This window comes from Scyliorhinus canicula, chromosome 3 (assembly GCF_902713615.1).
Source record: "Scyliorhinus canicula chromosome 3, sScyCan1.1, whole genome shotgun sequence".
Classification (NCBI taxonomy): domain Eukaryota; kingdom Metazoa; phylum Chordata; class Chondrichthyes; order Carcharhiniformes; family Scyliorhinidae; genus Scyliorhinus; species Scyliorhinus canicula.
The window spans coordinates 52842710-52986888 of record NC_052148.1 but is presented as its reverse complement, the minus strand read 5'-3'; the positions used below and the strand labels follow the sequence as shown (position 1 = coordinate 52986888).

General features: G+C 48.0%; 1 protein-coding gene across 2 annotated transcripts; it reads left to right on the top strand.

The window, feature by feature from the left end:
* Nucleotides 1–55635: 55635 nt before the first annotated feature.
* On the top strand, nt 55636–139542 carry LOC119962656 (coiled-coil domain-containing protein 68-like). 2 transcript variants are annotated; one of them, XM_038790531.1, is made up of 11 exons: nt 55636–55836; nt 60080–60218; nt 61280–61366; nt 78809–78958; nt 109476–109601; nt 110996–111124; nt 114913–115007; nt 132840–132945; nt 134999–135082; nt 137877–137953; nt 138382–139542. In XM_038790531.1, exons 2-11 carry the CDS (start codon nt 60102–60104, stop codon nt 138443–138445), a joined length of 1035 nt encoding a protein of 344 aa, XP_038646459.1. In that variant the 5' UTR covers nt 55636–55836; nt 60080–60101; the 3' UTR covers nt 138446–139542. The 2 variants fall into 2 exon arrangements, with proteins under 2 accessions (XP_038646459.1, XP_038646458.1); XM_038790530.1 differs by having other exon boundaries at nt 55636–55876.
* The last annotated feature ends 4637 nt before the right edge of the window (nt 139543–144179 follow it).

Sequence of the window (144179 nt, the reverse complement as noted above, 5' to 3'; positions counted from 1 at the left end):
CAGCTTCTTCTCGGTACAAGTCTGATCCCCTGCTGACAGCCACACACAAACAACCTGCAGCCCATGGCGTGGTCTTCAACACAGAAATTGAACTGAAAAGGGAATGGAAAGAGAAACTGAACAAGTAAACATGGAAACTAAATGAACCCCCTCAGTTCCCAAAGAAATAAAAATAAACTGAGGTTTGGAAACAAAACTTCTGGGCAAAGTGGCCCTTTTTAAAACAAAAAGGACACCGATCAGCCCAAACTGGGTAGTAGAGTAGCAAATCGAAGAAGTCTGAAGGAGGTTGTGTCAAGATTCAGAAACAGAGAAAATGTTGTTGCGGCTGTTTATGTTTCTCAGTGCGATCACCAAAATCTGCCTCAAAAATACAAATCTAATTTTAAAACACAGGTGCCCCCACAACTTGCAACTGATCCACTTTTCTAAGTTAAACATCAGTTGAAAATCAAAGGCCTAATGCCCAGTGCACCTGGATCAACTTTCAGCATTGAGCATCCTCTCGAATGTAATACGTCTGAATGGTGCCTACCAAGGCTGAATAACTGGAGACATGTCAAGGCAATGAGAGCTGGGCATGAGGACATCAGCGTAGGTAAGTGGGTGAGGGTGAGGTGGAGTCTTTGAATGTCAGGAATGGGTCTTGATTGCTTGAGATTGCTGCTGTCTGAGTAATGGGGGTGTGATACATTGAGTGGTATGAGAGGCTGGTGGCACAGTGGGCAGGAGATGCACTGTGAAGCTGCACTCATTGACCTTGATCACCCATGTGTGGTAACTGAACTTCTTCCAGCATTACTGTCAGGTCCTCAGGGCTAAACTCTGGGCATTGAGCTTCCTGGAATCTGCTCCCATTCTCTTCTCAAGGTGTGCCTTGAGGACCTCTTGACCTCCGTGGGGGAATGCTGCATCTCTCTTCCTTTCCACCTCCTGGAAGAAAACCTGCAAACTCATCCTCCTGCCTGCTGCATCATTTTCTGTATTTTTTGCACCTGTCCAAGTCTTCCACAGAGTCTGTGGCAGCTTTTGTACAATAAATGCAGTGACCCCCTTTAAGAGGGACATGCTGCCCTTTAGAAGTGCTTGTCAGCCATGTGTGCTGCTCGGCCCCTTTTGGAGCATACAGTCAGTCAGCAATGCATTAGGAGCATTAAAAACACTTAGATCCCGTGTCTGCGTGGGTTTCGCCCCCACAACCCAAAAATGTGCAGAGTAGGTGGATTGGCCATGCTAAATTGCCCCCTAATTGGAAAAAATAATTGGATAATCTAAATTTAAAAAAAAAAAACACTTAGATGAGGAAGAACATGAAGTTTGTGTTCTGCCTGTCTCAATGGAATCAAGGCCCCGTGCCCAAAAATGCGCCTTCATTAATCCCTTCTGCCCTGTCCCCATTTTCAGTTATATTCCATGTAAAACAGTGCAGAAAATATACAGCAGATGGCGGTGTTGAACTCCTCATGCTCCGGCTGTACCATCGCCATCAAGTACACTTGTATTTGAATTTTCCATTAGATAATTTTTCCTATTTTCTTTCCTTTGATGTTACAAAATTTCATTTTGAGCAAAGAATGTTGCCTCCAGGTATAGAAGCTGAGGAACTCAATGCAGTGTTTGTGGGAAATGAAACTCCACAAGCTGGAGGGTGCTCTTCACTAGCGGAGAAGTGCAGAGATTTATTTTTTGTAGTTTATTACATTTTCTGGGCATCTGAAAAAGGCACAGCGATTAAATGATTTACAAACATTTTTTACATCCTCACTGTGTGAAACCAGGGCTCATTGTTCAGCTCATCATGTCTGTGACACACCTACTGAGGTTGGATTCTGACTAACTTGTACACTTCACACAGCACACTATATTTGATGAACGATTGAAGCTGATTAAGTTGACAGGGCGACACAGTGGTTAGCACTGCTGCCTCACAGTGCCAGGGGCCCGGATTCAATTCCGATCTTGGCTGACTGTGTGGAGTTTGCACGTTCTCCCTGTGTCTGCGTGGGTTTCCTCCGGGTGTTTCGATTTCATCCCACAGTCCAAAGACGTGCAGGTTAGGTGGATTGGCCATGATAAAATTTCCCGTTTTTGTCCAGGGATAGGGCGGTGCGCCAGTGGAGGCATTTGATGGGGGTGGTGTATGAGTATGGGGAGCAGGCCAGCCATATTTTGGATCACCACCTCTGTGGATACAAGTTAAATTTAGGGAAGAGTGAGTATTTTGTGGTCAACACTTCGGGGAAGGGTACTAGTCTAGAGTGGCTACCTTTCTGCCTGTCTGGGACTAGCCTTTGGCACTTGGGGTTCCAGGTGGCTCGGGATTGGGTGCAATTCCGTTTCTTGAATTATACCAGCCGGGTGAGTAGGGTCAAGGCAGGCCTGGTTCAATATATCAAGATGAACATCTTGCCGAGATTCTTGTTCTTATTTCAGGGACTTCTGGTATTTTTATCCGAATCATTTTCTTCGGGGGATTGAACGGCCTAAATCGGATTTCATATGGGTGGGGAAAACCCCAAGAATTCGGAAGGCGTCCTCAAGAGGGATAGGCAGTTTTATTACTGGGCAGCCAACACGGAGAAGGTGGTGTGGAGACCCGGGCTCTATCTGGGTGCGGATGGAGTCTGGGTAATGTAGAGGGTCCAGTTTGGGGTGCTGGTGATGGCATCTCTGCCTTTTGCTCCGCAAAGTATTCATCAACCCCGGTGGTAATCTCCACCGTACAAAATGGAGGCAACTCCGTCAGCATTTCAAATTGGGATCAGTGTCAAGGTGTATGAACCACTTGTTCGAGCCGGCGAAGTTGGGTGCCATATTTGGGGGTGGAAGGGGCTGGAAAGATTGGGTGATTTATTTCTGGAGGGGTGGTGTGCCAACGTGGGGGAGTTGAAAGAGAAAGCCGGCTCTTGGACTCGGATGCGTTTAGGTATCTCCAATTTTGTTTGACGGATATTTCTGGCATTCCCGGTGGCGCCGCCATCAACCTTATTGGATAGGATTCTATCCAGTGCGGGGTCGGAAGAGGGTAGTACGTCTGGCATATATGGACATATTTTGGGGTAAGATCTGGTCTTGGTGGAGGGGATGAAGGCCAAGTGGGAGGAGGGACTGGGACCCATACTGGAGGAGGTGGTGTGGAGTGAGTCCCTCTGCAGGGTGAGGCTGAGCCTGATCCAGCTCAAGGTTGTGTTTAGGGCACACCTTACTAAGGCCAGAATGAGTCGTTTCTTTGAGAGGGTTGAGGATTGGTGCGAGGGCTGTTCGAGAGGACCTGTGAACCACACACACAGGTTCTGGTCCTGTCCCAATTTTGTGGGACTTTGGGATTCTTTTTTTCAGCACCATTTCGGTGATCCTGAACATTGAGCTGGACCCTGTCCTTTACTGGCTGTATTTGGGGTTTCGGACCTGCCGCTGCTGCCGATGGGGGCAGGGGCAGACACCCTGACCTTCGCCACGCTGGCTGCTCAGAGACAAATCCTGATAAGGTGGAGGCTGGTGATGCCACCTCGTGCCTCGGCATAGCTAGGTGACTTAACAGAGCTTTTGCACAGGTCAAATACACCGTGAAGGGGTCAATTGAACGGTTCTACCGGAGATGGCAATATTTTTCCAATGGTGAAGTGTGAATATATTGTATTTAAGGAATTGGTCAGTTAGCTGTCAGAGGGAGATAGATGGGGGAGGTGGGGAGGGGACAAATGGGGAAGAGGGGGCGGTTTGGATTTGGTTTACTAGATTATTGTTTTTGTGATTTTAGTTTATTGTCATTGTTTGGATTTTTTGCACTTTTTATGTTTTCTGGTATAAAATGACAAAAGTTTAATAAAAATATATATTTTTAAACTATTAAAGAACTATGGAAAGATGAAAAACAAAGTGTGAATTTAACACTGATTGACAGTAATCAACAGGCAGAGGAATAAGCTCAACTGTAAGAATTAGACAGACTTCTCACACCCTTCTCAGGCCAGGACATGAAGTCACAGCTCAGAAAATGTCGATAACATGTAACACCAATAGCTCTCAACGCCTTTCCATAAATGCTGCTCTATCCAGCTCTCTCTTCCTACATCTTTCTCTCAGCATCTCTCTATCGCACACTCAACATCTTTCTCAACCAAAATGGCTTATCGAGACTATTTTTTATGCCTTAACATTGTTGAAAGCCCACCTTAGTCAATTGTTGGAAAATAGCCAATTGTTATATAACTTGGCAATAATGAAATAATAATTAGTTCCATTTTGCCGGCACCCTGGGAGTTTCCCGATGGCTTGGGGTTTCCCTACAATAGGAAACCCTATTGACCGGCTGGTGTGATGGAGCATCCAGCCAGCGGGGTGAAATAGAAATGTGGCGGGGCGGAGAATCCAGCCCATTGTCTCAGCTTTAAGACAATGCTTTCTATCAGGCTAGATCTCTTATCTTGAGTTATCTCAAGTCTCGGCCAATAATTGGCTCACATAGCTTTCTGTCATTTAAAGTTGAGACATCATGAACAGGAACCTAATCATTCAAAGAACAAAGAAAAGTACAGCACAGGAACAGGCCCTTCGACCCTCTAAGCCTGTGTCGATTATGATGCCCGAATGAAAAACAAAATCTTCTACCCTTTCTCGGTCTGTATCCTCTATTTCCTCTCTGATCCTGTACCCATCCAGATGTCTCTTAAATGTTGCTAATATGCCTGCTTGATGCACCGTCAATTACCACGAGACGAGAATGGTGAAACAATCGAGGCTTTATTGCACAAGATGTTGTGCCTCCTGCAGCTGGAACCAGAATGGGAGCAGCGCAGGAGGGCATACACTTTTATACGTCGCCTGCTGGGAGGAGCCAGCAGGCTGGGATTTACTGTGGTACCTGTAATACAGTGGCAGTACCGTAATACATGTAGTCTGTTACCAGTGGTGTTTACCACACTGCTTCCACCACATCCTCTGGCAGCACATTCCAAGCACCCACCACTTTCTGTGTGAAAGACAAACCCCACACATCTCCCTTAAACTTTCCCCTCTTACCTTGAACCTGTGCCCCCCTGTAATTGACACTCCATCCTTGGAAAAAACCTCTGATTATTCACCCTGAATCCTCTGACTATCTTTCCATCAAGGTTTAAAAGCCATTTGGACGAGATTCTCTTCCTCGGCGCTGTGAGGCAGCAGTGCAATTGTCTCACAATTAAGACCGTCTACTTAACTCATCTGGCTGGTTTCTAATGATTCAGATTTAGTCTTTATTAAAATGGCTTTTGTCAATATAGCACAAAATGTTCAATAGGATGTTAATTCAAACTACCAAATGATAGTCGCACTAAACCTATTGATTTGAAACTACCAACAGGAGATACAAATGGCACAATCTTCAGCGAACGTCCACATATCTGACCCAATGATGGAGGGAAGGTCACTGATCAAACAGCTGAAGTTGGTTGGGTCTGGGACATTACCCTGAGGAATTCCCGCAGAGATGTCGGAGGATTGAAATTGGCCTCCAACAACCGCAAACATCTTTTTTCTAGGTTTGCCTCTCGGTAGAGGGTTTACTCCTGATTTCCATTGGCAGCAGTTTTGCTCGGGTTCCTTGTGCCTCATTCAACCAGATGCTGTCTTGATGTTTGTGAAAAAGAACATGATGAAAATCCCTGATATTGACTCGCACTGACTCATCATGGGGGGGGGGGGGGGGTCTTTAACTCCAGAAAGGAACCGCGGACAGACAGGTCGAACCCTAAATCGGGAGAAAAATTAAACATGGCGAAGGAACTGTGTGTGTTTGTCTAACAGATGTGGGCAGTGGACCCTTGGAGGTTCGCACACCCAGGGGAGATGGGGCTCTCCTTCTTCTCTCAGCTACACAGGGTATATACCAGGATCGACTTCATGGTTGGGAAAGCGGTGCTTCCAGGGATAGTAGGAGTGGCGTACTCCATAATCGTAATCTCCAACCACGCTCCACACTACATGGATGTGAGGCTGGAGACAGGCTGGGCACAACCCTCCTTGAGATAAGGCATTCTGCGAACGGATATCACAGGCCATAGATGGATATATTACCAACAACCAGAATGGAGCGGTCTCACCCTCCACATTCTGGGGGGCACTGATGGCTGTGATAAGAGGAGAAATGATTGCATACAAGGTGTGGTGAATCACAATAGCATGATTCACACTGTTATCACACATGTTGTACCATGCCTCTGTAAGCTCGGCACACGAGCAGTTGCGCGGCTCTGCCCCTAGGGGGAGGTGTACTGGGAATGTACGGAAGTTTGTACTGGTCTCCACACTTGGCTCCGCCCATGACTCCTCCCCTTCCCCCCCCCCCCCCACTGGTTGTGTAAAGCTTGGCAGTTGGAGCCTGCCTGCCAGTTCATCTAGAGTTCATCTCGTCACAGGCAGGCTCTGTTGTAAGATGATTAAAACCACTGGTCAGTTCTAACCACGTGTCGCGTGAATTGACGGTCTCATCACAAGGTACGCAAAGATAAGAAGGAGAGGGCAGCTAGGCAACAACTGATCGACTCTGTCATGATATGCAAACATGCAACCAATGGACACTCAGAATAGGACACAACCAATGGGCAGTCAGGACACTCAGAGGTGGCATAACCACAAGGGGGCATGGCATGAACTCTATTAAAGGGACGAGGCACTCACACCCTGCCTCTTTCCACAGACATCTAGAGAGTCAGACAGGGTTGATTGACATCACACCCCAGCACATGGCTTAGAGCAGGCTGGTACAGTTAGACTAAGTTAGATTATCAGAGAGTCGAACTCATTTGAGAACTGTACTGATAGTTCAATAAACATGTTGAACTCATTTCAGAGGCTGGAGCATCCTTTAGTTAAGACCGCATCAAGTAGCAGCCTGTGTTATCCGAAGCAGCATAACACAACAGACTCCATACTGGAGGTGGATTGGCGTTACTCCATGACCTCAACCGTGGAACTAGTAGCGGAGAGAAAGAAGCTACAAATGGACTGTGACCTGCTCTCCATGAGGAAAGCAATGCACCAGCTCTGCTAGACAAGGGGAACATTTTATGAACACGGAGACAAAGCCAGTCACCTGCTGGCTCACCAGCTGAGAAAGCAGCAACCGCAAAGGGAAATAGCTCAGATTAGGAACAACAATGGCAGGCTAGATGCCTTGCCGAAAAGGGTCAATGAGTACTTTGAGAACTTCTACCGGAGTCTGTACACCTCCAAGCCCCCAAGGGGGACTCGGGGATGAAGCAATTCGACCTACTGCTCCCCAGACCTGGAATACTTGACCGTAAAGTGCCACCCATACTATCTTCCACGTGAGTTCACTTCAGCCATTATCACAGCGGTCTACATCCCACCCCCAGGCAGAAGTGAGGAAGGCGCTGGATGAACTGTACACAGTCATAAACAACTATGAAACAGAACACCCGGAGGCCCTGTTCATTGTGGCCGGAGGCTTCAACAAAGCCAACCTCAAGAGTGTACTGCCAAAATTCCACCAGCACATCTCCTGTACCACCAGGGGCGACAACACTCTTGACCACTGCTACTCAAAAATCAAGGGCGCCTACCGTTCCATCCCCCGACCGCACTTTGGGAAATCAGACCATAAGACTGTGCTAGTGCTGGTCCGAGGAGACAGAAGAGCTCTTACGTGACTGCTTGGAGACAGTGGACTGGTCCATATTTAAGAACTCAGCGACTAACTTAAATGAGTATGTCACCACCGTCACAGACTTCATCAGCAAATGTGTGGACGACTGCGTGCCAAAGAAAGCAGTATGTACGTTCCCCAACCGGAAACCATGGCTCAACCGCGAGATTGACTCCCTACTGAAGGACAGATCTGAGGCGTTCAAGGCAGACAACCCTGTCCTATACAAGAAATCCAGGTACGACCTCCGCAAAGCCATCCGAGATGCCAAGAGAGAATATCAAACTAAGCTAGAGTCACAGACAGACTCTCGACGGTTGTGGCAAGGACTAAGCAACATAACGAGCTACAAAGCGAAGCCGAGCAGTATCTCTGGCAGCAGTGCACCCCTCCCCGATGAACTTAATGCATTCTATGCTCGGTTTGAGCAGGTAACCAACAATCCGCTATCGAGTGCCCCAGCAACCCATAATTCACCCGTACCCACCATCACAGTTTCCGAAGTCAGATCGGCCTTCCTGAAAGTGAACCCACGGAAGGCGATGGGTCCGGACGGGATCCCTGGTCGTGCACTCAGAGCCTGCGCGGACCAGCTGGCAGAGGTTTTCACAGACATCTTTAACCTATCCCTACTCCACTCCGAGGTCCCCACCTACTTCAAGAAGCCCACCATCATACCAAAGAAGAACCAGGCAACGTGCCTCAATAACTACCGCCAGGTGGCCCTGACGTCAGTTGTAATGAAGTGCTTCGAGAGGCTGATCATGAAGCGCATCACCTCCATACTCCCGGAACGCCTTGACCCACTTCAATTCGCATACCGTCGCAACCGGTCCACATCAGACGCCATTTCCCTGGCCCTACACTTATCCCTAGAGCATCTCGAAAACAAGGACTCCTACATCAGACTCCTATTTATTGACTACAGCTCCGCCTTCATCAACATAATCCCAGCCAAGTTCATATCAAAGCTCCAAAACCTAGGACTTGGCTCTCCACTCTGCAACTGGATCCTTGACTTTCTGACCAACAGACCACAGTCAGTAAAAATGAACACCAACACCTCCTCCACAATAGTCCTCAATACCGGTGCCCCGCAAGGCTGCGTACTTAGCCCCCTACTCTACTCCCTGTACACACACGACTGCATGGCAAAACTTGGTTCCAACTCCATCTACAAGTTTGCTGACGATACGACCATAGTGGGCCGGATCTCAAATAACGACGAGTCCGAATACAGGAGGGAGATAGAGAACCTAGTGGAGTGGTGCAGCGACAACAATCTCTCCCTTAATGCCAGCAAAACTAAAGAGCTGGTCATCGACTTCAGGAAGCAAAGTACTGTACACACCCCTGTCAGCATCAACGGAGCCGAGGTAGAGATGGTGAGCAGTTTCAAATTCCTAGGGGCGCACATCACCAAAAATCTATCCTGATCCACTCATGTCGACGCTATCACCAAGAAAGCACAACAGCGCCTTTACTTCCTCAGGAAACTAAGGAAATTCGGCATGTCCACATTAACCCTTACCAACTTTTACAGATGCACTGTAGAAAGCATCCTATCTGGCTGCATCACAGACTGGTATGGCAACTGCACGGCCCAGGACCGCAAGGAACTTCAGAGAGTCGTGAATACCGCCCAGTCCATCACACGAACCTGCCTCCCATCCATTGATTCAATCTACACCTCCCGCTGCCGGGGGAAAGCAGGCAGCATAATCAAGGATCCCTCCCACCCGGCTTACTCACTTTTCCAACTTCTTCCATCGGGCAGGAGATTCAGAAGTCTGAGAACACGCACGAACAGACTCAAAAACAGCTTCTTCCCCACTGTCACCAGACTCCTAACTGACCCTCTTATGGACTGACCTCATTAACACTACACCCATGTCTGCTTCATCCGATGCCAATGCTTATGTAGTTACATTGTATATATTGTGATGCCCTATTATGTATTCTCATGTATTTTCTTGAATTCTGTTTAATTCCCTTTTCTTCCCATGTACTGAATGATCTGTTGAGCTGCTTGCAGAAAAATACTTTTCACTGTACCTCGGTACACGTGACAATAAACAAATCCAATCCAATCCAAATAGACTGGACATGCTGGTCATAGGGGAAGACAAGAGGCGGAATCATTAGAACTGGGGGAAGTCATGGAGAGTATCAACTCCATGCAGGAGGGGAAGGTGGCAGGGCCAGATGGATTCCGGGTGGACTTCTACAAAAGATTTGTGACTGCCCTGACCCTGCACTTGTGGAAGATGTTCGTAGACTCGCTGGTAAGGGGATCCCTGTCGCCAACAGTAGCGCAAGACTCAATATCGCTGATATCCAAAAAGGGCAAAGACCCGACTGAATGCGAATTTTACACCATCTCACCACTCAATGTAGATGTAAAAACCCTGACAAAATGGCTGGAGAGTTGTGTGTGGGTGGTAGTCGCAGAGAACCAGATGGGCTTTGCCAAGGGCAGGCAGCTAGCATCGAACACCTGCTGAACGTGATAATGACCCCACCCGGAGAGGGATCGCCATAGGTGATCATCTTATTGAAGGCAAAAAAGGCCTTCGACAGAGTCGAGTGGAAGTACCTCATAGAGGAACAGGCTGGGCTTGGGACAGGATTCACCACCTGGGTGAAACTACTGTGCAGTGCTCCCATAGCACTAACCGCACCATCTCTAAATACTTCCAGCTGCACAGAGGCATGAGACAGAAATGCCCGCTAACCCTGCTGCTATTTGGTCTGGCAATCGAGCCACATGGAGTCGCCCTCAGAGTGGAGAAGGGGTGGAGAGCTATCCAGAGGGGAGGCATTAGCTGTTGCATTCCCAACCCCCTTTGCCCCACCCGTCCACCCCCACCGACCAAGTACTCAAGCAGCCCACTGGCTGTAGCCACACTCCGAAAGTGATACCAGATGAGTCCAAAATGTCTACCATGGCCCCCATCTGCAACAACCACAGGTTTACTCCCGCAATAATGGACGCCACCTTCAAAAGATAGAGACAGAATTAGGGAACTCTGACGGTTAGGGACATGTACACAGATGACAGAGTAGCAACCCTGGAGGAACTCAACCACCAAAGGAAATAAACTGAGACACATACAGGCCAAAAATGTTCTCTGTAAGGAAACGGTGACATAGCCACAAATACCAGTTGAAGAACTGTTGGTCGCGGGCAAGCTCGGGAGGGGGGCCTTTGGGGACCTGTACGGGCGACTCTTGGTTGAGGTACACTACCCCCTGGATGAGACAAGGGGAAAATGGGAGGAAGAACTATGCATAGAAGTACATAGAACATAGAACAGTACAGCACAGAACAGGCCCTTCGGCCCTCAGGGGGAGGACTCTGGGTCAAAGCACTCCACTGGGAAAACTCCAGCACCACATGTGCAGGACTGAACCTAACACAGCTAAAGGTGGTGCACAGAGCGCATCTATCCAGAGGCCAAATTAGGAGGCTCTTTCTGGAGGTGGACAGCAAATGTAAACAATGCCAGGAAATACCGTCCACCCACAGCAACATGTTCTGGGTCTACCCCAGACTTGTCGGGTTCCAGACTGTGGTGATATGCTTCACTGTAAATCCACAAGGGGTTCATGTAAATACACTACGACTAAGTAAACACTAGAGGGAGCACCAGAGACATCATGAGATGCAGGCATACAGCTAATGAACACATAGAATAGGACACGACCAATGGACAGTCAAGACACTCAGAGGTGACACTACCACAAGGAGGCATTACACAACACATATATAAGGACAGGGCACACATGCTCTGTCTCTTTCCACAGGCGATACTTAGAGAGTAGGAAAGGGGCAGATCAGAAGCACCACACCCACCACGTGGCTTAGAGCAGAATGGTTAGTTAGACTGAGTTACTATAGCACGATTAGCAGGAGAGTCGAACTCATAGAGAACTGTGCTGATGGTTCAATAAATCACATTGAACTTACTTCAAAGTCTGGAAGTTTTTGGTCAAAGCTGCATCGAGTTGCAGCCTGTGTTATCCCAGAGTACATAACACAACACAGACGACCTTCTTTGAGGCAATGTCCAAGATTGCGGAGATGAGGGTGGTGCCCTGTACAAAAGTGGCGGTCTTTGGGGTTTCAGAGCAGCTAGAACTCTTTATGGGGGGAGTGTCATTACCCTAGCCTTTACCTCCCTAATCGCCCACCAGAGAATCCTGCTCGGCTGGCGATCGGCAGCACCATCCAAAGGTGAAGACTGGCCGTCCGACCTAGTGGAATTTCTCAGGCTGGTAAAAATAAATTTTAGTATTGCGGGGTCGGAAGAGTGTTTCCACAGGGCATGGAAGCCGTTCACTAACTTGTTCCATGATCTATTTGTAGCATGCAACCGGGAGGGTGAGAGGAGTGGGGAGGGAGGGGAGAGCCGCAAACAAGCTACAGGACAAATGGAAGAAGGGGAGGGGGCTGGAAATGGTGGGGGGTGGGAGCGAAAGCACGCTAAGTAGGCGAGAGAGACAAGGGACTAAACCGCAGGATTTGGGCTTAAGGGCATGCCGAAAACCAAAGTAAACGGTAAAGACACATCTGTAAATAAACGTTCTGGTGACGCATGGGAGCATAACTAAGGCAGACCAGCGAAAGGCGGACCACTGTCGCAGCGGGAGGGGAGACAATGACCGGTGAATATTTGTGAGGATTTCTGCTTGTCTTTGTCTTCCCTTTTGTCTTAGCTTTCGAGGGGCTGGTTTAGCACAGTGGGCTAAACAGCTGGCTTGTAATGCAGAACAAGGCCAGCAGCGCGGGTTCAATTCTCAAACTGGCCTCCCTGAACAGACACCGGAGGCGACTAGGGGTTTTTCACAGTAACTTCATCGAAGCCTACTTGTGACAATAAGCAATTATTATTATTATTTTGTTTTCTTTGTTCTTGTTTCATAACTTCAACTTGTTCCCTTTTTTTTTGGTCAGTGGTGGGGAGGAGTGTTGGCTTAGGGATGTGTCTTTCAGATAAGGAAGGTGTTGTTCAGGTCATGGGGGTGTTGGGTCAGGGGGATCTGTTGTTTGGGTTGGGGGATATAGGGACAGATCAGGGTGTTCAGGACTGAGGGGTTGGGCTGGGGTGGGGGGGGGGGGGGTGAATCAGGTATGTGAGGGATCAGGTCAAGCGGCGGGAGTTTGGGCCAGGCCGGTTAAGGGGGTCAGTCCCGAGGATGGGGAGCGTGGAGAATCCAAAGAGAGTGGGGTGTTGTGGGGGTGGGGAATATTGTGGGGGCAGGGTGCTTACTTGTCAGGGGGTGGGGGGAGTCCCTGGGGAGGTTATGTATGCGGGGTGTATATCGTGCGGCACTCACTCTGGGTGTTTAAAATAGTCTGAAGTTGGAAGTGCTCTTTTGTCCTTCTAACTCTTCCAGAGTGACTGTGTTTATAAAACTGGTAGAACCATCCAAAGTTAGCGATTTAAATCGGTTTGTCGGATAACTTCCAGCCCAGTGTAATCGTCCATGGGTAGTTTGCACTTCTGGGCAATTGTCAGGTGAACCCTTTTATGGGAACTTCCAAGAGGAATCCCTAGCGTATCATTGGGATGCCCGCTTAGATCCAATACTGGGAAACCAGAAAGTTATAGCCCAGCATTTCAGAGAAAAAAAACCTATTAGAGCTGCGGACACTCAAAAGGTTAATTGAATCAATTGGCTGCACCCAGCAGCAGCCTGACCTAACTGAGTATACAAAACAGACAAAATGTCCTGGAGCCTATTAGTATTCATCTGTAAGGGTGTGTTAGAAGTGTTGGAACTTTTTACAGGGAGTTCACCCTTGCCTATTCATTCACATTTGTTACAGGCATGATTACATCTTTGATGTTTTTTCAAGTTTATACCCAGGTCTTACATAAATAATACAAAATAACCTTTCATGAACTGGCAGAAATAACCTTGGATGTCACTGTAACTCTTAAGTTAAAGCATTATCTAGTAATTACCCCATCCTGTGGGAAACTGAACTGAACAGACAGGAAAGATGAGTAAAACCATTCTAGGTGGGAGAGGAAATACAGAACTTTGGGTGTGAGCAGGGACTGTGGGATTAGAGTGGAAAGGCTCAACTACAGAGGCAGAGCAAAATGCTTCCTTCTCTGTTGCTGACCTCATTGCCTCTACTGTGTGTGCTGAGTGATGCACTGTCAATTACTACAAAGACGAGAGTAGAGAATAATCAAGGCTTTATTGAGCAGAGATGTGTGGCCTCCAGCAGCTGCTACCAGAATGGAAGCTACAGAATGTGTGTGCACACACATTTATACGCCGCCTACTGGGCAGAGCCAGCAGGCAGGATTTACCCCTGTACCTCTAGTACAGGAGCCTTACCTTACTACATCTAATATACAGTTACTACATCTAATATACAGTTAGTGGTGACTACCACGTTCACCCCCTGTTAAAAAAAGAGTCCAGCGGCGGTGGTGAAAGAATTTACAGTTCAGGCAAAATTTACAAGTTCAGGCAAAATCCACAGGTTCCGTCAGTTGGGTGCCTTGATCCTCCGCTGTGATCGCCTCGGTCCCAGTGGTGATGCGAGCACCGACTTGGTCGCCTGTGACTCCGGAAACGCGTTGTCCTCGTCTTCATCCCTGAGTGGAACCAGTGGGAGGACGGATCATCCTGGGGTGGGGGCTGTGGTGAGGTACGCTGGGGAGAGGGTGAGTGGCGCCCAGGCAATTGTATGGGGGGTGTCGGGTGGTGGGCCGTGGGTGGGGACCCAGCTGGTGCCGGAGGAAGACTGTGTCCTGGCACCTGTTTGGGTGCGCCACGTAGGCGGACTGTGGGTTCGCGGGCAGTAGTTGTGCTCTTTCGACCACGGGTCCACCTTGTGGGTCCGCACGTCTTTGTGGAGGAGGACGGGTCCAGGAGCCAGCCATGTTAGGAGCAAAACCCCAGAGGCAGACTTCCTGGGGAAGAAAGGAAACGTTCATGGGGGGTTTAGTTAGTCGCAGTGCAGAGTAGTGATCGGATGGAGCGTCAGGGAGGACCTCCTGCCAGCGAGAGACCGGGAGATTTTTAGACTGTAGGGCCAGCAGGACGGCCTTCCAACCGTCCCATTCTCCCTCTCCACCTGCCCGTTTCCCCGGGGGTTGTAGCTGGTCGTCCTGCTCGAGGCAATGCCCTTGCTGAGCAGGATCTGATGCAGCTCATCGCTCATAAAGGAGGACCCCCAGTCGCTGTGGACGTAAGTGGGAAAACTGAACAGGGCGAAGATGCTGTTGAGCGCTTTAATGACCTTGGAAGAAGTCATATCAGGGCATGGGATGGCAAAGGGAAATCAGGAGTATTCATCGACCATGTTCAGGAAGTACGTGTTTCGGTCGGTGGAAGGGAGGGGCCCTTTGAAGTCGATGCTGAGGCGTTCAAAGGGGTGGGAGGCCTTCACCCGATGCGCTCGGTCTGGCCGGTAGAAGTGCTGCTTGCACTCCGCGCAGACCTGGCAGTTTCTGGTGACAGCCCTGACCTCTGCAATGGAGTAGGGGAGGTTGCAGGCTTTTATGAAGTGAAAGAACCGGGTGACCCCCGGGTGACCGTGACTATCGTGTAGGGCCCTGAGTCGGTCCACTTGAGCACTGGCACATCTACCTCGATATAGGGCATCGGGGTGCTCGTGGAGCTTCCCAGGGCGATACAAAATCTCATAATTGTAGGTGGAGAGCTCGATCCTCCACCTTAAGATTTTATCATTTTTGATCTTGCCCCGCTGTGTGTTATTGAACATGAAGGCTACCGACCATTGGTCAGTGAGCAGAGTGAATCTGCTGCTGGTCAGGTAATGTCTCCAATGCCGCACAGTTTCAACGATGGCTTGGGCCTCCTTTTCGTCAAAGGAGTGCTGCATTTCGGAGGCATGGAGGGTGCGGAAAAAGAAGGCCACGGGCCTGCCCGCCTGGTTGAGGGTGGCGGCCAGAGCTATGTCCAATACATAGCGGTTTTAATATACTTACAACGGACCCAGCCTGTTAGACGTTGAACTTTCGGTGAACTGGCTGGCTGACTCTGTGGCACGGATCTTTATACAGCAGCTCCGGGGGAGGAGTTCTGGGCGGAGCCAAGGGGGGAGCCCAGTACAAACTCTCGAGTACTCCCAGAGCTACTCCCACTGGTGGTCAGGTAGTGCAACTGCACTTACAATATTGATACATATATATACTTGGAACAGAGTGACATTGGTAACTATAATACCGTCTGAATCTCATTCACCACATTCACCCCCTGTGGAAAAGAATCGAGTCCAGCGGGGGTGGTGGCTCACAGAGTTAGTCTGTCCGGTGGACAAATTGTTCATTTCGATCTGCGGAGCACCGGGGTTGCAGCCTCTTGCGGTGGCTGGGTGGGTGTTGAGAGCTGGGGTACGATGGCAGACTCCGGGGCGAGTCTCGTCCAAACCTCATACACCTCTGGCTCGACCGGAGACTGGGGGCGCTGGGGGCGGGCTGGTGCTGGCGCGTGGAACCGGTGGGGCGAGCTTGCGGAATCGTGGGCGCGAGGGGGCGGCAGCATAGGGAACGGGGTAAGGGGTTCCTCAGTGGGGGTGGGGGGGGGGCTGGATCCAGCAGGTGCCAGGTCCCGAAGGGATACTGTGTCCTGGCGACCGTCCGGGAACTTCACAAATGCGTACTGGGGGTTGGAATGTAGGAGGCACACCTTTTCAACAGGTTTTGTGCCCCCTGACGTGCTTCTCAGGAGGACCGGGCCTGGTGTCCTCAGCCACGCCGGAAGTGAGACCCCCGTGATAGTGCCCCTAGAAAAAATGAAGAGCCGCTCGTGAGGGATTTGATTTGTCGCTGTACAGAGGAGGGATCTAATTGTGTGGAGTGCATCTGGGAGGACTTCTTGCCATTGGGAGACTTGGAGTTTTCTAGACCGGATGGTCAGTAGGACGGTCTTGCAGACCGTCGCGTTCTCCCTCTCCACCTGCCCGTTCCCCCGGGGTTGTAGCTGGTAGTCCTGCTCGAGGCGATGCCCTTGTCAAGCAGGTACTGACGCAGCTCGTCGCTCATAAAGGACGAACCCCGGTCGCTCTGCACGAGGCTGGGGAAACCGAACAGGGTGAAGACACTATGCAGGGCTGTGTGGGAGGTCATATCAGGGCATGGAATGGCAAAAGGGAATCGGGTGAGCTCATCGATGATGTTGAGGAAATAAATGTTTTTGTTAGTGGAGGGGAGTGGCCCTTTGAAATCGATCGCAAGGCGTTCAAAGGGCCGCGAAGCCTTGACCAGGTGGGCCCCGTCTGGTCTATAGAAGTGCGGTTTGCCTCTGCACAGATCGGGCAGTCCCTGGTGACCGCTTTTACCTCCTCGTTGGAAAAAGGCAGGTTTCGGGCTCTGATGTAGTGGGCAAGCCGGGTGACCCCTGGATGGCAGAGGTCAACATGGATGGCTTTCAGACGGCTGATCTGCGCGCTGGCGCATGTCCCGCGGGATAGGGCATCCGAGGGCTCGTTGAGCTTCCCCGGTCGATATTTAATATCGTAACTATAGGTGGAGAGTTCGATCCTCCACCGAGGGATTTTATCTGCCAGATGAAGTTCCCGACGAGCAGGGGTCCTGAGGCGCCGTCCAAAATGGCGCCGAAGATGGCGGCGCCCATGGGGCGCACATGGTGGGCTGCACGTGGTCTGCGGGGATGAAAATGGCGGCGCCCATGGGTTGCACATGGGGTGTGGAAGGCTGGGACTAGAAACAGCAGCAATCAACCGGACCTGGCACACAGCAGCAAAATGTCCCTTCTCTCCACAGATCTTGCAGGTTGAGTTCCGCGCCGGTCAGCGCTGCCAGAGGTGTTTGGTCTGCCCACAGAAGTGGGCTGCCGCGCGGTGCAGGCTTGGAGTGGGCTGGGGGTGGTAGCTGGTGGGGCCCACGATGTCCATGAGGGTGCTGTGCGGTCGGGGGCGTACGACTGTACGTTATGGGAGGCTACTGTTAGCAAATTTGCGAGCTGCCTGGTTGCCACAAGGTCAAGCCAATAGCTTCCAATAGGCGCTGGTGGATGTATGCTGACCCCATGCCCGTAACAAAGCGTCTCTGATTAAAAGTTCTGTATGCTCGACTGCCAAAACTGCCTGGCAGTCACAGTTCCTCACCAGGATGTGCAGGGCATGACAGAAATTGTCTAAGGACTCACCGGGGAGTTGCTGTCTCGTGCACAGGAGGTGTCTGGCGTAGAGTTTGTTAACCAGCCGAATGTAATATCCTTTCAGGAGCTCGATTGCTTCAGCATAAGTGGGCGCATCCCGGATAAGGGGAAAAATATCAAAGCTCACCGGTAAATAAAGGACCTGGAGCTTCTGTGCATCCGACAGTTGTTCAGCCGATGATCGGAAGTAGCTTTCGAAGCAGGCTAGCCAGTGGTCGAAGGCCGACGTGGTGTTGGCTGCTTGAGAGTGCAGCTGTTCGACAAGAATTGGTGCTCAGAGAACAGCTGTTAACCATTTACATTAATGATTTGGACTCAGGGATCAGAAGTACAATTTCAAAATTTACTGATGACACCAACATTGTGAGGCATGTTTAATATAAAATGAAACAAAAATGTAGAAGGTCATTAATAAATTTGTCGAGTGGGCATGTAATTGACAGATTAATACAGATAAGCATGAGGTGGTACATTTTGGTAGGAAGAATAATGGGGTCACATAGTCCTTGGAAAACAAATGTCCAACCAGGAAAGGAGAGTAGAAGGATGGGTGGTGGGTTGGGGGAGTGGATAGAGGAATACAAATTGATTAAAGTAGCGATGCATTTTAATGAAGCCATAATGCATTTCTGGAAGGATAGCTCTGGGAAGCTGGGAAGTTATTACAGACTAGTGTAGAATCTTGGTCAAATCACACCTGGAGTACTGTGAACAGTTATGGTCTCCATATTATACGAAAGGTACTAAGGCACTAGAGAATGTGTAAAAAACGATTTACTAGAATGATAGTAGAGCAGAGAGGCTACTGCTGTCAGGAAAGATCGAACTAGCTTGAGAAAATGGAAGACTGAGGGGTGACTTAATAGAAGTATTTAAGTTCATGAATGGTTAGAGAGAGTGAGATGTTTCACGTGGAGGGAAACCATTCTGTTTAAACAATCCCAGTATTGGCCATGTCACCAAAAGTGACTGGAGATAATTGGTTTTGATCTAAAGATCCAGAAAAGTCCTGGGTAGTCTGCAGAAAAACACTGAAGAGTGTTCCAAACAGGAGAGAGTCAATCAAAGTGCACTGACTTCCTCTTACCACCTGTCCATAAGCAGAAAGTGTCTTGAATTTTTTTTTAAAATGCAGTGGCATGTTTTTCAAATCCCTCGGTTTTTGTGATCCAATTTATGTATAATCCACATCCATCTTGAGTTAGAATTAACTCAGAAGTTTAAGTTTATTTCACATTCAAAAATATGGGGAAGGAGTGTCCATAACATCCCACTCCAAACATCACACGGTCAGTGAGAGAGATGTTTTCACTTGGAGGCAGGCCAGAATTAGGGACCAATAATGTAAGATGGTTACAAGATCGGGGGGTTGGAGGGTGGGGAAAAGAAAATTTGTTTGACAGTTAAAGGACCACAGAAATTAATATTAGTTCACGTGACTTCCAGAGTGTCAAGTCAGAGGAAATAATTCAGTGAAATAAAAAACATGTCCAGTTTAGGGTGTGGTTAGCGGGGTATTTTCTGGCGCTGCAAGACTCCGCTATTCAATGGCACTTTGCCAGGTGTTTTTGGCCTCGGCGAGGAATGCCCATTGAGGCTGCACTTTTGTTTTTTCCTGCACTGACGAGTTCAGCTTGCCAGTGCAGGAAAACTACTCTCGGATCGGGCCTCCATTTTTAATGGAAGCCCCGATCTTTCAACCGCCTCTCAGCACTTCCACCGCAGCCTCTCACGATTCCGTTGAATCTCGCAAAATGTTTTGAGTGTCGCGAATCTCCTGAGAGACGTCTCGGGAGATTCAACAGCCTGGTGCCTCATCCCGACACCAAGCCGTGCGCGACAAGGCCATTGAATTGTGCCCAGAGTCTGAAGAGCAATTCCTTCACATTGGAGTTTGAATTCAGCTGGCTGAAGACCGGCGTTGTCGAATTTGCTTTTTAGTTGATGCTGACTGGAAGACTGACTGCGATGGGCTGAATGGCTGCCTGTTTTAGGCCGGTCCCGCCAGCGTAAATTAGATCAGGTACTTACCGGCGGGACCTGGCTCTGCAGGCAGCCTCTGGGGTCCTCGGGGGCGCGCGGGGGTGATCTGGCCCCGGGTGGTACCCCCTCGCCGGCTGCTGTGCACCTCCGCCATGGCTGGTGCGGAGACGAACCCCCCTGCGCATGTGCTGGGATGACACCAGCACACGCTGACGCTCCTGCGTGTGCGGCAACTCGCACCGGCCGGCGGAAGTGGTCCAACGCCGGAGTGGCTCACGGCACTCCTCGGCGCCGGGACCGCCCGCCTCAGCGGGTAGGGGAAAATCCTGCCCCCATTGTCTTTCTGTCCACGACATCTTTGTCAATCTTCACTTAATAATGTTTTATTATTTTCACAAATAGGCTCACACTGACACCGCAATGAAGTTACTGTGAAAATCCCTTAGTCGCCATAGTTCGTCGCATGTTCGGGTACACAGGGGGAGAATTCAGAATGTCCAAATTACCTAACAGCACGTCTTTTGGGACTATTGCTGGCCCTCTATCCAGCCCCACTGCTCCACCCCCTCCCCCACCAACAACAGAACTATTTCCAGTTCTCTCTAGCTTTGACAAAGGTTAACCCAGATTTGAAACGTTAGCTCTGTTCTTTCTCCTCAGATGCTGTCAGACCTGTTGAGATTATCCAGCATTTTCGGTTTTTGTTTCATATGCCAGAGGGGCTGGTTTAGCACACTGGGCTAAATAGCTGGCTTTTAAAGCAGACCAAGGCAGGCCAGCAGTGCGGGTTCAATTCCCGTACCAGCCTCCCCGAACAGGCGGCGGAATGTGGCGACTCGGGGCTTTTCACAATAACTTCATTTGAAGCCTACTTGTGACAATAAGTGATTTTCATTTCATTTCATCTGCGGTAACATGCTTTGATAATAAGGGAAGGGGATTGAGGGTTTCAATTTATCTTTCCTTGCCTGTCCGTGGCAGTACATGTATGGAACTGTTGAGCCAAATGCACTGTTTCTGTGTTGGAAATGCTCGTTAATAGTGCGTAATTTAGAGCGTAGAGACATTCTCTCCATTTCCCTTTTAAATAAAATATGTTGGGAGAGGGAGGGAATTTTATATTGAATGGCTTTTGTTCCCAATTATCTCAATAATCCTTTCCTGTTTGCATTCGCTGCTGTGATTATTTTGAATAATTTTGTTTGCATATGTAGGTGATGTCAGTGAGTGAATTATTTGCAAGAAATGATTGCGTACTGCAGCCTCAGGGATGAATTATTTTACCTAGTCAACGATCAGATGGCTAACATAAACTTGGTTAGAAGCTGTGCACTGATAGGTTCGTTCCGCACGGTCTGGTCTGGTGTCACCTTTCCGCCAGAGGTGAAACAAAAAAAATCTGCAAGTCAATCATTGTTCGTATTCTTCAAAAAAACTATGCAGTGTTAGCCACTCTTTAAATATTGTAGTGACATTCCTTCTAGTAAATCTAGGATTTACTTGTCTCAAACCTTGGTTCTCAAAGTGCCAATAGTGTATCCTTCCTTGTGTTAGCATCAGAGTACAGAAAGGTGACGAATGTTGATGGAAAATGTTCACCTCTGAGCCCCCTAGACCTGACCCCTCAACACCCCACCATCCTGTTAGAAACAACTGACTGTCAATAAAAATAAATAATCAGGTCAAGGTTGCGTTGTCAACCCTCCAGAAACTGAAGATCAATCTCCAGGACACTGCTGTGCGCAAATCTAGAGAAATATTTATTATCGTGACATAATTTTATTTTTCATTTTATTTGAACATTTCCCTCTATCAAATATGAATATATTGAAAATGGAAAATAAAGACTATTTGGCTGACAATCAAGCTTCATCCAATTGGGTAATAAGTCTTTTGGCTTTCCATTTGGCAAAGGAAGGCAGTGTGTCACACGAATGGATGTATTGGCCGACTAATGGCTGTAGCGTAAGGAAAGTCATGTGGTGAAACCTCCTGGAATACATTTAGACCCAGTTAGCAGCCTGGGATCGAGAACCCTGCCAAAATTCATTGGGAGTACACACACTGCTTCAGGCAATGTTGCCAGTCGAGACTTGCAGTCTGGTTTTGAAAACAGCACCATCATTCCAGTACCTCTGTTTTTAGTCTGCCACTCTGATTGGTTGCTGTGAAGCATATGATTGTGAAATTCAGACTTTGCAATTAGACAGACAGGAGGAAGGAATTCTATTATTTATTGATTTGCACAGGAACATTTCACTCCAATTTCTCCAGTCTCTCTACATAACTGAAGTCTCCCATCCCTGGTACTATTCCAGTAAACCCGTCTTCACCCAGCACTCCATTCAGCTAGGTGTCAATATTATGACAATGGCGAGATGAACCACTAGCTCAAACAACCTTCACCCATGGGGAGAGAAAGAGAATTAATGGGCCATATTTTACCAGGCGGCCTGAGAGGTGGAGAAGGGATGCCAGGTGAAATGGTGAGAGAAGATGGGTGGGGAGTGGGGAGTGGGGGGGGGGGGGGGGGGCATGCCATTCTGTCAATGGCGACGAAGGTGAAGAACAATTGTAGCCACCTGGGTGGCCACTGCCCAACACAAAATGGAAGATTGCAAGGAATGCAGGGAAAATGGACATGTTGTAAAGCAAGCAGCTTGCAAAGCGATTGTATATTGGGATGACTGCAGAAGCCAGTTTTGACTATTGCAGAAACCAGACAGCACTGTGAAAAGAAACCAGTTAACATACTAATGAGGCGATACCGGGCGATCCCCAGATACAATGGAAACAAGTTAAACACAGATCGATACATTCTATGGAAGGCCAGACCCTTTGGCGCCAGAGAAGCCCAAAACAATAAGTCCCAAGAACCGCCCCAGCGACCGAGGAACTGCCCCATGATTGGGGGGTTCAAACATATCGATTGGGAAGAGACCCAATCGATTCCAAGCAGGTAAAACAGTCCGCCCAAAGGGGCGCGGATCCCCTGGGACCAATAAAAGAAAGGTCCCACACCTGGTTCAGTCTCCTGGCTCCTGTTCCAGCCTTCGGACAGCAGCCACCAACAAGTAAGTGCCTCCCAACGACCGCTACCAGAGATAGGCACTCCTGACCCCTTTTTAATTGATACCAACCTGAAGTCTGCGGACCAGAGCAGAGCAAGAGGCCTTGTTCCCTGACCCAGCAGTTCCTTCGAGATAAGTAGTAGTTATTTAGCGGTAGGAATAAGTTTAATCCTTTTAGCGTGTGCATGGGTAGTTATTATAATTGTATTATAATAAACTCAGTTGTTTGGACTTACTAATTGGTGTACGGTTTTATTGCTTTGAACTTCACCTTGAAGCTTGTGGTGGTGTCTTAACGACACCTGACGACTCCAGAGCTTAGAACAGAAACAGAGCCAAATTGAGTGTTCAGCACACTCACCCAGAAGTCACAACATTTAGTGGCGACTCCGCCGGGACCTCGATTAGAAGTGGCCCCCCCACTCCGAGAGAACCCAGAAATTTGAATTGGAAAAAAATTGGGAAAAGGAAAAACCACAATTGTTCAAGGAGTTCAAATCAATAACGATAATTCGGAAGTGTGTTTTTGCATGCGTAACTAACAGGGTTGTAAGGTTAAACCGAGAGATTTTTGTTGCATCAAACTGTCGGGAGTTTTATAATCGGAACATAGCGAAAGCCGTACCCGTATTTAAAAGCATTACCTGATCATCCCCTGTTCCAAATTAAAGAGAGAAAGAGGAAATGGCCATGGAGGCAATGGAACGCCTCATGAACCCAGAGCAGTTCGTGGTCGCAGCGACCAGCAGTAGCAGAGTAGGCCAGTGTCCTGTATGGGAGCTGGAACTCAGGAAATATCTCAAAGGGAAAGGATGGCCCCTTTGGAGTGAGTTTTGTTTGAATGAGGAGACAGGTCCCGGGAGTATAGGACACACTTGGTGGGAGAACCTTTCTCAAATTCACAGGAAGAATTTAAGTAAAGCACGCAAGCCGATGGCAATTGTGTCCTGCTTGGCACAATTGCGAGGCACAGAGGAGGTCGTTCGGACGCTCCACAAAGAATTAGAGGAAAGGAATAGGATGAGCAAAGTGGATGTCAGGGACATCGAAAAGGAAAACCTAGAGTTAAGAAGGAAGCTGGCAGAGAAGGATAGAGAGGTGGATGATGCCAAGAGGGCACATCAGTCCTGTCTAGCCCATCTGAGCAGTTCCCAAACCCAATATGAAAAAGCCTATCAGGATATGCAGCGTGCAGTCCTGATAAGAGAAGAGTCAGAAAAGCAGGTAGAGGCTTTGCAGAGGCAATGCTCTGACCTAAAGGCAGCTTTAAGAGCACTCCATGCTACCACCACTGAGCAAAGGCAAAGCACAGTGGATCACGCGAAGTGTAGGAAGCAGATTGCGGAGCTGCAATCTCTGCTTTCCGTACAGAATGGGTTCCAAAGCACATTTGGAACACAGTTCGATGAGGAAAATGCCCCAGATTGGCAATAATTGAGCGAGACAGAGCAGCGCTATGTTAAGGGACATGTGCGCCAGCAGCGCAACATAAAAGGAAAGCGCCCCAACCCCCCACAGATCAGATAGCACCCGCACCTATGAACCCAGTCACCACCCAAAGAAAGGCAACCACAGAAGGCGCACCCGACATCACCTACACCACCCCCTTAACTGTAACACAACTCAGGGACGCGTGTGAGAAAATCATCCCGTTCCTCCCCACCACAGACCCCCACCAATTTTTCACGAAAGTGAAACAGCAGGCTACCATGTACGGCCTGGATGAGCGAGAGCAAGTGAAGCTCACAGTTTTGAGTTTAGACTCATCAGTAGTTGCAGCCCTCCCCGACCCACAGAACGTTGGAGGAAGCACACTAGAGGAGATGCATACATCTATTTTAGACGCGATAGGGTACAATAGAGGAGACCCAGTCGAAGGCCTAAATAAGTGTAGGCAGAAAAGGACAGAGCATCCCACAGCATTCGCAGGAAGGCTGTGGATTCATTCACTGCCGTTTTTGGCGATTTAGACCTAGCGCATTTAACCCACGATAATATGGTTAAATGGACCCGCACCATAATCTCCCACGCCACAGATGGCGGACAGAATGTCTGCAGTAGTTATGACCCCTCAGAAGAGGCCCATAATGAAAAATGGGTTTTTAAAAGATTGGGAACAATCCGTCCAAGGCAAGGTTAAAGTAAAGACCCCAGAGGAAGCTCAGGATGCAGCAGATATACAGGCAGTAAGAGCGCACCAAAACCCCGCATGGGTAAACGAAGGAAAGAACAGCCCCCCACAGAAGTCGCAGGAATGTTACAACTGCGGACAGTTAGGACATTTTGCAAGGCAACGCAACGGCCCACAGAGATCTCAGAGAGGCCAGCAGACAGGCACTCTGAACAGGAACAAAGCTAAGCCAATCCATAGTATAGAGACGCAGTCAGGACAGACCAATGTGGACGGAACGGACTGACGGTGTTCGGGCTCCCCCACTTGGGTCTGTGACACCCTCTGGGACCGATCCGGAAGGCCGGTGGTCACAGCAAAGATTAGAGGGAAGCCCATAGAATTACTTTGGGACACAGGAGGGTCCCGCACAACAATTAATTCCACCATTACAGCACAGGCAGACACGTGGCTGACCACATCCACAATTACACTCAGCAGATTTACAGGTCACTCGCAGCAGGGACACATTACAGCCCCTGTATCAATTCAGCTAGGGAACATCTCCACCAGACACCCCATTGTTTTAGTTAGTCTGCCCCGCACAGCAGAACACATACTGGGTATTGATTTCATAAATGCCCACAGCCTGTCGTTCGATCCAGTCAATCAGTGTGTCTGGAGAATGGCAAAATCGGACAGAGCACCCGCTACTCTCACAGTAGGAGAGTATGCAAATAGGATTAGCGCAGTAGGCGACTATTGTTCCGACCCGACCACGCTTAGCATGGACAAACAGGTTAGGGCAGTTTTGAACCGACACAGGACAGCATTTGCCAGTCACCGGCACGACTGCGGCAGAATGACTGGACAAGTTCAAGTTACTGGACCTGACCCGAGACCACAGAGACAGTACCGATTTCCCCTAGAAGCAGAGGGAGAAATTGGAAAGGTTATAGAGAGCTTATTAGAGCAGGGTGTACTGAGGACAGTAGCCTCGACTAATAATGCACCTATTTGGCCAGTGAGGAAGCCCGACGGACTATGGCGTCTGACCATTGATTATCGGGAACTCAACAAAGTAACCCCAGCAATAGCCCCCACGGTAGTAACAAGTCCCGAGACCATGCTCAAGCAGGGACTCCACTCCAAATATTTCACGGTATTGGACATTAGCAATGGCTTCTGGTCAATCCCATTGGCAAAGGCGTGCCAGTATAAATTTGCCTTCACATTTAAAGGACAGCAGTATACATGGACATGCCTCCCACAAGGATTCCACAATTCACCCTCCATTTTCCACCGACAGCTGGCAAATGGATTAGCCAAATTTTCCCGCCCCGAATGTCTGGTACAGTATGTGGACGACCTATTACTGCAGACAGACACCAAGGCAGAGCACATCACGCTTCTGGCCGAGCTCCTGGAAATTTTACAAGAGATTGGATGTAAAGTTAATCCCAGAACGGCCCAGATATTGGAGAATCAAGTGATGTATTTGGGTACAGTCATCACGCACGGCAAACGCGAGATCGAGTTCAAAAGAATTGAATCGATTGTCAAATTGCCCCTTCCCCAGAATGTTTCAGCCCTCCGGTCATTTTTAGGACTGGTTGGGTTCTGTCGGAACCATATTGATGGTTTTGCGACAAAGGCAGCCCCACTCTCAGACCTCCTTAAGAAGGAAGCCCCTTGGGAATGGCTTCCGCAGCATACAGAGGCTGTGGAAGAGTTAAAAAAGGCCCTTAGCGCAGCACCAAGTTCCAGACCAACTCTCCCCCTATGCAATAGAGGTAGCTAGCACCGATCTGACCCTCTCGGCCGTGCTCCTTCAGGAACGGCATGAGCAGCTACCACCCGTGGCTTCTGCCTCACGACTTTTAGACCCCGTAGAACAAGGATTTTCAGCCTGCGAGAGGCACCTACTAGCAGTTTTTTGGGCAGTTCAGTACTTCTCGCACATTACCGGACTTAATCCCATCACCATTTTGACTGAGCACACCCCCACACAGTTACTTTTAGACGGTCGACTGAAGGACGGTTCAGTGAGCCAGATAAGAGCAGCTAGGTGGACACTACTGTTACAAGGACGGGACATAACAGTTAAACGGACCAAAACACACACATTTTTAGCGGACAACCTCCAGTATCCAGGACAACCCCATGAATGTGAGATTGTAGCACCCCTACACAACACAGGACCCTTCATTGCAAAGACGCCCCCCAGGAAGATAGGGAATTCAAGCCAGAGCCCCCAGCACACCGACACGTGTGCCCCATTGAAAATATATGTGGACGGTTCATCACGGTTTTAGATGGAGAACGCATCACTGGATGCGGGATCTATGTTGAGGATGCGCAGGGTCGCGCACTAGAAGAGATCGCATTAAAATTACCAGGTCACTTAGGCGCGCAGGCAGCAGAGCTCGCGGCCATTGCTTATATAGTGGACCACCCAGATTCGTTCCCCAGCCCAGCAGACATATATTCGGACAGCTTATATGTCTGTAACAGCCTGACCGATTTTCTACCCCTGTGGAGGACAAGAGGTTTTGTCTCCACAGACGGGAAGCCCCTTCCATCAGCCCCATTACTCCGCCATATCCTAGAGAAGGCAAAGGATAGGACGTATGGCATAGTTAAAGTTAGGAGTCACCATAGGTCATCCCCCCCTGGAAATGTAAAAGCCGACGCACTGGCAAAAGCAGGTTCCAGGCAAGGTCACCCTTGGACACCCCCAGCTGGCGCACCAGCTAGCGCCCCTGTGAGTGCAGTTCAGGTCTCACAGACAGAAATCAAAGATTTAGTACAGGCACAGAAGCAGGACGAAAATCTCCGGGAGATTTTTAAAGGAAACTTTGTGGCCCAGTACGATAGATTCAAACACGCTTTGACCACACATGAGGGTGTGATCATTAAAGATAAATTGTATGTGGTTCCTGAACAAGACAGGAATCAAATGATTGCCTTATTCCATGACAGTCATGGACACCAAGGGATCGACCCTACCACAAGACACCTTAGACAACTCTGTTGGTGGCCCAACTTACGACAAGACGTAACCCACTATATTGAGAATTGTTTAATTTGTGCGCAGAATAACCCGGAGAGGTATTCAAAGAAGGCACAACTCAGCCACACTCGCCCCGTTAATGGCCCCTGGACAAACCTCCAGATCGATTTTATAGGACCATTGCCCCCTTGCAGGAATGGCTATAAATATGTTCTGGTGGTCATAGATACCTTTACCAAATGGGTAGAGGCATTCCCTTCACGCACCAACACCGCTAAGACAGCTGCAAAGATCCTGACCCACCACATCTTTACGAGATGAGGTCTCCCCAGAAGTATAGAGTCAGATCAGGGATCTCACTTTACAGGACGGGTCATGAAGAACGTCCTGACCATATTCGGAATAAAACAGAACTTCCACATTGCGTATCACCCCCAGTCAAGCGGGATAGTAGAACGCATGAATCGGACCCTAAAATTGACCCTTAGGAAGATGGTACAGGAGAACAATTCGACTTGGGATTCAGTGCTCCCATTCGCACTAATGTTCATCTGCAACACGGTTTCATCATCCACAGGTTTCACCCCACACACACTCATGACCGGACGCCCTATGAATGGGACAGAATTCCTTTTAGGACTGGACATGACTAGCCCCGAAGTGACGGCCCTCACACATGAGAAGGCAGTCAAAGATTTAGTTGAGACTGTGAGGTCTGCACAGTTAGCAGCCGCAGTAACATTGGGAAAACGACGAAAACAGAGCAGGGCCTGTTTTAACAAGAATGTACACCCCACAGAATTTCAGGTTGGGCAACAGGTTATGCTATCTGTTTATAACCCCAGCACGTTTTTGGCTCCTAAATTTTCCGGTCCGTACTCAATTTCGGACAAAATCAGCCCCTCAGTTTATAGGATAAAGTACCCCAACGGTAAGACTGCGTGGTTTCATATTAACCAACTGAAGGCTTATGGAACACAGTCAAACCACTCGCACCATGTCCTGCTCGATGCAGCAGAACACCTCGCCCCGCCCACAAGAGACACATTTCCACCCTCCCCCTCACAGACCAGTTCCTCATCGGACTCGACCTCGGCTCCGCCCACTGACTCCAGACCACGCCCCGGAACGCCCACAAGCTGCCACAGCAGAGACAGTGACAGTGACTGTGAAACTGAGGACAGCCACAGCATTCCACCCTACAGCCCCCACTTCAGCGACTACGACCCCGACTCCAGTGACCCCATGGAGATCACTTACATTAAATATCCAGACAGACCCACACCCAAACCCACCTCCCAACACTGACGACCCCGACAATGCTCCTTCAATTTTAGACCCCACGATTTGGCGCAGGGACAATTCTTGGCGACTTGTCCGCAATGACGAGAGTGACCCCCGGTCACACAATGCAAAGATTGCATGCCTGATCCATACAAGGGTATGGGATCCGGGAGAAGAGGATGACCTGATGTCTGACTCCCGACACGGCAACCCCTTTGCGACCCTGTTCGCAGAGAATGAGGAGAAGTGAGGTGTCCAGATGATGTAAAAAGAGGAACCGCTTGAGAGAAGCGTTGTCCTTTCTGATGGAAACTGCACGGATGTTTGTTTGTTTGTATGTTAAATGTTTGATTGGAGATCGGCCACTTACTTCTCAGCTGAAAAGCTTGTGACCACCTCACATACACGTTAGTTTGTCCGTCGAAATTTCGGAGAACTTCACTCAATTGAAATGTCCTCTGCAGAACCGACAATGCTCACAACTTGTCTTCTGTTTACAGATGTTGGAGCATCTTGGCTCCTCCCCTTTTTTAGGTGCCCCTCTATTCTGGGAATAGAGGCTGCAATTCCACTATGACTACATTCTTCCCCTTTCATTTCAGGTTGCTCAGGCAGTGGAGAAACGGCATTGAGGACCCGCCCTGTCTGAGGACCCCCCTTTGGTCAGCTAAGCTCGGGTACAGCACAGCACGCCCTACCCGGGGATCCCATTCAACTCTTACCCGTCGCGGCCCATACGCAACTCATTCGACCTTTTTGTTTCTACACTTTGGTTTCATTTCTGTTTAAGGTAGCCCTTCGGCCGCCATCCCATATGCTATTTACATCCACGACCATTCGGATGGTAAATCGCAAAACCTGCGAGACGGCTCACAGTGGCAAAGTTGTTAGGTGTATGTCTGGTCCTAAATTCGCTTTTGAAAAAAAAAAATGAGGGGAGTCACAGGGTGTGACTTGGCCATTCATTTAAGGGACAATTGGAATGAGAGGACTGATACACTAACATTACAGGTATTAAACGATTTATTGACAGATACTGTGTTTGATCCCATAGCTTTCGAACGTTCGAAGGAAGGATCAGAGCAAGATCAGCAATACAAAAGGACAGAAGGAAGAGGAGGAAGAAGACCACAATGAAGAACTACATGCTTTTAGTTACTGTTTTTGTATTTTTGCGCGCGGACGCAAATCATCTTTCCCCTATGATCCCGCCGTTAATGTTTCCCACACACCGACTTCTCAAAGCCCAGTAATGAACAGCAAGGCCAGACCTGGTGCACAAAATTCATGAACTGGTACTCACTTTCGTACGTCATTGAATCACTTTTGGTGATTGCAGTTCTCTGCATCATAGTGCAGACCCTCCGGTTAAGAAAATGGAGAAGGAGAGTCTCCCGCTCTTGCGCCTCAACCATTTACAGAGTACAATCCCCTATTTTCGGATTCCACCAATCCCCCCAACCCCTTGATGTATAATAAAAGATTTAATTTAATACGATCTGTAAATAAAGATTATTGCGGATGTATTATAATGTTCTGTGCTCGACTGCCGAGTCAGAAAACGAAATGTAAAGATACTGTTGTATGAATGAGTAAGGGTTTAGAATGTTATAGGTTGTTTTAAATGTGAGATGAGAATAGTTTATTGCGATAGTTAGATGTTCCCAATTCGAATTGGTAATGCATGTCCCCTTTGATATAGCGCCAATCAGAAAATGTTAGTTAGAAATTTTTTGCCATAGTTGAGGAAAGAATAGAAGCCATGGAACTCGCTGAGGTCAGGGAACACAAAGACACCGGGCGAGATTCTCCGGACTCACGACGGGTCGGAGAATAGCGGGCGTCGGAAATTTTTACGGCGACGCTGTTCCGACGCCCTCCCGCTATTCTCCGAACCCCGCAAATTGTCGGAGTCGCGTTTCCCGACAAATGCCTCCTTCCCGCCCCTGACATGACCAGAATCGCCACTGAGAGCCCCCCCGCTATTCACCGGCCCGGATGGGCCGAAGTCCCGACGTCATGGCGCCCTGTTTGGACGTCATGAAACACACCTGCTTTTTAAATTCGTCAACCAGTCGGCCTGGCTGACGACTGCTTGGAGGAGGTCAGGGCACCACTCTGCGCACCGCTCAGCGCACCGTTCAGCGCACCGCTCGAGTCTGGCCACAACGGGGAAGGCATCCCTGGGAACGGGAGGGGGTCCAGAACGGGGGCAGTGGGGGGGAGACGGGGGAGGCAGTGGGGGAGACGGAGGGGGCAGTGGGGGAGACGGGGGAGGCAGTGGGGGAGACGGAGGGGGCAGTGGGGGAGACTGAGGGGGCAGTGGGGGAGACGGGGGAGGCAGTGGGGGAGACGGGGGAGGCAGTGGGGGAGACGGAGGGGGCAGTGGGGGAGACGGAGGGGGCAGTGGGGGAGACGGGGGAGGCAGTGGGGGAGACGGGGGAGGCAGTGGGGGAGATGGAGGAGGCAGTGGGGGAGACGGGGGAGGCAGTGGGGGAGACGGAGGGGGCAGTGGGGGAGACGGAGGGGGCAGTGGGGGAGACGGGGGAGGCAGTGGGGGAGACGGGAGAGGCAGTGGGGGAGACGGAGGGGGCAGTGGGGGAGACGGAGGGGGCAGTGGGGGAGGCGGGGGAGGCAGTGGGGGAGACGGGGGAGGCAGTGGGGGAGACGGAGGGGGCAGTGGGGGGCGACGGAGGGGGGGGTTAGGTAGAGAGTGAGCCGTCCAACCCCGTAACAAAATGTCTGCCACCATGCCATGGTGTGCAGGTGACGAGGACACGGCCGCTGGTTCCCCTGTGGCTTCCGGCCACAGGCCACTGACGCACCCGTGAGGAGGCCATAGTTTACTGGCCGTTGGATGCAGAAAGTGACCAGGGGTTAGGCTGACCGCGTGTCAGCAGCGCGACCAGGCCACCGGGACACACTGGTATCCCATGGCTGGCGGCTGCCGAGGTGTCGACTAACGTCCGTCTAACATGTCCCGTTTCTCTGCCTCCTACCACCCTTCTGTAGGTTAGCACGATGCATGGGAACAGAACGGCTATGTTCTGCGCAGTGGTTGGGGCCGCTCTACTGGATTTGGAGATGCAGCAGCATCCACACCCACAACCCGCAGTGGCTGCAGGGCCAGCTGCAGCAGCAGAGGGAAGGGCCGAGGAGTTGCCAGTCGTCGAGCAGCATGGGGGGGGGGAGGAGGAGGAGGAGGAGGAGGAGGAGGAGGAGGAAGAGGAAAAGGAGAGAGTGAGGGTGCAGCCACGGCGTCAGAGGCGACGACCAAAGCCGAGGGTGTACCGTGTCCGGGTCTCTTTCCTAACAATGCCGGACATCACCTGCAGGAGAAGACTCCGGCTGAGTAGGCAGACGGTGATACATATCTGCGAACTCCTGTCGCACCTCGCCCCACGTGGAACGGGGGGAGGACACGCGATCCCGGTAGCCATCAAGGTGACGGTCGCTCTGAACTTCTATGCTACCGGCTCCTTCCAGTCTCCGAGCGGGGACGTCTCTGGGATCTCCCAGTCATCGGTGCACAGGTGCATCCGGGATGTGACCGACGCCCTCTATGCCATCGCCGATCGCTACATCACCTTTCCCGAGGACCGAGCAAGTCAAGACTCACGAGCCCGTGGATTTGCCAGTGTGGCCGGGATACCGAGGGTTCAGGGGTCAATCGACTGTGTTCACGTCCCCATGCGCCCGCCTGCTGTGGACAAGGAAGTGTTCACAAACAGAAGGGGGACATACTCCATTAATGTCCAGGTGGTATGCGACCCCCACATGAGGTTCATGAACGTCTGTGCAAGGTTCCCAGGGAGTGTGCATGACTCCTACATACTAGCGCAGTCGTTCATCCCTGCGATGTTTGAGGGACGTCCCCCCCCGGCTGAGGGGCTGGTTGCTAGGTGACAGGGGTTATCCGCTGAGGTCTTGGCTGATGACGCCTATACGGAGGCCTCAGACCAATGCGGAAACACGATACAACGAGGCCCATGCAGCAACCAGGGGTGTGGTGGAGCGCTGCCTTGGCCTCCTGAAGATGAGATTCAGGTGCCTGGACCGCTCCGGAGGGGCCCTGCAGTACCAGGCCGACAGGGTCGCTCGCATTGTAGTGGTCTGCTGTGCGCTGCACAACATCGCGATGCAGAGGGGAGATGACCTGTTGCAGGAGGCGGAGGGAGAAGCTAGTGGCAGTGGTGCCAGCACAGAGGAGGAGGAGGAGGAGGAGGAGGAGGAGGAGGAGGAGGAGGAGGAGGAGGACGCTGGCGGAGTGGCGGGCGCAGCACGCAGACACGACCCAGGTGCTGGTGATGTCCAGGAGGCGGCACGACGGACCCGGCAAGGACGGCGGGCACGCGACGCCATGGTGGCAACACGGTTCACGCATCGCATGTGACGTCCCCGATGAACACCAAACCACCACCTGCATCGCTAGTCATGCAGAGGGTCACCACACAACTGCCACCACCACAACCCCCCCCCCCCCCCCCTCAGTGTACACTGCTCCACTTCGACATGACGCTTATCACTGGGTACAGACGGAATGGCACAACATTGATGGCTGTGTCAGCGGGTGTGATCAGTGCCATGTGGAATGATGACAGCCCGCTCTGCGAAGAGCTGTGAGCTCAGAATCGTTAGAGAGAGTCTGACCCATGGCAATAGCTGAACCATCCACCTTGGTGGCCGCTGAGTTCGTCACTGACACTCCATCACGTGCCCGCGTGGGCTAGCTGTGGGAGGGGGGTAGGGGCAGGGACTGCACACCCGGCACCGAGGTTTCACCACCCGTCACCCCCAGCGACACTCGGTCACCATCACGATTCCTGTGGCTGTGGAACAATCACACGGTATTACAAGTAAGGTGGAACAGTGCGTTTAATATTAACAATTATTTACAGGTGCCCTAGCCCCTACAACTAAACTGTGCCCTTCACCCGTGCCAACTTACTCAGTGTCTATCTTAGTTGCCTTACGGGCCCTACCACTACGTCTAAGTGAATCCCCAGATGATACAGCAGGAGTGGAGGAGGATTGCTGCGAATCGCCCCCCTCGACTCGTTTCTCCTTGGCTATGCGTTTCCTGGGGCGACCCGGCCTTGATGGGCCAGGCTGCTCTGCGGGCGTCTCGGGTGACATTGTGCCACCCTGCTCTGCCTGCTGCCCACCCGATGCACCAGGGATGGGACGGGGGGAGGCCGAGAATTCCGGGACGTCCCGTGATGGAGTTAATGGGACGGGCCCCGAAACCTCCTCCTCCCTCGGGGAGCCCGGTGGCCCCCGGGCCTCACTTTGGGACAGAGGTGCGAGCGGGGAGGTTCCCCGTCGCACCACCGACACCTGGCGCTGCCAGTCCTGGAGGCCTGCAACGGTATCCACCAGGATCCGAAGGTTTGCAGAGACGGAGTCCAGGGAGTTAGACATTCCCGCCAGGGACTGTGCGATCTCAACCTGTGTGTGCACGACGCCATCCAGCACATGTGTCAGGCGGTTGATGGTCTCCGCGACTGACAGCTGGGACTGTGCTATCGACTGCTGGGACTGTGCCATGGCGTGCTGCGACTGGCCAATGACCTGCTGAGACTCGGCCATGGCCCGCAGGGCGCCGGCAATGTCGGTTTGGCTCTGGCACATTGCTGCCTGTGAGAGGGCAACCCTGTCCAGGGCCGAGGATGACGCGTGCACATTAACCCCAACGTCTTGCATAACCTGACCCATTGCCTCCACCGCAGATGCCACCCGTGCGGTGTCGGACTGGGTCTCTGCCATGAGCGGCACCACTCCCTGCTCTTGGACGCGGTTCGACTCCTCTAACAGCGTCTGCAGAGTCTGGAAGGAAGCCCTCATCCCGTCATTGTTTCCCTGGGTTTCCTGAGGCATCGGCTGTGCGGGTGGGTTGATAAACTCCAGGAACTCCGAAAACGTCTGGGAGCCAGCTGCATCCTGGGCCTGGTCTGGCCTCCGCGAGTCCGGGCCCTCTGTTGCTCCGACCTCCACCTGCTGTACCTGCTCATCTGTGATGTGCCAACCAGACTGTGCCCCAGGAGACTCATCACTAAATAGGCCCGCCGGGGTGTGTATCTCTGGGATGATGGATGTGGTGGGAGAAAGCAGTGCCGCAAGCCCGACGCTCTCAATGGTTAGGTCCTCGTCCATGGTGTGGGGCTGCTCAGCGACAGGAGGGTTGTCCCTGGCCATTTCTTGTGGTGGTGGTGGACTTCGAACCCTCTGTGCGTCCTGGTCTGCAGATTGGGTTGGGGCGGATAGGGCTGCCCGCTGATCGGGCACCCTCTGTTGTGAGGCCCCGGGTGAGGTGGCGGCAGATTCCTGTCTCCGTCTGCAGCCAGACGGCCCTGGTCGTTCGGCATCACGTCCTAGGGAAGAGAATGAGACGGGTTATTTCGATTTGCTCGGCAGGCCGCTGGACGGTCCCAGTGGGCAGGGTGTGTGAAGGGACAGAGGATGGGGGGGGGGGGGGGTGTTTGTCTGGGAGGGTTGTCTCACTTGCTGCAGTTCCGCCAACCTCGCATTGCGCGATATCGCGGGTGGCAGACCCCCCAACAAGGTCCAGTGCCCTCTGTTCAAAGGTGCTGAGGGGTGCATGTTGGGCGAACCCCCTCCAGTCTTGTGCCGCTCACGGTGGTTATGACCGGCCTTGGCCTGTTGGGGGAGGGAACATAGGTAGATCATTACAAAACGGTAGGTATCAGCAGTCCGTTCTGATACTGGCACAGTTTGGGGGGGGCAAGTTGTCATCAGATGATTGCATCTCTCCTCGGGGCCAGAGCGCTGGGTCTGTGACAACTTTGTGAACCACCCTCAAATAACTCTGCCCCAATCCCTCTCCCCCCCCCCCCCCCCCCCCCCCCCCCCCCCCCCCCCCGGGCAGTTAAGGGGGAGGGATGGTTGTGACTAGGGGGCACCCTCATGGCACTTACCCTGGCAGACCTGGTGAGGTCGTGTAGCTTCTTTCGGCACTGCTCTGCTGAGCGAGGGGTCTGCCCCACAGCACTGACGGCAGCAGCCACGTCACGCCAGGCCTGGCGTACCGTGCTGGCAGGTTGGCGATGCCCTCTCCGCAGGCGGATGATGCCCCTCCTCTGCTCCACGGCATCGAGCAGCGCCTCGACGTCTGCATCAATAAAGCGAGGAGCAGCTCGCCTAGGCTCCGACATCCTGCCCGACAGATTCTGTGGTCGCCCGCGCCTTTTTACGGCGTCGGGCGGCGTCACATGGGCGGGTTCGTGTCGTCGTCGCGTTCCGTCGTCATCACGCACGTAATTGACGCGGCCGCGCTGCTAGCCCATTTCCAGGAAGTGAATCGGTCGGGAAATGAAGCCTTCGCGACCGTCGTAAAACGGTCCCGATTTTTACGACCGTTTGCCGACTTTCCGCGGGTGCGGAGAATTTCGCCCACCGAACTTGGGTGATCCTTCATGATTTCTCATGAGGATCACAAGGAGGGAGTGTAGCCACCTGGGGTGGCCACTGCCCAACACAAAATGGAAGATTGCAAGGAATGCAGGGAAAATGGACATGTTGGAAAGCAAGCAGCTTGCAAAGTGATTGTATATTGGGACGACTGCAGAAACCAGTTTTGACTGTTGCAGAAACCAGACAGCACTATGAAAAGAAACCAGTTAACATACTAATGAGGCAATACCGGGCGATCCCCAGATACAATGGAAACAAGTTAAACACAGATTGATACATTCTATGGAAGGCCAGACCCTGTGGCGCCAGAGAAGCCCAAAAAAATAAGTCCCAAGAACCGCCCCAGCGACCGAGGAACTGCCCATGATTGGGGGGTTCAAACATATCGATTGGGAAGAGACCCAATCGATTCCAAGCAGGTAAAGGAGTCCGCCCAAAGGGGCGCGGATCCCCTGGGACCTATAAAAGAAAGGTCCCACACCTGGTTCAGTCTCCTGGCTCCTGTTCCAGCCTTCGGACAGCAGCCACCAACAAGTAAGTGCCTCCCAACGACCGCTACCAGAGATAGGCACTCCTGACCCCTTTTTAATTGATACCAACCTGAAGTCTGCGGACCAGAGCAGATCAAGAGGCCTTGTTCCCTGACCCAGCAGTTCCTTCGAGATAAGTATTAGTTATTTAGCGGTAGGAATAAGTTTAATCCTTTTAGCGTGTGCATGGGTAGTTATTATAATTGTATTATAATAAACTCAGTTGTTTGGACTTACTAATTGGTGTACGGTTTTATTGCTTTGAACTTCACCTTGAAGCTTGTGGCGGTGTCTTAACGACACCTGGCGACTCCAGAGCTTAGAACAGAAACAGAGCCAAATTGAGTGTTCAGCACACTCACCCAGAAGTCACAACACAATGGTACCACTTAAATGGACAATTAGTGACCTTTACCATTTTGCCAGTGTTAAGTGGGCCCTCCACCATGTTGGGACACTGCCAGGTGAACCCTGGTGGTGCAGCAGTGGAGTTGACAGTGTTCTGGAAATCTCCTATTCAAGCACCCTTTGGCCGCTTGGCGGCAATGACCGTCCCTGAGGCATTAACTGCCTTCATCAACAACCCTGCCCACCCCACCACCTGCCAACTGCCTCATTGGGATATGCCTGACTGGGCCCGGCACCTGGCAGCCCAGACCCCACTTACCCGGTCATGAAGGCAGCATTGTCTTCTTCCAAGCGCAGTCCTGGCAGTAACCACTTTTCCTGCTGGCACTGCTGAGCTGCCAGCCGTCAGATTAACCAACATTTCCAGGGAGCAGGCAGCCATCCTTTAAAGGGACGGCAGTCCCGAAAGCAGGCAATTAGTTGCCGGTCCTGGTAAAATGCGGGAATGTGTCCCGCAGGCATGCTGAGGTACAGTTTCTGGCTTTCCAGCCTACTGTTGGGAGTAAAGTTCAACCCAATATTTCAGAATGATGGCATTTCAATTCTGATGAAAGGTCATCAACCTCAAATGTTTCTCTCTTCGCAGTCGAAGTCTGTCTTTCTGAGTATATCCAGCATTTTCTGTTTTTATCTCAGATTTCCAGTATTTATAGTATTTAGCATTTGGGCTAGGGTATCACATATATGGTCCATCGTGTGGTGCAGTGGGTATCATCCCTGCCTCTTAATCAGAAGCTCAGAGTTTGAGCTCCACCTTAATGGCTGAGGAAGGTGTGTTCTTATCATAGCCAAACACAGAAAACAGGAGCAGGAGTAGGCCATTCCGCCCTTCGAGCCTGCTCCACCATTCAATATGATTATGGTTGGTCCTGCATCTCAACACCATACTTCACACCTAAGCATATCCCTTGATATATTTAGAGTCTAGTAATCTATCCATTTCCTGTTGAAATATATTCAGTGACTTAGCCTCCACAGCCTCCTAAGGTAGAGAATTCCACAGGTTGAGCACAGTAGGCTAAACAGCTGGCTTGTAATGCAGAACAAGCAGCACGGGTTCAATTCCCATACCAGCATCCCCGAACAGGCGCCGAAATGTGGCGACTCGGGGCTTTTCACAGTAACTTCATTGAAGCCTACTTGTGGCAATAAGCAATTTTTTTTTATTTGAGTGAAGAAATTTCTTCTCAACTCAGACCTAATTGGCCTAACCTCTATCCTGAGACTGTGACCCCCAACAGGTTGATTATCAATCGGTAACCTCCCAACACACACCAATGGCAGGTGGTAAGACCGGGAGAGATTTGTGGTCAAACATGTGATGGGAAGAGAGTTCGGGTGGAATTTAATGGTGACAGGGTAGGTGCGCACCTTGATGGCATTGCACACTTGTGCGATATCAGGCACGGATTGGCAGTGCACCCATCACCAATAACAGAGGTAATTAAGGGGATTAAAACTCCAATTGACCACAATTTAATATTGCCCTTGTAATTTCAAGCTCGTTGCATGGGCAACATGGACAAATGACCCAACAAAATTTGTTCCTTTTGCATGCCTGGATGGAATAAAAGGGCCCTACTGCAAACGTTGGCTGAGTTAGGCTTTTGTAGGGGTGAGGTGAGGTGGTGTTCTGGAGTGTTGATAGTGTTTCTGTGTTGGGTATATCAGGATGTGGAGCTTAAAGAACATTTCTGTCCCTTAGCAACAGAAATTTGGGTCATTTTGTCACCCTTTGCGAATGGGTGAGCCCCATTAGCCAACCTGATGATGGGTATTGTCTACTTGGCAATGAGCATCTCCTCCTCTGAGGAGGAGAGGGAACAAAGAGTGAGAAAGCCTGGTGGTTACAGGCACCCCCCTCAAACTGAGGTCCAGGCACAGGATGAATAGGACCAGCAGAGAGGGCAAGGAGACCACCCTCACAAAATATGCCATTATCTTGTTGGCAGGTAGACAGGCAGTGAGTACACTGCCCCAACATGTCAGAGGTCCAGTGCCGCAGGAGGCTCCAGCTTTCGAAGGAATCCTTGATGCCCATATGCCAGATGATTGGGTTGGAGGTAGCCGCCAATTGTGTGGATGGACACCCAATGCCTGCGGCTCTGAAGGTCACTGTCAGACTAAAACCTTTATACCTCCTGATCCTTCCAGGTTGCTGTGGGTGATATCTGGGGAGCCTCTCAGTCAGCTGCACACAGCTATGCCATATTTATCACTGACACCTTGTTCAGGTGTGTGAACAGGTTCATTTATTTCAGGACGGACCAGGCCAGCTAGGCTGAGCCAGAGAGAGAATTGGCAACCACTGCAAAGTTCCCCCGAATCCAGGGAGCCATTAATTGTACCCATGTGGCCAGCTGGCCAGGAACGGGAAGGGTTTTCATTCGATACACGTTCAGATGTGTGACCACAAGACCAAGATTCTGCATGTGTGTGCAAGGTAACTGGGCAGCATGCACGAATCATACATCCTTCATCATTTATAGGTACCCAGGCTCTTTGGTGCTCCTGCTCATCTTGATGGGTGGTTGATTGGTGACAAGGATTACCCGCTGAAAGGATGGTTGATGACACCTTTCCAGTGCCCAAGAGCGGATGCTGAGGGAAGATATAACACTGCCATGCATCCACAAGGGCAGTAGTGGAGAGGATCATTGGGTTGCTGAAGATAAGGTTCAGATGATCCGACCGATCTGGGGGCACCTTGCAGTACCCACCCCAGCGAGTGTCACTCATGGTGATTGTCTGTTGCACTTCACAAACTCTCTCTCTCTCCAGGGGAAGACCTCTTGAACAGGAAGATGCTGATGCTGCAGTACCAGCCTCAGACGTGGACACCGATGAGGACTTAGAAGCTGATGTCAGAGGATGATGAGGGTGAAGTCAGGAACCTTCAGGGGGGCAAGGCACACTGATTCTGCAGTTCTCCAGCTGGCATACCCTGCCTTTCCATAGTACCAGTGGGCATTATCATCATCACAAATTCATAACTCTTATCCCTTCCACGAGGCCACCTGGACATCTCTAAACAGGCACTGATGATTCTGACACCAATACTGTACGAAGGATACTTCTGGCTTGGGTGCAGTTAGCTATTTATGGTGATAAATTCAAGATGAAACAAATGAAAGCAAATCCATTCAGATCATGAACTTAGTTCTTTAAATGAAAATTAAGCAATTAAGAACCCAGTGCGGCCCCCTGTTTGTGACTAGTGTGTCTTGAACGTACGTTTGCGGGAGCTAAGGTTAGCTTCCCCCAATCACTGGCAGTGACATTTGAGGCAGGTTGCTAACTATGTTGCCCTGTTGGCACAGATGATCTTGGCGCTGGTCCTCTGGTTGGTGGGGCCGAAGCAGGCAGTGCCCAGGAGTGTTCGCTCAGAAGCATTGATTGGCAACACTCAGTTGCCGCAGCCTCGCAGGATGGAGCAACGACTGGCTGAGACGGAGGAGCTGGTGCCTTCGTCTGTGACTCTGTGAGAGGAATCCACAGAGACAACAGCCACCCTGTCTGCCATTCTGAGGTGAGCACTTATCTCCCTGCTCACCAGTGAAGGATGGCAACCATCGGTGACATTGGTTGGCACCTCTTTCTCCCACACAGGCATTGACCTGCTGAGGCAATTGCGCACCAGGAGCTGCCTCTCCATGCGAGTCACCAATCTCTCAATAGTTGAGGCTTTGTGCTTGGAGCACAGGGTAACCACAACATCCATGCTCCACACAAACTCCTCCATGAAAGAGGGAAGAAAACCCTCGGGGATCTCCGCCAGATCTCACAGAGCATCCCACTGGACATCCAGCACCTGCCACCTTATGGACGACTCCAGAGGCACATCATCTCCCTCAGATTCAGCATGGTCCTTGTCTGCAGCTGTCCTCTGATCACTGGCACACTGGGCACTCCCTACTTCCACCATCTGCCCCAGCGAATGTGAAGTACCCTAACTGCTGTGCCCTAACAACTTATCCGACATGGTCACAACCACCGATGTGCCAGAATCCCACACACTTGTTTGTAACCATGAATGGCCAACCTCCTCAGTGCCCCACAGTGCGCCATTTAGCACAATGCCCATTCAGTACTTACCTGTGCCAAGCACAGGAGCTCATTGAACTCTTTCTGGCACAGCTCTCTGGTCAAGGTCATGGCCACTGACCTCCCGTGCCACCTCGGTCCTTGCCTTCTTCGTGAGGTGGGGTGGCCTCCTCCTTCCACCTCTCAGCATCAGAACATCCATCCTGTAACGCCTCAACCAGGATTCGGAAGCAGTCATCAGAGAAACGAGGTGCCTGCTGGCTGCTGGATATCTCCTCCCACCTGCTGTGTCCTCCTGCAGTTGCTGCCAGGGGTTATTCAACGGTCTGTGGATGCCACTTTGAAAAGTGGTGGAGGGCCTCCATTGGACACAGCACCTGCCGCTCACCTGTCCCCTGCCGGCCCCACTCAGACAATATGGATGTAAAAGGTGACAAGTCAGCGAAATGTCATCAGTTTCAATTGGAGTCGGGTGGAACTGGGATTCATGGACACTTCCAGTACCACCTGCCAATCCACCATGGGAACCATTAAATTCTACCCTCGGATTATAACATTCATGTGATGGTGCATGTTGCCACAGCACTTTTGATTTCTTGAGCGGATAGCGATGATGACTGTCAGAGGATACAGCAGGATTTAGATCGTGTGGAGACTTGGGCGGAGAGATGGCAGATGGGGTTTGATCTGGAAAAATGTGAGGTAATGCATTTTGGAAGGTCTAATACAGGGAGAGAATATACAGAGAATGGTAGAACCCTCAAGAGTATTGACAGTCAGAGAGATCTAGGTGTACAGGTACAACGGAGGTTGAGGGGCGACCTTACAGAGGAACACAAAACTCTGAGGGGCATAGACAGGGTGGATAGTCAGAGACTTTTTCCCAGGGTAGAGGGGTCAATTACTAGGGGGCAAAGGTTTAAGGTGCGAGGGGCAAGGTTTAGAGGAGATGTACGAGGCAAGTCTTTTACACAGAGGGTAGTGGATGCCTGGAACTCGCTGCCGGAGGAGGTGGTGGAAGCAGGGATGATAGTGACGTTTAAGGGGTGTCTTGACAAATACATGAATAGGATGGGAATAGAGGGCTACGGACCCCGGAAGTGTAGAAGATTTTAGTTTAGACGGGCAGCATGGTCGGCGCAGGCTTGGAAGGCCTGTTCCTGTGCTGTACTTTTCTTTGTTCTTTGTATCACACCATTACCACTGCCTTATTATAGCTTTTAGGACAATCCAAGGCACTAACTGAGTAATTACATTCTTTTGAGGAAATGTTGTTGTGGGAGGCTGAAGGAGATAGAGCTTCAAACTTATCAATCTTTATCTAGCAGAGCAAAATGATAAAATAATGACAATTTTGTTCCACATTTCAGTCAATTTGGATACTGGAATTAGATACTGACATTTCCCATGAACCTGCAACCTATAATCACTCAACACGATTTGGTTTAGATCATTATAATGCCATAGTTTGATGTTGATCTATATGTCTGCCATAAGTCACAGATGACGAATTGTGAATCCAAAGATGATTCATTACATTTTAGAGTAGTAAAGAAAAATGAATAATAAACACTACATGCAATCTCAATACACATATTCACACGTTGCATGCATGTGTATTTTAACATTTCTATCTGTTTTTTTAGTCAGATGAAAAGCAGAAAACATCTGTTTTTTTTCTCGGGTGGCACCGAGGCACAGTGGTGAGCACTGCTGCCTCTCAGCGCCAGGGAACCAGTTTCAATTCTGGCCTTGGGTGACTGTCTGTGTGTTCCCTATGGGTTCTCTGGTTTCCTCCAGGTTAGGTGGAACGGCCATGCTAAATTGCCCCTTGGTGTCCAAAGAGTTAGGTGGGTCATGGTAATAGGGCGGGGGGAATGGGCCTAGGTCGGGTGCTCATTCAGAGGGTCGGTGCAGACTCAATGAGCCAAATGACCTCCTTCTGTACTGCATGGTGCTAAAAACGTGCGGGGAGCGGTTTAGCTCAGTAAGCTGGACAGCTGGTTTGTGATGCAGAGCAAGCCAACAATTCCCATGGTGGCTGGGGTTATTCATGAAGGTCCTGCCATCTCAACCTTGCCCCTTGCCTGAGGTGTGGTGATCTTCAGGTAAAATCACCACCAGTCAGATCTCTCCCTCAAAGGGGAAAGTGGCCTATGGTCATCTGGGATGGTGGCGACATTACTCACTAAAAAGGTATGTCACTGGCATCAGTACCACAAAAACACCGTTACATGGAGAAGGGAGTCATCATTGTGGTCAGCTCAATCAATTAGCCTATCTGCTCCGCCAAGCTACCAGTCAGAAACAAATCCATCCAATAATGACCATGTGCTCCTGCTGAGCAGTATGAACCAGCTGTTTGAATATCTGCCACTGCTCATCTACTGACCTGTATCTTAGCTTGTTTGCCTTTGTCTTCCTTCTCCTTCTATTCAAGACTTCAACCCAAACCGATTCTACATCACTACCCACTGCCTTTTTATCACGACTCAGCATTGCGCTGAAACCTTCCTTGATTAGCAACGCTACCTCACCTCCTTTCCCCTTTGGCCTGTTCTTTTGGAGCATTGTATACACTGGAATGTTGAGTACCCAGTCCTGGTCACCCTGCAACCACATTTCTGTAATAGCTAATACATCAAATTAAATGTTGTCATCTATGCTATCGACTCATTTAACTTGTTGGAAATGCTTATTGCTTTCAGATAAAGAACATTTAGCTTTGATTTTTTACAGTTGTTTACAACTCTGGCTTTTTTCTGCGTTTCATATTTTTGTTTACGTTTCCTGCCCAGGCTGTCATACTCTTACTATCCTGTGCCACCGCTATCCTATATACTCCTGATTTTTTAAACCTCCTTTCTCGGAAACTCCCCCCTCCTAGTTAGGACTCCTGTATGAATCCTTGGTGCAATTTACTATTCATATGATGTGTCCATACCTGTTGTTTACTGTTGACACCAAGACTGATCACTAACCTGTATCTTTAACTTTGACTTCCTAATTTTCCAAGCAACTGAACCCACACTCTCACTTTTAGTTTAAGCCCTCTCTACTTTTCTAGTTATATAGCCCACAAGAACACTTGTCCTACCTGGTTCAGATGTAGGCCATTCCCAATGGTACAGCCCCCACTTTCCCCAGTGGGAGTATGTCCCACACACCGATACCCACTTCTTCCACACCAGTCTGAGCCACGTATTCATCTCTCGAATTTTATGTACACTTTGCAAAGTTGTATATGGCTCAGGTAAAATCCAAACATAATAATAACCTTGGAGGTTCTTTTCTTTAATTTAGCCCCTAACTCCTCAAGCTGCCTACACAGAACCTCCTTCCTGGCTCATCCTCCCTACAGTCTGTAATGAAAAATTGGAGAAATATGACATTTGAAACATGAAAGTAACACTGAGAATGCCTGAGACTTTTACTGAAAGGGAGAAGTCCCACAAGGGGTTAACAGCAGCAGCATGTTTGAAATGCAGACAGCTTCATAGATAGGAACAATTCATTCTGATTTACAAGTTAAAAAAGTAATTTGATCGACTTAAATTCTTAAGTTATATGAAAGGGAACAGCATTTCACAATTCTTTAAGCAATGAATTGTTTTATTGAACAATTAAGAAAAACAGTCCGAATCTAAAGTTTAAAATAAGGAACAACTGTTAAGCGTGGAAACTTGCTGACACCAGTAATAAGATGAGACAACTGATTTACAAATGAAGAAAATGAAAAGGTGATAAGGTTACACTATAACATACACCATTTTGACGTTAAAACCTTTTAGAAAATGGCCGAGCCAGATAAGGATAGAGTCAAAGGGGGTAACCTGAACATGACATTAACTTAAGCCAAAGATAATCCGGGCTGAGACTGAAGGAATCGTGAAAAAAGACATAAATCTGAAAGGGTACTGACAAATAAAGACACAGACAAATTTATTATATGTCATACAAAGTGAGCAAGTTTAAAGTAAGTCATTGCGAGCTGGTGGAATTGAAAACGTGCCATGCCTCTAACCGATAGAAACTAACCATCAACTATTAGGCTCAAACAGCAGAAGGGTGTCATTTGTAAAGGTCAGGCTGCACAAATTGCTATAAAACTCTGAAAAGTGAGCAGAAACACACATTCTTCCTCGGTGATGGGACGAGCAGCATCTGAAGACCGAGCAACCCAGAGAAGCGAACAGAAGACCAAAATTTAAAGAAAAACGATTGGCAAGATAGACTTGAAAGTCTTACAACTGGAGAAAAAATCTTTTTGAACTTTCTGTAAAAGTAGTTTTTATCTTTTATAACTTGAAAATAAAGTTAAGTTTAAATTGATAACCTGAAAGAGTGGTTATTATTATTAGAAAGTTTACTTTACTTAGCAAGTTGGACCCGTGTGTAAGCTACTAAGTGGTAAGTAGATAAAATTCTTCTATGAAGATATGGGATAACTTGAAACACTAGTTTGACCTGAATAGTCTAAGTCTGCATAGGAGTTAGCGAGTGAAAATCCCTGTTCACCATTTAGAATATCTTGACCCTTTTTAGGTACAGGGGGAATTAGAACATAGAACATAGAACGATACAGCGCAGTACAGGCCCTTCGGCCCTCGATGTTGCACCGACATGGAAAAAAAAAACTAAAGGCCATCTAACCTACACTATGCCCTTATCATCCATATGCTTATCCAATAAACTTTTAAATGCCTTCAATGTTGGCGAGTTCACTACTGTTGCAGGTAGGGCATTCCACGGCCTCACCACTCTTTGCGTAAAAAACCCACCTCTGACCTCTGTCCTATATCTATTACCCCTCAATTTAAGGCTATGTCCCCTCATGCTAGCCACCCCCATCCGCGGGAGAAGGCTCTCGCTGTCCACCCTATCTAACCCTCTGATCATTTTGTATGCCTCTATTAAGTCACCTCTTAACCTTCTTCTCTCTAACGAAAACAACCTCAAGTCCATCAGCCTTTCCTCATAAGATTTTCCCTCCATACCAGGCAACATCCTGGTAAATCTCCTCTGCACCCGTTCCAAAGCTTCCACGTCCTTCCTATAATGAGGCGACCAGAACTGTACGCAATACTCCAAATGCGGCCGTACTAGAGTTTTGTACAACTGCAACATGACCTCATGGCTCCGGAACTCAATCCCTCTACCAATAAAGGCCAACACACCATAGTCCTTCTTCACAACCCTATCAACCTGGGTGGCAACTTTCAGGGATCTATGTACATGGACACCGAGATCCCTCTGCTCATCCACACTATCAAGAATTTTACCATTAGCCAAATATTCCGCATTCCTGTTATTCTTTCCAAAGTGAATCACCTCACACTTCTCCACATTAAACTCCCTTTGCCACCTCTCAGCCCAGCTTTGCAGCTTATCTATGTCCCTCTGTAACCTGCAACATCCTTCCGCACTGTCTACAACTCCACCGACTTTAGTGTCGTCTGCAAATTTACTCACCCATCCTTCTGCGCCCTCCTCTAGGTCATTTATAAAAATGACAAACAGCAACGGCCCCAGAACAGATCCTTGTGGTACGCCACTCGTAACTGAACTCCATTCTGAACATTTCCCATCAACTACCACTCTCTGTCTTCTTTCAACTAGCCAATTTCTGATCCACATCTCTAAATCACCCTCAATCCCCAGCCTCTGTATTTTCTGCAATAGCCGACCGTGGGGAACCTTATCAAACGCTTTACTGAAATAATTCTAAGAATAGAGGTGAGGTTTCAACTTCAAGTCTCCTCTCTCATCCACACAAGGAGCAAGAATCTCATACCTGTTGGACAGGGATAAGGGCTTGGGGTTCCTGCAATGCTACCCCTTGGATCCTTCTTCCCATCTCACTTGTAATCACATCCTCCTCTCCCTGACCATTGACAGAATTTAAGGCAATTACTCTAAGGGGTGTGACTGCTTCCTGAAATACTTAATCCAGGCAAATCTCCCCCTTCCTGAGATGCCGCAATGCCTGAAGCTCAGACTCCAGCTCGAAATTCCTCAAGCAAACTAAATTTGCTAAAGGCATAGATACTATGAACCACAATGGAGTTCACCAGCTCCCAGATTTTGCAGCTACAACAAATCACCTTGCCCTACATCCCTATTCGATTTAATTACAATTTATTTAATTTAGAATTTCAATTTGGTTTACCTTATGCCACTAATCTTTATCACATAATCACAGAATCACAGAAGGATACAACACAGAAGAGACCTTTTGGCCCATTGGGTCTGCACCAAAAACTTAAAGACAGCTGACCTGCCCACCTAATCCCATTTGTCAGCACTCGGTTCATAGCCTTGACTGTTATGACATGCCAAGTGCCAATCCATTTTAAAGGATGTGAGGCAACCTGCCTCTACCAACTTCCCAGGCAGTGCATTCCAGACTGTCACCACTGTCTGGGTAAAAAAGGTTTCCCTCAATTTCCCCCCCCCCCCCCCCCAAAACCTCTGCCCCAAACTTGAACTTTTGTCTCCTTGTAACTGACTGTTCAACTAAGGGGAACAGCTGTTCCCTATCCACCCTATCCATGCCCCTCATAGTCTTGTACATCTCGATCAGGTGGTCCCCCTCAAACTTCTCTGATCCAACGAAAACAAACCAAGCCTATCCAACCTCTCTTCATAACTTAAATGTTCCATCCCTGGCAACATCCTGGTGAATCACCTCTGCACCCCCTCCAGTGCAATCACATCCTTCCTATAATGTGGCGATCAGGACAGCACACAATACTCCAGCTGTTGCCTCACCAAAGTTCTGTATAACTCTAATATGACCTTCCTGCTTTTGTAATCTATGTAATCTTTACTTCCAGCAAATTCTGTTTTCCTACTTAGCTTTCACTTCCAAAGTCCGTAGGGTAGAAGTGAGAAAGATTCACCTACCAGTCACTGCCTTGCAATATCACACAGATGTATTCACTCTATACTGTGACGCTACTGCAACTTACGCCTAGTTCTTCTGCCTTGGCCTGCACTTGCCCTCACTGACCTGTGGATGCAGGACACAGCAAAATGCTACCACTACCAATGCATCCATAATATCTGTAGCTACCTCCTTTAAGATCCTTGAGTGCAAACCATCAGGTCCAGGCAACTTGTCAGCCTTTAACTCCATTAGTTTGTTGAAATCTGATTATCTGGTGATGATGACTATTTAATTCCTCCCCTATATTTTTACTATTTTTGGGATGCTTGTGGTATCCTTTACAATAAGGATCAATTCAAAATATCTATTTAACTTCTCTGCTATTTCTTTGTTCCCCATAATTACTTCCCCAGTTTCTTTCTCTAAGGGGCCAATGCAATCTTTTACTTTTCTCTTCATTTTAAAATGCTCTTATTGTGGAACTAGCAACAGCGCAGCTCCCGGATAGCCCCGGGGAAGTACTCAGGGAGTCCGGTAATAATAGCTTCATTGAGAATTTGGAGGCAGTTTCGCCAACACTTCGGGTTGGGGGCAGGGTCAAGGGACATACCGATTTGGGGGAACCACAGATTTGATCCAGGGAGATGGGATGGAAATTTTCGGAAATGGGAGGAGAAGGGGATTAAGGCACTAAAAGATTTGTTTCTTGGGGGTCGGTTTGCAGGATTGAAGGAGCTGGAAGCGAAGTGGCTGGAGCAGGGGGAAATGTTGAGATACATGCAGGTTTGACATTTTGCCAGAAAGGAGATACAGAGCTTCCCGGAGGAGCTGGCCTCCACATTGCTGGAAGAAGTGCTGACAACAGGGGGACTGGAGAAGGGGGTAGTGTCAGCGGTTTATGGAGCTATTTTGGAAGAGGCAACGGCACCACTGGAAGGGATCAAAGCAAAGTGGGAGGAAGAGTTGCGAGAGGATATGGAGGAGGGGTTCTGGTGTGAGGTGCTCCAGAGAGTGAACATCTCCAGCTCGTGCACGAGGTTGGGGCTGATACAGCTGTAGGTGGTATATAGAGCACACCTCACAAGGGCGAGGATAAGCGGATTCTTTGAAGGTGTAGAAGATGTGTGTGAACGTTGCGGGGGGGTCCCCGCAAATCACATTCATATGTTTTGCTCCTGTCCAAAGCTGGAGGATTACTGGAAGGAGGTTTTTAGAATAATTTCTGACATGGTGCACGTGAAACTGGACCCGGATCCTCGGGAGGCCATATTCGGGGTGTCGGACCAGCCAGGGTTGGAAACGGGTGCGGAGGCAGATGTTGTAGTCTTCGCCTCATTGGTCGCCCGAAGGTGGATCCTGATGGGTTGGAGAGCAACCACTCCACCCTGTGCCCTGGAGTGGCGGGGGGGGACCTTTTGGAATTCCTGACTCTTGAGAAGGTTATGTTTCAGCTGAGGGGAAGGATGGAGGGTTTCTGCAATTCATGGGCATCATTCATTATGCACTTTCAATAACTGGATAACATCGAACATTAATTTGGGGGGGTAGCTGGGAGGGTTGGGGGGAGGGAGCCTGTGAGGGTTAATGGTGACTATGGGTGATTCCTGATTCCTTTTTGCCATTTGTTTATGTGAACATGCGGGCTAATGTTTGGGGTTTGGTGGAAGGATGGGATCGTTGTTATTGATATGGGGATTGGCATATTTGTTATTGTTGGTGGATGTAAATTTGGGAGAAAATGTGAAAAAGGAGGAGAATAAAAATATTTTTTCAAAAAATGTTCTTATTGTCTGTTTTTATGTTCCACACTAGCTGTCCCTCATAGTTTATTTTCTCCTTACTGGATATTTTTAGTCCATCTTTGCTGCATTCCGAATCTATCCCACTCTTCTGGCTTACCAATACCCTTTTCTATCTAAATATGTTTCCGCATTCAACTTAACTTCCTTGGTTATCCATGGTAGGTTTTTCCTCCTCATTGGGATATATTTTGTTGGGAGTCATAAATGATCTCCCTAAAAGTCTGCCACTTCTCAACTATTGTCTTATAAACTAATCTTTATGACCAGTCCACTTTGGTGAATTCCATCCTCATGCCTTCATAATTTCCCATCTTTAAGTTTAACACTTATCTTTGAATCCCCGTTTTCACATGTTCAAGCTGAATGCTTAATTCCATTATACTGTGATCACCACTTTGTAGCTACCTGGGGTGGCCACTGCCCAACACAAAATGGAAGATTACAAAGAATGCAGGCAAAATGGACATGTTGCAAAAGCAAGCAGCTTGCAAAAGGACTTGTGTATTCGACTGCTGCAGAAACCAGACAGCACTGTGAAGGAAAACAAGTTAGCATACTAATGAGGCGATACCCGGTGATTCCCAGGTACAATGGAAACAAGTTAACTCAAATCGCTACATTGAATAGAAGGCCAGACTTCTCGGCGCCAAGAGAAGTCCAAAACAATAAGCCCCAAAACCGCCGAGTGATCGAGGGACTGCCCCGTTATTGGGGAAATTCAAATCAATCGATTGGGAAGAGACCCAATCGATTGCGAGTGTATAGAGGGTCCGCCCAGGTGGGCGCAAGACCCTGGGAGAGGTATAAGACAGAGACCCCGACCCCAGCTCGCTCTCTTGACCAGCTCCTCTTAGCCTGCGCTCTCCTTGACCACCGTTGCAGCAAAAGACCTTGAGAAGGGGAGGCCTGGTCAGCAGCCGCCATCAAGTAAGTGTCATACAACGCACGCTATGAGAGTAGACACTCCTGACCCCTTTAGTCCACACCGACTGGAAGCCTGCGGATCCAGGACAAAGCTAGAGGCTGTTGTTCCCTGATCCGGCAGTTCCCTTATCCAGATAAGTATTTGGCCTGTTAGTGGTAGGATTAGCCTAGTCTTGTCGTTTTATATGCATAATTAGTAGATAACTGTATTATAATAAACGTGTCTTGTTTGAATTTACTACCTGGTGTATGGAGTTATTGGTCTGAACTTGAACTCGAGACTTGTGGCGGTATCTTACGATACCTTGCGACTCTAGAGCTAAGGAACGAAACAGAGCCAAATTGAGTGTAAAGCGCACTCACCCAGAACGAGCAACAACTTCCAAGGGGATCCATAACCTTGAGATAATTTATTAAACGTACTTCATTATATCAGATCCAAAATAGCCTGATCCCTAGTTGGCTCTGTAAAATATTGCTCCAAAAAACAACACCGAATACACTGCATGAATTAATTCTCTTGGCTGCCATTCGCAATTTGATTATCACAATCTGTATGAAAATTAAAGTCACCCATTATTAATGTAGTGCTCTTTTCTCATGCATTTGTTATATCTCGATTTAAACTCTTTCCTGCCCCGTGGCTACATTTTGGGGGCCCATACAAAACTCCTATCACTCTCTTCCTTCTTTTGGTATTTGTCACTTCCACTCAGATCGCCTCCACATCTTCTAGAGGAGTCAACCCATCATCCTGAGGCCTCACCCTGTAATTTGTCATCTCTTCAGCACAGAAAAGGAGACCTTCATGAACACTTTTATTTGAGGCACCTCCAAAACTCCCTCTTCTCTCGCAGCACTCAACCCTTCTATCCAGACATTATGGATGGCCCTTCTATTGGGCATCGCTCTTCCCTTGTCTGCTAGCTAATCTTCATTGCATGATGTGGGTAGCCAATTAGGAGACGGCCTTATCTGTATTAAACAACTCACTCGTGGAGGAGACTCCATACATATCTCCATCCTCAATGATTGGCGAGCCCAGGACATCAATATTAAAGATAGGGCTGAAGTATTTGCAACCATCTGCATCCAGAAGTGTCGAGTGGATGTTATCTTGGCCTCCTCCTAAGCTCCCCAGCATCACAGATGCCAGTCTTCAACCAACTTTGTTCAATCCACGTCATACCAAGAAATGGCTGAAGGGACTTTGTACTCCAAAGGCTATGGCTTTGACGACATCCCGCCAATAGTACTGAAGATTTGTGCTCCAGAACTTGCTGAACCTCGACCCAACAATGCGGAGAATTGCCCAGGTATGTTCTGTTCACAAAAAGCAGGACAAATCTAACCCGGCTAATTACCATCCCATCGGTCTACACTGGATCATCAGTAAAGAGATGGAAGGGGACATCAACAGTGCTATCAAGTGGCACTTGCTTAGCAATACCTGCTCATTGGTGTTCACTCTATGTCGAGGTATTTACATTGTGTATTTATCGTATGTCCTATGCTTTTTATGTATGGAAGAATCTGTCTGGGTTGTACGCAGAACTATACTTTTCACTGTACCTCAGTACACGTGACAATAAATATAAATATAAATATAAATCAGTTTGAGTTCCGTCAGGCCACTCAGCTCCTGACCTTATTACAATCTTGGTTCAAATGTGGACAAAAGGGCTGAACTCCAGAAGTGAGGTGAGAACTGCATTTGACCAAGTGTGGCATCAAGGAGCCTAAGCAAAGCTGAAGTCAGTGGTAATTGAGGGAAAACTCTTCACTGGTTGGAGTCATGCATAGCCAAAAATTTGTGGTTGTTGGAGGTCAATCATCTCAGCTTCAGGACATCACTGCAGGAGTTTCTCAGGGTAGTGTCCTAGGCCCAACCATCTTCAGCTGCATCATCAATGACCTTCCTACCATTATAAGGTCAGAAGTGGTGATGTTAGCTGCTGACTGCACAATGTTCAGCACTGACTCCTTAAATACTAAAGCAGTCCATGTCCAAATGCAGCAAGAACTAGAAAATATTCAGGCTTGGGCTGACAAGTAACATGCATGCCACACAAGTTTCAGGCAATCACCACCTCCACAGGCGCTGGAATATGGTCACCAGGGGCTTTTCACAGTAACTTCATTGAAACTCACCTGTGACAATAAGTAGTTATTATTGTTATTATTGCTCATACCACCCCCTTTTCCAGTAGAAAATTTGCTCAGCAGTTCACCGACATTCAAAAGAGCAGCCCCATCTCAATAATAGGCTGGGGCAGGCTTAACAAGTTGAGAGTGCGACTTCCACCCCTCATGAACAGAAAGTCCTACCTTTGAGTACAGCCAGCCAATCTGATTGACCAGCAACTGATTGACAAGCTCCTATAGCACCAGAACATGGTAGTGGCCACTGCTGGGACTACAAGGGAGCCCGAGAAGAAGGTTGCACATACTGGAGTGAAAGGTGAGTTCAGGTTTTTTGGTCAGGGAGGAAGAAGGGACCCTAGTGGGGCTCAGCTTCAAGAGGCAAGGGAGGAGGCACTAAAAGTGGTTGACATCTTGAGGGGGTTCACGCAGGGGCACAGGGAACTCTCCCCCAAAGGAGTTACCCCCCTTCTTTCCTGCCCTTTACCTCAAGTTGGAAGAGTAACGGGCTGTCCACCTTCCTTCAGCCTTCCACATCAATGTATTATGGTAGTGGAAGCTGAAAGAGCGGCCTAAATCGGCCTCAGGGTTGGTGGCTGGCTGACACATTACTGTAATTATGCAGGGCATTTCGTGGGCGAGCAGGTAGGTGGAGGGCTGGCCACCCACTTGGTTTTATCTGCTCCCCCTCCCCCATATCCTCAAATACATTTGTGGGAGCCCCTAAAATTCTCCTAATTAAGTCTGAAACAGAGTTGACGGTTTTGAGTTTTGCAAGTGTGGTCATCAGCCTAACTGAGATCGGCAGTCTGAGGCACGTCACAGACAAGTGACAATATTGGAGGGAAGAGAGGGGCTTTCAGCAATTGCTTGGGCCAACTTTGGTAATGTCTTGGCAGCAGATCTCTTCACTGTTGGTGACGATTCCATGGAGACAATAACGTTAGTTGAATGAGTAGACATGTAAATGAAAACTTCAATAAATGCAGGTGGTATGCTGTGAACTTAATAATCATTATCATTAATATAATTAATTAAGTAAACATATATACACAGCTCGATATTTGACCCTTTGAAATTCACTAATGAGGCAGTATATTGGAGTCATGGTTGGCTTCCTTCAGGCTGTTAGGTGGCTTTGGATTTCAGAGACTGAATATTGTGCGCATTGATGGAACCATCAATTCAGCGATCTGAACAGAGGCTTTAATACACTTACAACAGAGCCAGCCTATTCGTCGTTGAACTTCAGATGAACTGGCAGGCTGGCTCTAAGGCACTGATCTTTATACATCGGTCCCAGGGGGAGGAGTCCTGGGCGGAGCCAAGGGAGGAGCCCAGTACAAACTCTTGCGTACTCCCAGAGCGACTCCCCCCCTGGTGGTCGGATAGTGCAACTGCACTTACAATGGTGGATAGTGAACATATATACATGGAGTTATATTGGCAACTATATACAGCATTGATCTTACAACGGGTAGATAACGAACATATATACATGGAGTGATATTGATAGCTACATATAGTGTGAATCACATTCACCACACGCAGATCGGGTCTGATTTAAATGACATTTTCCCAATAGGTTTATTGGACAGTGGGTCTTACCTAAATGGTTTTGCTTGATAACAGCATCCGAGTGCATAATAGAAGAGGAATGAAGATGCTCTGATATTTTAATTCTGTGTCTGGAGCATTATCATAAAAGTGGGGGGTGGAGTCAGTGATGCTGTGTTTAAATTAACCTGACACAGGGAGTACAGAGGTTGTTGCCATGTGAACATAAATTTAAATACAAATAGTGTGCAGACGATTGAGTCATCTTCCTTGTTGTCTATGTACACCTTAATTTTAATAGCCAGTTTTTTTTTCATTCATGTGGCAACTCTGTGCTGGTCATGATTGCAATATTAAAACATCACATGCTGTTATGCTAATACTAACAAGGATACCGTAGTTAAATTACCCCAGGATGTCTTAAATCATGACCTTCAGAGTTGAATTTCGATATCACTGAGATGGCCACATTATTTTCTCAAAGATATTTGTCAGTGGGAGGGCAATTCTATCTTTTCAATCCAACTATTGGAGAAGGTATATTTTTATGTGTTAACCATGCTACCTGTATGACAGTCTACCTTTAAGTAATGTTGTCACAGGTGGCAGAGTGCCAATAAGGAAGTACAAAAATACAGCTTTGAGTTTCAGGGACAATTAACAAGGCTGTGCAGTCTGGACCGGAGCTAATGGGTCTCTACAGATCATAAACTGAAAAATACTTCAACGAGCTGCAGTGAAAAATATGACCATGCTGCTTGGTTTGGATCATTTGCCTTCAAACGTTTTATATCGGTAGCACCTCATTGCCAGGTGCGGAATTACAGGTACATCTGGTTTTCAAAGCTTTCATTCCACCTTTGAAAGGTGAGTGGGACGTCCGTTTCAGTTATTTTTTTCTGGAAAACGTAACAATCGTTGCACATACATGAATTTTCCGCCTAAAGAGCATGGCTTGTGTTTTGTGACGAAAATGAAACATTAAGAAAAGAAGAAAGCTATCAATTGTAATTTAAATTCCTGTCAGAAAATAGCTACAATTTATTTTTTTAATCAGCAGGAATTTCTGAATTGGAATTCAAACACTCCAGTGCACAATTGGGTATATCTGCAAATTAAATCATTAGAAACTGTGACATTGTATTGCTATTTGGGTGTAGCTTTGGGTCTGGCCTTATATGCCATTCAATTATACTCCTGTGGTCAAAGGGTAAGTGTGTGGATGAGGGAGGGAACACGAGCAAGGCCTCCCTAATGTTTCTAACACAGGTCTGGGGTCTAGGGGCTCCTAATGTGGCTGGGGTTGTGTGTGAAGAGCAAGGTTTGTCAGCACAACTGCCTCGCTGGATTACACTCTGAGAGAAGGCAGGAGAGTCCTGGTAGGAATGCGGGAGTCTGGAGGGGTTTGGGGGTCCCAGGATGGAAACCTTAACTGATTGTTGGTCTCTCTCCTTCTCCAATTCTGTTCAGTCAAAACAATGTTTCCTGCTGTTGATTCCACAGAGGCTGCCCTCAGTTTTCTTGTGGCAGCCAAGGCAGGCAGATGCTGTAGAAGGCAGCAACACCAACTCAGGCTGGAGGCAGCATCCCATGTTCAGGGGGCCGCCACACACCCTGAAGGCCGGCCATCTGTCAGGCTGAGGAGGGACCCAGAGGGGAGTCCAGTGACAACCAAGGTGCACAGGCGTCTGTGATCATTCCGTGAACTGATGGACAGCAAATGCCGGAGAGGAGGAGGAGGAAACCTGCTCCCAGCCCTGACTATCCATCGTCGGGATGCCCCAGCCCCATGGGGCAATCGATGGCATGCATGTCGCCATGCAAGCACCGAGGCATCAGGGAGTGCTCCATATTAACCTGAAGGGGTTCCACTCCCTGGGCCTCCAGGCATCTACTGGGACCAGTGGCCCAACCTCACATGAGGGATCTCCAGATCGACAGCATCGAAACCCTGCAAACTACATCCTCCATTTTATAAAGCCTATCCTCCAACATCGATCTCTGCAGAGACCCCGGGCAGGTTCGCCTCCCGCCCAGCCCCGTTTTCTAATGCGCCGGTAGTGGGATCCTCCATTCTAACAGCCGGTCAATGTGGGGTTTTCCATTGTAGCCATCCCAAGCCATCAGGAAACCCACAGGTGTGGGTGTACTGTCAGTGAAGCGGATGATCCTACTGACGGAGAATCTCGCAGCCTATGTGTTTGTCCTTTGATTGTCTGTTTGTGCGTGTATGCATTCTGGTTTTTCATTTTTAAGAAGAGATAGAAAGTTATACTTCTAGAGTACAATTGTATACATGTGCCAGCTCATGTAACCTGTTTTCAAAAAGACATTTAATTTTATAATACATCAATCATTCTGAGTTTATTGAAAGAAGCCAGGTTAAAATTTCTTTTATTGTGGTTCGAACAGCAGTGAAGGTAAATAATTGGCCATTTTGGTAATTAAATTAAACTTTTAGACTAATAGTGTGACCTGCAGAGTAGTGGGGCAAGAGCGACGGTGCATTCCTCTCATCCCAGTCATAACAAGATTGATAAGCTTCATATTTTTAATTTATTCTTGGTATATGGGCAGCATTTGCGTGTTCTGCCTTTATTGTCCTTCTCCAATTGGCCATGAGAAGACGATGGTGAGCTGTATTCTTTAAGAGCTGCAGCCAGTGTGGTGAACTTACCCCCACTGTGCTCTTAGAGAGGGAGGTCCATGATTTTGACTCAATGATGATGCAGGAACATTGATATATTTCCAAATCAGGATAGTGTGTGATTTGCAGGCGGCGGTGTTCCCATTTGTCTGCTGCCCTTGCAAGTGGTACAACTTTTGGTGATATGTCTGTGAATAAGATTGTATGCAGATGGCAATGCGACTTCCAACCAGCTGGTGGTGCCAGACCTTGGTCACATGATGTGGCAGACTCATCAGTTGGTAGTAAGACGTACACAAGGATAGTCGTACATCGGGCAGTTCCAGCGCAATCTAGTTTGTATAGCATTCTGCATGTTATCCTTCCAAGTCTTAAATAATAAATTATTAATCCAAGTAACTCATCAACAGTTCTGGATTTGGATTTGGATTTTGTTTATTGTCACATGTACCGGGGTACAGTGAAAAGTATTTTTCTGCGAGCAGCTCAACAGATCATTAAGTACATGAAAATAAAAGAAAATACAAAGTAGGGCAACACAAGGTACACAATGTAATTACATAACACTGGCATTGGGTGAAGCTAATGGGTGTAGTGTTAATCAGGCCTGTCCATAAGAGGATCATTTAGGAGTCTGGTAACAGCGGGGAAGAAGCTGTTTTTGAGTCTCAGACTTTTGTATCTCTGCCCAATGGAAGAAGTTGGAAGAGTGAATAAGCCGGGTGGGAGGGGGTCTTTGATTATGCTGCCCGCTTTCCCCAGGCAACGAGAAGTGTAGATGGAGCCAATAGATGGGACGCAGGTTTGTGCGATGGACTGGGCTGTGTTCATGACTCTCTGAAGTTTCATGCAGTCTTGGGCCGAGCAGTTGCCAGACCTGATGCAGCCAGATAGGATGCTTTCTATGGTGCATCTGTAAAAGTTGGTAAGAGTTCACGTGGACATGCTGAAATTCCTTAGTTTCCTGAGGAAGTTGTGCTTTCTTGGTGATCGCATCGACGTGGGTGGACCAGGACAGATTTTTGGAGATGTGTACCCCTAGGAATTTGAAGCTGCTAACCATCTCCACCTTGGCCCTGTTGATGCTGACAGTGATGTGTACAGTACTTTGCTTTCTGAAATCAATGATCAGCTTTTTAGTTTTGCTGGCATTGAGGGATAGATTGTTGTCGCTGCACCACTACACGAGGTTCTGTGGGCGAAATTCTCCGCCCCCCACGACGGGTGGGAGAATAGCGGGAGGGCCTTCCCGACATTTTTCCCGCCCTCCCGCTATTCTCCCACCCCCCCGCCGAAGTCCCGACCCGAATCGCTGCTGCCGTTTTTTTACGGCCGGCAGCGATTCACAGCTGTTAGATGGGCCGAAGTCCCAGCCCTTTCCGCCGTTTTCACGAACGGCAAACACACCTGGTCTTGCCGTTCATAAAAACGACGTCACCAACTCGCTTTTTATAACCATGGCACCGATTGGCACGGCAGTACCACGGCCGTGCCAAGGGTGCCATGGGCCCGCGATCGGTGGGCACCGATCGCGGGCAGCGGGCCCGATGCCCGCACACTACTTGTCCTTCCGCCGCCCCGCAGTATCCATTCGCGGGGCGGCTGAGGGGCAACCCGGCCCGCGCATGCGCGGGTTTCGCGCAAAAACGCGATGACGTCACCCGCGCATGCGCGGGTTGGAGTCTTCCAAACTGCGCATGCGCGGCTGACCTCATATGACGCGTCAGCCGGCGCTAACTCCAGTAAGCGGGCTTAACGATTTTCGTTAAGCCCGTCTTGCCGGAGCCTACGGCGTCGGGCTACTAGCCCCGACCGGGGACCAGAATCGGTCCCCCGTCGGGAAGGGGCCCGCCCGGGTTTTACGGCAGCTTTACGATTTCTCCCGTTTTGGGAGAATCTCGCCCTCTATCTCCCTCCTGTATTCTGACTCGTCGTTATTCGAGATCCGTGAGCATTCTGTGATTATGTGAGATTCTGTGAGTATCATTGCGGCAGCAAGGCCACAGAACACAACTCAGCTTGTAGGTTTAGAAAGTATTACCAAAGGTGCCTTGGTGAATTGCTGCAATGCATCTTACAGATTGGACACACTGCAGCCAATGTGCACCAGTGCTGGAAGGAGGGGATGTTTGAGGTATAGGTGGATTGCAGAACAAGTGTGCTGCTTAGTTCTAGTTGGTGTTGAGCTTCTTCTGTGTTGTTACAGCTACATTTGTCCAGGCTAGTAGAAAATATTCAAAGAAGCTGCAAGATTTCCCAGTGATGAGATTAAAAAGTGAAATAAACATTTCCTGTGTGAGAAAATAATTTCTATTAACCTGAACAAGCACAAGCACTAGTCATGCTTATAAAACAACAAACTAATTAAGGAATCATATAACAAAACAATGATAAAATGTTTCCTTTCTTTGTCATCTAAAAAGGTAACATCTTTATTGCTGTACAATGTACTGCACCGAGCCTAGAATGGTGGAAAGCAACAGCCATGAAGCAGGAGGAAGAAAACTATACTATGGTTCTGCCACGGCTCAAATTAAAGAAGAGACAGAATATATAAAAAAGGTGAAATAATAATCCTAATGACTCATAAACTACTGTGTGCAGATGTACTGACTTCTCATCACTTCAAACATCCAATTGCGACTCCTATGATGATTTATTTGGTTAATACATGGAGCATCAGCATTGCCCACCACAATGAAACTGATGTGAAAGAAGATCAGGCAAAATTGGCCCTCTTGCGCCTTCACGGCATGACTATATGAAAATCAGCTGCTGTGAGTTTGGGAGCAGTGTGGAGATTTGGGAGCAGGTGAGTGGCGGGGGATCAGCAAGAGAAAAGTGACAGCAACATGGGCAGCGCATGCTACAGTCAGTCTTGCTCCACTATCTCGAAGGGGCTTCAAATGGGCCTATGGCGCTCCATTGCCTGAGAGTGCAGTGGAGGCAGGGTCAACAGGGGCTTTCATAAGGCAATTGGATCACTATCTGAAAAGGGAAAAAAAATGATGGGCTGTGGAAAAAATGCACTCGGTGCATTTCTCCCTCAGAGGGCCAGCACAGACGCAATGGGCCAAACTGCTTCCTTCCGTGCCGTAACCATTCTATGATTCCACGATTTTCATAGGCAATGAGCCTAACAAGAGTTTTGGGTTAGCATCCTAGTAGATTTCGAATGCAATGCTCTCCCAGTCCAAGAACAATGTGCCTGCCTTTAAATAATGGCTGCTGAAGGTTCCAATTTCTGGAGGCACATCTCCACAGATTTGTGGATACTGTGCTACTGCAATATTGAACTGATAAGCAGCTTCCATTCAGTAACGTGTTCTGCCCAGGCAACAATTGAAATCTGAATAACCTCAAGGTATTGAAGCAATTAGATTTGATTGTTTTGAAAGGAAAGGCTATTTTAACAACAAATTATCAGAAAATAATACATTGTTCAATGCATAGTGCAGTAAACCTACATTAGAAAACAATGTATTGCTTATTCTAACTGAAATATTTAATATGAATGCGTGAGACCACGTCAAGGCAAAGGCCCCCAGGAAAACCTGGAGTTAATTTATGTGCAAGTTTGATTCAAAGGTGTCAGTTGTTCAGATTTTGCTCTTTCTATCTAGATGCGAATTACATTACAAAAAATGCGACAACAACTCTTTGGGAATGAGGATGGAGTGATTGACAGCCAACAAACTCAAGAGATTAAGGTACGCTGAGTTACATTATTTGCATTTTCTGGTTTAAATGATACTAAGTGAGAATCTCTGGAGTGAGCACTATCCATAGACCATAAGATACAGGAGTAGGATTTGGCCAATTGGCCCATCAAGTCTGCTCTGCCATTCGATCATGGCTGATATGTTTCTCATCCCCACTTTCCTGCCATAACTCCTGATCTCCATATTAATCAAGAAATCTACTGTAAACAATTACCAGTGGGTTCCCATACCGGCCTCCTCGAACAGGCCGAAATGTGGTGACTAGGGGCTTTTCACAGTAACTTCACTGAAGCCTACTTGTGACAATAAGCAATTAATATTATTATTTGTTCATACAAGAGCTTGGGCGCAATTCTCCCAAAGGGAGACAAAGTGCCGACGCCGGAGTGAAAACCGGAGTGTTTCACTCCAGCGTCGGAGGCCGCTCCTCGCCCCCTATTCTTCCCCCCCGGGGGGCTAGGAGCGGCGGCACGTCAATTTTGGGCGCTAGGCCTTGGCGCCCGCGTCAAAGTGGCGCCGCCTGAATGACGCGGCCGGCAGCGCCTAAATGACACCACCTGCGCATGCGCAGGTTGGCGTCCTCCCTGGGGGCGCCCCGCAAGAATGGAGCATTGATCTTGGGGGGCGGTGGAGGGAAAAGAGTGCGTCTTTTAGAGACGCTAGCCCGACGATCGGTGGGCACCGATCGCAGGCCAGACCCCTCCTGAGCACCCCCCTGGTGCTCGTCCCTCCCTCCCCCCCCTCACAACCCCACACGCAGTGGTCGTGCGCTGTTCACGCCGGCAGCGACCAGGTGTGGTTGGCGCCGGCGTGAACCGGTCGGATTAGGCAGGCCGCTCGGCCCATCCAGGCCAGAGAATCGCCGCTCGACCGTTAGAAACGGCGAGCGGCGATTCTCCGAATGGCCTGTCGTAAAACGCGACACGCCGTTTTTGGGGGGGTGGGCGAATCACGTGCGGGTGCCAGGGCGGTGTGTCGTGAATTGCCCGGCACTCCCGCAATTTTCCCACCCGGCGTGGGGGTCGGAGAATCGCGCCCCTTATTTTTAATCAAGCCACCTGGACAGTCAAATGGGTAATTGAGTTTTAACGTGGCCAGCAGATTGGATTTCTCTCCTTTGTAAATATGGCGGATGTAAGGTTAGTGGGGGCAGGCTTTGTAGCCACCTGCCCAGTCATTTGCAAATTATTTTGGCATTCCCCCTGTGATGGTTCCACCTGTACTATGGATTGGTGTCATAGTGTATGGGGTAGGATGATTTCTACAACAACAGGGTCGTGCCAACTGTTACCCAGGTGTAGAGCCTTGAAGATTGACCGACCAAACCTACAGATGGAGGAGAGTGAGTCTGCCCCTTCAATTGAAGCCTCTTCCCTCAATTCTAGCAAAGAATGGGTGCCAGCAAAACATGAGTGGAAGTAATATCCATCACTTGCTCAAGGTGGTCAAGACAGAACTTGTGATGAATGATCCCATTCTGGTATTTATTAACTTATTTGAATATGCTTTCAATGGCATTGCTTTCAGAGGGAAATGCAATATGTGCAAAAACAGGCAGAAATCCAGCATAGACACATAGAAAATAGAAGCAGAAGGAGCCCATTCGGCCCTTTGAGCTCGCTCCGCCATTCATTGTGATCATTGCCGATCATCCAACTCAATAACCTAATCCGGCCTCCGCCCATATCCTTTGATCGTCTTCACCCCAAGTGATGCATCCAACTTTTCTTGCAAACATACTATGTTGTGGCCTCAACTACATTCTGTGATAATGAATTCCACAGGCTTACCACTCTCTGAGTGAAGAGGTTTCTCCTCATCTCTGTCCTGAATGGTGTACCCCATATCCTCAGACTATGAATCCCTGGTTCTGGACACACCCACCATCGGGAGCATTCTTACCTGCATCTACCCTGTCTAGTCCTGTTAGAATTTTATAGGTTTCTATGAGATCCACCCTCATTCTTGTGAACTCCAGTGAATATGCAATCCTAACCGACTCAATCTCTCCTCATATGTCCGTCCTGCTCTCCCAGGAATCAGTCTGGTAAATCTTCGCTGCACTCCCTCTAGAGCAAGAACATCCTTCCTAAGATAAGGAGAGCAAAACTGCACATAATATGCCAGATGTGGTCTCACCAAAGCCCTGTATAATTGCAGCAAGACATCGCTGCTCCAGTACTCAAATCCTCTGGTGATGAAGGCCAACAAACTATTTGCCGCCTTTTTAAAAAAAATGTATTTTATTCCAAACTTATTCAAAAATATAAAAGCATCTATAAATCAAAGAACATTCTCCACATCTCACAGTTCATGTCCCAAAGCCCTCCACTGATCCCCTCAATTCTAACTTAATCTTCTCCAGCTGGAGAAAGTCGTACAGGTCCCCCAGCTGGGCCGCTATTCCAGCAGAATCCTTCGCTAGGCAACTAGAGAGGCGACGGTTACAACGTTGGCCTTCCTCCTCTCCATTAGCTCCGCCATTTCTGACACCCCAAAAATCGCCACCATTGGGTCTGGCCCGGCCTCTACCCCCACAATCTTTGATAACATCCCAAACACCCCCTCCTAGCATATCTCCAATTTCTCACAGCCCCAGACCATATGCGCGTGATTTGCTGGCCGTTGCCCACACTTCTCATACTCTTCTGCTACCCCCAGGAAGAACCCACTCATCCTCGCCTGGGGCATATGCACCCTGTGCACCACCTTAAACTGAATCAAACTCATCCTCGTGCACGAGGAGGTCGAATTCACCCTGTGCATTGCCTCACTCCACACTCCCCATCCTATCCCCTCCCCCAACTCCTCCTCCCATTTCTCCTTAATCCTCACCACCTGCGCTCCTCCCTGCTCCCCCAGCCACCCGTATATATCCCCAATTTTACCCTCTCCTTCCATGTCCATGAGCAGCAACAGCTCCAATAGTGTGTATTCCGGCAGCTTGGAAAACCCTCTCCATTCCTTCCACGCAAAGACCCTCACTTGCATATACCTGAACTAATTTCCCTTCAGCAGCTCCACCCTCTCCTGCAGCTCTTCCAGACTTGTAAACCTCTTCCAGTTATAGACCCCTCGCCCTCACCAGCCTCACCTCTCTCCACTTCCTATACATGCCACCTGTCTCCCCTGGTTTGAACCCATGTTTCTCACACAACGGTCCACCCTGGAGTGTCTCCTCAACTGGTTCCAACCCTAATCGTGGACTGTACCATCGGGCTCTCCGTGTATCTCCTCAGTGCCAGCGTATTAGCACCATCACCATGACTCTCAGGCTGGACCCCATCCAGGATTACTCCTCCATCATAACCCATTTTACCCCCTCTCCTTCCTACTGTTGCCTCACCTTCTCCACATTGGCCGCCCAATAATAATGCAATAGATTTGGTAACGCCAACACCCCCTTTCTGCCTCTGCCTCTGTAGCAGGGTCCTCTTCACCCTAGGTACCTTTTTAAAAAACTAATCTTTATTGTCACAAGTAGGCTTACATTAACACTGCAATGAAGTTACACCCCCATATAGTGGGTATATTGGGCAGCATGGTAGCACACGTGGATAGCACTGTGGCTTCACAGTGCCAGGGTCCCAGGTTCGATTCCCTGCTGGGTCACTGTCTGTGCGGAGTTTGCCCATTCTCCACGTGTCTGCATGGGTTTCCTCCGGGTGCTCCGGTTTTCTCCCACAGTCTAAAGACGTGCAGGTTAGGTGGATTGGCCACCTAATCCTGTGACCAAAAATGTTGGGAGGGGTTATTGGGTTGCGGGGATAGGATGGACGTGAGGGCTTAAGTGGGTCGGTGCAGACTCGATGGGCCAAATGGCCTCCTTCTGCACTGTATATTCTATGAAACTCTATGAAACTACTATGCATTAAAACTCCAAAATCGCTGCATCCAGTTTCCAGAAAAAGGTCTTTGGAATGAAGATCGGGAGGATCTGGAATACAAATAGGAACCTTGACGGAACATTCATTTTTACCACCTGAACCCTCCCCGGCAGTATCAGGTGTAACGTATCCCATCTCCTAATGTCCTCCCTTACCTCCTCCACCAACTTTGTTAGGTTCCAATTGTGCATCGTCACCGACTCCCTCGCCACCTGAACCCCCAAATACCTGAACTTGTCACTGGAAACCTGAAATGGCAACACCCCCAAATTGGCTCCCCTGTCTGCCTCATTCATCGGAAACACCTCACTCTTTCTGACTTTCCGCTTAAAGCCTGAGAAGGCCCCAGACCTCACTAGTATCTACATAATTCTCCCTATACTCTCCAATGGATCCGATATGAACAGCAGCAGGTCGTCTGCATACAGTGACACCCGGTGTTCTCTATTCCCCCTCACAATCTCCTGCCACTCTACTGACCCCCCCTAAGGGCCTTCGCCAAGGGCTCTATTGACAGCGGACAGCCCGATGCTCCATGCACTCATCTAGTTTATCTGTATGCTCGCCAGCGAGGCCACGTCCAGCAGGCGCACCCATGCCACAAACTTTGGCCCAACCCATAACATTTCCAGAACCTCGAACAGGTACCTCCACTCCACCCTGTCGAAAGCGTTCTCCGCGTCCATAGAGACCACTACCTCTGGTACCTGTCCCTTCGATGGGGTTACGACCACATTTAACAACCTGTTGCTGCGACACATCAGGGAGGGAGCGAGGTACCTGGACACTGTGTCGCAGGAGTTGCAGGAAGAGTTGCAGGAGCCTCAGCCCTTGATCCTGTCCAACAGGTTTGAGATTCTTGCTCCCTCAGTGGAAGGGAACGGAACTGCAGGGAGGATCAGCAAACTGAACAAGGCGCCGTGGTACAGGGAGCTGTCTAAGTTGGGGGGAGATAAAATATCCTATTTTCTAATTGGGGACAGTATTGTTAGGAGCACTGACACTGTTCTCTCAGACCAGGATCGAGAATCCCAAATGTTCTGTTGCCTACCTGGTGCTCAGATTTGGAATTTCGCAGCTGGGCTGCAGCAGAACTTGGATTGGGAGGATAAAGATCCAGTTGGTGTTTTCCACATAGGTACATCGACATAGGTAGATCAAAGACAGAGGTTCTGCTAAGGGAATATAAACAGCTAGGAGCTAAATTAAAAAACAGGACCTGAGCCACAAACTAATTGGCACAAGGTCAATAAGATTAACAATAGTAATCTTGTGTCACAAGTAGACTTACATTAAACTGCAATGAAGTTACTGTGAAAATCCCCTAGTACCACACTCCGGCGCCTGTTCGGGTACACTGAGGGAGAATTCAGAATGCCTAATTCACCTAACAAGCACGTCTGTCAGGACTTATGGGAGAAAATCAGAGCACATGGAGGAAACACACGCAGACACGGGAGAACATGCAGACTCCGCGCAGACAGTGACCCAACCCAGGAATCGAACCTGGGTCTCTGGCACTGTGAAGCAACAATGCTAATGAGTGGCTCAATGAGTGGCGTGGGAGAAATGTGTTTGAATTCATGGGACATTGGCACCAGTAGTGGGGAAGTGGGGACATGTTTTGATGGGGCGATCTTCATCTGAATCATGCTGGGATCAGAGTCCTGGTGAATCGCATAACTATGGTTGTAGATAGGGCTTTAAACTAATTAATGGGGGATTCAGTTGCATGGAGAATTAGAAAATCCAAGTTAAAGGAGAAGGTAGAAGTCCAGGTTAATGATGAGGACTTTAAATTAGTTAAAGGGGCCGAGGGCACAGGAGAGTTTAGTGAAGTTTCCAGAACAAGTAATAGAACAGAGAGTATGGTGGCAAGAATCTAACTTCAGGCAGAGCAAAAAAGGTGGCAAATATGAAAAGGGAAGTCAATGCAGGACTGAGCGTATTGTACCTTAATGCGCGCAGTGTACAAAACAAGCTAAATGAGCTTGTTGCGCACATTGAAACTGGCCAGTACGATGTTGTGGCCATCACAGAGATATGGCTTCAAGGGGATGAGGGCTGGATTTAAATATCCAACGATATATGTGCTATCGAAAGAACAGACATATAGGCAGAGGGGGCGGGGTTGCATTGTTAGTAAGGAATGAAGTTAAATCGATAGCAAGGAGCGATATAGGATCAAAAGGGATAGAATCTGTGTGGGTAGCGTTGAAGAATCACAAAGGAAAAAAAGGCTCTTATGGTAGTTATGTACAGGGCCCCCAGCAGTAGTCCCGCACCCAACATTTTTCACTGTGGCCCTGTTTGGATTTGGCTCTTGATTTCTCTGCCTATCACTTTTCTGATTCCTTTCTCTGCTTTTTTGTTTTTCTCCTTGATTCCCCCTCCTCTTGCATAGATTCCCATCCCCCTGCCTTTTTAGTTTGAACCCTCCCCAGCCACTCTAGCCAATACTTCCACCAGGACATCAGTCCCGGTCCTGCCCTGGTGTAATCCATCCAGTTTGTACCGGTCCCACCTCCCCCAGAACCAGTCCTAATGCCCCAGGAATCTGAAATCCCCCCCACCCCCCTCACATCATCTCTTCAGCTACGTATTCATCCAATGTATCCTGTTATTTCTACTCTGACTAGTACGGTGGCACCGGTAGTAATCCGGAGATCACTAGCTCAGAGGTCCAACTTCTCAACTTTCTTCCTAACTCTCTGTTTTGCAGGGGAATGGCCATAGGAGATTCCTGCACTGCCTGCCTAGCTCTCTTGCTCTGCCTTGTGGTCATCCATTCCCTGCCTACCTGTGGAATCTGAGCCTGCAATGTGACCACGTCTCTATATGTGTTATCCACGACACTCTCCACCTCATAGACACTTACAGTGTCCCCAGCTTCCGCTCCAGCTCCAAAGCCCGGGCTCCCAGGAGCTGCAGCTGGAGACACTTCCTGCACATATGCTGGCTGTGGGTACTGAAAATGTTCTTGGCTTCCTACATAGAACAAGAGGAGCACTCTACCCTTTGAGCTCTCCTGCCATGACTTACGCCTTTAAATTAAACCTTTGGAAGATGCTTGATATTAGATTATATTCAATTCTCTATGGCTTATCTTTCCTTGTCCTTGTTTCTACCAATTATAGCCCTTACAGGTTATAAACCACAAAAAGTATTTTCAAACTATAAGTGATAAAAGTTTGAAAGACATACCGACTTTACCCACCACTCACCAATCAGCTCTTGTAGACTCACCTGCTGGAGCAGGGCAAGACCACTCTGAAGATTCAAAAAGTTACAAAGCAAGGAGGAGAAGCAAAAAATATCTATTCCCGTTCTGTATCGAATTCCCACTCTGTTTCAAATGATAAATTTCCATCCAACTTTCCACCTTTTGCTGAAACACTTCCATGATAATGTAGACTAAACAGAGAGAAAACTGTTTGAATGTGCCATGGCTGGGCCATTAGTCTGTATAGTGTTAGCTGGTTTTAGTCAAAGCAGCAATAGGTGGGTTATTGTTGACCACATATCCTGGGATAGGGGAAGGAAAAATCAGTCAAGATCCAGTTGATCATCATTCAATGACCTATGTTGGAAAGGGTGTGTCTGCATGTAGACTTTGATTGAGGACATTCAGGTTGACACACTTCGGGGCAGAACAACCTCCAGTACACCAACCCTATAGATGAAGAAAGATCGCTTGGTCAGTAAAGAATGAAATAAATAACTTGCACTAATATAGCCTTACAGGGAACTTCATCAGACGTAGTATCTTTCAAAAGAGACATTAGACTGAGGCGTTCTCAGCCAGAGGTAAATGATCCCTTGGCATTAATTTGCAGAGGAGCATAGGAGTGGCTCATGTTGATCCTTTATTGAAATGAGAGCTGACTAGTGGTGATTTAGATTGAGGTTCACCACACCTTAGGCGAGGGGCAAGATTGAGATGACAGGACCTTCATGAATAGCCTCAGTGGGTATAGGAATTGAAGCTGTGCTGTTGGCATTGCTCCGGATCACAGGCCAGCAATCTAACAGGCAACTGATCTAACCGACCCCCAGAATTATCTGCCCATTTTCGCACTTCTTGTTGTTGGAATTTGTTGTGTATGCACTTTCAAAATACTGTATTGGCTGGAAAGTGTTTTGGGGTGCCCTGAAGTTGTGAAATGTGCTATACAAGGGCAAGTCTTTCATTTTTTTGTTGGAACTATAATATAATTATTGTATGAAAACCTTTTTTGAGTTGATACAGTGCTCTGAAACACATTCCAGAGCGTGACTGTACAAACACATTGTCTGACTCATTCATTGATACCGCCCGATGATAACTTTACCCTGAGTGAGACATCAATTGTTCACAGTGCCCCACCTAACATGATACATTTTGTTATAATCCCTCAAGTGTTTCTTTATACGATTGTACTGTGATAGTGGTAATATCACTAGCTATTTTGGTAGAGATTCCTCAGCCGTCTACCATATTTATTAAATAATTTTGATAGGAATTTCAAGAGGCTCTGACATTAAATCATGAACACTTAACACATTCATGTGAAATTCTTCATCTTCTATTTTAGCAGAAGAATTTAACTCTTTAAAATAATTGAGCGAATCACTCTATTAAAATAGTGAAGAGAGTGGAATTTGGAAAAACATGCAGTTCTCTTTTCCAGTTCAATGCTAGGGAAATTTTCTAGGAAAATTATGGTTCATTTTAGTGCTGTATTCTGATATTCTATGTGACAGGTTAATTATTCCAAATTTATTTTCCATGCTGATGTAATTGTTCATGTGATGTAAGATTTTATACATCAACAAAGTGGCACGAGGGTGATTTTAAAAATGATTTTCACGGGGCATGGGTGACACTGGTGAGGCCAGCATATATTTTTTATTGCCTATCTCTAATTGCCCCTTGAGAAAGGGACAGCAAGCTGCCTTCATAGAACCATATAATCATAGAAAGGTTATGGTGCAGAAAGAGGCCATTCAGCCCATCATATCTGCGTCGGCCAAAAAAGAGGAAAATGAAACGAGCCTCTCATTTTAATCCCATTTTCCAGCACATGGCCCACAGTGGTTTTGGTTTTATTATCACATGTACCGAGGTACAGTGAAAAGTATTGTTTTGCATACAGTCCAGTCAGATCATTCCATACATGAAAAATAGAGGCCATATGTTAGATGCACAATCTAAATATATAAACACAAATATTGGGTGAAGCATACAGGAGTGTAGTAGTACTCATAGAAGATGTGTGATGAGATGAGATCAGTCCATACGAGGGTCATTTAGGAGTCTGGTAGTAGCCCACCACTCTGTTTCAGCCATTAGCACCATTAAGGGAGATTATGACCTGTTAAGGCTTTCCTTTATTTAAAGTTAACTGGAACAGGCTCACTGTCCCCGGCCACTGTTACTTCGAAATGGCTGCAAGGCATCAGGTGACCATCTGAACCATTTTGCCATCTCAGCCATTGTCCATTTGAAAAAGCACAAAAAAATGACTTTATAAAATAGTCCAGCTGATGAACATATATATATTTTTATCTTTCATTGCTGGACCATCACAAGTTTATTAAAAAGTGGGGAAAAATAAAACTTAAAAGCACAACATTTACATTACATTTAGACAGTTAACAGTATATCTACAAACATTTCCTACACGGTTTCTGTTTAATTAACTCAGAGCTAAACATCGCTTTTAAGCTACAGTCCTCATAGATTTTGATCTCTAAAGATTCCAGTAACATTATCATAAATCTGGCATTGCTAAAGGGGAGATCTTACACAGCTTCACTATCTCTTTCGTTCGATACTGGGAGCCAAAGCTTGCTTTAAAGCCTTGCAGACACTAACACTTTTCTCTGAGATCGATAGTAGCTGCTTCTTTGCAGTTCTGTTTCCAGCACATGCTGCTTCAGAATGTCATAACTGCATCAATCTTCATCTCTCTGTACATACACTGTTCTCTTTCATGTTTAACTCAAAATTTGCAGATCATGAACGTACAAACAAATAAGGACTTTATTGGTGATGAGCCATCAATTGCACGTGAGACAACTTGCTGTACAAAAGGCTTTAATAAGCTAGAACTTAGCCCTGCGGTCGACTACAATAAATGGACGACCGCCGGGCATTCTGACTATTTATACCTCGGTATGGAGGCGTGGTTAACTCAGCATCTCGACCAATCGGAGAGCCGCCACATGACTGGTCTCAACCAATCGGTCGAGAGGCACATGACCGACCAGGGCCAATGGTAAGCCGGTGTTCTGCACCAATGGCAGACAGCTATGCAAATCATACCACCACAATTGGAAAGGTGTTCACTCTACAGGCTGTTAGGATAGACTGGACATTTTCCCATGCAAACTGCTGATGACATCATCAATACATGATGTGGTTGGATTCTTAAAGTGACCTTGTTCCAATTAGCAACAAACATGAAACACAATATAATGTTAATGATCAAAATTTACTATATGACCAATTAATAAACACAGCATTCAATAAATTAGATGTTTTGGAGGACATTGATTTCTGTGTGGTTGTTGGTGAACCTCAGGGATTTGCTTTCTCACGTTGACTGCATCCTCTGTTTCTTTTTGGTTCAGTTTGGACGTCGTCTGTAATTGTTTCAACTAGAGTTGACGTAATGTTCAGAGCTTGACTCGGTGTTGAAGTGTCCTTAGCTGGGTACTGTCTTCCACAGTTGTTTCTCGTATTGTCAGGTTCTCAGGAATGTCTAGGTCTTCACTTGGCACAGTTTGTTGCAGACTCTCGGTTGACTCTGTCTCTGGCAAACTAGTTCTAGTTGCTAAAGGTTCATCAGCATGTCTTCCCCACACTACATCGTCCCGAGTTTGAATGGTGTAGGAGACCAGTCTTAACTGTGCTAAGGCGATGGAAGATATCCACATCTCACGGGTGGTATAATTCCTTGCCAATACTCCCTGACCGTTCTGAAAAACACGACAGTTAGTCCTGTTGTCACGTCGCAAAAATTGACTTTTCTCTTTCCCCCCAACAATTTCTCTTATCATAGGCGGCTTCAGCAAACGAAACTCTGTGCATAACTGATATTTTACCATGAGTAATGCCGAAGCTGGCTGTTCACCCCCCCCCCCCCTCTCCCCCCCCCCCCCCCCCTCCCCCAGAATGTCCTGCAGCCGCTCCGAGACATCCTTGACCCTTGCACCAGGGAGGCAACATACCATCCTGGAGTCTTGATTGCGTCCACAGAACCGCCTGTCTATTCCCTTTACGATCGAGTCCCCTATCACTATAGCCCTGCCATTTTTCTTCCTGCCCTGCTGTGCAGCAGAGCCAGCCACGGTGCCATGAACCTGGCTGCTGCTGCCTTCCCCTGGTAAGCCATCTCCCTCAACAGTATCCAAAGCGGTATATCTGTTTTGCAGGGAGATGACCGCAGGGGACACCTGCACTGCCTTCCTACTCTTGCTCTGTCTTTTGGTAACCCATTTTCTATCTCCCTCAGTAACTTTCACCTGCGGTGTGACCAACCCGTTAAATGTGCTATCCACAACCTCCTCAGCATCGCGAATGCTCCAAAGTGAGTCCATCCGCAGCTCCAGAGCCATCAAGCGGTCTAACAGGAGCTGCAACTGAACACACTTCTTGCACGTGAAAGAGCCAGGGACAGTGGACATGTCCCTGATCTCCCACATCGCACACGAGGAGCATGACACGGGTCTGGGATCTCTCGCAATGTCTTAACCCTTAGGTAAACTTATCCAACTACAATTTCAAAAAATGAAAGAAAAATAAATAAATTAGACAATGAAAAGAAAAACTACTTACCAGTCACTTACCAGGGTTAAAAAGCACCTCCTCCCCACCCAGCTTCGAATTCCCAAACTCACTCTTGGTTGTGCCTCACTCTGGCTGTGTCTTCTCTGGCTCACTGGGAGAACTCACCCAGGGTCTCAGATGCTCACTGGTTCTCTCCCTGCAGATTAAAAGTTCCAGGCCAGAAGAAAGAGAGAAAACAAAACAGTAGGGAAAAAGCACCTTCTCCCATTCTGCACTGAATTACCTCACTGCACCAAATTACCAAATTGCAATTCCCGCTCTGGATGTGCCTCACTCCGGCTCTGTCTTCTCGACTTGCGCAAAGCTTGTAAGTACTACACTTACAAGATCCCGATTATCCACCTTGCTTGATACATCCTCAATGAACTCTAGCAAATTAGTCAAATATGATTTTCCCTTTATAAAACCATGCTGACTTTGATGGGTAGTGCTTTGGCTTTCCAAATGTCCTGATATTATGTCCTTGATAACTGATTCTAACAATTTTCCAAAAACAGATGTTAAACTAACTCGTCTGTAATTTCCCGCATTATACCTCCCTCTCTTTTTGAATAAGGGTGTTAGCATTTTTCCAATCCACTGGAACATTTCCCGTGTCCAGGGAATTTTGGACTATTATAACCAATTGATCCACTATCTCTGCTGCCACTTCCTTTATAAAACCGAGGATGTAAGCTATCGGGCCCTGGGGACTTGTTTGCCCTCAATTCCAAGAATTTGTTGAGTACCGTTTCCCTATTGATGCAAATTTTTCCAAGTTTCACCCTTTCTATTACCTCTGAATTACCTCTGAATTACCCATTCCTATAGATCATAGTTTCTCTTGGCAAACAGTTTCTGGTACCAATGAACCTGCTGCTCCAGTATCTACCTCAATTTCCAGCAGTTGTCTATCCAGTAAAGGGGTGGCCCAATAACCATTTATTGCACCTGTAATGGTCAGTACATTCAATGGCAGTTCATCATCTAACTGTGATTCTGGTGCATCATGTTTACAGAATACGTGCGCAATTCACGGAGGGGTGTAAAGATAATAAGAAGGTAATTATAATAGGTGATTTCAACTTTCCCAAAATTAATTCGGATAGCCATCATGTTAAGGACATAGACGGAGTAGAGTTCTTAAAATGTGTCCGAGAGAACTTTTTAGCTCAATATGTAGAGGATCCAACAGGGGATGGTGCAGTACTGGACCTAATTCTAGGGAATGAAACCGGACAGGTGGTTGATGTGTTGATGGGGGAACATTTTAGTGATAGAGACCACAACATGGTTCAATTTAAATCTGTTATGGACAAAGAAATAGACCAGTTGCACAAAAAAGGTTTCGGCCTGAACAGGCGCCGGAATGTGGCGACTCGGGACTTTTCACAGTAACTTCATTGAAGCCTACTTGTGACAATAAGCGATTTTCATTTCATTTTCATTTCATCTGGCCAATGTAGACTGGAAAGAGTTAGTTATGGGGAAACCTACAGAAGAGCAATGGGGGGGCGTTCAAAGATGAAATAGGGAAGGTACAGGCCCTATATGTTCCCTCTAGGGCAGTGGTTCTCAACCGGGGTCCACATGGACCCTGGGGGTCCATGTAACATTACTGGGGGTCCACACAAAACAAATACCGAATTGGGGGTCCACGGTGATATTTTAGTGGTCCATAGAGCAATTCTACTTCAGAACAATTGTTATTACTGAGAATCAAGTAGAAGAAAAAAATGTTTGTTTTCATGATGAATATTCACCTTTCTCTCTCTCTCTTTCTCTCTCTTTAACACAGCAATCACTAGAAACTGTGTATATTTGATATGAATTGGTTATTTTTAGAGTAATTTAATTCAATTTAGTCAATAAAAAGTTTTTTTCATTACTTTTCATATTAGAATAAGTTTGGCAACGTACGAAAATACCGCTAATCCGTTTCCAACCCTCACGGTAAGGTAGATGGACTTTAGGATTAGTTTACCACGCATATAAGAAGCTTTTTTTTTCTGTGGAATGGCTATGGGGGTCCACAAAAAAACATTAAGAGGAAAAGGGGTCCATGGGTTAAAAAAGGTTGAGAACTCCTGCTCTAGGGTAAGAGGAAGGTGTAACAAACCCAGAGAGCCATGCATGACCAGAGATATTTTTAACAAAGTTTAAGGGGAGCAAGTCTACAGAGGCATTGATGGAATACAGAAAAGTGCAGAATGCAGCTTAATCAATTAGGAGAGCAAAGAGAGGATATGAAAAAGCTCTGGCTGGTAAAAGTAGGGAAAATCCCAAGATATTCTATAAGTATATTAATGGGAAGAGGATAACCAGGGAAAGGGTAGGGTTAAGTGCCATTAAGGACCAAGTTGGAAAACTGCGGGTGGAGCCAGAGGGCATTGGTAAGGTTTTGATGGAATTTTTCACATCTGTCTTCACCCAAGAGAATGAAGAGGTAATTATGGATTTTATGCATTTGAGCGCTTGAACTTAATTGTTGGGCTTCCTTAGCTGCTAATTTCATAGAGATCATGACTTCTAAAGACTTATTTAGGTTTAAGTTGCTTTTTGTTAACAGTCTTTTTTGGATTGCTTCGCTTCTTAACCCACACACTAGTCTGTCTCTAATGGTGTCATTCAAGACACCTCCAAATTCAGAGCATTCAGCTAATTTCTTCTAAGTGACTTTGAACTGTGTGATTGATTCACCTTCCTGTTTGGTTATGTTGATGGAGCCTGAACCTCTCGGCGATGACCAAAGGTTTAAGTGAGAAGTGGCCCTGCAATATCTCCACAATCTCATCATAGGTTTTTGAGCATGGTTTTTCTGGCTGCATCAGACTTCACAGTAGGTTGAATGTCCCCCAACTTGCCCTCTATTGTACTCAATATCTGCTGCAATTTTATTCAATTGGGCAAAATAATCAAATCTTTCAGTATCTGAGCTCTACCGCTTGATGTTCTTATGATAAGGTTCCACAGCGCCAAGTATTCCTACAATTTTTACTATGGAAAGGACTTGCATTATCACAATGTGCCATGTAACCTTTAGCAATACCTTACTTCTTTTTTTCAAACAAGGTTCCCCTTAGCTCAGCCTATTTGCTCTAAACCATTATTGCAGGGTACTTGCTATTCTGTTTCAGATCTTTCTGGGCAGAGCACATGGTAGGCTTCTTTCCGAAATTGTTTCCACCAAAATCTATGTTAAAATTTTGATTCCTTCGCTGGCTGCCACCATTATTTGGCACATCTCTGTCATCAGATTTGGCGTAGTGAAATGTTTAGCTTCTTAATCCTTTTCGGGTGCCTGCATGTGAATCAATGATTCTTTAATTTTTTATTTTTACTTCTCCAAGAATCCGACTTCCTTCTTGCCAGTTTTCTTTGTGGCATTTTTGAAAGATAGGCTTGCAGACCAGGAAGGTACAAACAAACAAGAGTTTTATTGGATAGGTGTTTACTCTATTGGCTGTTCAGATAGACTGCTCATTTGCCCAGGCAAATGGCCAATGCCATCATCAATATATCACGTAATCTTACTCTTTTTAAAAAATAAATTTAGAGTACCCAATTAACTTTTTCCAATTGAGGGGCAATTTGGCGTGGCCAATCCACCTATTCTGCACATCTTTGGGTTGTGGGGGTGAAACCCATGTAAACACTGGGAGAACGTGCAAACTCCACACGGACAGTGACCCAGAGCCGGGATCAAACCTGGTACCTCGACGGCATGAGGCAGCAGTGCTAACCACTGCACTACCGTGCTGCCCTACGTAATTTTACTCTTAAAGTAAACTTCTTCCAACTCGGAACAAACATGAATGCACATCACTCTATTGTTTTACACTCCTTTGGAATTTATTGTTCTCAGAATTTACAGGCCTTTCATTTTATTTTATGGCTGCTATATTTTGGGTAAAAGTAAACTTACTACTTTGCTTCATTCATTTATGAGCTGTATCAATTGTCGAAGTTCCTTTTTAAATATCATAGTTAACTTCAGGTCACTTCTTTTACCTTCCTAATGCAAATTTCTATTCATGCTGCTCATTGGTATTCCATCTCAACTCTGCTCATCTCCACTTCAAACTATTTGCTAACACATTTTTGATTTTCTGAACCTTGCACTTCACTGTCTTCAGTTTAATCAACTTATTCACACCCATACTCACACACACACAAACTAGCCTATTTCACAGTGATATGGGGAAAATATTGAAAAATGTCATATTTCTTCAGAATTTTCACAAAATATTCTCTTATGCTGGGACTTTTGTGAATAGCCTCAAATAAGTCATTTAAATGATTCAACAGCAGTCTCTACATAGCATAATTTGAACATTATAAATGTTTATAATAAAAATAATAATAATAATCGTTATTATTGTCATAAGTAGGCTTACATTAACGCTGCAATGAAGTTACTGTGAAAAGCCCCTAGTCACCACATTCCAGCCCCTGTTTACATACACGGTGGGAGAATTCAGAACGTCCAATTCATTTAACAAGCAGGTCTTTTGCGACTTTTGGGAGGAAACCCACGTAGACACGAGGAGAATGTGCAGAGTCTGCATAGACGGTGAACCAAGCCTGGAATCGAACCGGGTCCCTGGCGCTGTGAAACAACAGTGCTGATCGCTGTGCTGGCGTGCCAGCAGTCAATACCACTACATCACTGCCTCCTGTTTCCGTTTAGCGGCGTGTTTCTTGGCAGCTGCAGCACCGAGAAACACCCTGCTATTCAATGGCCATTTTTTGGCCTCTGGCAGTTTCTCTCCACCGAGACCACAGTCATTTCCTGCTGGCGAGACAGATCAGGGCACCATTGTGTCTGGCTGCTCCAATCTTCCCCCACCTCCGTTTTCAACCCCTCCCCCGCAACATTGAGGAGACCCCCAGGAACATCCCCTCAATCTAGTAAGGCCCCCCAGGCCCAATTCCTGGCAGTGCCAACCTGGCACCTGGGCACCTTACCAGGATGGCAGTGCCAAGGTGCTAGGGTGCCAGAGAGAAATGACAGGGTGCCACCCTGCCTTGTCCCCGACCAGCCTGGGAGACCCCCGAGGTGCCATTACAACAGGTTGATGTTTGTGGAAAACAGTACTAGACGATACACTGGCGATATTTCCCAGGCATGGCCGTATGATTCTGGGCAGATCTGGATCATGCCCAATGATGACTTGAGAGATTTCTTTAAATCTCGCGAGCTGTTTTGAGCGTCGCAAATCTCATGAGATTCAATGGCCTCATCACGACACCAAGTTGGGCACGACACCCATTCTCTTCGAATAAGCCAGTCTGTTTGTAACCTTGGAGTCACTTTTGATCCTAAGATGAGCTTCACAGCTTATATTTGTGCAACTGCTAAACCCGCCCGTTTGCACTTTCTGGACATTATCTGACTTTGCCCCTCTCTTAGCTCCTCTGCTGCTGAAACCTTCCTTCGCACTAGACTTTACTAGCCTAACACACTTCTGGCTGGTCTCCCAAATGTCTCTTGTGCATCCTCAATCTTAATTGTTCCATCATCAGTGGCTGGATCTTCAGTTGCCTCGACCCCAAGCTCTGGAATTCTTTTCATGCACCTCTCTGCCCGTCTTTCTTTCTGTAAGACATTCCTTAAAGCTACCTTAATGTTGATTTGATCTAATATCTCTTTATGCAGCTCAGTATTATATTTTGTTATACTTTATACATTTTAGAGGCACTATTTAAATACGAGTTGTTGTTTTATAGAGGCCAACTATGGAATCATCTGAAGTTAATGAATTTGAGCCTTGTGTGGTCGAGCTCTGTTCCAAGTATCGGCAGACCCTGGATCAGATCAAAGCAAAGGATGCCCAGCTCCACGCTATTCAATGGGAAAACAAGGAACTATTAACAAAGGTATGGAATATTAATCATTTTGACAGACATTTTGTTGCAATGGAAAGCCAAGATGACTGCAGGCCTAGAACACATAATCCAAATTGACAGCTGAGTGCAACATAGAGGAAGTGCGGTATTGTTGGATGGCTATTAAACTGCAGTCTTGTCTGCCTCAGTATTTGGGAGTCAAAGATGCCACGTTCTCATACAGTCATGGTCAATATTCCCTCCCTACCAACATCACCAAAAACAAAAAAAAATCAGACTAACCGTTCACAGTGATCAAATGAAATACATTGTGGAAAAGTATGAGGTTATGCACTTTGGAAGGAGGAATTTAGGCATAGACTATTTTCTAAATGGGGAAATGCTTAGGAAATCAGAAGTACAAAGGGGCTTGGGAGTCCTTGTTCATGATTCTCTTAAGGTTAATGTGCAGGTTCAGTCAGCAGTTAAGAAGGCAAATGCAATGTTATCATTCATGTCAAGAGGGCTAGAATACAAGAGCAGGGATGTACTTCTGAGGCTGTATAAGACCCCATTTGGAATATTGTGAGCAGTTTTGTGTCCCGTATCTAAGGAAGGATGTGCTGGCCTTGAAAAGGGTCCAGAGGAGGTTCACAAGAATGATCCCTGGAATGAAGAACTTGTCGTATGAGGAACGGTTGAGGATCCTGGGTCTGTACTCGTTGGAATTTAGAAGGATGAGGGGGGATCTTATTAAAATTTACACGATACTGCAAGGCCTGGATAGAGTGGACGTGGAGAGGATGTTTCCACTTGTAGGAAAAACTAGAAGCAGAGGACACCATCTCAGACTAAAGGGACGATCCTTTAAAACACAGATGAGGAGGAATTGTTTCAGCCAGAGGGTGGTGAATCTGTGGAACTCTTTGCCGCAGACGGCTGTGGAGGCCAAATCACTGAGTGTCCTTAAGACAGAGAAAGATAGGTTCTTGATTAATAAGGGGATCAGGGGTTATGGGGAGAAGGCAGGAGAATGGGAAATAAAAAATATCAGCCATGATTGAATTGCGGAGCTGACCCGATGGGCCGAGTGGCCTAATTCTGCTCCTATATCTTATGGCCTTATTTCATTAATTGTAAGAAGAAACTTGTGCAAAATGAGTGCATGCCTGCTATACTTCAGCATATTTAAAGTAATTTATTATATGAGAGACTTTTCTGAGATATGATAATATGCCAAATAAATATGTATTCCTTCCTGTATTATTCAACTAGGGGACAATCATATTATTGTTCCATAATTCTGCTATTCTGCAAAAATTACAGGATCCTTTTATAATAACTATTTTAACTACAAATCTATTCTAGTTTGCACTGTGCCTTTTGAAGTCAATGCACTCCACATATGCAATGCAGCTTTGTTTTCAAAATTATGACATTAATCTTTTGGATTCATTGCTAATTGCCCAGAATCAGTATCCATCAAATTTCCATTCTTAAGGTAAACCATACACACTTTTCAATCTGAAATCGAAACAGCATTTGCGAAAAACAAACAGCAGGTCAGTAAGCAGCTGAAAGAAGAAAAACAATTCTCATTCAGAAACTTGAGGTACACAGTGAATTTTTTGTTTCCCATTCTTAGATAATTTACTGCAAATCTCTGGTGCGAACCTTATGCAAGATATTGTAATAGGTCCACACCCAGAAGAATGGGAAAATAATATATGCTCATTGTGAGTGTCAGTAGAAGGTATTGTAAAACATTTGTGAATTCAGATGTCATAATCTATATCCAGATATGAAAATGTTAGACCTTTCACTAGTATCATATTTTTATGGCAGCCGAGAAATCGGAGACAATTTTCCAGGTATGTGGCTATTGATGGGAACCTTGTCTGCCACCTGTTCATAATTGAAAATTGCCCCTGTAGCCTCAAAGCAAACCTGATGGGGAATATCTCAATACGTTTGGTACCATGTTGGCATTTGATTTTGCACTGCCAGAGGAGTTGGTCATGGAGCTGAAGATTATGAAATAGTCCGAGAATAGACATATTTCTAATCTTATGGTTGGATGTTGATGAGGCAGAAAATGGTTGTGTTAGGCCTACCTCCCTGTGAAGGTGTTGGCGAGCCACCTCCTTGAACCTCTGCAGTCCATCTGATGTAGGTACACCCACAGTGCTGCTAGGGAGGGAGATTCAGGAATTTGACCCAGTGACAGTGAAGGAACGGCAATGTATTTCCACATCAGGATGGTGAGTGACTTGGAGGGGAACTTGCAGGTGGTGGCTTTCCCTTGCATCTGCTTCCTTTGTCCTATTAGGCGGTACAGGTTACGGGTTTGGAAAGTGCTGGCTTCATGAAGGGCAGCACGGTAGCATTGTGGTTAGCACAATTGCTTCACAGCTTCAGGGTCCCAGGTTCGATTCCCGGCTTGGGTCACTGTGCGGAGTCTGCACGTTCTCCCCGTGTGTGCGTGGGTTTCCTCCAGGTGCTCCGGTTTCCTCCCACAATCCAAAGATGTGCAGGTTAGGTGGGTTGGCTATGCTAAATTGCCCTTAGTGTCCAAAATTGCCCTTAGTGTTGGGTGGGGTTACTGGGTTATGGGGACAGGGTGGAGGTGTGGGCTTGGATAGGGTGCTCTTTCCAAGAGCCGGTGCAGACTTGATGGGCCGAATGGCCTCCTTCTGCACTGTAAATTCTATGAAATTCATATCACACACAGTGTCGCTTCCCCTCTGTCATTTAGCTTCTATGTCTGTGCCTGGATTAACTTTCTGATGAGTTCTGGAGCTCAGTGATTCTGTTGGAATTTGAATTGAGCATATTGTGAGGCAGGTGTCGTGTGTCAGCTGGACTGGGTAAATTGGGATTTTAGAATATTGAAGAAAGATAGGGACCGGATGGGCCCATTTAGCCTTCACACTTATTCTCCATTCAGTTAGGTCATGGCTGGTTTGTGTCTTAGCTCCAAATTGATTTCACATCCCCTAACACTGTTTCCGAAGAAAAATATATCAATCTCTGTTTTTAAATGTTCATTTGGCCTAGTGTCAATAGCTTTAAGGTAGAATAAGATCCACCTATTTACTATTCTTTGGGTGAAGAAGTTCTTCCTGAGACCACCCTGAACTATGTAGCTCTAATTTTAAAGTTACACCCATTGTTCTGGACTCCTCCTTCGCACCTCCCCCCCCCCCCCCACCCCCCGCACCACCGCCCAAGGCAGAGGAAGCAATTCCTTATCAAATCTTTTAACTCTATTAAACTATTAAACTCCTCAGTGACATCACCCATAATTTTCTGTAATTAAGGAATATAAGCTTAGCCTACGCAATTTGCCTTCATAATTGAACCTTTTTAGTTCCAGTATCATTCTGGTGAACCTGCACTGTGCTCAGCTACCCCATCCCCAGCCAAGTTAATATACCCTCCCCGAGGTGCCATGAGATATTCAAACTATCCGGAAAATTGATGACAATTTATTTGCTTACTGGTCCATAAATACCTGATTTATTGAAGTCAGTTTCACGAATTGTCATGGTGAGATGTGACTATAATAGAAAATGTCCACGATACAACCATTCCTAAAGGCAATCCAGAGATAAATATACAGCTCCAGGGGCGGAGGGCAGTTTCCACAAGGTTTTTTTCTGTTCATTTAATGTAATTTTGGTCCAAGATCATGGGCTGGATTCTCCGTTCCTGAGACTACGTGTTGACGCTGGGACAGGATTTGTGGACTTTCACGACAGCAAAACAGGCGCCAAACCTGGATCTATTCAGCAACTATCGAGGGATTGCACCGTCACCTTGTGGAACGCAATCGATTCCAATGAAAAACTGCAGGTTTCAGTTGTGAGGGTTGAGGACTTCCGGTTGCGGCTATGCGGAGCTAAGCCGCACGTTCGGCAGCTCCCGCTTTAAAAGGACTTGTGGGCTCTTTTAAGGGCCCCAAACGGCGCTGATTCGACGATTCCCGGTGGATAAAGGGGTCTGGAGCAAAACCACCCGGGATTTATGGTTCGGACTCGAAGTGGGGCGAGGAGAAAAACGGCAGCAGCTCCCCTGAAAAAGCGGGGGAAGGTGGACAAAATGGCGGCCGGTGGAGCCCCTGAGGAGTGGAGGCAGTGGGCTGAGGAGCAGCAGGCGGCCCTTCTGCGCTATTTCACGGAGCTGAAAGGAGAGTTGTTGGAATCCCTGAAGGTGACGACGAGTAAGCTGCTGGAGACCCAGACAACCCAAGGTGCAGCGATACTCGAGTTGCAGCAGCAGGCCTCTGAGCGCGAGGAGGAGGTTTTGGCCCTCGTGGGGAAGGTGGAGATACACGAGGCACTTCATAAAAAGTGGCAGGTTCGGTTTGAGGAGATGGAGCTTCGGTCACGGAGGAAGAACCTGCGGATCCTGGGCCTCGAGGAGGGGCTGGAGGGGTCGGACCTGCCGGCCTATGTGGCCATGATGCTGAACTCGCTGGTGGGGGCAGGATCCTTCCATCTGCCCCTGGAGCTGGAGGGGCCCACAGAGTACTGGCCAGGCGGCCTAAGGTGAATGAACCCCCGCGGGCGGTGCTGGTGCGGTTCCATCGGTTCAGTGGCAGGGAGTGTGTTCTCCGATGGGCCAAGAAGGTGAGGAGTAGTAAGTGGGAGAACTCGGTAGTGCGTATCTACCAGGACTGGAGTGCGGAGGTGGCCAAGCGGAGAGCTGGGTTTAACCGGACAAAGGCGGTGCTCCACGGAAAGCAGGTGAAGTTCGGCATGTTGCTGCCTGCCTGCCTGTGGGTCACCTACAAAGACCGACATCACTACTTTGAGTCCCCGGAGGAAGCGTGGGCCTTTGTGCAGGCTGAAAAGCTGGACTCGAACTAGAGATTGGGGGCTGTGGGAGTTTTTCTTTTCTATTCATGTATCATTGTTTATGCTGTAGCGGGTTATTCTGTTTGTTTTGGTTTTTTCTCTCGCTTTCGGACGATGTGGGTTATGGCTTCGTGTTCTAAGGGGGGTACTGGGGTTTGTGGTTGATCTGTGTCTTTGTTTGCATGGAGTTGATGGTTGGGTTGGGACTGCGGTTTGGGAGCTGCGTTGGTGGGGTGGGGCAGTGTGAAAGCGCGGGCTTTTCTCTGGTTTCCTGCGCTGCGGGACGAGGGGGTGGTGCTGGTGGCGAGGGGCGTGGCTATTAGACCGGGTTTCCCGCGCCGGTGCCCAGGAGCTGATGCAGGGGAGGAGGGGGGACCTCATATCGGGAGGGGTCGGAGTTACAGCGGAAGCTGCCGGGGTCAGCAGAAGTCAGCTGGCTCACGGGAGTACAGTGGAGGGAGAGTCGCGGCTAGGAGGGGTCCTAGCCTTGGAGGGGGGGGGGAGGATACCGGGTTGCTGCTGGATTGGCCAGGGAGGAGTTCTGGGGGGGGTCGGGGTGAGGTTCTATCGCTGTGGGAAACGGGCCGAATGGGTGATGACCAGGGGCGAGCAGTCGATGGGTTATGGCTAGTCGATGGAGGAGGGGGGCGGGGCGCCCCCTTATCCGACTGATTACGTGGAACGTGAGGGGGTTGAATGTGCCGGTTAAGCGGGCCCAGGTGTTCTCGCATCTGAAGGGGCTGAAGGCAGACGTGGCCATGCTCCAGGAGACCCACCTGAAGGTGGAGGACCAGGTCCGTCTGAGGAAGGGGTGGGTGGGGCAGGATTTCCACTCAGGGCTCGACTCAAAGAACCGGGGGATGGCGATCCTGGTGGGGAAGAGGGTGGCGTTTGAGGCATCTGAGGTTGTGGCTGATAGTGGCGGCAGATATGTGATGGTGAGCGGTAACCTGCAGGGGGAGAGGGCGGTGTTGGTTAATGTGTACGCCCCAAATTGGGATGATGTTGGTTTCATGAGGCGTATGTTGGGCCGCATACCTGGCCTGGAGATGGGGGGCTTGATCATGGGGGAGGGACTTCAATACGGTGCTGGATCCCCTACTGGATCGCTCTAGTTCAAGGACAGGCAGGAGGCCAGTGGCGGCCAAGGTATTGAGGGGGTTTATGGACCAGATGGGAGGAGTGGATCCCTGGAGGTTCGGGAGGCCGAGGGCTCGGGAGTACTCCTTTTTCTCCCATGTGCACAGGGTTTATTCCCGCATTGATTTCTTTGTTCTGAGCAGGGGACTGGTCCCGAGGGTGGAGGAGGCCGAATATTCGGCTATCGCGATTTCGGACCATTCTCCGCATTGGGTGGATCTGGAGATGGGGGAGGCGTGGGACCAGTGCCCGCTTTGGCGTCTGGACGTGGGGTTGTTGGCTGATGAGGAGGTGTGTAGGAGGGTTCGGGGATGTATCGAGAGGTACCTCGAGGTCAATGATACTGGGGAGGTCCAGGTGGGGATGGTGTGGGAGGCTCTGAAGGCAGTGATTAGGGGGGAGCTGATCTCCATCCGAGCCCATAGGGAGAGGGGGGAGAGGAGGGAGAGGGAGAGACTGGTGGAGGAGCTGTTGAGTGTGGATAGGAGGTACGCAGAGGCCCCGGAGGAGGGATTGCTGGGGGAACGGCGTAGCTTGCAGGCCAAATTTGATTTATTGACCACCAGAAAGGCGGAGACACAATGGAGGAAGGCGCAGGGAGCGGTCTATGAGTATGGAGAGAAGGCGAGCAGGATGCTGGCGCACCAGCTGCGTAAGCGGGACGCGGCTAGAGAGATTGTTGGAGTGAAGGATAGAGATGGAAATGTGGTGCGGCAAGGGGCAGAGGTCAATGAGGTCTTTAGGGACTTCTATAGGGAACTGTAACCTATCTCCTGAACAGTGTTTAAGATTATAACAATGAGAAATTGCATATTTATCAGATAGATTTCTCCGGATGTTAGTGCATGTTTCAAATGCATGGCATTCGTGGGAGGGGGAATGGAGAATTTTTTGGACAGGCTCCGATTTCCAAGGGTGCAGGAGGAGCAGGTGGAGGGACTGGGGGCGCCGATCGAGTTGGAGGAGCTGGTCAGTGGGATTTGCCACATGCAGTCGGGGAAGACGCCGGGACCGGATGGGTTCCCGGTTGAATTTTATAAGAAATATGCGGACCTGCTGGGCCCCCTGTTGGTCAGGACCCTTAACGAGGCATGGGAGGGGGGTGTTCTGCCCACGACGATGTCTCGGGCACTAATCTCCCTGATCCTGAAGCGTGATAAGGACCCATTGCAGTGCGGTTAATACAGGCCGATTTCGCTGCTGAATATAGACGCCAAGTTGCTGGCGAAGATCTTGGCCGCTAGAATAGAGGACTGTGTGCCGGGGGTGATACATGAAGATCAGACGGGTTTTGTGAAGAGGAGGCAGCTGAACACTAACGTGCGAAGGCTGCTAAATGTGATAATGATGCCGGCAGCAGAAGGAGAGGCGGAGATTGTGGTAGCATTGGGTGCGGAGAAGGCCTTTGACAGGGTTGAGTGGGGGTACTTGTGGGAGGTGTTGGAAAGGTTCGGGTTTGGGGTGGGGTTTATTAAATGGGTGAGGTTGTTGTACGAGGCCCCGATGGCGAGTGTAGCGACAAATGGGAGGAGGTCCGAGTACTTCAGGCTCCACCGTGGGACGAGGCAGGGGTGCCCCCTGTCCCCCTTGCTTTTTGCGCTGGCAATAGAACCTCTTACCATGGCTCTCAGGGAGTCGAGGAGGTGGAGGGGTTTGGTGCGAGGGGGGAGGAGCACCGAGTGTCGCTGTATGCGGACGAGGTACACCACGAGCCCGGTGGTGGCGGCCACCCTCAAAATTTGGGGGCAGTGGAGGCGACACAGGGGGGAAGTGGGGGGCTCGGTGGAGGCCCCGCTGCGGGGGAACCACCGGTTTGTCCCAGGGAACATGGATGGTGGGTTCCTGGGGTGGCACTGGGCGAGCATTAGGAAGTTGGGAGACCTGTTTATTGACGGGAGGTTCGCGAGCCTTGGTGACCTGGAGGAGAGGTTTGAGCTCCCCCCAGGGAGTATGTTCAGGTACCTTCAGGTCAAGGCGTTTGCTAGGCGACAGGTGGAGGGGTTCCCTTTGTTGCCCCCGCGGGGGGTAAGAGATAGGGTGCTTTCGGGGGTGTGGGTCGGGGATGAGAAGGTGTCTGACATCTACCAGGTAATGCAGGAGGTGGGGGAGGCGTCGGTAGAGGAGCTGAAGGCTAAGTGGGAGGTGGAGCTGGGGGAGCAGATTGAGGAGGGTCATGGGCGGACGCCCTGGAGAGGGTGAACTCCTCCTCTTCATGTGCGAGGCTTAGTCTCATCCAGTTCAAGGTGCTGCACCGGGCCCACATGTCCGGATCTAAGATGAGTAGGTTCTTTGGGGGCGAAGACAGGTGCGTCAGGTGTTCGGGGAGTCCAGCGAACCATGCCCATATGTTCTGGGCATGCCCAGCACTGGAGGAGTTCTGGAAGGGGGTGGCAGGGACGGTGTCGAGGGTGGTGGGATCCAGGGTCAAGCCAGGTTGGGGACTCGCGATATTTGGGGTTGGGGTGGAGCCGGAAGTGCAGGAGGCGAAAGAGGCCGATGTCTTGGCCTTTGCGTCCCTAGTAGCCCGGCAGAGGATCTTGCTGCAGTGGAAGGATGCGAGACCTCCGAGTGTGGAGACCTGGATTAATGACATGGCGGGATTCATTAAGCTGGAAAGGGTCAAGTTCACCCTGAGGGAGTCGATACAAGGGTTCTTTAGGAGGTGGCAGCCTTTCCTCAACTTTCTGGCTCAACGATAAGGTACTAGGTCAGCAGCAGCAGCAACCCGGGGGGGGGAGGGGGGAAAGGGGGGGAGGTTTAGGGGGATAGTGTTTAAGTTAATTTGCTTATTGTTAATTTATTCTGTTGTTTATTGGGGTTGGGGGGGTGGGGGGTTTGTTATATGCACTGTTACGGGTGCCAGGGGGTGTTTATTATTATTGTTGTTATTGTTATTATTGTATTGTTTTGTTGATATATATTTTTCAAAAACTTTCAATAAAAATTATTTTAAAAAAAAGAAAAACTGCAGGATTCGGCAGGTCCGTGATTAACACTCAGGAGGCTGACAAGCCACATATACATATTACAATCCGCACACACACCATCCCAGCCAAAAAGATGGCACTGGTTGTGCTAGAGCATGCCCATCCTGCTGATGGTTCGGCTGAGGCCAGAGGATACCTAGAGGAGTGCTGTGGGGGGCACACCCATACGAACTGTGGCCCTAAGTTCACAGTGGGCTGTCAGTGGCTTGCACAGCTGCCTGGCTGACTTTATAGCTGCGGCAATGGTGTTCCATGCCCATCCATCCCGACCCCACAGCCCACCCTCCTGGCCACCTCCCTGCTCCTCCACCCAGTCCTGGGAGAAGGCCCTCAGCCAGCGGCACAACTGTCAACAAACTATGGCGATGTTGGACACTTTCCATGCGCCCCCTCTCCCTCAGCAGCCACGACGCCGCTTTAACGATTTTTAAAAGCACAAGTGAAACTCGACATCGGGAATTCGGCCCATCGAAAGCGGAGAATTGCCAAGGCCCTGGAGAATACCGGGACGGGCCCTCTAATGATATGTAAATTGTGTTTACTGTGCATACGTTGTGGAACACATTGATGCTGCTGTCGAGGCGACTGAGAATTGCGATTTGCCGTGAAATTGGCGCCCGCCTCAATTTCGGCGCCAGAGCTGATTCGCTGCCCAATTGCGTTTCACACTTCCAGCCTCAGCCGATGGAGAATCCTGCCCAATGCAATTTCTCCAAACAGGGTGTAAATGACACATAGGCATCCTCTTTCGAACAAGTAAAGCGGCAGGCCTTCCGTGGAAATTGGCTCCCTTCATCTTTACAGGGCACCACAGCTTGATGTTGTGGTGGACATACATTTCCAAATTAATGTTTTACTAAGGAATAATCTCAGAAGAGTTTGCTTTTCACAGCCAGTACAAATTGTGCAATTAACCTTGTCTGGAAATTGTCACAAATTCAAAACTGTCCCAAGTCACCCATCAGGAAACCAATATATAAAATGTATTTTGAAAGAATTATTTGTATAGCTGAACAATCTATAATCAGTGGGGCTATAATTATAACTTGATACGAACAAATCTGCAATCAATTGTCAATGATACCGTTGAAAAAGATGCAGGAAATTGCTAGACTCCTTGGGACCACAGGAATATCTGTTCGCCACATGATTGCAAAAATGTTTCATTTCCCACCAGTATCACAAAGAATCTTACATGGGGAAGTCAGGCCTTCATTTGCATCCAATTAACAAGATGTAAGTGAGATTCACGCCGGCCTCCAGCAGGTTTTCTGATCCGCAAAGACGGGCATCAGTGGAGGATCCCAGTGGGAAATCATGCTAAGTGAAACCTATTTCTGGGCCTCCTGCCATATTCTCCCTCTATGCACCCCCTCTTCGGACTTGGGAGAATTCCACCTCGGCGGGATTCTCCCGCAATTGGCGGGATGGCCCGAAGCCCGCGCCAAGAACGGCGCGAACCACTCCAGCGCTGTGCAACCGGAAGTTGCGGAATCCTCCGCACTTCCGGGGCTAGGCCGGCAGCGGAAGGGTTGGCGCCGCGCCGAAGTGCTGGCGCAAGTTGGCGCATGCACAGACTGGCTGGCGTGTTCCTGCGCATGTGCAGGAGGTTTCATCTCTGCGCCAGCCATGGTGGAGCCCGACAGAGGCCCTCGCGGAAGGAAGGAGAGCCCCCACGTTACAAGCCCACCCGCAGATCGGTGGGCTCTGATCGAGGGCCAGGCCACCGTGGGAATCCCCCCGGGGCCTGATCCCCCCGCACGCCCCCTGAGGACTCCACTAGATGGCCTGCCAGCCAGGTCCCGCCGTGTGGGACCATATCCATTTCATGCCGGCAGGACTGGCCAGGAACTGACGGCTGCTCGGCCCATTGGGGCCGGGAGAATTGCCGGGGGGCTCGCAGCCAACGGCCCTGACCAGCATAGCATAAACCCCGCCCCCACCCAAAAATCGGCGCCGGAGAATACGGCAGCCGGCGTCGGAGCGGCGGGGCGGGAATCACGCCGCTCCCAGGGATTCTCCGACCCGGCGGGGGCTCGTAGAATCCCACCCCTTGTCTTCAAAGGTGATGAGAAGTTTAACGTTAGGGAGAGCCCCCTGTGACCTTTTCTCGGTGTGCAGTGGGCAATGCTTTTATTCCTCACAGCAGATAAGTAAAGCAGTTCGGGCTGGCAGATAGAAGGTGTGTGCCAAATGGACTGGGAGAGGTGAAGTAAGAGATTTGAAGTCCTGGTCACATTGAAACACAGTGGTTAGCACTGTTGCTTCACGCCAGAGTCCCAGGTTTGATTCTCGGCTTGGATCACTGTGCAGAGTCTGCATGCTCTCCCTGTGTCTGCGTAGGTTTCCTCCGGGTGCTCCGGTTTCCTCCCTCAAGCCTCGAAAGACTTACTGTTAGGTAATTTGGACATTCTGCATTCTCCCTCTGTGTACCCGAGCAGGCGCCAGAATGTGGCAACTGGGAGCTTTTCACAGTAACTTCATTGCAGTGTTAATGTAAGCCTACTTGTGACAAAGATTATTTTTTTTAAACTTGGGTGGGGGGGGCGGTAAGGCTTTGGGTTTGTGTTATGCAGTTTTCAGCAAGAAGGGAACTACATAGCATAGTGCAGGGCAGAGAGCTGGAATTACCTTTAACCAGGAAATGTTGCTTTCAGATTTCAGAGATTGTGCTGGTCCCCGAGGTAGGCAAACAAGGCAGGAAGGAGGCGAGCAGTGCATTCATTCGCTTTCCATGCTGAGGGCTCAAACCTCGAGTGGCGTTGTTCGGCAGTTCTGGGGAGTTGATTGAACCTCCCAATGACACCTCCCTGGTGGGTGGGAATTTCTGATGACCCTGCAGCAGCCACGCTCAGGAATATGTTCAACTTGTATTCAGTGCCCCACCACCCTCATGCCCGAGGAAGGTTTGGTGGCCTGAACTAATTGTTCATTGGTTTAGTGCCATGTTCTGCTGCCCTTTGGGCAGATAACTCTTGAATATTCCTAATTATGTCCAAGAATAATAAAAACATTGGCAAGACATTCAGTGAAGCAATTTGAGAGACATGAAAAAGCCAAACAGTATTCTTGTATTATGTTCATGTCCCTATTATTCTGCTGATTAAGGCAGCCTGAGATGCAATTAAAATGCTACACGGCTGTCTCCTGATATTCAGCTGCTTGCACCGATGTAGAACATAGAACATACAGTGCAGTAGGAGGCCATTCGACCCATCGAGTCTGCACCGACCCACTCAAGCACACACCTCCACCCTATCCCCGTAACCCAATAAGCCTTCCTAACCTTTTTGGTCACTTAGGGCAATTTATCATGGCCAATCCACCTAACCTGCACGTCTTTAAACTGTGGGAGGAAACTGGAGCACCCGGAGGAAACCCACGCAGACACGGGGAGAACGTGCAGACTCCGCACAGACAGTGACCCAGCAGGGAATCGAACGTGCGACTCTGGCGCTGTGAAGCCACGGTGCTAACCACTATGCTACCATATCCTATCATTGGATTTGCAAACAAGTGTACTCTTCAAAACAAAGTTGTGAATGGAGCCAGGTATTGTAGAATCTTCAGTCTTCAGCGAACAGGCCTTTTCCTGAATCTGGAATAAGGAATTTTAAAATAGATAGGCTTCCCGCCCAAAGGATACCCAGGGTAAAAAATGGGAGATGCTTTATGACCTCCTTGGTTAAGTCACCAGCTATTCCCTCAGATTTGAAGATTACCAAAATAGTTACAATTTTTAAAAAGGAAAATGCCACAGAACCAGGAAACTATCAGTTCATTGGCTTGACTTTAATTATTAGTAAGATGCCTAAAGATATTCGCGGGATTCTCCGACCCCCCGCCAGGTCGGAGAATCACCAAGGGCGGCGTGAATCCCGCCCCTGCCGGCCACCGAATTCTCCGCACTGGAGATTCGGCGGGGGCGGGAATCGCGCCGCACCAGTCGGCGGCCGCTGGCAGCGCCCCTCCCCTCGGCGATTCTCCAACCCACAATGGTCCGAAGTCCCGCCCATTCATTGCCAGTCCCACGGGCGTAAATTAGACTAGGTCCCTTACCAGCAGGACCTGCCGGGCTCCGGGGTCCTGGGGAGTGCGTGGGGCGATCTGGCCCCAGGGGGTGCCGCCACGGTGGCCTGGCCTGCGATCGGGGCCCACCAATCCGCAGGCGGGCCTCTGCCGTGGGGGCCCTCTTTTCCTACGCGCCAGCTGTGTCAGCCTCCGCAATGGCCGACACGTTGGCGAACCCCTCCCCCCTCCGCAAGTGCGGGGATGACATCAGCAGCCGCTGACGCTCCCACGAATGCGCGGACCAGCGCCGGCCAGCAGAGTCCGGTGCCAAAAGGCCTTCCACGCCGACCGGAGGGGCAGGTGCGGCGCCAAAGGCTTTCCACGCCTGCCGGAGGGGCACAAACCTCTCCGGCGCTGGCCTAGCCCCTGAAGGTGCGGGCCGACGCCGGAGTGGTTCACACCACTCCGTCCAGCCGGGACCCCCCGCCCCACGGGTACGGGAGAATCCCGCCCATTAGATGTAATTCAGTGGACAAATGTTCAAGTCTGGTTTTGAGGCGTGTTTAGCAGGGTGCTTCTCGTCAGCTGTGTTTGCGAGATCACGAGGTGTATTCAACGGCACTTCATGCCAAAAATGAGCCCCCACGAGGATCTCGACATGACTGGCTCCCTCACTGTCTGATTCACCCGACTCGCACCTCAGCTGCTCATTGCTAACAAGGGGGAGTTGCTTTTAAATGCTCCCTCACTACTCACAACCAGTCAACGCGCAAGCATGGCACCGCACAGACTGTGATGTTCTTTGTGGTTCAGATCCTAAGATGGTTGGCATAGTGTTCACACAGACCACAACTCGTGTTTTTATTAAACAAAGCTAAATATTTATTTACAATACTTAATTGAATTTGACTCTTAAACAATTGACAATAAATACACAATCTACACTCATCTACCATTAACCTCTACACTAATACAGTAACTATGATCTGCTCTCACTCACACTAGCTTTCCTACAGTCTGTCATCTAGCCTTCTCCTCATACTCTCCCAGAAGGCTTAGCATCAATGCTTTATGTAGTTCCGCATCTAGCTCACTCTAGTGGTTAATTCGGACATAACATTAACCCTTACAGTTCTGCACATTTCTCATAATGTCACACAGACCTGCTCCTCGCTTTGGCAATGCCAACCTGACAATGCTTCTCGATGCCGTGGATGAGAGTCGGGGCAACCTGTTCCCCCGAAGGGGTTGGAGAACCAGCAGCATTGGTCAGCAGTGCTGCCTGCAAGGCAGTGGCAGCTGCTGTCAGTGCAGGCAGCATGACTAGCTGGACCGCTGTCCAATATTGGAAGGACCAAGATGAGGGATGAGTCCCAGAGATTCGGGGCCTCCCCCACCCCCTATGAGAAATGGGCCCTGGAAAACACGGGGTTGCCCAATGAAAGAAAAGTCACTGACAGCAATGTTGGCTTGCGCAATAAAGGTGAGGATTCACTGCCCCTTCAGCCAGGTGACCTGTCTCAAGGGCCGGTGCAGGCCTGATGGGGAAGATGGCCTCCTTCTGCACTGTAGGGATTCTATGATTCTAACTAGATTATCTTTACCGGGGACACTTCAACTTTAAAAAAAATTCATTTACGGTATGTGGGCGTCGCTGGTTGGACCAGCATTTATTGCCCATCCCTAGTTGCCCTTCAAAAGGTGGTGGTGAATTGCCTTCTTGAACCTCTGCAGTTTCTGGTGTAGGTACACCCACAGTGCTGTTAGGGAGGGAATTCCAGGATTTTGCCCCAGCGACACTGAAGGGAGAGCATTATATTTCCAAGTCATGAGGTGAACCTCCAGATGGCGGGGTTCCCAGGTATTTTCGCCTTCTAGATGGTAGTGACTGTGGGTTTAGAAGGTGCTGTCTAGGGTACTGAATCTTAACAAAGGAAACTATGATAAAATGAGGCATGAGTTGGCTATGATCGATTGGGGAACATTAATTAGAGGCAAGAGAGTGGAAAGGTAATGGCAAACGTTCAAAGGGTGCATGGAGGAACTGCAACAATTGTTTATTCCTGTCTGGCACAAAAATAAAACAGGAAAAATGGCCAATCCGTGGCTTATAAGGGAAATTAGGGATAGTATTTGATCCAAGGAAGTAGCATACAAATTGGCCAAGAAAAACAACAGGTCTGAGGATTGGCAGCTGTTTAGAATTCAGCAAAGAGGGACCACGGGATTGATTAGGAAGGGGAAAATAAAGTACGAGAGTAACTTGCAGGGAACATAAAAACTGACTGTAAAAGTTTCTATAGGTACGTGAAGACAAAAGTAGGTTCCTAACAGTCAGAAACAGGGGGATGTGTTTTAGGGGAAAGAGAAATGGCTGAGCAACTAGATATATACTTTGGTTCTGTCTTCACAAATGAGTAATAAATAAGACACCAGAAATGTTGGAAAATGCAGGGTTTAGTGATCAGGAGAAACTGAAGGTGATCAATATTAGTAGAGAAATGGTGTTGGGGAAATTGATGGGATTGAAGACTGAGAAATCCCCAGGGCCTGATAATCTACATCCCAGAGTACTGAAGGAGGTGGCTCTGGAAATAGTGGATGCATTGGTGGTCATCGTCCAAGATTCTATAGACTGCGGAACAGTTCCTGCAGATTGGAGGATGGCTAATGGTCCCATTATTTAAAAGGGGAGGTTGAGAGAAAACAGGAAATTATAGACCAGTAAACCTGACGCCTGTAGTTGGGAAAATTCTAGAAACCATTATCAAAGATTTTATAGCAGAGCACTTAGAAAACAGTGGTCGGATCGGACAGAGTCATCATGGATTTATGATGGGTAAATCATGCTTGAAAAATATACTGGAAAGCTTCTGAGGATGTAAATAGATGAAAGGGAGCCTGTGTATGTGGTGTATTTGGATTTTCAGGTTTTTGATGGTCCCGCATAAATGATTGGCATGTAAAATTAAAGTGCATGGGATTGGGGGTAGTGTATTATGATGGATAGAAAACTGTATGACAGACAGTAAACAAAGAGTAGGAATTAATGGTTCATTTTCAAATTGGCAGGCAGTGCATAGTGGGGTACCGTAGGGATCGCTGCTGGGACCCCAGCTATTAGCAATATATATTAATGATTTAGATGAGGGAACAAAATGTCACATCTCCAGATTTGCAGATGGCACCAAGTTGGGTGGGAGGGCGAGCTGTGAGGAGGTGACAGAGACCTTTCAGTGTGATTTGGACAAGTTGAGTGAGTGGGCAAATGAATGGCAGATGCAGTATAACTTGGACAAACGTGAGGTTATTCATGCTGTGTTCTGTGGTCCCACCATTGGAATGATATAGATATGTGACAGATATGCAAGCAGATTCTGGATAGATGTAGAAATAATAGGGTTGCTGTAGTGGGAGACTTTAATTTTTCTCATATTGACTGGAAATCCCTCGGGACTAGGGGTCTGGATGGTGAGGAATTTGTTAAGTGTGTCCAAGTAGGTTTTATGGAACAATATGTGGATAGTCCGACTAGAGGGGGGCTATATTGGACCTAATACCAAGGAACGAACCCGGCCAGGTCATCAACGTTGTAGTGGGAGAACACGTGGCGAACAGTGACCACAATTCCGTAAGCTTTAGGATACTCATGGAAAAGTACGAGTGTTGTCCGAGGGTTATGGTGCTAAATTAGGGGAAGGCTAACTACAATCAGTTTAGGGAGGGTTTGGAGGCTGTTGTTTGGGAGAGGCTGTTTGAGGATAAATCCATATTTGGCATGTGGGAGTCTTTTAAGGAGCAGTTGATGGGAGTCCAAGACAGGCATGTGTCGGTACAAAGGAAGGACAGCAAATGCAGGATTCGGAAACCATGGATGACTAGGGAAATTGAGAATCTTGTCAAAAAGAAAAAATATGCACATGTGAGGTACAGGTAACTAAAAACAGATAAAGCACTTGAGGAATACAAGGAACGTAGAAAATCATAGATCATAGATCATAGAATTTACAGTGCAGAAGGAGGCCATTCGACCCATCGAGTCTGCACCGGCTCTTGGAAAGAGCACCCTACCCAAAGTCAACACCTCCACCCGAACCCCATAACCCATTAACCCCACCCAACACTAAGGGCAATTTTGGACACTAAGGGCAATTTATCATGGCCAATCCGCCTAACCTGCACGTCTTTGGACTGTGGGAGGAAACTGGAGCACCCGGAGGAAACCCACGCACACACGGGGAAGATGTGCAGACTCCACACAGACAGTGACCCAAGTCGGAATCGAACCTGGGACCCTGGAGCTGTGAAGCAATTCTGCTATCCACAATGCTACAGTGCTGCCCTGTAAAAGAGCTCAAGCAGGGAGTTAGGAGGGCAAAAAGGGGTCATGAAATGTCCTTGGCAGACAGGATTAAGGAGAATCCCAAGGCATTTCATAGGTATATTAGGAACACGAGAGTAGCTAGAGAAAGAGTTGGCCCACTCGAGGACAAAGGAGGGAAATTATGTATAGAACCAGAGGAAGTAGATGAGGTCCTTAATGAGTATTTTGCATCGGTATTCACAAAGGGGAGAGACATGTTGATTGGGGGTGTCTCTGAGGGATGTGCAAACACTTTAGAACAGGTCGTTATTATGAGAGAGGTAGTGTTAGGTATGTTAAAAAGCATTAAGGTGGACAAATCCTCAGGTCCAGATGGCATCTATCCCAGATTACAGAGGAAGGCGAGCGATGAAATCGCTGGGCCTCTGTTAGAAATCTTTGTGTCCTCATTGGCCAGAGGTAAGATCCCAGAGGATTGGAGGACAACCAATGTTGTACTGTTATTTAAGAAGGGTTGCAAGGATAATCCGGGTAATTATAGACCAGTGAGCTTGACGTCAGTGAAAGTGAAATTGTTGGAAAGATTCTCAGAGATAGGAGCTATGCACTTTGGGAAGTGAATGGTCTTATTTGCGACAGACAGACTAGTTTTGTGTTAGGGAGGTCATGTCTCACAAATTTGATTGAATTCTTTGAGGAGGTGACAAAAATGATTGATGAGGGAAAGGCTGTGGACGTTGTCTACATGGACTTTGGTAAAGCATTTGATAAGGTCCCTCACGGCAGGCTGGTGCAAATGATTAGATCACATGGGGTCAGGGGTGAACTAGCTGGATGGATTAAGAACTGGCTTGGCCATAGAAGACAGAGGAAGGGTGTTTTTCCGAATGGAGGTCTGCAACCAGTGGTGTTCCGCAGGGATCAGTTCTGGGACCTCTGCTCTTTGCAATATATATAAATGACTTGGAAGACAACATAACGGGTCTGATTAGCAAGTTTTCAGATGATACTAAGATCTCAGGAGTTGCAGATAGTGATGAAGATTGTCAGAAAATACAACAGCACCTTGATAGGCTGCAAAATTGGGCAGAAAAATGACAGATGGAATTTAACCTGGACAAATGCGAGGTGATGCATTTTGATAGACCCAATTTGGGTGGGAGCTATAAAATAAATGGCAGAACCATCAAGAGCGTAGAGACACAGAGAGATCTGGGCGTGCAGGTCCACAGACCCTTAAAGGTGGCAGTACAGATGAAAATGGTGGTAACAAAAGAATATGGCATGCTTGCCTTCATAGGACGGGGTATCGAGTATAAAAGCTCAAAAACTATGTTACAATTATGTAGAACGTTGGTTGGGCCGCATTTGGAATACTGTGTCCAATTCTGGTCACCGAACTACCAGAAGGACATGGAGGCTTTGGAGAGAGTACAGAACTGGTTTACCGGGATGTTGCCTGATATGGAGGGTATTAGCTACAAGGAGAGATTGAATAAACTGGGATTGTTCTACCAAGAGAGACGGAGGCGGAGGGGCGACCTGATTGAAGTTTATAAAATTATTAAGGGTATAGATAGGGTGAACAGTTGGAGGCTTTTTCCCAGGGCGGAAATGACAATTACAAGGGGGCACAAGTTCAAGGTGAGGGGGGAAAGGTTCAGTGGAGATGTGCAAGGGACATTTATTACGCAGAGGGTGGTGGGTGGCCTGGAATGCACTGCCAAGTGAGGTGGTTGAGGCAGATACGTTAGCGACCTTAAAGACATCTGGATAGGCACATGAACAGATGGCGTATAGAAGGATGCAGGCAGTTGGTCTAGATAGGACACATGATTGGTGCAGGCCTGGAGGGCCGAAGGGCCTGTTCCTGTGCTGTATTGTTCTTTGTCTTTTGATACATACAGAACATAATTGAAATGATGATTTATTGGCAAACAACAGATTACTGTACAAAGTTACTCAAATTCCTCAGGCGCTACTCTAAGTGCAGCTATCCTGTTGTATGTCCTACTACCAACTGGCAAATCACTCCAGTCACGTGATGGATGTCTGGCACCACCCGCTAGCCGGAGGTCATACCGATAGATACATGCAGAGATATGCAACTATATACATTTATGTGTGCATGCATATCATCACATCCCCCTTCCTTTGGGGGCATTGATATTTACAATTTACAAACATTGTTCTTTAAGCAATGTGATATGCATGATGGTTCGAAACATATGTTGTATGCATTTTGTTACAAGTTCAGCCTATCAGGCTTGCACCGTAAGCGGGTCGACCTCCTGAGTAATGGCTGAATCAGCAAATGCGTCCAACCTTACTCTGTTGCAGGTGTTCCTGCTCATTCCACATGCATTGCTGTGGATGCATCGTTGATCACTGGCTCTATTGGGTGGTCTGTGTCTTCAAATTTGGGATTGCACCCCAGCTCTTCAACTGGATTCAGCACGAAAGGCACTTTTAATAACGCTCTTCGGTTCCTTCACAGGACTGAACCATGCTCAGTAATCACCATTCATGACTGTTTTATCCATCCATTGCCGTTGGCATTCTCAAGCCTGATGGTGTTCCTTGGTTGCAGTGGCTGGAGCTTTCTTGTGGACCTATCATATACCTCTTTCTCCCTCCTTTTTTGAAAAAGCAATTTCTGCTTTAGTCATTGATTTACAGGGGGAGCCACCATGGAAAGCAGCGTCGTCATGCTGCCTGTTCATGAGCAGCAGTGCTGGCGTCAGACCATTGCTTAATGGCACTGAGCAATAGCTTAGAAGCAGCAAATAGATACATTCCCAGCTATCAATGGCCTTCTTTAGCAGCTGCTTTACGATATGCTTAGCTTGCAGCAGAATTTCTGACCATGTATTTTGACCATACCTGCAATGTCATGGGTGATGCCTGGCCAATAGATCATCTCCCTGGCCGGCGCTTGCACTTCCCAATGCCCAGATACCCTTCATGAAGCTTCTTAAGCGTGAGAAACCTCAAAGAATGTGAGGTGACGATTCTGAGCTGCCGCAGAAGAAGACCATTCGCCTCACTCAATTCTGACCGTACATTGTAGAACCCAGAGCAGGAACCTTTATGCCAATCCTCTCTGAGACATTTGACTACTTTTTGCAGGACTTTGTCCTTGGCTGTTTCTGCCTTTATCAGGCACAATTTCTCATTGGAGACTGGAAGCGACAATATTGACATGAAGTTGAACATTGTTCAACCAGGCGCACCTCATTGATGCCCGAGGCTCGGGAAAGTGTGTCAGCGGTTGCAAGGTACTTGCCTAGCGTATAAATTAGGTCAAAGTCGTAGCGCTGGATCTTCATTATTAGGTGCTGTATCCTCAGGGACATTTGACACGAGTTCTTTCACACAATAGAAACAAATGGCCTATGGTCAGTCTCAACCAGAAACGTAGGCAGCCTGTACACATGGTCATGGAATTTGTCTGGACCCGTGACTAGCCCAAGGCATTCCTTTTCAATCTGCGCATACCTGCACTGTGTTTCGGACATCGCTCTGCACTCACATGCCACCAGCAGCCAGCTGTCATCAGCACCCTGCTGCAGCAGTACCACTCCAATGCTATCCTGGGATGCAGCTGTCGAAATCTTCATCTTTTTTGTCGGGTCAAAGGCACGGTCTAGCGCTGTCGTCAGCGAGATACGTAGTACTTGCCACTCCTGCTCATGCTTGGGAGACCATCAAAACACTACGTCCTTTTTTATTGATTCTCGTAGCTGGGACATTTTGGAGGCCAGGTTGCGAGTAAACCTTCCCACAAAGTTGATCATCCCAGGTATGCGTAAGATGCCGTTTTTGCCTGTGCGTCGTGGCATCGTTAGAATGGCTTTAATCTTTTCGTCATCCGGCACATCTTTTGCCGAGAGCCTGTCCCCTAAAAAGGTGATGGTATCAACTCTGATTTGCCATTTTGTTTAATTGAGCTTGAGACCATTTTCTCTTATCCATTGTAGGACTCGAATAAGCCTTTCATCATGTTCCTCATGTGTGGACCCCCAGATATAATATCATCGACATAAACGCAGACACCTGGTAATCCTTCCACTACGTGCTCCATGGCACGATGAAAATTTTCAGACACCCAAGATTATGCCGAACGGCATTCTCAGGAAGACGTAGCGCCCAAGGGGTATGTTGAAGGTACACAACCTTGTGCTCGCTTTGTCGAGGTTAAGCTGCCAGAAGCCTTGCAACTTGCTGAAACATGTTGCTCCAGCCATCTCACATGCTGTCCCTTCCCTCTTCGGAATTGGGTAGTGCTCCCTTTTGATGTTCAGGTTGAAATCCTTGGGGTCCATACATATCCTCAGGTCATCGTTCCTCTTTTTCATACACACCATGGAGTTAACCCAGTCGGTGGGTTCCTCTATGTGCCTGATGTCTCCTAGAGCCATCATTCTGTGTAACTCAGCCTTCAGTTTGTCCTTCAGCGGAGCAGGCACACGTCTGGGCCTTCAGCTGGATGCAATATGTAAAAGGCAGAGTGCCAAATCCTTGAAACACTTCAAGATAGTCCCTCATGATTGATTCAGCAGACATCAGGGTGCCATGCTTTCTGAAGTGTACACCCACTTGAGGAGCCCACCTCTTCACACACCTCCAGCCCAATGAGCGATTCATGCTGTGTCTTCACTATGGAGAATATTATCCTGCACATTTTGCCCCTCACACTAACTTCAAGCTCGCATGCTCCTAAGGTCATGATCTGATGACCATTGTAATCCTTCAGGAGTACTGCTCCTGGGTCCATTTTTGGCTTGATTTTTAGTCGTTCTACCATTGACAATGGGATCAGATTGTTCCTTGCTCCCATGTCAAGCTTACAGTTGATCGCCGTACCATTAACCATTAGCGGGATTATCCATCTGTCCTCTATTGCCCCGCATTCACCTCACTGTGGCTGCAAATTTTCAGATTTTTGTTTTTCGATTTGGCTGGTCGGACTATTTGTGTCCCTTTTTGAGATCATGCTCACAGCAGCCCAGTCGTCGATGCATCTATCCTTATCCACACTCATTGATTCTGTTCGGTCAACTGTTGGACGTAAGGTGCATTTCCTAGCAAAATGACCTGTCATGCCACATGACAAACTTTTCCAAGTGCAAGGCATTGTTGTGGCAAATGTCTAATGCCGCATTTCTGGCACAAAATGGTGGATCGGGTCGGTCAGCCAAAATGCCCACCTGCACTGGAACCACGTTTCTTTTTCGACTGCGCACAACGCCCTCAAAATGGCCGCTCAAACTGAGACCATGTTCCTTTATCAACTGCTCACAGTGCTTATGGCGCCAGCATCTTCTTCGAGATTGGTGCCAACATTTTTTAAATAGAGCATACTGATCTACTGCGCCTGGCAGATCGTGATGGCATTTTCTAATGTGAGGTTGTCTTCCCGCAACAATCTTTCACGGAGTTTATCATTCGATGTCCCAAATACTATCTGGTCATGAATCAGCGATGACTGCAGATTATCGGAATTACAAAACTGGGCCTTCAACCTCAAGACTGTTGCAAAACTCTCAAATGGTTCATCTGCTTTTTTGGATCGGGTACAAAATAGGTATCTTTAAAATGTTTCATTTTTTGGGGGGGAGCAATGCCAATCAAAGTAATTTATCATCTCATTATAGCTCCTGCTTTCCTCTTCACTATCAAAAGTGAAGGTTTTGTGGATTTTGATTGCTTGAGGTCCTGCTACCGTGAGCAACATTGCAAAGCACCTCTCATCTGCCTGCACCTGCAGGCCAAGGGCTAAAACATAGAGCCCAAACTGTTGTTTGAAAATACGCCAGTTTTCATTTACGTTACCCTTTAAACCTTCCACCTCGAACTTCACCGTCATTTGTCTTGTTGAGTTGCAAATAGTCACATGTCGCCAGGTCAGCGGAAGAATTATCTCTTTTTCATTCTTCGGCCTATTTCGCCTCATCTCTTCTGTTGCTACCTTTATATGTTCTGAAATCCTGGTACCATGTTGTGTTCTGTGGTTTCACTGTTGCAATGATGCACACAGAACATATAGATGTTTAACTGAAACGATGATTTATTGCAAACACATAAAAACACATAACTAACAGATTTCTGTACAAAGATACTCGAATTCCTGGGGAGCTACTCTAAGTGCGACTATCCTGTTTTACATCTTACTGCCAACTGGCGAGTCACTCCAGTCACGTGATGGATGACTGGCGCCACTCGCAGGCCGGAGATCATACTGATAGTTACATGAACTGATATGCAATTATGTACATTTATACAACAATATACATTTATGTGTACATGCATATCACCATAATCCACTTTGATAGGAAAAATAAGAAGGCAGACTATTATCTAAGTGGCCATAAATTAGGAGAGGGGAATGTGTAACGAGACCTGGGGGTCCACATATACTAGTCACTGAAGGTAATCATGCAGGTGCAGCAGGTGGTAAAGAAGGCAAATCATATGTTGGCCTTCACAGCGAGAGGCTTCAAGTACAGGAGTTGGGATGTCTTGCTGCAATTACACAGGGCCTTGGTGAGGCCACTCCTCAAATAGTGTGTGCAGTTTTGGTCTCTTTGTCTGACGATGGATGTTCTAGCTATGGAGGGAGTGCAGCGAAGATTTACCAGACTGATTCCTGGGATGGCAGGACTGACATACGAGGAGAGATTGAATCAGTTAAGATTGTATTTGCTGGAGTTCTGAACAATGAGAGGGGATCTCGTAGAAACATATTAAATTCCAACAGCACTGGACAGGGTGGATGCAGGATGGATGTTGGTGAGTGTGTCCAGAACCAGGGATCAGAGTCTGAGGATACAGGGTTGACCATTTAGGACAGAGATGAGGAGAACGTTCTTCATGCAAAGAGTGGTGAGCCTGTGCAATTCATTACCACAGGAACTGCTTCAAGAAGCAGTTAGATATACCGCTTAGGGTGAAGGGGATCAAAGGATATGTTGGGAAAGTGGGATTAGACTATTGAGTTGGATGATCAGCCGTGCTCATAATGAATGGTGGAGCGGGTTTGAAGGGTTGAATGGCCTCCTTCTCCTCCTATCTTGTAGATGGTACACATAGCTGCCACTGTGCATCGGTGGTGGAGGGCTTAAATGTTTGTGGAAGGGGGAGCAATTAAGCTTCCTTGTTTTTTCTGGATGGTGTTGAGCTTCTTGAGTGTTGTTGGGGCTGCATTCATCTGGGCAAGTGGAAAGTATCCCATTACACTCCTATCTTGTGCCTTGTAGATGGTGAACAGGCTTTGGCGGGGTCAGAAGGTGAGTTATTCCCTGTAGGATTCCGAGCCTTTGATCTGCCCTGGAAGCCACAGTATTAATATGGCTAGTTCAGTTCAGTTTCTGAACAATGGTAACCCCCAGGATGTTGATTGTGGGTTCAGCGATGGTAATGCCATTGAATGTCAAGGGCCAATGGTTAGATCCTCCCTTGTAGGAGACGTTCACTGTGGCCTTAACAGCAACCACCAACTACAGTCATTTAAAAATATATATTTTAGCTAATGTTGCTTTGAAATCAAGTGTAGAAATGCTCCTTTCAATCCTCAGTATCCCATACGCTTTACCCATTATTGTCACTTAACCACCCTTGCCTGGTACTTAGCTTCTGGAGAGACAAACATCCCATTGTTCATTTTCTTCAACTAGGTGACCTCCCTGCTGGCATCTTGCCCAACGCACAGAATCATAGAATAATAGAACCAAAGAATTTACAGTGCAGGAGGAGGCCATTCGACCCATCAAGTCTGCACCAAACCATTGAAAGAATACCCCATTAAGCCCACGCTTTCACCCTAACTCTGTAACCCAGTAACCCCACCAAACCTTTTGGACACTAAGGGCAATTTAGCATAGCCAATCCACGTCACTTGCACATCATTGGACTGCGGGTAGATAGCAGAGCACCCTGAGGAAACCCACACAGACACGGGGATAAAATGCAAACTCCACACGGAGAGTCGTCCGAGGTCGGAATTGAACCCAATTCTCTGGAGTGCTAACCATTGTGCCACTGTGCCACCCCATTAATGCCTTTGTGATCCTCTCCCCAATTTCAAGCTGGCATTGTGCTGCCCATTTCAAACAGATCATCATCTGCACACACAGAATTGAACACCAGCAAATTTGTCCTCCAGTACATTTTTGACAATAAATCAGGTCATCCTCTTTAAAAATGGCTGGAGGCAGCTTCACCTATTTGTTGTCTATTGCACATGGAACAAACACTTGGGTTTGCTACCATTCTGTAGAACACACTTTTTAAAATACCTACAAATTACCCTGTATATGTGGCATTCTACATAATTTATTTGTTTACAATTTACTCGGAAATAAAGCATACAATGAAATGCAAGGGGTGATTTGAAAATGAAAATGAAATGAAAACCGCTTATTGTCACAAGTAGGCTTCAAATGAAGTTACTGTGAAAAGCCCCTAGTCGCCACATTCCGGCGCCTGTTCAGGGAGGCCGGTATGGGAATTGAACCGTGCTGCTGGCCTGCCTTGGTCTGCTTTAAAAGCCAGTGATTTAGCCCTGTGCTAAACCAGCCGTCTGATGGAAACTGGTGAGCAGTTAAAATCATTTTGGTTACTCACCTGCTAGAGAAGTGCCACCTGAACTAGTGCCAGAAAAGCCCACTGAAAGCTGGTGAGGTCCTTCTTTAAACATAAATGTGGGGTTCCACAGGTATCATGCAGGCTGTACTGCCATTTCAGCTGGTATTTTGAGCGGGGTAGTCATTGGTCCTTTTCCCACAGAGGTGATGATATTTGAAAATAAGACCAAGTTGCAGAAGAGGCCCAAACAAGCGAGTTAATTTTATCTTTTCTTCTAGTGCCAGGAGCACCAGGACTGCTGATCCAGGACACCCCCCTCGAACCCCAATGTCACATCTCCTGAAGCTGATCCCACCATCTACCTGGTGTCCATGGGGGATCTTTGCTGCTTTGTTTTGTTGGTTTCTTGCTCAGACGTTATATTGGCCAGGCTTCTTTGCAGAAGCAGCAGCTGAATTTTCAGCTTACCTTCTCACCCACCTCCAAAGTTAAAGTCAGGGCCCAAGACATTGTGCAGATAATGGACGAGATTTTCTGATCCTGCCCGCCCAAAGTCAGTGGACTATTGGCCGCTCTCCAAGCCACTGGCAGGATTGGAATATCCCCCCCAGTGTATTTGGTGTTTGAGAAGGACAATGCAATGTGCTTACATCTAAAATGGCTAACCAATTAGTCATGATCAAACTTAGGAACTGAGCTCCCAGAAAGTGCGAAATTATAATTATAACAGTGTGAAATGTAAGTGATGAAGCAATACATAAATTATGAATCTTTTCACTAATTTTATTTTAACCCATTTCACTTCCTCTTTAATTAATTTAAACCCATGAATATAAGATGAACCAGAGTTATAAGCCAGATAACTTTTCTCTAAGATTTTAAATTATTTCGGAGAAACAAAATCTCATGTTTGATAATCTAACCCAAAAACTCTTTAAATTTGGTGGTCAAAGTTAATTTGCTCTTGAGTGATTCATTGTAGGTTTAGCTCTCAACCTAGAATAGTACATAAACATGCATTGAGGCATACATGTAATCTCTATTTAGTAATCTTTATTGGTGTCACAAGTAGGCTTACATTAACACTGCAATGAAGTTACTGTGAAAATCCCCTAGTCGCCACATTTCGGTGCCTGTTCGGGTACACTGAGCGAGAATTCAGAATGTCCAATTCACCTAACAAGCATGTCTATAACCACTTGTAGCTGTCAATCAAACTGTGAAATGGCAGGCCTACTGTGTAAATGGGTAGTTGTGAAATCAGTCATGCAGCACTAATCTAGAAATGGAAACCCTCAGGCTTATGTCAAGGGATAAAGTGAAATAGCAAGCAATCATTTTTTAACACATATTTTTCAAAGATTTAAAGGCCATGGCTTTTCATTTTGTCCAATTAAGGGATAATTTAGTATGCTCTTTCCACCTACACTGCACATCTTTGGATTGTGGGGGCCAAACCCACGCAAACACGGGGAGAATGTGCAAACTCCACACGGACAGTGACCCATAGCCAGATCGAACCTGGGACCTCGGCGCCGTGAGACAGAAGTGCTAACCACTGCGCCACCGTGCTGCCCGAGCAGGGTTAAAATGAACCGCATTTATCCTTGGTCTTGTACTCAATGCCCTTTTTTTTATAAAATTCAAAATATTATTGAACATTTTTATGGTGTTAACAATCTGCACTCACTGGCTATTAAATTTTGCCACATAGTATCCATCTTCCAGACACTGACTGGGCTACTATTCTCCCAAATAATGCTGGAAAATTGCAACAGGTCTGGCAGCATTTATGGGCCCGAACTCTCCGGCCATTGCAGTTCGCTTTTCCCTCCAGTAGCGCTCCCCCACCCACGGCTATCTATGCGGCGTGGGCTGACTTCATTGGGAAATCCCATTGCTAAGCAGTGGGCGGAGAGAATCCCACCACCGGCAAATGGCGCATCGCCGAGAAACACACAGCTGGGGGAGCGGAGGATCCCACCTGGTGAGAGAAAAAGAGTTAATATGTGCTGGAACACTTCTTCCAGAGAAGAGTCGTATTGGACTCAAAACGTTAACTTTGTTGCTCTCTCCGCGGATGCTGCAAGACGAGCTTGAGTTTCTCCAACATTTTCTGTATTTTTTTTAAGATTTCCAGCATCCATCCGCAGTATTTTGCTGCAATTCTCTCAAGATAGCAAACAAGTTCTGGTTCTGAGGTTCTGGTTTAGCACACTAGGCTAAATCGCTGGCTTTGATAGCAGACCAAGGCAGGCCAGCAGCACGGTTCAATTCTCATACCAGCCTCCCCAAACAGGCGCCGGAATGTGGTGACTAGGGGCTTTTCACAGTAACTTCATTGAAGCCTACTTGTGGCAATAAACGATTTTCATTTTTTCATTTCAGGATGTGTGCACACATTTTTAGAACTCTGGTCCTGATCCCATCTGCTGACGTGACCCCATTCCCAGATTTCAGGCTCCGATCCACAATTCCCCCCCCCCCCCCCCCCCCCCCACCACCACCCCCACCCCGCCCCCAATCTGACTTCTGAGCCGCATCCCGGTACACCATCCGGACCCATGTGGGATATACGTTGCTTGCAGAGGTCACTGAGCTCCTGACTGCACTTCGCTGTGTATACCATGGGCGAGATTTTCCAATAATGGGGCTATGTCCCCACGCCAGCAGCAAAACGCGGGCGTTTCACTCTGGACTTTCCATAAGAAAGTCCTGAGCGATTCCCCCACCTGCAGGGGGCTAGCAGGGCCCCACAGTGCTCCTCGCAGCTCTGGCTGCGGATACGGGGCCCTCCACTTCCGGTCAGGAGTCGGCGCATGCGCACGGGGCAGCAGCGGCCCCGTGCGACATGGCGGACCCAACCCGCGGAGCGGCACCAGGAATGTAGGTCCCCTCGAGATTGCACACGCCCGCGGATTGGTGCCGCCTGATCACTTGCCTGACCATTTGTGAGGCCCCCCCCGGTGAAGGATCCCCCACCAGGGCAGCGCCACCTGCTGTTCCTGACAGGCAAAACATGGTTAGAACTGTGCCGTCGAGAACTCAGCCTGTTGTCCTCGGACAATCGACGCAGGGGGGCCTCTGTCAATGGCCCCCTAACCGCGCCGCGTAGACTGCGTAGACCAGGGACCGGAGAATCGTGGGAACAGCATTTCGGCGTCAACGCCCATTCTCTGCCCCCGCGCCGATCGCGATTTTGGCGTGGAAGCTCGGAGAATCCTGCCGCATGTGTGGACATCTGCTGAGGTCAGCATGCCTATTGACTTCGAAACTGACATTGACACAGTTATTGTATAATGTTGTAACTTGTAACTGCTCTGAGCTCCCTTTGTATGTAACTGAAGTCTGCAGAGAAAAGCAGCATTTAAAAAAAGAGAAAATATTGATTTCCATAATCAAATGCAAGTAATTAAATAACGGTTGCACAGTAAGTTGGTAAAAGAATGTAGTAATACCAGTGAAAGACCTAATACACAGTTTCAGCCTTCTATCACGCCTGCTACAGCCAGAGTTTTCTCTTTACCCAGGTGTGCATTTTTATTTAAATACATCCACTTTGAAGTCCTGTCATTCATCATGACCCATTTTGAGTTTCAAGCTCAGCTCTCACAGACAACATTATTCCTTGATTCATTATGAATCAGTAGAACATTCCACCCACGACTCTAGAAGCTGATTCATGATCTGCATGTTTAAAAAATGGTTTTCCAACACCGTGCATTAATATCTGCAGCTTTTCTCTTTCAATCTCGTGACATGTTGATTAAAGGCGCACTCGATTCGCTACAAATAATTCTTTGCTTGAACACTAACTCATTGGCCCCAATCACGCAGAAGGTGATGAGAAGGATGGATAGCTGTTCTTCCCAAAAGCCGCTTCGAAGCAGGTCTGCTTTAAAAAAAAATTTAAATCTTGTCTGCTGTATTAGTCCAATGTGAATGGATTTTGGCAGTGTCAACCCAGTTGCTTATTAGCAGAGTAGCACAGTGGTTATCACAGTTGCTTCACAGCTCCAGGGTCCCGGGTTCGATTCCCGGCTTGGGTTACTGTGCGGAGTCTGCACGTTCTCCCCGCATCTGCGTGGGTTTCCTCCGGGTGCTCCGGTTTCCTCCCACAGTCCAAAGACGTGCAGGTTAGGTGGATTGGCCATGATAAATTACCCTTAGTGTCCAAAAAGGTTTAGCTGGGGTTACTGGGTTACGGGGATAGGGTGGAGATGCAGGCTTAAGTAGAGTGCTCTTTCTAAGAGCCAGTGCAGACTCGATGGGCCGAATGCCACCTTCTGCAGTATAAATTCTATGATTGTCGGAACATATGCACAGGACAGCACCTGATTCAATATTAATTTGCATTTAATTGCAATCTCAGTTAGAGAGGATGGCCATTGTGGGAAGTGAAGAACATCACAGATGTGTAGAGGGAGCTGAAGAACATGGCTACAACACAGCAGAGAGAGGTACTGCCTTCATCTAACTAGGGTACGACCCAACCTAATAACAGATGATGCTGCCAAAAGTGCTGAAAATGTAAAATATTCCAATTTCCAGCACTAACATCTGTCACCTCGTATGGATTGAGGGGCGTAGTGAGACAATTGGTCATTGGTTATACATTTTCTTCTCTCTGGTTCTTATGTTTAATTCCTTCACATCTTTAGTTGGAGGCTACGCAAGAAGCAGGAAAGGCAGCAATTCGGAATGCCTCTGAAAAACTCTTCAAACATTATCAAAAGCAGATGGATGAACTAAAACAACAGCATGAAGAAGAGAAGCGAAAACTACAGGTGAGTGCGATTCCGCATCAATCTAAATGTTACGAATTAAAAAGCATAAGCAGAATGAGTACGACAAACCTTTGCCAGAATAGCATGTCTACAGAGGTTAGCAAGTTGTTAGTAATCGGCTCTGATAAGTTTCTATTCATCATCAAACCATCAGATAAGGATATGCTGTAGATCAGGCACTCCCTACATAAAGGATGGATCACACTTTGATGGATCACAATTTGGGAAATTAGATCGAGAATTGGTTGATTGGAAGTAAGCAGAAGGTGATAGTTGAGGTATGACTGGAAGTCTGTGTCCAGTGGGGTCCAGGTGGATCAGTGCTGGGGAACTTGCTGTTTGTGGTTTATATAAATGATTCAGATATGAATGTAGGAGGGTTGATCAGTAAGTTTGCAGATGACAAAAATTGGTGGGGTGGTAAATAGTGAGGAAGAATCACCTTCGATTACAGGAAGATATAGATGGGCTGGTCAGATGGGCTGATCAGTAGCAAATGGAATTCAATCTGGATAAGTGTGCCCCCGGAGGGTTCTGATTAGTAGTTCCCCATTTTGCAAAACGTGTTGTAAACACCCCAAGGTAACACCAGTGGGAGGGGGGGGGGGGGCATTCCTTACATGGGGGGAATGATACAGTGGGGAGGCCCACGAAGTAGAGGTAAATGTCTGCTAATGGGATTCCCAACCTTTCATGGTGGGAACCCACAACATCATTAGTGGGGGATGGGGACAGCCTCAACTGGAAATCACATCGGCGTAAAAGCGATTTTGGGACTCTAGGATCATGGGACTTTGATACTAGTAATTCAGAAGCCGAGGCTAATCCTCTGGGGACATGGGTTCACATCCCACCTTGGCAGCTGGTGAAATTTAAATTCAATTAATAAAAATATCTGAAATATAAAGTTAGCCTCAGTTGTACTGAGCATGAAACTATCAGTGATTGTTGTCAAAACCCTACTGATTCACTCATGTCCATTAAGGAAGGAAATCTGCCATTCTTACACAGTCTGGCCTACATGTGATTCCAGACCCACAGCAATGTGGTTGGTTCTTAACTTCCCTCTGAAATGGCCAAGGAAACCATTCAGTCCAAGAACAATTAACAATAGGCAACAAATGCTGACCTTGCCAGTGATGTCCACATCCCATGAAAGAATGGAGGAAAGAAATAGTGGCCTGGGAGCAAGTTGCTGGCCTGTTAGCTCATTGTGCATGTTGCAAGGTGAACTAAAATGACAAGGACAGGATTAGAGCTTCAAACCACATTGCTATTGAGATTACCCTCCACTAAACCATAAACGAAAGTTTTTAAAAGGCAGATTAGCAGAGCCACCAGTTTATAGGAGGATCAATGAAAAAAAATAATTATGAATCAATTTCCTTTTGCAGACCTTTGCTGAGGAGCAGGGGAAGAATTTGGAGAGAAGTGTGGAAAATTACAATAACCTGGAATTGAGTCTTCAGCAAAAACAGAACAGAGCCATGGAACTGGAAAAGCTAATAGAAAGGATGGAAAAGGTAAATGCAATGAGACTGCAGGAGGAAATTATGTGACCTGTGGACATGAATCCACAAGATGCTCAGGTTTACTGAAAGTGGGGTCTTGAATTTTTTGGGGGAGCTCCTAAATTGCTGATCTGAACTGGAACGTAATTTCCACTTGCAAGTGGCCATCTCACTGACCCGGTTTGAAATTCAAGGGTAAGACAAGTTGAAGTATTTATGGTGGACTACAATAGAATTCCAAATGTTCCTGGGCACAACCTGAACTTGAGAATAAATATTTTCAGTGTATTTAAGAGGATGTGGAGCCATCCTAAGCAGGAGCCATCCTGCTTCAATATTATTTCATTGAACAGAACTTTAAGTTTTGGATTGGGTCTCCCATGTTGGCATCAAATGCAGTTCCCAACATTGCACTGTGTCAGAAACAATCGTCCAAAAGTGCTTTTGCCTTAATTGACTAATTAGTGCTTGCTGTCCAATGGGTATGTTTGCAAATCTGGAGAGCCAATGGGCGCTCTACAGCATAGAAGGATTTGCCATAGAAGGTGCCCTCTCAGAAACTTTAAAGATGTTAAATAAAAAATGACTCCTCCAGGGCATCCTGCAGCAGGGGAGGGGAGGGAGGTATGCAGAGAAGATCCTTAAAGTTTGCTTGAAGGTGGCCACACTGTAATGCCAAAGCGAGATCCCAACTGGGAAATTCCAATCAGCCTCTGATAATTGGCCTTAATTGGCCTTGTGCTGATCTGAATTGGTTACCCACCACTTGTGGGCAGGTAGCCATTCCGACCTTGATCTAGTCGCCAAGAAATTGGCCTGTGGAGAATGGTGCTGGCATGAGAGCCACATGTCTGTTCTAGCTGCTGAAAATTTCCAGTGAAGTCCAACGCAAATTGGGGGAATAGCACATCACCTTCAGGTTAGGCACTTTACGGCCTCCTGGACCCAGTGGTGAATTCAACAACTCCAGACCAGGAACTTTCACCTCCATCTTGACCCCCTTTTTTAAATCCAAATTTTGTCCCAACACAAACCTCCTCCCACAGGTCATTTTGTCACTTGATCTTAAGTTTTGCTTTCACACACCACTGGCCTTGGTTCTACCATTAATACATTCTGCTATCTTACCTGTATGTCATCATCAGCACCTTCATTAGTTCATAAAACTACCATCAGCACTTTATTCGTCTTGTGGCCTGAACATCTTTGTGCAAGCTCTCCTAGCTTACACCTATCCCTTACCATTTATTTTTCTCCACCTGCTCCACCCCTCTTAAACAATATAAAAACCATCACTTTTCTCCCTCTCTTTAGCTCTGAAGAAGAGTCACATGGATTCAAAACTTTAACAATGGCCGGGATTTTACATGCAACCTGGCTGCGGCCCACCATTGGCTGGTGACAGGATCTTATTGTCTCGCCATTGTCAACGGGGCTTCCAGTTGATGCACCCCTTGCCGCCGGAAAACGTGCAGCAGGGGTGAAACATCAGCGGGATCGGCAGATCCTTTCCGCCTGAACGGCTGGAAAACCCCAGCCTATGATTTTCTCTCCACAGATGCTGCCAGACCTGCTGAGTTTTTCCAGCATTTTCTGTGTTTATTTCAGATTTCCAGAATCTGCATTATCTTTTTTTCATTTAAGAAGGCATGCATTTTGGTCTTTGCGTTAACCTGACTGCAAAAGTTCAAATCCAGGTTACCCTTTGCGGCACACAATGAGAAAGGTGGTAATCCTTTTCTAGTGGAGTGCCTGGCACCAGTTACCCACTCAATGAGAATCAAAGTCAATGCTTGTAAGTATCTTAATAGCTACCCTCTTTAGTTCAGAGTATTCTTTGTGGAGTTGGGATGTGTTATAACCCACATGAGACCTACAGTTGGAACAATCAGTCTCCCCGTGAGTCTCGGCGATGATGAGTTTCCCTGCTAAGGGAGCAGGGAGCCCGAGGACATTCATGATTGATTTCTATATAAAGTCGGTCAGGTAGGGAACCGACAGGACAGACCCGGCTGGGATCTGGTGTTTATTGTAAATCTGATTGCTCTGCAATAAACGTAAGTTGCTTCTTACTAACTCAGTTCAGACTGATTTGTGGCCTACTAAAGGATGACTCTTGATTGATTATAATAATAATAATCTTCATTAGTGTCACAAGTAGGCTTACATTAACGCTGCAATTAAGTTACTGTGAAAATCCCCGAGTCGCCACACTCCGGCGCTGTGAAGCAACAGTGCTAACCTTTGTGTAACCTCCTGACCCAAGCAACTTCACAGCACCCTTGGGCAAATGATGATTAATCAGCCTGTCAACAGGGCTTGAGATTTTTCCAGTTTGACTTTAAGTAGCTGTAAAATTAATTCTCCTGTGGATACAGTGGCCTTTGCCGGACAAGCAATGGGATGTTCATCAGTATCTTTCCTCTCTGAAGTCGGGTCTATGGGGAAAATTGTACAAAAGCGAAACTCCACCTGTGTGGATCAGAAGCTGAGGCACAAACCTATTAATGATAATAATTATTATTGTCACAAGTAGGCTTACATTAACACTGCAATGAGGTTACTGTGAAAAGCCCCTAGTCGCCACATTCCGGCGCCTGTTCGGGTCCACTGGAGGGAGAATTCAGAATGTCCAAAATACCTAACAAGCATGTCTTTTGGGACTTGTGGGAGGAAACCGGAGCATCCGGAAGGAACCCACGCAGACACAGGGCGAATGTGCAGACTCCGCACATACAGTGACCCAAGCTGGGAATCGAACCTGGGACCCTGGCGCTGTGAAGCCACAGTGCTAACCACTGTGTCACCGTGCCGCCCACCTGATATTGGGTTTGAACCTGCATCAGGCATCCAGCTAATGAAAGGAACTTACTACATTGCTCCAGAGAGGGAACCTTCACAACCAGGCATATTGGATTGCCCATGTACAACACAAAGAGGAATATTGCAGCAGGATTTGCCAATTTTCCATCCATACGCATTTTGCTCTCTTTGCTATACCTAGGTTATCCAATATACTCAGGTATGATAATCGGAAAATCTTTCTCAGGGTCTACAATTATATTCCTGCGAGTCTTTCACCCCTTCACACTTGCAGTTCAAAAGTCTCACTCTTTACAGAAATACTAATGGGAACGATGAAATTACATATTTGAAATCTAATATTCTATCACTGAAGATGAAATAGAGACTGAGAAAGAAGCAAGAAGAGAACATGTTTGAGGTTTAATTTCCTCTGGCAGTGCACTAGTTAGTACATTCACATACAATCCTTTAGTGATCTTTTTGTGTTCCAATTTAACACAATCTGTTTTATGCATTCCCATCGGATTTAAAATAGCATAGGAAAGTTAAAGGGATATATTAACAAATGCACTACTGTGGTAGTCACCACTGTTGTATGGTATTGTATGTACCGCATATGAGGTGTATAACGGTAAGGGCCTGTAGTACAGGTACGGGGGTAGATCCCTGCCTGCTGGCTCCGCCCAGTAGGCGGAGTATAAATGTGTGGGCTCTCCGAGCTGCAGCCGCTGCGGGTGGCTACACATCTCTGCGTAATAAAGCCTCGATTACACTCTACTCCCGTCTCATCGTAATTGATAGTGCATCAACTACCAGAGAAAATGAACCTCTCTTCCGGATCTTGAACAAAGGCCTAACCAAAGGGGCAGAGTGGATAGGTTGAATGGTGTTTTCTCACGCCTATTTTCTTATATCGATATAAAAATTAATGTTCGCTCTGATATTCTTTTAAACATACTGGATTCCTGAAGATGTCATTCAAATATTTTATGTAGGAGAAGAAAGAGTTGGTAGAAAGGAAACAGTCTGTGGAAAAAAAGATGGAATTGGAGGAGTCTACTTCTATGGATGTTACAGACAACAGAATGAGGTAGTAACTTTATTATGACAGATTGCCATCAATATTTCAGCTTGTCTATCATTGTCTAATGTCTTTCATCTCATGTCTGCGGAGGTCATTTTTATCCACACCACTTTGACCATGTTTGATGGATCTTGCCCAATTTTCACATCAAATTGAAATCGGATTGGTTCCATAATGAACACATGGGTTTCTCAATGAGGTTACTGCGCAACTTTGTTGTTTATTTTTGCTTTTCCCACTCTTGCCACCTCAGTTTCATTCTCAGAACTTTTCAGACTATCTGCAACTCCTTGTTTTCCCCTGTATTCTCACAATTGTCTCCACTGGTTGCATTTTCTCAATTTTTTATGGTTTATTTCTTACTACAGGAGTCAGTCAGCTTAGATGGCTAGATTGTGATGTGAAATTACACCAACAGCATGGGTTCAATGACTGTACTGACTATGGTGGTTCATAAAGACCTGGGGCTGGATTCTCTGATTTTGAGGCTATGTCCTGACGCCGGCGTGTGAACGGTGGCATTTTATGACCGAAAATTTGGTCCAATACAGCCACCGATCCCCCATTTGTCTGGGGGCCAGCAGCCGAGCAGTGTAGAGCACCCGGCGCTAGTTGCCGATTCGGCCCGGAGAATTGCCGGGTCCACATTCACTCATGTGTACGGCGGCGGCTTGCACTGGCCGCGCCTTGTAACATAGCACCGGCCACATGCGGACCCGGCCTGCAAAATAGAGCCCCCCCCCTTTGGCTGGCTCGCGAGCCAAGCCCAACACCCAACAGTGCCCCCAGCCCCTGCTAAAGTCCCGCCTGCCCGCGGATCAGCCCTCCCCTGGTAGCGCCGGACTGAGTCCGCAGCCGCCTTCCGAATTCCCGATGGATGAAAACACACGCATCCGACGCCGTCGGGAACTCGGCTGGTCAGGGCAGAGCATCGGGGTGTGGGCCTCAGGCAATGTCCTGAGGCGGCCGATATGGCGTGCAGCAGACTCCTAGAGTACGCTGCTTGGAGGGGGCGGAGCATCGCGAAAGCGGCTCCGCCCCCGATTTTGTCAGAAACTGGTATTCTCCGATCAATCGCCGAACGAGATTTCGCCATCGGCGACCAGAGATTCCCGCCCCTTGTCTTCTCACCTTGCTTATACAGTCATGCCTCTCAAGTTGTATATAACCCAACTTTCTCTCTCTAATAGAGAGAGATACATAATTGTACTTTGTGTACAATGGCTAATCACCTCATCGTAACGTTTCTTACTCTATCATCAGTCAGTCTCTTTTAAAAATGATTATAATAAGGGTGGATGCATAAACAAATAAATCGTTTGCTGCAGGTACAAAATTATGAATAAAACTAAAATCACCGATGACCATAGGTTACTTTCCCCATTGAGGAGGGGAGAGCTGACTGGTGGTGATTTAACCTGAGGATCACCACACCTGAAGCAAAGGGAAATGTCGAGAAGGCAGGGCTTTCATTAATAACTTCAGCTGGTATAGAAAGTGAACCTGCACTGCTGGCCTTGCTCTGCATCACAGGAAATAGTTAATCAAGTCATCCTCTATTGTCAGGCTGCAATTTATGGTACCACCCCTGCCTCTCCACAGGCCAGTAATGCAACTCCTGGGTGAGACGAAAGAGCAGAGAAAAACCCCACACTAATTAAGGGAACCAAAAATTAAGGAAATAATTCTTTGATCCCAAAGGAGAAATCACAAGAGCTGGAAGTGAGTGGGAGATTTATCTCCTGCACATTGTGATGTCAGCCACAGTTAGGAACTCATTCATCTCACTTTGAAAATAAACCAGTGAAAATCTTGGTGAGACATGCCGACAAAAGTCACAGGTGCTCCGGAAATGATGAGATTCAAAAATTAATGTCCTTCCATTTCTTGAAAAAGGCAAATGTATTAGTTGGGTAAAATTGGTTCTTTATTATCTATTACATTGCCATTGATTAACCCTTCAGATATTTAACTCTGCTAAAGGTGCTGTAAAAATACAAATCGTAATGACAGTACTTCACCGCTTTCTAAGTAATTGCTTGGTGGTACAGAACTTGAGTATTGCTGAAAGAAAGCGAGACACGTTGAAGAGTTTAATCTTGCACTCATAATGTGGTCTGATGAGTGGAAGATAAAAAACTTTGACAGAATGTCTCTTTTGTTTCTGCAATTCTTCTGAGTGTTCTCTCATTTCATCCTATATCATGGACTCCAGAGGGGCATCTTTCTGATGTTGCACACTTGTAGAGACTCTTTCCTGCCAGCTGTGCATGTGGGTAACTGAAGCACGCACCTAAATTTCTCAAATCATTCTGACTGATTAAGGCTCCATCCAGCAGTGCCACAATGAAAAATATCTCTTGCAGGTTTACCCCCAGTTAGAGTAGGGGTAGCCAGGTCATAATGTTTGTGTAACATAGGACTTCGGAGAGGAATGGGCAGTTCACAGTAACTTCATTGCAGTGTTAATGTAAGCCTATCTGTGACACTAAGAAAAATTATATAAGTCATTTGATCCTGCTCTGCCATTCAATAAGACCATGGGTGATCTGATTGTGGCTTCAATTGCACTTTTCTATCTACCCCTCAGAGCCCTTGACTCCCTTGTTAATCAAAATTCTGTCTAATAAATTCAATGACCCAGCCTCCATTGCTGTTTGGGGAAGTGAATTCCGCAGACGATTGACCATCAAAAAATCCTCCTAACCTCAGTCTTAAAAGGGAGACATATTCTTAAACTGTGTCCTCTAGTTCTAGCTTCCTCACAAATACAAACATCTTCCTGATGTCTACCCTATCAAATCATTAACCCGTTCCCCCTCTCCCCTGTATCCTTTGATCCCTTTAGCCTCAGGAGCTATATTGAACTCCTTGAAAACGTACAGGGCAAGATTCTCTGGCTTCCCAATGTGTTTCTCGGCGGAGGGAGGCGGTCTGCGGATCTTCTGGTCCCGCCGCTCTCATTGGGACTGGAAGATCCCGCTGGCGTGAGCAACTGGAAAATCTCACCTTATGGTCGGGACCAACCCACCGCTTGTTTTTCGGTGGCGGAGGCAGCCCACCAGCGGGATTTACCGACCTCACCGTTGTCAACAGGATTTCCCGGTGTCTGCACCCCTTGTCGCCAGGGAACCCGTGCGTCGGTACGGGACCAGAATATCCCGCCAGCGTGAACAGCCAGTAGATCGCGCCCATAATGTTTTGACCTCAACTGTGGTAGACAATTCCACAGGCTCACCACTCTCAGGGCGCAGGAATTTCTCATCATCTTAGTCCTAAATGGTCTACCCATTTCCTTAGACTCCCCTGCATGTGGGAACACCCTTCCTGTATCTACCCTGTCCAGTCCTGTTTGAATTTTATTGGTTTCTATGAGATCCCTCCTCATTCTTCTGAACTCCTGCAAATATAATCCTAACCGACTTAATTTATCCTCGTACATCAGTCCCGCCATTCCAGGAATCAGTCTGGTAAAATTTTGCTGCGCTCCCTCCATAGAAAGAACATCCTTCCTCAGTAAAGGAGACGATACAATATTCCTGATGTGCTCTCACCAAAGCCTGTATAATTGCAGCAAGACATTCTGGTCCTATAAAGACCAACATATCTGCCTTCTTCACCTCATATAACTTTCAGCATCTGGTGTAGAAGAACACCCAGGTCTCATTGTACAGCTTCATGTCTCTCAGTCTCTCTCAATCTATAGCCATTCAGATATTAGTCTGCTACCAAACATTTATCCACATTATACTGCTATACATTTGCCACTCTCTCAAATTATCCAATTCAGGGGCAGCACGGTGGCGAGATCCCAGATTCGATCCCGGCTCTGGGTCACCTGTGGTGTTTACACATTCTCCCCGTGTTTGCGTGAGTTTCGCCCCCACAACCCAAAGATGTGCAGGGTAGGTGGATTGGTCACGCTAAATAGCCCCTGAATTGGAAAAAATTAATTGAGTACTCTAAATTTATAAAATAAATCTTATCCAAATCACACTGAAGTATCTCTGCATCCTCCTCAGAGCTCACCCTCTCACGCAATTTTATGTCATCTGCAAATTGGAGGTATTTGGCGGGATTCTTCATTGGCTGACGCTGAAATCAAGAATTGGGCGGAGAATAGGTTCTGACGCAAAAATCGCAGCGTGCTGATTTAGCGCCAAATCGCAATTCTCCATCACCTCGACAGCGGTGTCAATGTGGTCCTGAACACACAAACAGTAGACACTGTTTGCATATCATCAACGGGCCTGACCTGGTATTCCCCAGGACCTCCGCGATTCTCCGCCTCCGATGGGCCGGGTTCCCGACAACATGGTTCACTTTTGCTTTCAAAAATCGTGACACCGTCATCGTCGCTGCTGAGGGAGAAAGAAGGGGTGTGGAAAGTGTCCAACATTGCCATAGTTTTCTGACAGTCGTACCGCTGACCATTGGGCTTCTGCCAGGGCCAGGGGAGTAGCAGAGACTGGCCAGGAGGTGGGCTGTGGAGTCGGGGTGGACGGGCAGAGGACACCATTGCCACATTTGGAAAATCAACCATGTACCTGCGCATGCTGCTGACAGCCACTGTGAACTTAGAGACACGGGTCGTATAAGTGCCCCCCAGTAGGTGCCCTCTGGCCCCAGCCAAGCCATCAGCTGTATGGGTGTGTTCCATACGTGGGATGAGTGTGTGTGGGGAGTGAAGTGTGTATATGTGGCTGCAGCTTGTCATCCTACCGAGTGTCAATCAGGGACCTGGCGAACCATTGTAATCGATTGTGTCCCACGTGCCGCTGATGTTAGCCCCTCTACAGTCGCTGAATTGGTCCTGTTTCGGCGCCAGTTTTGCTGTTGCGAAAGTCCACGAACCCTGCCCCAGTGTCGACACTTAGTCTCAGGGAGGGAGAATCTAGCCCATTAAATTTAGTCCCTCATCTAAGTCATGGAGTAGACTAGAATAGAATCAGTACAGTGCAGTATCATTATTATACAATACGAATAGTTGGGGTCCTAGCGCTGATCGCTGCAACACGCGATTAGTCACTTCCTGTCACTTGGAAAAAGACCCATTTATTCCTACTCTTTGTTGCCTGTCTTTCAACCAGTTTTCTATCGATCTCCATACACTATCTCATGCACCATTAATTTTATATGCAGATGACTTATGTGAGACCTTGTAGATAGTGGACCTTCTCTGCTTTGCTTTTAACGTAATTATATCTTTTTTCAAATCAGGAGACCAAATCTATACACACTGGGCACGATTTAACTAAATGGGAATAAAGTCCATAGCTGTACCTGCATACTAACATTTTGTGATTCAGGTACCAGAACATGCTCTTTCTTTCCCTGTGTTTAAATGGAGTATTTACTAGCCATCACTTCTTTGGCACAATTTCTAGTTCTAAAGAATGTTAGAAAATGACGATTGGTACCTCCTTTATCTTTGCCACAGCTTTCTTCTTTGTTCTAGGTTAAAAGAAATCTAATTTTAGTCCCATTAAATCAGTCAGCGCTACCCCCCCCCCCCCCCCCCCCCCCCCCCCCACCACCACCCTCGTCTCACACACTAATTAGTGCCTCTCAGTTCCCAACTTCTAATACTTAGTATATTTTCACATCAACATTGCACGGATACTATTCTTGAAGTCTTGTTTTTAGCTTTCTCTTAAATCATTATATTCTTATGCAAAAACCCTTGTTCCGTCCGACCAAATCAACAGATATCGCATAAAATTAACAATTTACCTACTCCCTAAATCTTTCCCAAAGTTTTAAAACATGAGCTTTGATGTTTTTCACCTTGTTACTGGGGAGGGAACATTGTCTGGACCTTAATTCACACCCACAAGATACCTGTCTGCAAGAACACACGATGTAGATGCTGGAGTAATTCACACAGCCCCTCGAGCCTTCTCCGCCAATCAGTAAGATCAAAGGCTGGATTTTTATATCAAATCAGTTTTCCCAACCAATTCCCAAATTTTTAATGCCCAAAAGTCTATCGTTCTCAGTTTTGAATATACGCAACAAATGAGGATCAACGGGCTGAATGTTACATTCTCCCTGAGGGTGTGTTGCCTGTTGTGAGGGGATGGGGGTTGTGGGGGCATGTGAAATAGGCCAGGCACCAATTCCACCAGCAACCCGCCTGCCCCCGGCTCACACTCATTTTACGGGGGGGTAACGGGGGATGCACTGAAATTGGCAGCCCGTCTGTCATATTCATTTTTTTTTATAAATAATTTTTATTGAAAGAATTTTTTACATGGAGATATTTACCCCAACTAACTATAAAATATTACAGAATATTCCCTCTTAACAAATATCCCCCCCCCCGCTCGAACTCGCGCGCGCGTTGTCCCTCCCCCCCTCCCCCAAAAACGAACAAAGCAACAATCAACATCAAACATGAACTGCGAGCAAATTTGCCCGCATCTCAACCGTAAATAACCCACCACAACCATTGTTGCCACCCCCCCCCCCCTCCCCCCCCCCCCCCCCCCCCCCCCGGGTTGCTGCTGCTGCGACCTCTGTACCCTATCTCTGAGCCAAATAGTCGAGGAAAGGCTGCCACCGTCTGAAGAACCCTTGTACCGACCCTCTCAGGGCGAATTTGACCCTTTCCAACTGAATAAAGCTTGCCATGTCGTTAATCCAAGTTTCCACGCTTGGAGGCCTCGCGTCCTTCCACTGTATTAGTATCCTTCTTTGAGCAACTAAGGACGCAAAGGCCAGTACTCCGGCTTCTCTCGCCTCCTGTACCCCCGGCTCCACCCCAACCCCAAAGATCACAAGTCCCCATCCTGGTTTGACCCTGGATCCCACCACCCTCGACACCGTCCTTGCCACCCCCTTCCAGAACTCCTCCAGTGCCGGACATGCCCAAAACATATGGACATGGTTCGCTGGACTTCCCGAACACCTGACACATCTGTCCTCACCCCCAAAGAACCGACTCATCCTTGTCCCCGTCATATGGGCTCTATGTAGCACCTTAAATTGAATGAGGCTAAGCCTCGCACACGAGGAGGAAGAATTAACCCTCACCAGGGCATCAGCCCATGTCCCATCCTCTATCTGTTCTCCCAGCTCCCCCTCCCACTTGGCTTTCAGCTCCTCTACTGATGCCTCCTCCGCCTCCTGCATTACTTTGTAGATGTCCGATATCCTCCCCCCTCCGACCCAGACCCCCGAGAGCACCCTATCACTCGCCCCCCTACTGGGGAGCAAGGGAAACCCTTCCACCTGGCGTCTAGCAAATGTCTTCACCTGCAAATGTCTAAACATGTTTCCCGGGGGGAGCCCGAATTTCTCCTCCAGCTCTCTCAGGCTCGCAAACCTCCCATCTACAAACAGATCCTTCAGCTGCCTGATGCCCACCCTGTGCCAGCTCTGAAATCCCCCGTCCATGTTCCCCGGGATGAATCTATGGTTCCCTCTTAATGGTGCCTCCATCAGACCTCCCACTTCCCCCCTGTGACGCCTCCACTGCCCCCAGATCTTGAGGGTGGCCGCCACCACCGGGCTCGTGGTGTACCTCGTGGGAGGGAGCGGCCATGGCGCCGTTACTAGGGCCCCCAGGCTTATGTTGCCACAGGACGCCCTCTCCATTCGTTTCCAAGCTGCCCCCTCCCCTTCCATCATCCACTTGCGCACCATCGATACATTTGCCGCCCAGTAATACCCCGAAAGATTGGGTAGTGCCAGCTCTCCACTATCCCTACTCCGCTCCAAGAAGACCCTCCTCACCCTTGGGGTACCGTGCGTCCACACGTAGCTCATGATGCTACTCGTCACCTTTTTGAAGAAGGCCCTGGGGAGGAAGATGGGCAAGCACTGAAATAAAAACAAAAACCTCGGGAGGACCGTCATTTTAACGGACTGCACTCTGCCCGCCAGCGACAGCGGCACCATGTCCCACCTTTTAAATTCCTCCTCCATCTGTTCCACCAGCCTGGAGAAGTTCAGCTTGTGGAGAGTCCCCCAGTTCCTTGCCACCTGCACCCCTAAATATCTAAAACTCTTTCCTGCTCTCTTAAATGGGAGTCTCCCGATTCCCTCTTCCTGGTCCCCTGGGTGTATCACAAATACCTCACTCTTGCCCCAGTTTAGCTTGTACCCCGAAAAGTCCCCAAATTCTGCTAGCAGTTCCATCACCTCCGGCATTCCCCCTTCTGGGTCTGCCACGTATAGCAGCAGGTCGTCCGCGTATAGCGATACCCGGTGCTCCTCCCCGCCCCTTGTCAGCCCTCTCCACCCCCCCGAGCCCCTCAGTGCCATCGCCAACGGTTCAATTGCCAGTGCGAAGAGCAGGGGGGACAAGGGGCACCCCTGTCTGGTCCCCCGGTGGAGCCCAAAATACTCCGATCTCCTACCATTCGTCACTACACTTGCCGTCGGGGCCGAATAGAGCAGCTTCACCCATTTAATAAATCCCTCCCCAAATCCAAACCGTTCCAGCGTCTCCCACAGGTACTTCCACTCCACCCTATCAAATGCTTTCTCCGCGTCCAATGCCACCACTATCTCCGCCTCACCCTCCACTGCCGGCATCATGATGACGTTTAGCAGTCTCCGCACGTTCGTATTAAGCTGCCGCCCTTTCACAAAACCCGTCTGGTCCTCGTGTATCACCCCTGGCACACAATCCTCTATCCTGGTAGCCAGGATCTTTGCCAGCAACTTAGCGTCCACATTCAGGAGCGAGATAGGCCTATATGACCCACACTGCACGGGGTCCTTGTCCCGCTTCAAGATCAGAGAGATCAGTGCCTGCGACATTGTCGGGGGCAAAGCCCCCCCCTCCCATGCCTCGTTGAAGGCTCGTACCAGCACAGGGCCCACCAAATCCGCATATGTTTTGTAAAATTCCACCGGGAACCCGTCTGGCCCCGGCGCCTTCCCCGTCTGCATATGCCCAATCCCCTTGACTAGCTCCTCTAATCCTATCGGCGCCCCCAGCCCCTCTACCCGCTCCTCTTGGACCTTGGGGAACCTCAATTTGTTCAAGAAGCCCTCCATCCCCCCTCCCCTCGTCGGCTGCTCTGACCGATACAGCTCCTTATAGAAGTCTCTGAAGACCCCATTTACTTCTGGCCCCTTCTGCACTACGTTCCCACCCCTCTCCCTCACTCCCCCAATTTCTCTAGCCGCATCCCGCTTGCGGAGCTGATGCGCCAACATCCTACTCGCCTTCTCCCCATATTCATAAATCGCGCCCTGCGCCCTTCTCCTCTGTGTCTCTGCCTTTCTGGTGGTCAACAGGTCGAACTTAGCCTGCAAACTACGCCGTTCCCCCAGCAGCCCCTCCTCTGGTGCCTCCGCATATCTCCTATCCACGTCCAAAAGCTCCCCCACCAGCCTCTCCCTCTCCTGTCTCTCCCTCCTTTCCCTATGTGCCCGTATGGAGATCAGCTCCCCCCGGATCACCGCCTTCAGGGCCTCCCAGACCATCCCCACCTGCACCTCCCCCGTGTCATTAGTGTCCAGATATCTTTCAATGCTCTTCCGGACCCTCTTACACACCTCCTCATCCGCCAGCAACCCCACGTCCAGGCGCCACAGCGGACGCTGGTCTCGCGCCTCCCCCATTTCCAAATCTACCCAGTGTGGCGCATGGTCTGAGACCGCTATGGCCGAGTACTCCACTTCCCGTACTTTCGGGATCAGTCCCCTGCTCAATACAAAAAAGTCAATTCTAGAATAGACTCTGTGGACATGGGAGAAAAAGGAATACTCCCTCGCCCTCAGCCTCCCAAACCTCCAGGGATCTACCCCTCCCATCTGCTCCATAAACCCCTTTAACACTTCTGCCGCTGCCGGCCTCCTACTCGTCCTTGAACTCGATCTGTCCAGCACGGGGTCCAGCACTGTGTTGAAGTCCCCCCCCATGATCAGGCCCCCTGCCTCCAGGTCCGGAATGAGGCCCAGTAGGCGCCTCATGAAGCCAGCGTCGTCCCAATTCGGGGCATACACATTAACCATCACCACTTTCTCCCCCTGTAACCTACCGTTCACCATGACATATCTACCCTCTTTATCCGCCACCACCTCCGCCGCCACGAACGACATCCTCTTCCCTACCAGGATCGCCACCCCCCGGTTCTTTGCGTTCAGTCCTGAGTGGAACACCTGTCCCACCCACCCCCTTCTCAGGCGGACCTGGTCCGCCACCTTCAAATGGGTCTCTTGTAGCATTGCTACATCCGCCTTCAGTCCCTTCAAATGCGAGATTACTCTCGTTCTCTTGACCGGCCCGTTCAGCCCCCTCACATTCCAAGTGATCAGCCGGATCGAAGGGCAGCCCGCCCCTCTCCCCTGCCGACTAGCCATATCCTGTCTCCTGCTCGCCCCGAGTCAGCCCTCCCCTTCTGACCCGCTCCCCATGGCGATGGCGTCCTCCCCCCACCCCTCCGGTCCTCAACTTCTCCTCCCTGGCCTTTTCAGCAGCAACCCGGTAGCCCCCCCCCCTTCCCCCCTCCCCCCCCCCACCCCCCTCCCCCCCCAGGCTAGGACCCTTCCTAGCCGCGATGCACCCTCCATAGTACTTCCGTAAGTCAGCTGGTTTACGCTGACCCGGCTGCCCCTGCCACAATCCGACTCCTCCCGGCTTGGGGGACCTCCCCCCCCTTACCACCCCTCCTTGACCCCGCTCCAGCGCGGGAAAGGGAGCCATTGCTGACCACGCCCCTTCCTCCCACCCTCCTCCCTCCTCTGCCTCGTGCGCGGGAAACCAGAGGAAAGCCCGCGCTTTCGCCCTGCCACTCCCCACCCCTCCATCTTCAGTTCCACCCCCGTCCCCGATCCCACACCGATAAAAGAAAAAACCCCACAAGAAACACATACCCCCGGCACTCCCCCCCCCACCCCGCCCCCCCAACATAACATTATAAATAACAGAAAAAAGAAAAAAAACTGGTAGAGAGAAAAAAAAAGGGCCAAAAATACAGCCAAGTGAGAATCCAACCAAAAGAAAGCCACGTGTCCAGCTCAAAGTACTAGAGCGGCAACAACCGCCAAGTATCCCCTGGTTCTAGTTCGAGTCCAGCTTTTCTTCCTGGACAAAGGCCCACGCCTCCTCCGGGGACTCGAAATAGTGGTGCTGGTCCTTATAGGTCACCCACAAGCGCGCTGGCTGCAGCATCCCGAATCTGATTCTCTTGGCATGCAGCACCGCCTTCGTCCGGTTGAACCGGGCCCGCCGCCTTGCCACCTCCGCACTCCAGTCCTGATAGATCCTCACCGTCGAGTTCTCCCATTTGCTGCTCCTCTCTCTCTTGGCCCACCTCAGCACCCTCTCCCGGTCACTGAATCGCTGGAACCGAACCAGCACCGCCCTCGGGGGTTCGTTTGCTCTTGGCTTCCTGGCCATTACTCTGTGGGCCTCCTCCAGTTCCAGGGGCGAAGGGACGGCCCCTGCCCCCATCAGTGAGCCCAGCATTTCTGCCACATACCTCGGGAGGTCCGACCCCTCCAGCCCTTCTGCCAGGCCCAGGATCCTCAGGTTTTTCCGCCTCATGCGGGTATCCATCTCCTCCAATCGGTTTTGCCATTTCAGGTGGAGTGCCTCGTGCACCTCCACCTTTCCCACGAGGACCGTGGCCTCCTCCTCCCTCACAGCCATCTCCTGCTGCAGCTCCCGAATTGACGCCTCTTGGGTCGCCTGGGCTCCCATCAGCCTGGTGGTCGTCGCGTTCATCGACTCCAGCAGCTCCACTTTCAGCTCCGTGAAGAAGCGCAGGAGAACGGCCTGCTGCTCCTCCGCCCATTTCCTCCAGTCCTCGGGTGCGCCGCCGGCCGCCATTTTGGGTTTCTTCCCCCGCTTTTTTCGGGGAGCTGCTGCCGCTTTTTTTCCTGCCCCACTTCGGGTGACGACCATAAATTTCGCAGGGTTCTCCTCTGGGAACCTTCCCCCACCGGGAATCGTCGTTCCAGCGCCGTTAGGGGCCCTCCAATCGGCCCGAAAACACCTTCCTCGCCGGAGCAGCCAAACGTGCGACTTAGCTGGTCATAGCCGCAACCGGAAGTCCCCGTCTGTCATATTCATATGAACAATTAAGGGTCAATTAGGCTTGTTATCAAGACAAATGATCCTGAAAATCTGCTGTCCATGCCTTAACAAATTTGGGGAGAGCAGCTGGGCAGGAATCAGAATTGTTCACTCAAATGTTTAAAGTAAGAAGTCTTACAACACCAGGTTAAAGTCCAACAGGTTTGTTTCAAACACGAGCTTTCGGAGCGCAGCTCCTTCCTCAGGTGAATGGAGAGGTATGTTTAAAGGGCAGGAAGGAAGGGGGAAGGTGTTCTTCCGGGCTTCCCTTTGCCGATCGCTAGGTGGTTCCATTAGGTTGGACTCCCCTGTTTTTGTTCCTGCTTATTCCCTTAAACCAACCCCACCGATCTCCTAACCTACTTGAACCCTCCAGCCCTATCGGCCTTATCGGGATCCAGGCCCTAGGTCGTCATCTTTTCCCACAGAGTCAGTACCTTCCTGGTGCTGCCAGGACCAATAGAACTGCCTGCTGATCCTAATGGCTGGCAGGTCCAGAAAGTGGGCATTGCCCCACAAGGAGGGATAAAAGTCCTACTCGACTCTATGCCAATGTTGTTTCCGAGGTTGTGGGGGAGGGGGGGAGTGATGGTGGTGGTGGCGGAGTCATGCCGTCCACATCCCCAGTAGTATTCAACTCTACATATTCTAAAACATGAGTTGAGTTTCCAGCCTCTCCATCTAGATGTCGGCATCTATCCTGTGAAGCCTATAAGAATTATGGGCGCGATTCTCCCAAAACGCACCCCTTCCCGACCGGGAACCGATTCTGTTCCCCGGTCGGGGCTAGCAGCCCGACGCTGCAAGCTCCGGCATCACGGGCTTAACGAATTTCGTTAAGCCCGCTTGCCGGAGTTAGCGCCGGCTGATGCGTCATATGACGTCAGCCGCGCATGCGCGGATTGGAAGACTCCAACCCGCACATGCGCGGATGACATCATCGCGTATTTGCGCGAAACTCGCGCATGCGCGGGCCGGGATGCCCCTCAGCCGCCCCGCGAATGGATACTGCGGGGCGGCGGAAGGACAAATAGTGCGCGGGCATCGGGCCCGCTGCCCGCGATCGGTGCCCACCGATCGCGGGCCCATGGCACCCTTGGCACGGCCGTGGTACTGCCGTGCCAATCGGTGCCATGGTTATAAAAAGCGAGTTGTTCCCTCCGTTTTTACGAACGGCCAGACCAGGTCTGTTTGCCGTTCGTAAAAACAGTGTAAAGGGCTGGGACTTCGGCCCATCGAACAGCTGTGAATCGCTGCCAGCCGTAAAAAAATGGCGGCAGCGATTCGTGTCGGGAGTTGGGCGGGGGGGGGGGGGGGGGGGGAGAATAGCGGGAGGGCGGGAAAAATGTCGGGAAGGCCCTCCCGCTATTCTCCGACCCGTCGTGGGTGTCGGAGAATTTTGCCCTATATTCTTTTCAATGCAGGGCTAAATCGCTGGCTTTTAAAGCAGACCAAGGCAGGCAAGCAGCACGGTTCAATTCCCGTACCAGCCTCCCCGGACAGGCGGCGGAATGTGGCGACTCGGGGCTTTTCACAGTAACTTCATTTGAAGCCTACTTGTGACAATAAGCGATTTTCATTTCATTTCATTTTCATTTCATTTCATTACTTCTCACTCTTCTAAACTGCAGAGAATATAGACCCCTTCTCCTCAATCTCTCCACATAGGATGGCCCTCTCATCTCTTCATTAAATTTTTATATGATTAATTATATAATTATTTTTAGTTTCTTTAAAGTATTTAAGTATCTTAAATAATTAATTTAATAAGGTATTAATTATTTAATCCTACTTCACTTTCCTAGCTAAGAGAGCATAAGAAACATATTCTCCGACCCCCCTGCCGGGTCGGAGAATCGGCGCAGCACCACGCGAATCGCACCACGTTGCCCTGACGCCGGGACGCAATTCTCGGCATCATCGGCGCCAGCGTGGTCAGCCCGGCGCCGGTCGGGGTATGCGCCAACTCTCTGGCCCGGATGAGCCGAGCGGCCGTCAACAAAAAGCCGAGTCCCGCCTCAGCGGCGTTCTAACATGCTCTGAACCTCGGCGTTGAAGGGTCCGGGAGCGGTCTGTTGGGGGGGGGGGGGGGGGGGGGGTGGAGGGGGCTCCGACCCCAGGGGGGCCTCTGTAGTGGCCTGGCCCACGATCGGGGCCCACCGATCGGCGGGCCGATCTCTCTGCCCCTTGGCCTCCTTTAGCCTGTAGCCCTGCGCCATTTGGCGTCAGGACCGCTGTGGGGAAGAAGGCCACTGCATATGCACTAGTTGGCGCCAGGTTCAGCGCCGGGATCAGCAGCTGGAGCGGTGTAGGCCGCTCCAGCACCGTCCGAGCCCCCTGTGGGCCACAGAATGGGGTCCCGGAACGTGCGCCGACGCCGGAGTAAAATACTCCCGTTTTTACTCCGGCGTCGGCACTTAGCCGCCCGTTGGGAGAATCCCGCCCAATTCTCAACCAACCTGCTGCCCTGTAGGGTCACTGGATCTGGGAATTGTTTAGCCCAGCTGCATTTGAAACCTGGGCCGCAATCTTCCCAAAAGGAAACAAAGTCCCCGAGCGAGCGTGTTTTGCCGCCTATTTCCCGGCACTCACAGTGCCGAGAATAAAATGGCTATTCGACGCGACTCACTTTGAATAAGGGGCCTGAACGGGGAATGCGCAGCCGAGGACCACATATCCCATTTTGTACAGTGGGAAGCTCCGCTCGCCAGAACTCCCCGATGTAGCATGAGATCGGGAAATCATTAAAAACTGCATCTCAATCTCCGAGGCCCCAAAAAGAATTCCTAACCGCGCACCCCATGCTGAATGCCACATGGGAGGGTCCCACGGCAATGTCTCCATTCCACATTTATATTCTACAGTACATTTTCCACAGAATTGCAATATTTTCAGGAAACTGTCTAAAGTCACTCACAGCTTCACCTCCCTTTTGTCATGATGTTCAGTGGCCATCAAAGGTCCGTTCCCTCTGAGAATTTCCAAAACAACTTTCATCAGTAAGGCCTACTGCAGTGATGACTTCTCCCATTCTGGCCAAGAGGAATCTTCCTGTGTCCTTAGATCACTGCGCATTCCTTCGCTTTGATCAAGCTTTGGCAAGCTTTCCCCAGTATTCTGCCTGGTAGCTTGCACAGAAAACAGCCTCCCTCTGTAGGTCATAATGACTGCTATTCTGTCTCATTCTCTCTGTCTTTCTGTTCCTCTTCAAAATCTTTGGGAAGAACGTTGTGCCCTCCTCCATGATGAGTTTGGTGGCAGAATGGGCATTTATCCAGGTGGGAGGAGGACAAATAGGAATCCTGCCGCCTTCCTGCCTCCACCCTGATTGAGACTGTGAAAGAAAGGCCCAATGACAGACCTCTCATCCCACCATTATTTGAAGCCCTTAAGTGGCCAAGCAGTTTCTGACCGCGGGACCCAGCACTGGGAAAGGGGGACCAGCTGAGAATCACCCTTGCCCTTGTTGCCAACCTTCCTCCCCATTTCACCTCCACCAACCCCGACCCATAGCCCTCCCCCTGCAAACACTCACCTCCAGCCTGGGATCTAGCAATGATCCTTGGGCCTTGGGTGGGTGTCATACCAGCAGAGGCCATGGCCTCATTGGTGGCATTGATGTTCAATAGAGCTGCCGACATCTGATTGGCTGGAGCTCTCGACAGGCGGGACTTCACCCTCTGGGTATTTGATCCTGGGTGAAGGCCTGCAAGTACTTGAGTGGATCAAGAAGTGATGGGCCTTCCTGAAAAAAGATGTGGGCCCCTCGCCACCTCTCCAGGCAGCAGCTCCACAAGATTCTGTCCTCTGAGCCTTTGTGTTCAGGTGTTAAACATAGCACACACAGTTTGATAGCATCTTACCTTGGTCACAAAAGCACTCAGGCTTGTTGCTGGGTAGAATTCATAGCAGATTATGGGGCAATTCTCCAGCTCCGCCCGCACAGAAGTGATGCAAGATCAATTGCACAAAGACTTGAGTTGGATACAACTGAGGTTTTATTGCTCTAAGATGTGTGGCCTCCCACAGCAGCTGGCGAAATGGCTGCAGCATGGAGAACACACATATTTATACTCAGGGACTATCAACGTACCTGTAGTACAGGTCCTACCATACATCCTGTAATAGAGGTGCAACAGTGGTTTACCACAAGAAGCAGATCATATGGTCGGAGAATCTCGCGAGAGGAGCCATAACATGATTTGTAACAGGGCGACCTAATTTGGTTCATGCCCGCATATTTAAAACACAATTTAAATGTGCATTTTCAGTTGTAAACTGGATTCATCTGACTTCCAGTATTCATTGCCCCTGCCCCCACTGCCCCTTGATAGCACAAGGTGAAGCCAGTTGGAATCACTACTGCTCCCCAAAAGCAGAGACCAGTGTAATGGTCACGCCGGGGGCTCAGAGGACATTGCAGCCCCCGGGGTGGTCAGGACATGGTTGGGAAGTGCCCTGGAACTGCCCCTGGCACCGTGGCACGGCCCCATCACAGTGTCAACTTGGCAGTGCCAGGTTTGGAACTGCGAGGGGAAGAGCCTGAAAGGGGCATGAAGAGATGCCTGAAGGGAGGAGCATGAAGGGGGGGGGGGCTGAATTTGGAAATGAAGAGGGGTGCCTGACGAGGTGGCAATGAGGGGGGGCTGGGTATTGAATGCTGTAGGCGTCTATGGCCATCTAGCCAGCATCTTTAGGTTTTGCCCTTCTCTTTCCCGGTGGGAATGTCCCCAAGCTCCAAAGAAATGACTGAGGGCGCAATTTAACAGAAAGAAAACAGAATCCCATGTTGGGAATGTTTAGCCGGGTGATTCCCGGTGTTTGGAGCGCCAAGAACACCCCGGCTATTCAATGGGACTCGGCTTCATATCCGGGCCTCGGAGAGGAATGCCCTTCCGAGGCCGCACTTAGTTCTCCAAAACTCCTACTGTGGATTCCGGACCCCCCAAATGCTCCAACTTACCACTGAGGGGATGCTCGAGCCCCACGTATCCCACCTCATAAGGGCAGGACACTTCCAGACTCAATTCCCAGCATGGGCAAAATGCCACCTGGGCGCCTTGCACTGCCACCCGACCAATCAGGGGCCCCCGATCGCCCGGGGAGTCCCCCCACCCCATCAAAGTGTGATCCCACCCAACAGAAATCTCGCTGCTTCTCCTGCGAGGGGCAAGGCTGAGAAATGTTTTGGGAGAATTGTACCCTACATAACTCCCTTCATTACTCTATTTTACCTTAAATTAAAGCAGTGGTTTAAAACATGAGCACCTTATTCAAAACTCACATTCCTAACACCTAGCCATGTGAAAATAGCCATTTCCCCTAAGTTGACAAGGGTTCAAAGGCAAAGGCCAACATTTTCTTAACCCCTCTGTGGCGGGGGATTGTCAGAGGCTGGATGGAAAATTGGACAGAGCAGCCAAAGGTCCATTGACTTCGGGTGGGAATTTCTGGTCCTGCAGCAGATGGGACCGGAAGGCCCGGCAAACGATTATTTCATAGGGGGCAGGGGAGGTAGTTTGTAATTTATTAAAGTTCATGAAGGGCAAGGTACCATCCTGCCTCAAGGTAAAACCATACGGGGGCCTCTGCCTCTTGCGAGATTTACTGGCTACGTTGTGTCCCGAGTCGGACCCGGTTGTTCGATTGCCATCCTACATTTGTTAAATATGCATGTATCACTGTCTCACTGAATTCATTTTTATCTATTTGGTAATTGGAAGGATGAAAGGGCATCCAATGAGGGATATTTTTCTGAAGATTTTTATTCATCAAATGAACCCAAAAGTATTTGTTTGCAGGTTTCAGGATCATCAGCTGGAGGTTTCCACCCTACAGGAAAAGATCTTCCACCTGGACGCTGTTGTCATCCAACAACATCGAAACCTGTACAGTGTAATAAACACGGTGAGGTGCAGAACACAATGACAATGTAGACTGCCAGTATATTTCATAGTGCAGCAAAGTATTCAAACTACTAATACCATTCAGCACTCCTGGGTGTCTCACTGGGTAAATGCCACATGTTCTACAGAATGAAGTGCCGCAGGTGCAATCCACAATCTTTGCTGAGTTCTTTGTCCTCAATTTGGATAGTTGAGATGAGACTGTGACTGATTAGCCTGCACTCAGTCCCTAAGCTTACACATGAAGAAATTGGATCAAGGGGAAGGAAACAGGGCTACTGACAACCGTTCATCGAGCCCAGAGAGAATCAGCATCTTCATGACAAAGGCTATGATAAGAGAGAAAATTGAGTTCAGGTACGAGGGTACTCGAGAATAGCAGGGTTCCGTACAGTGAAAAGGAATTCTGTGAACCGTTTGTCCAACTTGATGACGAAACCAGACAAACATATCAAACTTATTCAGTCTAGATACTGCGACTCATATACATTAACATCACATTCCAAACCCACGTTCAGCTAAACGTGGAGTTCACACCTAAACGCTGATTCATCCTTTCTCTCCACAGTTGCGGTTTGTGTTTTTATTCAAGATATTATAATACTTTTGGTATTGTTTGACTAATACAAAATATTTATTGAGTCAGCTTGGGTGGGGGGAAGGTGGTGCAGTGGGCACCCGCCCCATTTTACATGTCCCCTATACCCATTCAAAACACACCGGGCGGGGGCAGGTAAAATACAGCCTACAAACTTTGTTGAAACATCTTTTACTGCAGACAGCATCTTACCACAACGTTGCACAAGAGAAAGAGCAAAATTATATGATGTTGCATCAATTAGAACATAGAACATACAGTGCAGAAGGAGACCATTCGGCCCATCGAGTTTGCACCAAGCAACTGAAGCCCTCACTTCCACTCTATCCCAGGAACCCAAGAACCCCTCCTAACCTTTTTGAACACAAAGAGCAATTCAGCATGGCCAATCTACCTAACCTGTACGTCTTTCGGGACTTGTGGGATGAAACCGGAGCACCTGGAGGAAACCCACGCAGACACGGGGAAGACATGCAGACTCCGCACAGACAGTGGCCAGCGGGGGATCGAACCTGGGACCTTGGTGCTGTGACGCCACAGTGCTAGCCATTGTGCTACCGTGCTACCCCTTTTGGTGGTGAAGTGTACAGTATCTGATTAGCATACTACATAATTATAACTAACCCCTTATACTATATATATCAGCATTTTCTTTACATTTACAATGTTTAGGTAGTGGGTAAGTGCTGAAGAAATATTCCCTTTGAGATGGATAGATAGACAGACAGTCAGATGGATAGATAGGTGCATACATACTGTACATAAAAACATACTTAATTGGTAATGATGTTAAGGAATATGGAGCAAAAGTCAATGAATAGAGTTGGGGGCAGATCAACCATGATTAAATTGAATGGTGGAGGAAGCCTGATGTGTTGAATGGTTTACACCTGCCACAAAGGTACATTGTTGAAAGGAGTATTCAGAATAACCAGGCATCCATCAACATGTCCTGTGTGGTAAAAGTGACCATTAGATATTCTACAGGATACTATGTGTCTGTTATTTCTGTTGAAGGGTATGGAAGAGCGGACGGCATGGTGGCATAGTGGTTAGCACTGCCGACTCACAGCGCCAAGGACCTGGGTTCGATCTGATCGCAGGTGACTGTCTGCGGAGTCTGCACGTTCTCCCCGTGCCTGTGTGGGTTTCCTCCGGGAGCTCCAGCTTCCTCCCACAGTCCATGTGCAGCTTAGGTGGTTTGGTCATGTCAAATTGCCCCTTAGGGTGGGGTTGGAGGAATAGGGCGGAGGGGAATGCATCCAGGTAGAGTGGTCTTTCGAAGGGTCGAGGCAGGCTCGTTGGGCCGAATGTCCTCCTTCTGCATTGTAGAAATTCCGTGATGATTCCATGATTCTGTGAACCGACAGGGCATTCTTCAGGTGTGAAGGAGGACTCTGCAAAGTCTTGTGCCACTAGCGTTTACGTAACGGATTTCTTTTCTTTTCCTTCACAGATTGAAAACTTAAAAACGGATTTGAAAAAACAGGATCAAATTATACTCTCACTGAGGGAACAAGTTGGCCAACTTGAAGCAGAGGTGTTTATTTAGTTTTATAACACAACTCAAATATTGAATGCATTATAATTCAAATGCATTATAATTGTATTGTGCAAGCATCAGGAAAGTGAAAGGCAAATTAAATGGGTTCGTTTCCCATTCTTCTGATCCTCAAGAAAAGCAGCACTGGACAGGTTTTGAAAGCACTTGATGGAACGAGAATGGGCAGCAGAATTGGTAAACAACACTGTAAAGCAACAATGTGAAATATTTCAAATGACACTCCTCAGAGTACGGGGAAAATATATTCCACTAAAGGGAAGCCAAACACAAGTGAAAATCCATCAATAAATAAAGACATATCAGCGAACATTTGAGGTTTTGAGGGTTTAGTTGATCCCAAAGACAGCAGAAGACTGTGTGACAGGAGAGAATACAAAGAGATTAGGAGAGAAGTAAACAACTATTGGGAAGGCAAAGAGGGGCAATGAAATTAAATTGTCTGGAAACATGAAACAAAATAGTAAAAGGTTTCACAGGCACATCGATGAAAAAGAAGATTATGAGGGGAATAGGATTATTGAAGGATGGACTGGACAATCCCACAGATAACAACAGAGAGATGGCAGAAAAATTAAATAATTATTTTACTTTTGATTTGCCAGGGAGATAGAACAGGTAGACATGATATTGAATGAATGAAATCAATAGTTGATGTAATTTTTATATTTCATAAACGGGATGGAACATGCTCAGGGAAGTTGAACATTGATGGTAGGAAAAAGAATGGAATCCTTATGAAAGGAGGGAATCGAAGGCTATCTAGGATGGAATCTTCCCAAAATCTGTCAGTTTCAGACTGAAAACTGGCATGTAGCTCTCCAGCATCACAGCCAAGTTTTCTCTCCAGATTTTCTAGCACTCTGCACCGAGATTCTTGTGGCGTGGTTTGCACTGGCACTCTAGCAGGGTAGGGCCTGATAGAGCTGGCAAAGCCGGCTGCACAGAGATCAAATGGTTAACCTAATATATGTCTTTAAAATTCAGAAAGTTTTGATAGGGTGGATTCAGAGAGAATGTTTTCTCAGGTGGGGAAGAGAAGAGCAAGAAGCCATCAATATAAGGGGCGCGATTCTCCAAGCCCTGCACCGGGCCAGAGAATCGCCGCAACTGCACCATGCCGCCCTGACGCCGGCACGTGATTCTCGAACGTGTGGAGAATCAGCGCCATTTGCGTCGGCGCGTTTGGCGCGACATCGGCCGCGGACCCGCAATCCACGGCCGGGCCGCCGATTCTCCAGCCCAGTTGGGCTGAGCGGCCGTGCGGAAACGGCAGAGTCCCGCTGGCACTGTTCACCCTTGGTCGCTGCCGGCGGGAACTCTGCGCGAAGGGTCGGGGGTGGCCTGTGGGGTGGGGAACAGCGCTCCTTCCACAGGTTGAGGGCCTGTGGTGTGGTTGGCCCATGATCGGAGTTCACCGATCAGCAGTCCAACCTCTCTCCCCCTGGGCTTACTTTCTTCTGCTTCCGGCTCCTGAACCCCCGCACCATGTTGCATCGGGGCCGGGGCATTGAAGAAGTCCCCCGCGCATGCGCGGGTTGGTGCGGCACCGGGAAGGGAGGCTGGAGCGGCGTGAACCGCTCCAGCATGTGCTGGCCCTCTGTGGGGGGGGGGAGAATCGGTAGTCCTCGCACCCATTTTGTACCGTCGAGAAACGCGGCGGCGTTCACGATGGCGCGAACACTTAGTCTCCATTTTAGAGAATCGCGCCCAAGATACTCACCAAGAAATCCAATAGGAAATTTAGAAGAAACTCAAATCTTGAGTAATCAGAGGATCAGGGGTTATGGGGAGAATGGGGATGAGAAACATATCAGCAATGATTGAATGGCAGAGCAGACCTGATGGGCCGAATGGCCTAATTCTCCTCATATGTCTTATGGACTTATAAAGCTCTTTATCCAATGAGTGATGAGGCTTTCGAACTCCGTATTTCTGAATGATTGGAGAGAATAGTATGACTGCATTTAAGGTAAAATTAGATAAGCACAAGAAAGAAAGAAGAGGGTTATAATGATAGATTCAGATGAGAGGAAGCTCAAATAGAAAATAAACACTGGCAAAGACTTGTTAACCTGAATGAGGCCTGTTTCCCTGCCATATATTCGATGCACGTAATTCTACCTTTTTTATTGTATTAACTGCAAATATTCTTCATGCGCCAACCTCTTAAACTCTAACTGGTGACAATTTAGAATTAGAATTGGCTTTATCTGGAAAGGATTTCATCACCGGTGATGGGTGGATGGGAACTAACTTTTTTTTGCCATGGTTTTATGGCACAGATTTCAGTTCCTCTCTAACTAATAATAAACATGTCATGTACCCTCTCAGTGTAGAGGTTTGAACTGGTTTCAACTCGTTTGTAGATAACACTTTTTAAATGAAAGATTTTGTAGAAGCCTTTCAAAATTTAAAAAAGGGATATTGTGACAAGGATCAATCCACATTTGAATTACCTTTGCACTTCTATAGGGAAGGTATAGCTTTTGGCCAAATCATGCCAATTGGGGAAAGTAACATCTATGGCAGCTTTCCTATTACGTTTTACCATAAAAGTTATACCTGTCCTCGTTATTTGTAAGTTTCTAATTTTTAACATAAACTTCAACCTTTCACCTTGAACAATTTCCAACATTAATGTTGCCAACTTTCTTTATAATCCTGAAAGCTTCAATTAATTAAGTGTGAGGAATTCATCGCCATTGACACACATTTAATGTAGTAGTAGAATATGGAAATATTAGTAAACAACTTACTTTATTTGAAACAGAACCAGGAACTGAAATATAAAGCAGAACATTACGTTGACAAGCAAAGCAAGAATGTTTCACCAGTACCCTGCACCAGGTAAAATGTTGTGAGATTTTCTTTGCATATGATATCAGTAAGGGAGTTTTTACAGTGGACACACAAAGTGTATTTTTCCTCCTCTTAAAAAAAATGGATACAGTGCAATGACAGAAAAGTGTTCACCAAAAAAGATAATAACAAATTTCACCATCAAAAGGTCCCACGATAAATACAGTTAAATAATCCATATTGGAAAGCTAAGCAAGTCTGAACCAGGGGCACCAATTAATCATATATCATGTTACGAGTAATGGAAAGGGCCCCCTGATCTGAATGCACACTGTGTCTTGTACGACTGAATAAGAAAATCAGATTATTTTATTAAATGCAATAAATTATAGGACAAGGCAATGAAGGATGTCAATCAGTTCTTTTCTATTTATCTGTGTTGCTCTTATTTCTCTCTCTACTGTCAAACCTTATAGTTATGAATCTCCAAGAAACAAAACCCCATACCAAATGCTGATGAAGTGGAAAAAAAGTACCTGATCTCAGATCGGCTGGCTCTGTACAGCAGACTGTTTCCCACAGAAGACCTGCCAAAGAAGCGAGCCTAATGCCTCTGCACATGAAACGTGCCAACCAACTCCTCTGGGACCAACCAAGCCAGAAATCGCCAGAGGATAATAGGCAAAATCAAATTTGTCTGAAACTAAACACGACCGGAAAGGTTTCAGACCTTCAGAGTCTTTATTGGTCTTTAAAATACATTTCGTGTTAAGGAATAAAGTGCTGTAGATATGATAAAAACAAGGAAAACTTTGAGGGAATTAAATGAAAGTGTTCTACAAGGTACAGCCCAGAGGCTTTAGGCTAGTACAATTTTGTATATTTATAAAAGTGTTGTTCTGAAAACAAGATTTCTCTTTAGTGGATCATTTGAAATGTCTTAGCATATTATATCATCTACTGGCTTACAGAACACAATATCGTATGGTGCCAGCAGCATGCAGTTTTAAACAGTGCTGCTTGCCCATTTTAATTTTTAATTGAGGGAGCATGGGCAGAATTAAAGATGTAGAGGGTAATTTTGCTTGTGTCAAATAAATCTTTGATTCAATTGTTTTAATTGTGAAAGACCACGCTGGTACATGCTGGATTTGACATGCCGTGTGGTTCTATGTCATCATAGGCTTTGAGTATCAGTGAAGGGGATAGGGGGAGATGTCTCACTATATAATCACCCAACTCTTTGCGCCCACACACATTCTTCATCCATGTAAGGGCGCTGAGGTGCCAACACGTCTCCTGAACGAATCAGCTAATATGTCCACACTTTAACTGAGATCAATTAATGCCACTGTCCCCCACTGTCAGATCAAGAGGATCTTCCGGAGTTCTAATGGGTTCTTACTAAGTGGTGAATTTACCCACTGAACCACCAGGGGGCTCCACACTTTACCTTTTGCCAGATTACTTTCAGGGTATTGGTTGTGATACATTTCTCCATGAAATATTGTGTGCAGTATTATTTAAATTCTCAAAAGCACACAAAACCTTTTGAAATTTTATGTAATTACCCAAAAAATGAAGATTGGTTTGTTTTTCGCACCAATAAAAGGCAACATAGTTAATTCAACAGCGAACATTGAATATTTTTCTCTGTTTTTTGGACAAATTTCTTTATTCAGCAAAATTATTATCTATGACAAAAGTTCAAATACCAGGAGACACAAGATAAACATGGAAATAAAGTCACATGATTTACTTTCACCCAAAGGATAACATCCACATGGAACAAGATGGGACTGGTTTAGCTCACAAGGCTAAATCGCTGGCTTTTACAGCAGACCAAGCAGGCCAGCAGCACGGTTCGATTCCCGTACCAGCCTCCCCGGACAGGCGCCGGAATGTGGCGACTAGGGGCTTTTCACAGTAACTTCATTGAAGCCTACTCGTGACAATAAGCGATTTTCATTTCATTTTCATTTTCAGATGTCAGGCTCGGCTGCAGATGGTGACAATGAAATTTCACACCCAAAATATTGGGCTGGCGTCATTAGTTAGTTGAACAAAGTTTGAATGAACGACCTCCCATTTAATTGTATTATGTTCCCAGAGACAGAACCAAATTTTAGGCCTAAACTCCGAGTCGCGGTGTCGTAATAATTATTGTTCAATATGTCACCAGTATCGTTGTTGTAATTGAAACTAATCCCTAATAAAGATGAGCGACTTGTTGGACGAGTTTGTAAAGTGTAGCGCTGGATCTTGTAGGCATGCGGAAGGGAACTGTGACGGAGAAGCTGGGAGAAGATATAACACTAGCTGAAGTATCTAAGGCCAGTGTGTGTGTGCTTCTACTGCAAGTAACATTTGGTTAATATAAGGGAAGGCTGATTTACACAATTTCCAATCCACTGACTGAAGCGCATTGAAGAATCTGTGGAAAAAGATAATAGGAAAATGGCAAGTCAATTGTTTTTCCACGTTGCTTCCCCTGCCCAGTGCAGGTTGCGCTTCAATGAGTTTACCTTATCCATGTGGCTATTGTCGATGCGTAGATATGAATAGGTACTGGATTAGCTCAGTTGGCTGGACAGCAGGCTTGTGACAGCATGGCCAGCAATGTGGATTAAATTTCCGTACCAGCTGAGGTTATCCATGAAGACCCTGCCTTCTCAACCTTGGCCCTTGCCTGAGGTGTGGTGATCCTCAGATTAAATCATCACTGTAGTCATAGTTGCATTGTAATTCACTGACTGACTACTAGGAGTCCCATTAGTACATCAGTAAATGTTAGAGTCAGGTGACCTCAGATTGACTGGGGAGCTGAGAGAGGGAGATAGTGGTTTGTACATGTTAATACTGTTATTCATCTGTTGTATTGTATATATTTTTGACCCAAAGTTAATGTTAACAAATCATTTAGAGTTTTAATTTCAAGCGTTCTTGTAATATGAAGCAGGCTATCTGACAAGAACATTACAATCACCAGTCAGCTCACCCTTCAAAGGAGGAAAACAGTGTATGGTCATCTGGGACTATGGTGACTTCCCTTTTTTTATTTACTGTATGAATAGTCGGTGCATTGTTCCTTTTGATTCTCTGCAGGTGTCAAAATAAGCAGCATGACTAAATTTAATCTTATTCGCCCTTTCTATTCAGATATTTGGTAGCGTAGGGGGAGGTGGTGGTCACTGCCCAGTAATCCAGAGACCCAGGGCACTGTCTGGGGACCCAGGTTCAAATTACACCACAGAAGACGGTGAAATTTGAATTCAATGAAATCTTAAATTACAAGTCTAAAGATGACCATTAAACCATTGTCGATTGTTGTAAAAACCCATTTGGTTCACTAATGTCCTTGAGGGAAGAAAATCTGCTGTTCTTATCTGGTCTGCCGACATGTGACTCCAGACCCACAGAAATGTGGCTGGCTCTGAAATGGCCCAGCAAGCCATTCTGTTTCAGGGCTTGGAATTAGGATTGGACAACAAATTCTGGCCCAGTCAGTGACACCCACACCCATTGAAATATATATTTTTTAAATTAGCAGGAAAAGTCTGCAATATTTCTGAACAACAATTGCTATTTGATATCATGTCTTGCAACTGTCTTCCCACACACCACCAACACAGATTAATTATTTTTCATGTAGGGTGGTACATTTCCCATGATTTTACCCATTTTCTTGATGATTAGAGGACTCCTTCTCTAATGTCTAAATGGATTCTCAGTCTGCTTACTGATGGTAGCATAGTGGCTAGCACCATTGCTTCACAGCTCCTGGGTCCCCTGTTCGATTCCCGGCAGGGTCACGTTCTGTGCGGAGTTTGCACCTTCTCCCCGTGTCTGCGTGGGTTTCCTACGGGTGCTCTGGTTTCCTCCCACAGTCCAAAGATGTGTTGGTTAGGTGGATTGGCCATGCTGAATTGCTCTTAGTGTCCAAAAAATGTTAAGTGGGGGTAATTGGGTTATGGGGATAGGGTAGATATGTGGGCTTCAGTAGGGTGCTCTTTGTGAGGGCCGGTGCAGATTCGATGGGCTGAATGGCCTCCTTCTGCACTGTAAATTCTATGATTCTACGATTCTGCCGTTATTGCTGCAGTTGGAGGTCTAGCCCAGACGGTGAAAACTTTTACAGATATGCAAAAATAAATGTGGGTCCATTTAAGGCAGAGTGAAAGATTTATAAATCTTTGGAATTCCTTAGCCCGAAGAGATCTAGGACATTTGAATCTGTTCAAGGCCTGGACCGATAGATTTTTGGGTTCAATGTACTAAGGAAATTAAGGAATTATGGAGATGCCACAGGAAAGAAGTTGAGGCCAACATAGATCAGCCATGATCCTATTGAATGGTGGGGCAGACTTGAAGGGCCTGGTAACCTATCCCTGCCTCTATTTCTTGTGTGTTCTTGTACTAGGAAGAAGATGTGGAGCCTACTGTTTCTCCTATTTGTGTTCTCCATTCTCTTATATTCAAGCAAGTCTTGGTCGTGCTGTGTTATTTACAGAACTGCATCTGTAGACAGAAGCGACCAAACCTTGTGTTGCAACAGAAGCAGAACTAATGGCATTGGCAAAACAAGTGAACCTCTGAGATACTGCACTATCGGAAAACTTTTTAGAAGTATACTCACTGCAGCTGGTCATAATTTCAGCGATATTGCAGAAAAAATAGGCAGATAGCCCAGCCTGGTTGATTGAACCTGCTGTGATGCTATCAATCATGTTTGGATGTTTGGGGGAACTGTCTCCACGAAGTTTGGGCTAATAAATAGTCAGTTGCAGACCTGCATCATCCACTCATGATACAGTGGATAGGGATGGCGTAATTGAGTCATACAAAAGGAATACATGCCTCACAATTACATTTTGCAGCAACACCTCTTCTTCACTGTGGTTATCAAACACAAAGTTGAGCATGAGTTCCTCAATAATTTACTTGCAGACCCATTCCAGGACTTTGTATTTCCTTTCACTTCACTTACTTTGTCTGGCACTTCTTAGTCGTCTCCCCCTTCAGGCTTAGTAAAGGTTACTTACGGGTTCCAGTGCTGTTTCTGTAATTTGAAAGGTTGTTAGAATTTTTACCACCAAATTCGAACACTACATTAATTGTTCCAATTCTTTTACGTTTCACTTTCACGCAGTTTTTCATTAACACTACTCGTGTCCTTTAACACACTCTGCGTACTAAGTCGGTAATTGCCGAAAGAAGCAAAGCCAACATGAGGAAAACCTTTTTCACACAGTGAGCGGTTAAAATACGGAATACACTGCCTGGGAGTGTGGTGGAGGCAGGTGCAATTGAAGAATTCAAAAGGGAATTGGGTTTGTGCGGTTTGTCCCCTTTAAGGGGCAATCTGCTGAAAGGATCACGCAGCCCGAGTAACCAAACGGGGATCAGGGTGGGGGGTATCACCCTAGCAAGCGCGGGTTTCTGCATCAGTGGGTTTCCTCCGGGTGCTCCGGTTTCCTCCCACAGTCCAAAGATGTGCGGGTCAGGTGGATTGGCCATGCTAAATTGCCCGTAGTGTCCTAATAAAAGTAAGGTTAAGGGGGGGGTTGTTGGGTTACGGGTATAAGGTGGATACGTGGGTTTGAGTAGGGTGATCATGGCTCGGCACAACATTGAGGGCCGAAGGGCCTGTTCTGTGCTGTACTGTTCTATGTTCTATGTTCAATTCTGGAAGCTAATTCGCATCCAGGAGCTACAAGCCTTTACACTGAGGTTATATATAAATAAATGTTCCAGTTTGTTATTTACTTAACTCGTGAATGGGAAATATTACATTGGCGACAAGGATAAAAGAAAAATAAGTGGTCCCAAGATTGTGAGTACCAAGACACGTTGAAGTTCAGTTCAAATTGAGAAACAGAAGAATGTTTGCAGATATGCCCTTATTTGGATGGTTGATGCCTCTGTGGAGGATTGGAAACAATTGCCAGAATTTTCCAGCGGTTTACTGGTGCTGGAATTCGGTAGTCCCGTGGGTTTCCCGGCGGCGTGGGGTAGTTTCAATGGGAATTTCCATAGATCGCAGCGGAATCAGAGTATCCCACCGCCAGCAAATGGTGTGGCCCCTCTCGGCACCGAGAAACATGGCTGGGAAGCCAGAGAATCCCGTCCAATACATTGACCCTTTTTTCAAGCCAATTAAATAGAGGAGGAAGGGATGAGTGAGACAATCCTTCTGAGCGTGTGTGGGACCCATACTTACAATTTAATACACGGCCTCACATCCCTAAACATGCTCGACACCAAGTCATTCACT

Bases quoted from the DNA above. Each gene is read 5' to 3' on its own strand.
- LOC119962656 (XM_038790531.1), top strand. From the start codon at position 60,102: ATGTACTGCACCGAGCCTAGAATGGTGGAAAGCAACAGCCATGAAGCA. The intron at 78,959-109,475 runs GTATGGAATATT...TCACATCTTTAG, and splicing joins ACAAGGAACTATTAACAAAG to TTGGAGGCTACGCAAGAAGC. The intron at 109,602-110,995 runs GTGAGTGCGATT...TTCCTTTTGCAG, and splicing joins AAGAGAAGCGAAAACTACAG to ACCTTTGCTGAGGAGCAGGG.